This window comes from Urocampus carinirostris, chromosome 10, assembly GCF_059441175.1.
Source record: "Urocampus carinirostris isolate Australia breed hairy pipefish chromosome 10, RoL_Ucar_1.0, whole genome shotgun sequence".
NCBI lineage: Eukaryota > Metazoa > Chordata > Actinopteri > Syngnathiformes > Syngnathidae > Urocampus > Urocampus carinirostris.
In genome coordinates, this window is record NC_142358.1 from 1,294,796 (window position 1) to 1,418,084 (window position 123,289).

A 123,289-nucleotide genomic window follows, 5' to 3' on the forward strand; every position below is an offset into this window, starting at 1 on the left:
GTCCAAGGTTTTTTCCCCCTTTGTTGCACAGTTCACATGTTGAAAGAATTTTGGAAGTACAGTCCTTAAACATGCCTTATTAAAGTCCAGAGGCTACACTACCCCGCTCCACACACTGGAGGATGCAACAACAAAACGGGCGTGCAGTTTTTCATCATCCTCGACGCCAGATCTTCCTCATGTTGGGTTCCACTTACTTTGGAGAGACTGTCGTTGGGCTTCGCCCCAAAATATACGCAGAGAGGAGATATGGCAAAAAGGGAACGCTCTTTATTGCATTCGGGACACGTTCATGATTTCCCGAACTGTTCAAGAAACGTTCAACGTCCTTCTTCTCACATTGTGCTCGAAACAATTCGTGATGGCTGCCCAGTCCGGTTCACGCGCACATAGTGTTATTCGGATGCAAGCATGTACGGCCGCAAAGTGATTGTGGAGTTGGATCACAAAACCATTGGCTGCACCCCCACTGCTTCAAAGAATTATATAACAACTATAATGATACGACATAAGCATCATTCACCGCCCAGGTAAGGACATACTTGTGGCCGACACGCTATCACAAATGTCCATCGAGCACCACAACAAGAGCATCACTGAGGGCCTGGAAGCACAAGTGCACACAGTCATCAGCAGCGTCCAGGTGACTGAGCACAAATTTCAGCTGATCAAAGAGTCAACTGCCCAAGACACCCATTTGTGTGCAACATTACCAAGTCAGGTTGGCTCGACGAAAGGAAGAAGCGCCCACTCAACATTCACTCGTACTTCAGGAAAGAACTGTCCAAACAGCAAAACAAATGATGGACAAATCCAAGGTCGCAGGAAAAGATCATTACCTATGCCTGGTAGAGCACAGAAACACCTCAAGAGACAATCAGAGGTCTCCCACCCAACTCCCATTAAGCCACTGGCTTCGCTCAGTACTTCCAACGACGGAGAAGCAGCTGAGACCACGAGCAACGCCCCAAAAGATCGCCCATGAGAGGGGAGAGACGTGCCAGCGTCTGCAAGGCCACTCCCCCACTTATACATACCTATACCTACATAGATACAAATATATATATATATATATATATATATATATATATATATATATATATATATATATATATGTGCGGCACAGTTCATGTCATGGGAACCTGTCGTGGGTTCAAATCCAGCTCCAGACTTCCTGTGCGGAGTTTGTATCTTCTGCCCGTGCTTGCGTGGGTTTCCTCCGGGCACTCCGGTTTCCTCCCACGTTCAGTTTCAGGTGAATTGGCCGGTCCAAATTGTCCATAGGTGTGAGTGAGCGAATGAGTTGTCTGTCCCTGTGTGCCCTGCGATTGGCTGGCAACCAGTTCAGGGTGTGCCCTGCCCACTGCCCGGAGATGGCTGGGAAGGGCTCCAGCCCCCCCGCGACCCTAATGAGGATAAGAGGTACGGCTAATGAGATGAGATGATATATATATATATATATATATATATATATATATATATATATATATATATATATATATATATATATATATATATATATATATATATATATATATATATATATATATATCACAGCAGCCCGTGACCGGACTGAGGTTAAGCGGTGCAGATAATGGATATGTACCGTATTTTCCGCACTATAAGGCGCACATAAAATCAGATTTTTTTTAAAAAAGCTGACTATGCGCCTTATAATCCAGTGCGCCTTATATATGGATCATTATTGAATTGCAAGGTCTCGCAACTAAGAGAAGCAGCCACCGACTCAATTTTTCGCGTAGAAGAATAAGTGCGCACAACTATTATAATCCCCCGAGATATTATTATTAGTTGTGATTGCTGCAGCAAGGCACAACTATTATAATCACCCGAGATCTTTTTATTATTAGTTGTGATTGCTTCAGCAAGGCACAACTACATTGCCAAGTGCTGTAATTATTATAATCCCCCGAGATATTATTATTATTTTATCTATCTTCTTCCGTCAAAACTCCGTGGGGAACTCCTCCCAGAGCTTTTGGAGTAGCCCATCGATCCATATACCAAAAATTCCGGCCCGATCAGGACTCTTGTGCGACAAGATGGATAAGCGATACGAGTCTCCAAAAAAAGTCCCCATCCGGAATAATAGGTTTTGAGAATCTTCCATCCGGAATACATGGGCCCATACAAATCAATGGGTAGCCATGGCAACCAGGGCTTTCCTGAGGGTAGTCATGGTAATCAGGGACTGTCCAGGGTGGCTTGAGGGGGCCTGACCCACATTACCTTTAACCATGGGTAAATTGTGAATTCCAAAGAGTGGATGCTCGTGAGAGAATGCTAACAGCTATGTCCGCCGCTAGCAAGGTGTATATAGCGATGAGAGGTTGAAGCTATGCTTACTCATGCTAGCTCTAGAAACTATTGGTGACGAGTTGGGCTGGCACAGCCAGCCCAAGTATTTGCGCAAGCTAGCTGTGAACACTGTCCGCAACGGGTTAGGCTGGCACAGCCAGCTCAAGTATTAGCGCAAGCTAGCTGTAAACACTGTCGGCAATGCTTACTTCTTCATAGTAAAAAATTTTGGTAATGGCTATATTTTGACGACTTCATATTTACAAATTCTGCTAATGGCCTCATGTTAATGAGTTATACTAACAGATACATGCTATAAAGTAATGCTAACAGCTAAATGCTAACTGCTTTATGCTAAAACATTTTGGTAATGGCTATATTTTAACGAATTCATATTTACAAATTATGAAATGGACTCTTGTTGATGAGTTATGCTAACATATACATGCTAAAAAGTGATGCTAAAGGCTAAATGCTAACTTCTTCATGCTAATAAATTTTGGTAATGTGCGAATCAGGCACAACTAATATAACCCCCCTCTTTTTATTATTATTATATCTATCTTCTTCCGCCGAAATTTAACGGGTATCTTCTCCCAGAGCTTTTGGAGTAACCCAACGATTCATGTACCAAAAATTTCGGCCCAACCGGGACTCTTGTGGCTTGTCTTTTGACAGCGATACGAGTCACCGCAAGGGCCCCCGTAGACGAAAAAAAGTCCCCATCCACTCTAATGTATTTTGACAGTCTCCCATCCGAAATACATGGGCCCATTCAATACAATGGGGAGCCATGGTAAACAAGGCTTTTCCCAAGGGTAGTCATAGGAACCAGGGACTGTCCAGGGTGGCCCAACCCCACATTACTTTTAACATGGGTAAATGGTGAATTCCAAAGAGTGGATGCTAGCGATAGGATTCTAACAGCTATGTGCGCCTATATCAAAGTATTATATAAATATTAGCGCAAGCTAGCTGTAAACACTGTTGGTGATTAGTTAGGCTGGCGTAGCCAGCCCAAGTATTAGCGCAAGCCAGCTGTAAACACTGTCGGCAATGCTAACTTCTTCATAGTAAAAATTTTTGGTAATGCCTATATTTTAACGACTTCATATTTACATAGTATGCTAATGGATTCATGTTAATGGGTTATGCCAACAGTTGCATGCTAAAAAGTGATGTTAAGGGCTAAATGTTAACGTTTTCATGCTGAAAGAAAATTTCGTAATGGCTATATTTTGACGAATTCATATTTACAATTTATGCTAATGGCCTCATGTTAATGAGTTATGCTAATGGATAAATGCTAACTTCCTCATGTTAGAAAAAATTTGGTAATGGCAATATTTTAACGACTTTATATTTACAAATTATGCTAATGGATACATGTTGATGAGTTATGCTAATAGCTACGGACTTAAAAGTGATGCTAAAAGTTAAATGCTAACTGCTTCATGCTAAAAATGTTTGCTAATGGACACATGCTAACAAATCAGCAAAATGAATAGGCTCAATGGATTCCGGGTGGACGAATTCAAATCGAACGGCCCATTCTATTTGAACATGTATATTTTAAAAGTTTTTAAAGTTTAATAACAGGTTTATTACTATGTTATGACCTTGAATGCGATTTTTAGACCTCCACAAGGCATATCCTTGTTGCTAACGATTATGGGCCCATCTGAAATGAACTTGCCAGTACCGGGGGGTATGGGGGGCGGAGTCCCCCCACAGAACCAATTTAAAAATTACAAATACATCTCTCTGAGTTAAAAACTTTATGCTAACTCATAATGCTAACAACTCAACGCTACAAGTTCTCTACCAACATCTGCCAGATCAATAACAACTCTTACAATTGCTGCGGGAATTGTCTAGGTAGTTGTGATTGCTTCAGCAATGCACAACTACATTGCCAAGTGCTGTAAGCACAGGGCAATGTAGTTGTGCCCGCGAAGCCCCAAGATCTTTTTATTATTATATCTATCTTCTTCCGCCGATTTTTGACGGGCCTCTCCTCCCAGAGCTTTTGGAGTAGCCCAACGATTCATATACCAAAAATTCCGGCCCGATCAGGACTTCCCTGCGACGATACGGATACCAAAAAAGTCCTCATTCGGAATAATGGGTTATGAGAATCTTCCATCCGGAATACATGGGCCCATTCATTTCTATGGGTAGTCATGGAAACGAGGGCTTTTTCAGAGGTTAGTAGGGACTAAGCCGGGACTGTCCAGGGTGGATTGAGGGGGCCCGACCAACATTACCTTCAACCATGGGTAAAAGGTGAATTCCAAAGAGTGAATGCTAGCGAGAGGATGCTAACAGCTATGTGCGCCGGATTCCCCCCACAGAACCAAGTAAAAAAATGACAGAAACATCACTCTGGGTTAAAAAATCTTATGCTAACTCATAATGCTAACAACCGGTGTTATATATACATGACGGGACCATCTTCCAGATCAATCACAACTCTTACAATTGTCGCGGGAATTGTTTAGTTGTTATTGTTTTGCACTTGTTGTTTTTGCACATTACGAGTGTCACTATATTGCGATTGCACTGTTTAATTTACCATAACAGTATCAGACGTTTTTTTGCGTGACTAAATGGAGGGAAAGTAGAATGTTATACCTTGCTGTTGTTCAAAGCTGTTAAAGTTCTCATCTCATTAGCCGTACCGCTTATCCTCATTAGGGTCGCGGAGCCCATCCCAGCCATCGCCGGGCAGTGGGCAGGGGACACCCTGAACTGGTTGCCAGCCAATTGCAGGGCACACAGGGACAGACAACTCATTCACACCTAGGGACAATTTGGACCGGCCAATTCACCTGAAATGCATGTTTTTGGAACGTGGGAGGAAACCGGAGTGCCCGGAGGAAACCCACGCAAGCACGGGGAGAACATACAAACTCCGCACAGGAAGTCTGGAGCTGGATTTGAACCCACGACAGGTTCCCATGACATGTCAAGTCAAGTCAAGTCATTTTTATTTGTATAGCCCTTAATCACAATTAGTCTCTAAGGGCTTCACAAGTTATTACATATAAGAAGATTAGGTTACTCGTATGCTATAGAGTAGAAGTGAGTTTTAAGCCTAGATTTAAACAGTTCCACCGAGGTTGCAGATCGGATCTCAGGACAAGAACTGTGCTGCACAGGCGCTAACCACTGCGCCGCCGTGCTGCTGTTAAAGTTGTTGCACGAAAATGTTTTACCTCAGAGAAAATAATAAAACAGCTGTTTATTCATTTGGGGAGTGAATGGAGTTGTGGGAAGTTTGTTTCCCACTAATAAAGTTTGGCTGACCTATCTGACTGTTTTGTTGACATTCCCTTTAGCGCGGCACCATCTAACGGTTGCATAACGTAACTACATCCTCCACTTTAGCCAAGTCAAGTCAAGTCACATTTATTTATATAGCCTTAATCCCAAAAATGTCTCGAAGGACTGCACAGGATTACAATTACAAAATTGCACAATTACCTGATCTTACACCAGCATGCACTTATAGCTCCTTATAATGCGGAACGCCTTATGTATGGAAAAAGTTTTAAAATATATAATTCATTGAAGATGATAACACGGTTTGCCTTATAGTGCGGAAAATACGATGTGTGTGTGTGTATATATATATATATATACATATATATATATATATATATATATATATATATATATATATATATATATATATATATATATATATAGTGAAGAAAATAAGTATTTGAACACCCTGCTATTTGAAAACATGAGAAAATAAATGTTACCGTTTGGTGTAGTGGCCTTTGTTTGCTATTACAGAGGTCAAATGTTTCCTGTAGTTTTTCACCAGGTTTGCACACACTGCATGAGGGATCTTGGCCCACTCCTCCACACAGATGTTCTCTAGATCAGTCAGGTTTATGGGCTGTCGCTGAGAAATACAGAGTTTGAACTCCCTCCAAAGATTTTCTATCGGGTTCAGGTCTGGAGACTGGATGGGCCATGCTAGAACCTTGATATGCTTCTTACGGAGCCACTCCTTGGTATTCCTGGCTGTGTGCTTCAGGATGTTGTTGTGTTGGAAGACCCAGCCACGACCCACCTTCAATGCTCTGACTGAGGGAAGGAATCTCACAATACATGGCCCCAGTCATCCTCTTTGAATGCTTCATCACCCTGTCCCATGTGCATGATGGTGTTCTTCGGATTTTACTCTTCATTCTTCTCTCTCCAAACACGCTTAGTGGAATTATGATCAAAAAGTTCTATTTTAATCTCATCTGACCACAAAACTCTTCTGTACCATAAAAATGGTCATATGCAAAGTTAACACTGGCCTTGTGCTGGTTTAAGCAGGGGAACCGTTTGTGCCATGCATCTTTTCAAATAAGCCAGTTCGGTGGCCTTGGGGGTAGGGCGCCCGCCCCGAGACTGGGAGGTTGCTGGTTCAAGCTTACCTAAGACTTGGTACTCATTTCCTCCCTGCTTGGCGTTCGGCATTAGGGGTTTGAATTGAGAGGTTTGGTCACCTAATGAGGAGGCTGGGAATCCCGTCCTCTGTATCAATCTCCCGCCACCCCCCACTGGGGATATGGCTCCGGTATATATAAATATATATATATATATATATATATATATATATATATATATATATATATATATATATATATATATATATATATATATATATATATATATATATATATATATATATATATATATATATATATATATGTATATATATATATATATATGTATATATATGTATATATATATATATGTATATAACGGGTGTAATAATAACTTTTGTTTTATTGAAATTCCTGCTGAAATATATGCATAGTTTTTGGTAAGTGTCCTGCAAGGATGAGTCCAACAGTGCCACCTGTTGGTATGTGGTGGGGTTTGGTTTTGGCTTCTGACATGTGACCGGGAGGAGGGGTTTGTTGGCAGTTTTCAGAGAAAACTGTTACTGGTAAGACACATCTTTTGGTGCTCAACAAAAGAAGTTAATTTTAAACATTATAACCAGAGCTGACAAATCTCTCAACATGCACAGTAATATGACTGATTTTGTCAAGCTGTTTACATTTATTTTCGTTTTGTTTCTGATCTACTAAAATATTAATTCCCCTTGTAGAGATCAAAGAGATCAAAGCCAGCAGAAAAGCTAATGTTATGACTCATTCATTTGCAGAAACTGTAATAATAAAAACCTCATCATCCAGTCCAGCGTGAATGTGGATCTTTGGTGGGACAAGTACACTGCGGTTACATATATATATATATATATATATATATATATATATATATTCTGGGGCCAGACGCAGTTCAACCACCCCTTGATTTGGAAGATCAGGGTGCTCCCCCAAGGCTCTGAACCTAAGATTGCCCCTCGGAGTAGATGGATGCTTTAGATATATATTATTAACTTGCAGTCCCTACCAGCCCACCATTTCTTAAAACTTAAAGCTTCTTAAAACCTGAGTTGAGCAATTTGACCTAAGTGGTGTGGCCAGTCTTCATAGCTGAAGTAATTGTCCTGAAACTGTCCACAGGCTAATATTTAAGAGAATGTTATTTTTGCTGACAGCCCCCAGCAAAATAAGGAAATTCCCTTTTTGGACCAAAAACCTGCAGTTCATGTTTGCCTAAACAATTAAAGAAGATTCAAAATGTTGATTAAAAACTGTTGGTGACCTAATGAAACAAGAAATTCACAAATATATTTCTAGAAATAATTATCTATTAATCGCTCAACAGCAGGGTGGGCAACTATCTGGAGTTGCGGGCCTCATTGGGATATAACATGGCTATATAATTTTGCTTTCATTCTGAAAAGAAAGAAAATACCAATGTTGGAATAATGTACATAAGTTATTCAATTTTACTATCATTTATGTTGTTATATATACCAGATTTGTTCCCAAATCCAGAAAAGTATGGAGAAGACGATGATGACTGCAACATGAATCTCTAAGTGTAACCTTTTTGTATTATAACATGACTTTGTAACTGAAAATTTGAAAAGAAGTAGTTAACAGACGATAATGGGATGTAATAAAAATTGAAGAAACAGGAGGGAAATGTTGGAATAATGTACATAAGTTATTCAATTTTACTATCATTTATGTGTGTTATATGTTTGCTTGTAATTGTGCTTACGAAATAGGATGTTTTCACAAGCAAAAGTTTTCCACTGCACTCTAGAGAGAACCAATGGTGTGAATAAGTTACAGATTTGACCCGAAAAGCCATGGATCTTTTTTTGAGTATTGCTAAAGAGAGCTAATCAGTCACATTTCAAATGAAATGAAATGAAATGAAATGAAATGATCTGCATTTATATAGCACTTTTCAAGTCAATGACTTCCCAAAGCACTTTACAATGTGCTCCACATTTCCCAATAGCGGCCATGCAGCCATTTAAGGCGCTATCATGCTTATTGGGGGTATTAGGGGTTCAGCGTATTACCCAAGGACACTTCGACATGTAACACGGACGAGCCGGGATTCGACCTGGGATCCCTTGATCCCAAGACGAGCGCTCTACCTCCTGAGCTACTGCCGCCCATAAAACAAGTGTTTGTACAAAAACTGGTTTCAACTGGAAATTTAACCTTCAAATGCATTCTTCTGTCTAGCTTTCGAAACCACCTTGTAACTAGGCAAAGTGAGGAAACTTTAACCAAAAGCAGTTTTCCGTTTGCTTCCCTTGCAAGTAAACTATACACAATTCTCTGTGTCCTTTTTGTATACAGGTTTTTGTTACGAGTGTTGGGTTGAAACTGAGAACCACAAAAAATAATACTTCAGTAATACCATGATACGCAAATACTATAACAGTACTATTACCCTGGAAATACTACAAAAATATAACTACAGTAATATCGAAGAGATACAACACAATTAGTATCACAAAAATACTATCACAAAAAATAGTACAATATGATTTAGTGTTTAAAAATAGAGTCCTCATATATTGAATTGCTTTTAAAAAAAAAAAGAATACCACAGTAATACTATAATACAAAAATACTACTAGAGAAATATTACCCTAGGAATGGTACAAAAATACAACTGCAAATACTACAATGGTACAACTAGAGTAATATTACAAAAATACTACAGCTATACTACAAAAAAATATGTAAATGTGACAAAAACACTACAGAATTATTGTAGAAATACTACAAAATAATACCATGGAAATACACAAAAAAAAGAAAGAAAAATAAGAGAAAAAGGATATAAAAAGGAAAATGGATAACAAAATAATAAAAAAGTGAGAAAAAATAAGTAAGATACAAGGGAAGACATGAAACAAAAGAAGAACAAAGGAAAAACAGATAAAAAATGAGAAGAAAAGAAGTTTCTTTGTTCGATATTTTACAATTAATAATGTAATATTCTGTACAAAATAAATTCATAAGATTTTGAAAAATGCATTCTCCTACTAAATTATAATAATATTTATTTTCTCAATTTGCCATGAACTTTATTTTACTCATTTCAACTTTTTTATTCGAAGCAACTTTGAACTGGAATCCCTGCATAACACAAAAAGAGTCTATTAAACAAAATGACTTTCCAGTGCAACAACATATAAACCACAAAATACAAGCATAAACTATGAATCAAAATAAAAAGGTAATTGCGAAACACATCGCTTAAAAACACTGGAAACAATTAGGGTTGTAATCAAAGGCATGCACTCGATATGCCCCCCTGAGACTCATGCAGTCCAGTAATATCTTGAGTGTCTACTACAGGGGTCAGCAACCTTTTTGGTGTGCAGTGCCACTTTCACATTTCCTTGTAAATCAGTGTGCTACACCAAGATTGATGACTTGCACATTAAGTTTTTTTATATCCAACAGAGCTGTAATTTTACACCAGTCCAAAAACACAACATGGATATACAATGAAATCGAATAACTGACCAATTTATCTTCTACTATTCTTGATTATCAATAAACTAAAAAATGAATGTGAGCAACTTGTGGAAAGAACTGTAGACATCTATGACTTTGACAGCTACCATACCATTCATCAATGAAATCTTATTGCAGAAAATATCAAAACTTGAAACACGCCTGTGTACACACGTGCACAATGCGATTGCTAGCTTCAGTGGAGGTGTTTTTAGCAATGACAAAGGTTTTTAGGGTCAGTGATTGTTTGCCGTACTTGGACACAGTGCGGTTTAATTTCTCTGCCTTAAATTCATGTTCATGTTTCGTCTCGTAATAACGTTTAACAATTTATGTGCGGGTACAACGCTCTCAAGGCATAATCCACAAACATCACAGTCATTTTTTGCACGAAGCCCCAATCGTCTGTCCACGCCGGCTGAAAAGAACGAGATTTTTTTTGGAGGGGCAGTCATTATTCATTCATTTATTGCGCGCTGGTGTTTCTGTGGCTGGGTCAAAACACGGATAATTTCAACTGAAAGTGTCTACATTTCAGGTAAAAATGCGCATTTAAAAAAATAATCGCACGTCATGGTCTACGCGTTTAAACTTAATGATAATGAACCATGTCAAGTAAAAGTTGGCGCATTTATACAGAAGAAAAGATGAGACAATACACTTTATAAGGAGCGGTTGAATACCTGTTGCTAGAGTAGTGTTTTGTAACATGTAAGGCAAAAACTGTCAGATTCAGTCGTTGCCCTGGTTGTGTGGGGTGATTTGCCTAGCGGTGCAAATCTGGCCGAAACTGCCTGTGGCTGAAAATCAAATTTGTGGCTCAGTGGAATGTGACTTAAGTGAGTGGCGGGTGGCATGCTGAAAGCAACCGGCCTTTTCCAGGAGAACCAGACTTCCCTTGTACTTTCCCATCTTGTCGTTATAATGGGTTTTCTGGCCAAAATAATATATAATGTATAATGTAGTCATCCAAATGATTACTTGACTAAAAGTTAAAAAAGCACTTGTTGAGAAAGTACTTAAGTATTGAATAACTGTAGTAAAGTTCTATTAATTATTTTTAAACAACTATTCAATCATCAAAGTTCATCCGATCAACAAATGTGTAATTATAAATGAAGTGAAATTAAATGAAATGAAATGATCATGAAATGATCTGCATTTATATAGCGCTTTTCAAGTCAATGACTTCCCAAAGCGCTTTACAGTGTGCTTCACATTTCCCAATAGCGGCCGAGTTTCGTGCAGCCATGTAAGGTGCTAACCTGCATATTGGGGGTATTGGGGGTTCAGTGTCTTACCCAAGGACACTTCGACATGTAACTCGGACAAGCCAAGATTCGAACTGGGATCCCTTGATCTCAAGACGAGCGCTCTACCTCCTGAGCTACTGCCGCACCGGCAGTCAAACAGTTTGCGTTATATATATGTATATATATATATATGTATGTATATATGTATATATATATATATATATATATATGTATATATATATATATATATATATATATATATATATATATATGTATGTATATATGTATATCTATATAGGGGAGGTATGCATGGCCTATTCCAAGCATGATCAGGATACTGCAGCTGTTAGGTCATTACACTTCTGCGGTCAAAGCAATAAAATGAAAACATGTAACATCAGAGTGGCACCATGGAATATAAGGATTCTCCAAAACTCATATGGCGGCACTGTTAGACCCCCTAGGAGAACAGCTCTGGTTGCTTTTGAATTGTGTTGTTATAACGTTGACATTGCCCTACGATTGGCTGGAAACCAGTTCAGGGTGTCCCCTAAGTGAGACCAGGCTCCTGGAGGAAGGATTTCTCACGGATGACAGGATGGGCTACACATTTTTCTGCAAGGGTAACACCCCACGAGGGCATCATGTCCATGGTGTAGGACTGGCCATTAAAAGCATTCTTCTACCAAGAATCAGTGAAGCACCTGTCCAACGACTAATGACACTCCGCATCACCCTGGCAAGGAATCTTTTGCGAGACTCTTCAGTGCTTATGCACCAACCACACCATTGGATGATGAACCAAAGGATTCCCTCCTCTAGCCATTGGACAATGCTCTGTGACTGATCCCCAATAATGATAAGGTCCTCTTGCGTGGGGATTTTAATGCCATTGGGGTGGAGTGTTTTGGCAAGGCTACAAGGGCCCAAAAGGAGGGGACTGGACTGTGCACGTATGGTAATTCTTTATAAAAGGAAGGACTTCCGTTCCTCTCCGGCTGAAAAGCTAGCAAAGGTGTAACTGTCCATGAGTTCAACTGAGAACACCACAGACCAGAAGTGGAACTCATACAGCTTAGCTTCCTGTGAGGCAACACCTGAAACAGTTGGCAATAGGAGTAAGAACCACAAAGACTCATTTGATGATAATTCACACACCATCTAGGCCTTGCCAAAAGAAATGCACAGAGCACATCATTCAACCTTAAGGAACCCCACTTCCAGAAGTATCAAGCGGAAACGGTTGTAAGCTCGGCAAGAGGTACAGAGAGTGACAAGATTTATGCAGAACAAGTGGTGGTCAAAGAAGGCACAAGAAATCAAGCCCTTTGCTGATAACAACATGCATAACTTTTATAATGATGTAAAGACGGTGAATGGCCGAACAAGTCGGTGCATAACTACCCTAAAAGTGGCAGATGGCTTAACAATCCTGAGAGACCAGCCTATATGCATTCATAGATTCATAGATGCATTCATAGATCGGCTGAGCACGTCAACACCCTGCTTAACCAGAAATCTGATGTAGACATCACTACACTAGATGACCTGCCAATATTCCCCGATCCCCTGATACATAATATAGACCAGCCCGCAACCTTCTTGAAGGTCCAATCAGCTATATGCTCTCTCAAAAACAACAAGTCTCCTGGTCATGACAACATCCCTGCCGAGCTGTTGAAAGAGGGTGGCTACCTTTGTACGAGGACGCTGCACAAGTACATTACCGAGGTCTGGGCTAATAAGAATGAGAGTATCCAACAACAATGTAAAGATGCCACTATTGTCATAATTTACAAGAACAAAGGTGTCAAGGCTGTATGTGGGAACAGTACTATTGTGAATTTCCCTTAGGGGATGAATAAAGTATCTATCTATCTATCTATCTATCTATCTAGGGGTATTTCCCTTTTTGTTGTTGCCAGTAAGGTTCTGGCGAAGATGATGCTTCATAGGCTGGTTAACCACATCACGGGATCAGTACTGCCTAAAGCTCAATGCGGCTTCAGATAGAACAGAAGTGTTGTAAGCAGGAATTTCACAGCTCGTCAGGTCCAGGAAAATTGAACAACACCAGGACCTGTTCACGTGCTTCGACAATTGGTCCAAAGCCTTCGACACAGTCCAGAGGGAACTCTTATGTGAAATCCTGAGGAGACTTGAAAGCATCAGCAAGTTTGTTAACATCATAAGCCAATTCAATGACGAAATGACAGTTCGGGTGACTACTTATGTACATGAGCCAGGCAAGGGTGTGCACTGGCCCCAGTACTTTTAACAATTTCCTTCGATGAGTCACTCGGCTTCTCCACTTGGATATTGAGGACAACAGTGGTGTAGTATTAAACCTGTGTCCCGATGGTGACCACTTCAACTTAATGAGGCTCCAGACAACCAAACTGCAGTGGGAAAAGGCCATGGAGCTACAGTATGCAGATGACTGTCCAAGACCTCTATTCGGTTTTTGATTCTGCGGTGAGAGCATATACCAGGATGGGACAGACTGGAGAACATGCAAACTCCACACGGGGAGGTTGCGGTAGCTGCACTTGAACCCTGAACCTCTGCACCTTGGGGCTGCACGCTAACCACTCAGCCGCTAACCATCCAGCCGCCGTGCTGAAAAAAAACAAAAATTCATTATAAATTTGATGCCAATGTGATAAATAGATTGAGAACCCCCAAAAATTTCAAATTACATATTCACCCCAAAATTAAGGAAACAGGCTTTAAAATTATGAATACTATTTATCCATTCAAAAATGTAATAAATCACGTTTTAAAATTGAAGATAATATGTGCTCATTTCGCAACATTGATATTGAAACCGGGCAGCAAGGCAGCGCAGTGGTTAGCGCGTGTGCGGCACAGTTCTGAAGTCATGAGATCGAACCTCCCGTGTGGAGTTTGCATGCTCCCCCCGTGCTTGTGTGTCATAATAGTCTGTGTTTTGCAATAATCTGTGGTCTGTGCAGCCGTTTGAGACTCTTTGTGATTAACGGCTATACAAATAAACATGACCTGACTTGCTATGTTATGTTTTTTATTTATATTCCCCCTTTTTTTATAGTTGTCTTTTTTTCTCTTATGCTGTATTATACCCCTTTTTAAGAAATGTTGTGAATAATGCTACATATTAATTGGTAATAGGCTGTATGGGTTAAACTGTAACAATCACAACCATAGTCGAAAGAGCCAGCTGTTTCCAGTCAGCCCAGCCGAAAGGGCAGCTCCTCGAAGAACAGACGGAATTCCCATCACGACAACAAACGAATATGCTGGGAGAGCTGCTCCCTCCGTTGGGACTAACGCACACACTGTGTACTGTAGGGCGCAGAAGAGTCCAAGCTAGTGTCCACTTACATGCACAATAAGAATGAGACAGCATAAGCTTTGCCCTGACTGCCATCAGTACTACATCCACTTTTCTGTCTTGTAATAATAATAATAATAATAATAATAATAATTTCCTATGTATTGTCATTCTGTGTAACAATGTACACAGAACGAAATGTCGATACACCTGACCCGTTGTAGCGACCCGCCGCCATTTACCCATGTTAATTAGACATGAGAAGAACAAGGCGGTTTCAATATCCATCCATTATCTGCACCGCTTATCCTCAGAAGGGTCGCGGGGGTGCTGGAGCCCATCCTAACTATCTTTGGGCATTGGGCAGGGGACACCCTGAACTGGTTGCCAGCCAATCGTAGGGCACACAGGGACAGACAACTCGCTCGCTCATTCACACCTGGGGACAATTTGGACCGGCCAATTAACTTAAACCCACACAAGCACGGGGAAAGCATGCTTGTCTAAACTCTCCACGTAGTTTTCCATAGTGTTGATGGACAAAATCTGTACACAAACGAAGCTAGTTGAGTAAATAAATAGACAAACTGAGTAAATATTTGCTCCTCTCGCTATCACCGCTTGTAATCGTCAGACTTCCAAGATGGCGGAACGAAGCCGTGTTACTATTTTTAGCACAAAGCGCGGAGCCCTCTATTGACTAGGATTTCCCAATTGTTATAATTAGCTCGCTTTATTTTTTTAAAAAGCGTATTATATAGAATACGATCGCTTTTGTCGGAAGAGTGCATTGACGTTGGTAACTTTTTCATCCGCGTTAACAAACGCATTTTGTAGAATACGATCGCACTTTATTGTTTAAATAAACGCGTTATATAGACTAGGATCTCCCAATTGTTATAATTAGCTCGCTTTATTGTTTTAATAAGCGTTTTATATAGAATACGATCGCTTTTGTTGGAAGCGCAGCAGAATGCGCGTTCACGCGAGGGGGGAGGATTTTGCATAGGAGTCGGATTTGGGCACAACACCTGCCAATTCACCTGAAATGCATGTTTATGGAACATGGGAGGAAACCGGAGTGCCCGGAGGAAACCCACGCAAGCATGGAGAGAACATACAAACTCCGCACAGGAAGTCTGGAGCTGGATTTGAACCCACGACAGGTTCCCTTGAACTGTGCCGCACAAGCGCTAACCACTGCGCCGCCTTGCTGTCCTCTTGTATTAGATGAAACATATAATTTTACTCGTTCATTTTTTTCACCTTTTATCTGAATTTCTTCAGCATCTTATGTTCTCTTAAAACATGTCAACTCTCTATTGTTTTTTCATGCCAACTGTCTGTACATGCAATGTTCAATAAAAATCGTAAAAAAAACCAAACAAACAAAAGAAATTCCTAAATTATGACCCAAACAGGACCCTATAGTAAGGTGCGGTGAAGTCCCCTATAAAAAGGCTTTACCTTCCGCTCGCGTGTGCGCATGTTTAACGGAGACGGCGGTGACACCGCCACATCGGTGAATGGTGAGTTGAAAGTATTTTTTTAAAAATCCTTTCCTTTTAAAATAAACATTGCAAATGTAATCAAATCTCCTATGGAAGAGCCAAATAACATCACAGAATTGAGCATTTTTTTTGAGATTATGGACGGAATTCAAATCTCCGTTTTTTTTATTTTTTTGTAGCACTTTGTATACATGACAATTTACAAAGATGCCACTGAAAGAAACCGTTGGGCACTTTTTTACTTTTGATAATTGGTAAAGACGGAATAAACTGTGTGGTTACCTAATTATAATAACTCAACTTGATAATTGGCAATCAGCCGCTTGTCAAGCAATTAAGCGCCTGCTTTTTAATATGATGGGATCACAAGAGCCTTTTAGAAACGTTTCTGGAACGAAATAGGGGAATTATTGAATCTTCTTTGAAACAATTGAAACTTAGTGTCTCGTCTTGTTCCGTAAAAGAAAATGAGACATTTAATGCAAAATGGCAAACCGTTTGAAGTGATAAGACTTGAGAGTCTGTCTTGCATGTCCTCAGAATTTGTCACTGCGTTTCCTTATAATATAATTTGGGGACCTGAGATCACTATCAAACATGCAGTCCGCGGGCGAATCGGGCTGTGTTTAAACATATATTTATCGTACTTCTGTAATCCATCGTTTATTCAGCGTTTAGAAGTCTGTGTCTGAAATATTCTCAGTGATACTAAATACTGCTGTCTCTAATAGGGCCAGTGACATATGTCAAGGAGTTATTTTGCTGCATGAGATCTAGTGTTTAAAGAAACACTTTCCAGCGTTGATCTCCAGTTCATCCTATGTGAGTTTCTATGCATTCTACTTGTACAGTTGCAATAGTGTCTTATTTTTTTTTCTCTGAAGGAAAAATCCCAAACCTGCTGTAAAATGACACATCCAAAGATGATCCTGTGGGTAATGTTATTTTTTTTTTTCTGAGAGCATACCTCATAGGATCATTACTCCTTTTGTGCGTGTGTGTGTGCGTTCTTGAGTAAACTATCTTAATCATACTCTGGGCATTCTAGCTCATCTTTGACTTCTTGCTGATTCAAGCAGGCAAGGAAGCCAGAGGTGAAAAGTATAACCCCTAGCAAAAAGTATGGAATCGCCAGTCTTGGACAACAAGTACTCACTCAGACAGGTTTTTCTGTAGATGAAACTCTGATAAAAAGCATGAAAAAAATGTTTTTTTTTCAAGAGTGAAACTCATTGGCATTCAGAAACGCTAAAATAAATTAATTGAATGGCACCCGGGCACGCCGATTCCACCCCCAGCAGCAGAACTTGCTGGAAAACTGGGCCCGGAACAATGCCACATGGTCGACCAGTCACCCCACAGCCTAATGGCACGCCATCAGGCCCCATCTCACCCGTCCATCAACTCTTTCTTTATGTCATTTTCCCGCTTTTTGTCTTCCTCAGTATTTTTTTTTCACTCTAGCCCCCCGCCCTCCTTCTCTATTTTCTAGTCTGACCTGAGTTTTTTTTTTTAAAAAAAAGGTTTTGTACTATGTGGCCCTTGAGCTTAAATAAGTTTGACACCCCTGTATTAAGGGCTTTACGAATAAACATGACATCACTTATTATGTAAGAGGTGGTTCAGAATATATTTTCTAAAATGGCAACCCTTTTGCCTTACATTTAAACACATGAACGTGCTCTGTACTTCCTGATAATACTATTCTTTTTCCTACAGTTGGGTATCATAGCTGTGCTCCTTCATGCTGGTAAAATCATTTTGTGATGAGCAAATCATAACACTGTTAAATAAGATGCTCTGTGCTGACGTTTTTTTTTTCCTAGGAAATTGTGTGAAAGCCCACAGTGATGGTAAGCCAAATTTCTGGGTTGTCAAAATTTAAGAACTGGACTCTCATTTGACTAGTTTGTCTTGCATAGCTTTAAGAATCTTTGATCTGACGTGTGAAGGAATAAAAAATGTCTAAATGTGGTTTATACGCTACTATTTTCAGAAAGCTAATTTTACAATAGTTGTATTTCACCTGTGTTGGTCTTCTAAATTATGAACTGTAATATGTTTACATTAACTGTGCTAGATAATCAATTGGGAGTTCAACAAAAGTTGGAAAATTCTTATTACTGCAGATTGTGTAATCCTCTGATTTGCTTAGAATGCTGGACCCCGTGGTTTGACCGTGATAACCCTTCAGTTACGGGAGACCATGAAACTCTCTCCAACCTGCATAAGGAGAACCCGAGCAAGATCTGCGTGCATCCCTTGAAAATCGAGGTCAGGACTACATCTGGAGACAACATTGGATCAACAGGCGATATCATTCGTGTGTAAGTAAGCCAATGTTGTTTAATGAGCACCTTTGCCAACACACAATTTTGAAACTGAATAGTTTTTCCTTCCATTTCTCAACAGCATGCACCCGAACAAGGGATTTCTTTGTCTTAATCGTGACCAGCCGCACAATGGCCATTGTGCAGATTATAAGGTTCGCTTCTTGTGTCCCTTGGAGTTCTGTCAACCAAAAGGTGATCTTTCATTAAATGCATTACATTAGTGTCTTGGCAGCGAGTGTTTAAGTTGTATTGATCCCAGCTTATGGAAGATGATAGGATAGAACACCTATAGTGTCTTTCGCATGTCATAAGATTTAAAGCTGCCCCATATAGTGCGCTTATACACATAATTTAAAAAGCAAAAGTAGTAAAATTACCAAAATGGTAAACATGGATCTGAATTTTCACAGCACAAGATTGGAGACAATATTAAAACCCAGTAGTTTAAATGCTAAATATTTGTTCTTTACATTTCATTGGTGTTAACAGGCGGCACGGTTTCGAGGTCGTGGTTTCAAATCTAGCAACCAGCCTTCCTGTGCAGAGTTTGCATGTTCGCCCCGTGCTTGTGTGGGTTTCCACCCACATTCCAAAAGCATACATGTCAGGATTGGTTGGTCCAAATTGTCCTTAGGTGTGAATGAGTGAGTTGTCTCTGTGTGCCCTGCGACTGGCTACCAACCAGTTCAGGTGTACCCTGCCCGAGGACAGCTGGAATGGGCCTTAGTACTCCTGTGTTCCACTGAGGATAAGCAGTGCAGATATATGATGGATGATTTTTAACAGTGCAAATACAGATATGACAAAAATGTGCAGATTTGAGTCAAGTATTGTGACAGCTTTAGGGAAAAAACGTCGGAGTTGACCTGCTTGGTTGAATAGATGGAAACTGGGGTGAATAATGTCCTTTATGGTGCCTTTTTGTTCTCTTCGGACTTCTTTGTTAATGTCAGTCAAGGAGTTGCCAATGATCTTTTGTACATTATTAATCACACTCTGCAGCCTCTTCCTGTCTGCTACTGTGCAGCTTGAATGCCACATTGACACAGTGTTAGTCTCTATGGTGGTGTGGTTGAAGGTCACCAGCAGCCTTGTAGTCAGTTGTTTTCTGAACACTCAGGAAATGTAGGCACTGCTGGGCCTTAACGAAGGCTGTCGTGTGATCAAGGATGTAATGAACCAGGCATTGATGTTGGTGTCGGTGGAAAAGGGAGCACAAGTGCCTAATACATTAGTTTTTAGTGCTTACTAGTGGTGAAATGGTTATTCCATCCATTTGCTGCACCGCTTATCCTAAGGAGGGTCACGGTCATCCTGGAGCCCATCTTTGGGCAGGGGACACCCTGAACTGGTTGCCTGCCAGTCGCAGGGCACAATGCTACGGACAACACACCGGCCAATTAACCTTACATGCATGTTTTTAGAATGTGAGAGTAAACTCACACAACCATAGGAAGAACATGCAAACTCTGCATAGGAAGGCTGATTTTGAACCCATGACCTCAGAACTGTGCCGCAGACGCGCTAACCACTCAGCTACCGTGCTGCCCGAAATTTATTTTTTTTGTTTATTTTCTTCTAAGTACTTTTTATTTTATTTATTTTTTTTAAATAATGACACTGAAACAAGCGTCCTAACTGAATGTTTTGTATTCTCCATCAGACGACCATGCTATTACAAATTCGCTCAATACGTAGAGCTACTGTAATTTAAGGATCATTGATGTATGTGGCCCGTGCAGATTTTTATCCACTGGTTTGTCTTCCATAATCAACTAATAAAAGGAGCGGATTGGCTCATTGGTCATATTGTAGGGTGCTCCTTGGAACGTTGTCGTATATTGTCATGAAAAGTGCACTTTTAATTCCGTTGGTTTCTTTTAGACCAGTTGTCAAACATGCCGACCCATGGAGTCCACAGACAAGGATTTGAATCCAGCCTGTGAGAGACCTCACTGAGAAACGCGAAAGGGAAAATAAGCTACAGTTTCACTCCCAAAGCAACTAGAGCTGAATGTCTCTTTTCCTCACTCCTGCACTCATTTATCTTTTTTTATTTTTTCTGTTTTTCTCTCTCAATTATTTTTTTTTCTCTATAACTTCAGCGTCAATCTTTTCACTTTCTTTCTGGCTCCTTTCTTTTTGTGTCTTCTTTGTCTTCATTTTATGTTATATTCTTTTTGTTGTTTCTTTTCCTCTGTTCCTCATTCCATTTTTCTTTTGGTCGTCTTTCCAGCTCCCATGAGAATGTGTTTTTTTTTTTTGTTTTTTTGTTTTTCTTCCCTCCTCTTCCCCTCCCTACCCCATGTCCCCTGTTCTAGACTTTCTCTCCTATGGGACTCTGTGTTCCTTGACAACTTGATACAGGACATGTACATCTAAATACGCAAATTGTTTTTTAAGGAATTGCACATAGGAGGGCTTTAATTTTTTTTCAGTGGTTCTTCAGAGCGGTCTAAACTCTGTATTCACATCATAATTATGGTGAGTTGGACAGGAAAAGTGATTTTTTTTTTTTTTTAAAATCCTTTTATTTTTATGGGTTTACTTGCGCTCCTGTTTTACCAGCGCCATTTGAATTACCGTAATCTATATATTTTTTTAAATCAAATTGAATCAAAGGAGTTCTCAAACACACAAGGTAGCAGCCTTTTTATAATGAAATCCTTAATCTTGCCGCAGAATGCTGGACCCAATGGTTTGATCGGGATGACCCATCTGCTACTGGGGACCATGAAACTCTTTCCCGCCTGCACATTGAGAACTTGGGCAAGATTTGTGAGCGTCCCATCAAAATTGAAGTCAAAACTAAATCAGGAGCTAGTGTTGCTTCAACAAGGGATGTCATTCATGTGTAAGAAGAAACATGAATTGTTTTTTAGGCTAAAATTATCGCACCAAAGTGACTGTCTGTTTCTCTTGTTACAGATCTCATCCACAAAAAGGATTTGTTTGTCTAAATCGTGATCAGCCACACAATGGCCTTTGTGCAGATTATAAAGTTCGCTTCTTGTGTCCTTTTGAATTCTGCAAACCAAATGGTAAACATTCATTGAAGGGTTATCTATTTGTGAAAATGCCAAAAAGTGGAAATCTTAATTTCAAACATCTTATGTAAATCTTTATAACTGTTTAATGCAAAAACTGCTTTTATTGAAATGGGAATTTTACCTAATGGGAATGCTTATCACATTTTTTTTCTTTTATAAATAAACAGGGTTTCTATGGTTGCTTGAAATCCTCAAACGCTTGAATTTTAATGATGCGTTTTCAAGGTCAGGGAAATGCTTGGATTTTGGGTTGAGTGCTACAAAATACTTGAAATTGTTGCCATTGCCATGTTTCTTGGCAGTCTGACTCGTTAAACCACGCATTTAATCTTTTTTTTTTTTTAAAAATGTCTGCTCTGGTGGCTTGTCATTATTGCTGTAATTTGAAGTGTCACACCCTAGAGGATGGCTCTATTTAGAAAATAGGACTTTTGACTCCTCACTAAGGGCTTGCTCCCTCATTTCCCTGACAGCTCATCAGATTTATGTTTTAAGGTTATATTCTCAATAAGAATAAAAAATGTACCAAATTATTTAACTCATATTTTGCCGGGAATCCCTGAAAAACACATGTGATATAAATTAATATATTCAGATTTGCAAACAAAAGTGTAAAATGCAATACATTGTTGGCTTTTTATACACTTAACAGATTTAAAGTCCAATGTAAAACAATATAAAAAATTAACTCTGCGCTATAAATGATAAAATGCTAAAAAATTACTCCTGGTCTTTGCATTTCTACTTTGAACCAAGTTAGGCACAAATCTGGAAAAACAAGCAATCAATATCTAAACATGATTCCAAATGTTGAATCATCATTTTGGTTTTTTCTTTTGGTCTTCTGTATTGAACTCATTACCTAGTGCCTAATGGAGCCTTCTCTGTGTTAGTAAACAAGTGTGACTTGGTCAAGCTGCACAAGCAATGTTAAAGCAGGATTCATGTCTGTTTAAAGCAGTCCATTAACACAGATTGTTGATTATAGATAACGGCGAGATGAAAAATATTTGAAGAACTGCCTCAACTCTACCTTTTTTATTTTCAAGAATGCTGGACTGAATGGTTTGACGGGGACGACCCCTCTGGGACTGGAGACTATGAGATTCGTCCAAAACTGGAGAAGGAACACCCGACAAAAATCTGTGAGCATCCTATGAAAATTGATGTAGAAACAACATCTGGAGCCAGTGTTTGGACAACTGGGGATGTCATATATGTGTGAGTACAGCGAACTGACATCAAATGCAAACATGATTTTTGGACTAATTTTTTGCTATCCATTACAACAGAGCCGATGCAACCTTGGGGTTTATTTGTAGGATTGGTGATCAGCCACACAATGGGCGTTGTGCTGATTACAGAGTTCGCTTCTTGTGTCCCCTTCAGTTCTGCGAACAAAAAGGTAATGTTCAGGGTTCGTACAAGTGCCAGAAATCCGTGAAAATGCTTGAATTTTAACTTTTAACACGCATGCCTTTTCTGGTCGTGGTGTGCTGTCAGGCAGGTAAGCATGGAAGCTCTTGGGACAAGTGGCGCTTTGCCGCGGCCACAGTTGCTCTGCAAATGAGTTTTTCACATTAATAATAAAATTCTTTCTACCATTCACTTCGAAGTGAAGGTTTCTTCAATTTGTTTTTAGCCGTGTTTATAGAAATCTTTTGACTCGTGCAAGATGGAGGCTGCGATTGTCATGTGCACTCACCACTGCCCTGTGTTACGTCAGAGTTCTCAGATTATCAAACTCTGCTATAGTGGGACCTCGGTTATCGCAGTTAATGGGGACCAAAACCACCTGCGATAAGTGAAAATCCGCAAAGTAGTGGCGCACCCTAAAAAATAAACAATACACCCCCCCTGTATACAGTACAATACAGTACACCATACGAAATAAGGTTAGTGAGATTCTTGTTAAATTTATTGTTTGCTTAACATACCTCTTTAATATAAGTACAAGTAGCTAGGTCCCACTGTACTAGGGTTTTTTTTAATAAATTTTTGCTTTTCATTTACATCGCTGTAAATGCAATAAATTGCGAAAAAATTAAATCACATTTAAGATATTGATATTTCGTAATAATGTCGCCGCAGCACGGGGTTAGCGACCCCTGCTATAGACCATGCAATAAAAAGCGCGTAAAAATGACCCCAACCTTCCTGCTTTGATGGCGTGTCAATATGGCGTTGTGCAGTGTTACTGCTCCCTAAAGGACAACTCTATTTAAAAAAATTGTCTCTTGGCTCCTAAACAGCTTCAGATTTTTTTTTAATGATTTCAATGATAAAACATTTATGCACCAAATTAGTAATTTCATATTTTGCAGATTACTTAAAACACTTAAAATATAAATAGAAATAATATTCACATATATAACATAAATAACAATTTTAGCATTTTACACCCTAAAATGATTAATGGAACAATGCTGCTTAAAATGCAATACATATCTTCAGTGATATATTTACACTTATATTTTAAACAATTTAAACTCCTGAAAATATTTTATAAACGGAGTAAAGGAAAAGATGAACAATCTAAGATTGAATGCGCTCTGCTTTAGAGCAATCGGTATCATTAAAATGAGTAAAAATTTGCCAATTTTCTCAGCTTTTTACACATACAGTATTTCTATTTGGTTTTCCATATTGAACTCTTCATCACCCAACACCTATGGAATACATATTGAAGCTGCATGCGGATTGTTGAATCAGAATTTACGTCAGTTTATAGCAGCCCATTGACAAAGATTGAGGGAACAGCTCACTACAACGGTGTGTGCTAGCAGCAAAAAGTGGCTTTATTTTAGTCGCGCCAACAAAAACATGTTTTTGTTTGGTGGGGATTTTTTTTTAAATGATCTGACATTGGTGCTTAATCAGCCTGCTTTTCATTCTGACCATAAATGATTTACTTCCAAAGCTACAGAATGTTGGACTCCATGGTTTGACCGAGACGACCCCTCTGGTTCCGGAGACTATGAAACACTTGGCCGCCTGCACAGAACCAATCCATCACAGATTTGTGAGCATCCACTCAAAATTGAAGTCAAAACTAAATCTGGAGCAAGTGTTGCGTCAACAGGCAACGTCATATATATGTAAGTACGATATGAAAATAATGTTGACTTAAAGGTGTTCTTGTGTTCATTGCTTCACACATTCCTTCACTGTTGTTTTGCTGATGTAGCTCCCTTAGCTTGGCACACTTGCCCGGGCGACAGTCCTGCTTTTGTTTACAATCCCTACGTCGTCTCCGCCAATTGGTAAGTGGGTTGGCCACCCACGGAGATACCGGATCTCTTTGTATTTCTTGCGGGATATCAAAGATGGTATAAACAGTGCCCAAAAAGTTGAAATTTAGACCCAATTGTATAAGTTCCTCCCGACTATATGTATTATTGGCCACACATGTGTCCAGGCAAGAGAACGGTAATAAATAGAAAATTAGCTGAAGAGCTGTGAGCCGCTGCGTCAAAACCAGAGGTCTCAAACGTAGTGCCCTAGGACCTGTTCTGAACATAGTTCACCAGTGCTGGGTCATTCTGATTTTCTAGTATTATGATTATCACTTTTTAATAATTCACAGGTTAATTTAGCGAACAACATGGTAATAAGTTCTTCTCGAAATTAAAATTCCAGTTCATGGACAAAATTCGACCAGTTATTGATTGATTGATTGATTTATTTATTTTATTTTTTTAAAGCAATTAAGAGAATAGAAAATCTATTATGTATTAAACAAATGTATGTATCCACCTTCTTGTTTACATTTTGCAGGACATACAACATACTTATTTTCAATTAATGGGTTGTACAAGCAAATGTGCAAAAATGTAGTGTTTTCTTTTCCTTTTTTCAGCAACCTCTCTCGAAAAGTAGATGTAAAAGGAGGGAGAAAAAACAAGTTCAAATTGCAAGATGTCTATCCCAAATGAAGCAAATAATACAACGGAGTAAAGTTGGCCATATTTAAAAATGAACAAGCCACCTGTTCTTATTTTTTTTTTTTTAATTTTTTTTTTTTTTACTGAATAGTTGTCTGAAGTTGTATGTGGTTAAAGTCTTTAAAGTATCCTTTTGACTGATTCAAGGGGAATAATAGAAATTTGCTTTAAACCTTTGTGTTTTTACTTATCCGTTGTTTCGAATATAGTGTGGAAAGTGTCGAGGCTGTTAATGGTGAAAGACGTATAGTAAGTACGGGCATAATGTAAAAACCCAGTAGGGAGCAACTGAGAAGGCGGTGATTAATAATAAATATTGGTTCTTTACAGTGCAAATACGGATTATATGACAGACATGCAAAGTATGTAAATTCAGTTAAGTGCAGATTTGAGTTTATTGTGACAACCTAAGGGGAAAAAGATGTCTGAGTATTTGTCTGGGCTTGAATGGATGTGTAATGGCTACCAGAGGGTAGCAGGTTGAACAGATTGAAGACTGGGGTTATTAATGTCCTTTATGATGCCTTTTGCTCTGTTCAGACATCTAAAATGGTAATTGTCAGTCAGGGAAGGCAGTGTGTTGCCACTGACCTTTTGTGCAGTGTTGGTCACCCTCCGCAGCCTCTTCCTGTCTGCTACTATGCAGCTTGAGTGCATCACTGACTTGGAATTGGTCAGCCGGCTCTATGTTGGATGAGTGGCATAATGTAATTTTTATTTTTTTTTTCCAACATGCTGCATTTAATAGTACTGTTTAAATTAATGAGGTCCCTTTTCAGTCGCCTTCCCTCCTTGTAACTTAAAAATGTTACCTCGACAGGTCAAACACACGCATTGGTTTCATCTGTCGAAATCACGACCAGGCATTTAAGGAGCAGTGTGCTGATTTTCAAGTTCGTTTTCTGTGCCCAAGTCAATTTTGCAAACCAAAAGGTAATCTCTAATGACACAATTTCCTGTTTAGGCTTTTCATGTTCCCAACTTTTTATTGGTTGTGTGCTGGCTGATGCAAGGTGCAACTCTCTGCCAACAGTTATATATATATTATATATTATATATATTATATATATATATTCCAAAAGCTGGATAGAGATAGTAAATTCCAAAATCTGGATAGAGATAGGAAATTCCAAAAGCTGGAGAGAGATAGGAAATTCCAAAAGCTGGAGAGAGATAGGAAATTCCAAAAGCTGGAGAGAGATAGGAAATTCCAAAAGCTGGAGAGAGATAGGAAATTCCAAAAGCTGGAGAGAGATAGGAAATTCCAAAAGCTGGAGAGAGATAGGAAATTCCAAAAGCTGGAGAGAGAGAGATATATATATATATATATAATTGTGATGATTAAAACTGAATGTGTGTGTATATATTTGTCGCCGATTTACAATTTCAACCTTGAACACACCAAAATTTTGGGGGACCCATAGATTTTTGAGCATGCGATTCCCCGTGAGGTAAAATGAAGTGTGTGTGTATAAATGGCTAAAAAAAAATCCAGCTCAAACAAGGACCATGTGCCATGTCTTCTGTTAGCAGTAGCTGTTACTATGGCGATTTTGTCTCCGTAGTATTTCAAGATTTTTCACAACAGGAATGAATAAGCCCAGTCACTTTACATGGGAGAGTTTAGTGCATGGTGAATTTCCAGATTTTTAATGGGGTGGCTGAGGTAGGTCATTGACCCACTGAAGTGACCATGAGCATAAGGCATGCTAACATTAATTGTGAATGGGCACATTCATTTACATTTTTTCAATTCTTGTTATTACACTGTAGTTACTGGAGCTTGTGTAGATACTTATGACCTCATGCCAGAGCCCAGTCACAATTGCCGTGGGAATCGTCTAATTCCTGCTATTTTTTACTAGCATAAATCATTCAGTTCCCTGTCCTTACATTTTAAAATTATAAACTAAAATGACATTTTGTCATGATCTATTCTCATTTTAGTGTGCAAAACCCCATGGTTCGATCGGGACAACCCAGGTGGGAAAGGAGACTTTGAGATCCTTAAAGAACTCTACGTTGAAAAGCCTAATGAAATCTGCAGTGCTCCACTGGCCATCGAGGTCCAAACGGTCTTTGGAAAGACCTTATCGTCAACAGGGGATGTTATAGCTAAGTAAGTACTACATCTGATGTCATACAAATGCTGCCTGAGATTTTTTTATGAGTTGGATGGGGGCTGAAAGGCTGCACTTGTCAAAGACAACCCACAGCAAGTGGTGCCCATACAACCCTGGCAGTTGGTAACTAATATGTGCTCTATGATCAAAGACTTAGATTCTAAGGTTAGACGATCAGTAGCCTTTTAAGCAGTCGTTAGCAACTGTGGCGGCCAATGTTCCCTCTAATTTTCCACGGGTTTGAGCGTTCACACAAAGTCGGTGAGCAACGCTTGAAACAACTGTGAGCAATCATAATCCCAAGTGTGGCAACTAAATTATCAAACATGTTCAAAACTTGACATCAAGTTACATTTTGTGGAGTTTCCGGCAATGCAAAATTATTTTTCTCTTTTGAATGACTTTTGAACTATTGTACTATTGCAAATGTTGTACCCCCCATGTCATTTGTTTTTACAATTCTTTAACAAGATATCCATTTCTTTTTTTTCCCTGATATATTTTGTCGCATAATAGTAACATTTTTGGGGCTTATTTAGTCGTTTGCAAGATACAGAACTGTACCTGATCTCATTTCTTAGTGGAAGTAGAATGTTGGCAACAAGATTCACTTGATATAATTGGAAATTATTTGAATGCGACACAAACTTTTTCTTTTTCAGTGTTTTTCTACTTCTTTAAAAATTTCTTAAAAATATTGTTTATTTTCTTAGCTGTTACTTTTTTCATTTTTCTTTTTTTCTGGCTTTTTTTATTTTTACTTTTTTTTCCTCAGCTTTTCACTACTTTTTCATTTTGGTACTTTTTTCTTTTATTCACCCTCTTCCTTTGTCATTTTGTGCATAATTTTACATAATATTTGGTCATGTTGGGATTAAAGAAGCAAAAACTCCTTTTAGTGAGCCGAGCCAAAGAAGCCGGTTCTCGAAAAACTCGACTGACTTTACTCAACTTTGTTCTACTTCTAACTTGACTTCCAAATACCGCATTTAGAACACAATGTCAGTTTTACCTTCATGCACTGTAACTTTGACTTTGCTTTCAATTAGCAATTTTGTGCCCTCATTTTTGTGAGCTGGCTAGATTATTCTTCTGCGCTTAGAATGTGCGCGATTGCGCTCAGCTTAGGGGGGACATTGGTGGTGGCACTGCCCGACTCATTTGTAATTTGATAGTTCCCTGGCAGTTATGTCATGCTGCCTACGCCCAAAGTATAAGTCTCAATGACTGCTCTTGTAATATCCCACGACTACACACTTTCTTTCAAATAACTTGACCTCAATAAATGAAAATATATTTAAAATGATGTGATTTTGTTGTTTCTGCAGAATGGACACAACCACTGGGTTCATCTGTAAAAACGCTGACCAGGAGGGAAAGCGCTGCTCTGATTATAAAGTTCGATTCGTATGTCCCCCTGATTTCTGCAAGACTTAATTGAAATAAAATCAATTTTTGCAGTCACAACTCTGTTAATTGTCCAGGTAATATGAATGTTCCATGTTCAGTAGGGGGAGTGCGGTAATATAGACGCTCCCCCACTTACGAAAAAACAGTACATACGAACATTTTTTTTGGGATGTCGAAAAATATCCAGACACTGCTGTAAGTTAGATTTTGTATTTTGTGCACCTTTTTCCAAGGACAGGACATTACTGTAAGCTTCTTTCCGCCGCTACCGGTGTGTGGCGCTGTTAGAGGTATAGATGGATAGATAATCTCCCCCTAGTGGGAGGTGGCTATTGTCATTTCTGACTTTTTGGGAAATTGATTCAGAGGAGAGGATTTCCAGCCCCCCTCACTCAACCCAACTGACTTATTGGGAGTCATTAGGTGACCAACCACCCCCCCCCCCATTTACATGTGGGACATTAATGTGTGTCTGTGTTCAAATTACCACTAAACTAAATGTCAAATTTATCGTGATAAAAGCACTGGTGGGAATCAAATCAAAACCATTTCAAAGCAGTAGATGCTGTGTTGACATATTCTCTTTTGTTTCAAAATTATTTGGCATTTTTTCCTTTTAAATTATTAGGGTGGCAGTAGCTCAGGAGGTAAAGCGCTCGTCTTGGGATCAAAAAGGTCGTAGGTTCGATTGCCAGCGCCTCAGAGTTATGTCATTGTCGAGGGCAAGTCACTGAATCCCTAATGCCCCCGATGAGCAGGTAGTTGGCCTGCGTGCCTGTCTTTGGGAGGTCTTCATTCACTTGTAATTGTTTCGCATTTATACAGCACTTATTTTATTTTTTTTACGTATTTAAGTGTATACTGTTCTTCTGTTAAGGAATAGTTTAGAAAATGCGATTATTTTGAGGGATGCTTGGGTAGACCAGGGTGCAAAACTATTTGGAGTGGGGGGGTCTCATACTGTTAAAGAATTTGGCCAAAGGATCAAATCCTGGAGACTTTTTTTTTTTTTTTCCCCAAAAAAGTAAACATTGACATATTTCTAAATTAGTTAAATCAAATTAGTCTTGAAACTCTTGCAACTAAATATTATATCAGGTCCTTCGACAAATTTATATATACGGCTGCAGTTATTAATACAACTGCATTAATGTCTTTGTATATCTGCGGATTTTTGTAATGGTCAGCATTTATATAGGGCTTTTCAAGTCATTGAATGTTTCAGTATGTTTTATTGTTTAACTTTTGTAACATTTTATAAGTTCATAATTTTTTTTTTTTGAATATTTTCATGTTTTGGGGGGTAATGTTTTAGTATTTTTATTGTAGCATTTTCTGTAAAGCTGTAGTAATACTTTAGCAATAATGCAAACACACTTCTATAGTATTTTGAGAATGAAGGCAATAGAATTAGGTCCCTGTTTTTAGCAATAAATTTTAGTTTTGTAGAAATTGGTTAATACTTTGTAATTTTTCCGCCGTAGCAATTTTTTTTTGTGGTAGCTATAGGGGACAAACTTGGCACTAAACGTCAAGGATGCGGAAAGGTTGTTGAGCAGGACGGTGAAGAATAAAATGGAAAGACGGACATCTAGTGACAAAGTCACAGAACTGCATTCACATCGCTAAAATGTACGGTAAGATGTAAATGGTCTGCACTTCTATAGCGCTTTTCAACTCAATGAAGACCTCCTAAAGCGCTTTTACAATATGCTTCATACTTTTCCCTTTTCACACTAACCAATAGCAGTGACAGCCATGCAAGGCAACTACCTGCTATAAGGGGCATCAGGGGGTTTGACACTTCGACATATAATTAATGTCGGCATTGTGGACACGAGCAAGATAGAAGTTCGGATTAAGTTTGCAAGTACATTTGTCAATTGTTCTCAAGGATTTCATGTCAATTCTGTTTATAAAAGTTTTACTGTATTTTAATGATATCTTTATATTCATTTTTCTCATGTCTTTTCCCAATTTTTTTGCTTTTCAAAAATCATGGCATATGAGTTTTTTTGTGTCTTTGAATATCTGTAGTTCGTATTGTGCTTTGTAGCACTTGTTTCACTTTCCTTGATTTATATTTTTTCTGGTTTTCTATCATTAGCTTTCCTCATTTTATATTTTGTACAAAATGTTGGTCATAAAACCAAGGCAAACCCATGCACTTTGGGTTTCTGTGGTATATACTTTTTACATTACTGGTATTGTATAGTGAAAGCATGAGGTGGTATTGCACTGTCCTTTGAGTGCAATATAAAAAATGCTTACTTGAAATACTTTATTGCTTTCATGCAAAAGCACCACAAAATACAATCGGAAAATATGTAAAAACAGTCTGTACATATTAAAAGTTCATACTTGTTTGGGGTAGTACATAGCACTTTGACATGCATCAACCAGAAAAGACAGGTTATGAAAGGGTTTATTGGTCTATGTTATTCTTGACATTACTGTTGAAGTTGAAGGCCAAACACTATTCCTGGTCAACACTGAAGAAACCAAGCTTTTGTTTCTGCTAGTTTACTGTTAAAATGTCACGAGTGTTCAAAAAAAAAAAATCTGATACCTGCAAGAAAGTGAAAACATTGCACAGAAGTACTCATCCGTGTAAGAAAATAAGGTACCTTGCAAATGTAGTACAGTCACAATGGCAACATAAGTTTCACCTACGAGCATTTTTGATAAAGTGCCTCTGTTCAATCTTTTTTGCTTTCATGCAATTACCACAGGCCCATTCACTTTGATCAAGTGTCTGCTAGAATCCAGTAAAACTTAAATTTATGATCACCAACTTTTTTTTCTCACACGCACTCAAAAGAACAGCTTTCTTTTCCTCTGTCTTCTGATAAGCACAAGTATCTTTTTTGCCTCCAGGCTAAGCCCCACCCACCGGCTATGTCACAATGTTTACAAACAAATTAATATAGTGCAGTAACACAAAGAGAAAGACATCTTGAAAGTGTGGCTGTCTTTTTGGGTGGAGGGGTAAGCTGAAAACAAATGCATAGTCCAGTAAGGTCATGTAAACATCCAAGAAAATGTTCAGTAAATACAAATTTGGCACTTTTACAGTTGGGGGTAGAGGTCCTTTGTTTTCACTTAAGTCAGCCCTTTAATGCGTTCGTGGCCACATAATCCAAGGGGGGATTTAAACTACAAATTGGCAGCCATTTAAACAATCTTGTGCAAAGTATCCAGTAAAATACTAAATACCAAAACTAGGAAAGAAAAACGTGAATAAAAGATTTCAAGTGAATTTGATACACTTCCAAAATGATGCATCAGTTTTTTTTTTAATATGGCTTCCATAGCAAAAAGTTTGGAAACCACTGTAAAACATATACAATGTTAAAGTTATATTTGAATTTATAACAATTCTGTATTTTTGGTTTATAAAAATTCTCACACTAATTTTTAAACTTTTACGGAAAATATCTTGGGGAAAGACAATTCGCTCGGTCATTCTTAACTAGGGACAATTTGGACCGGCCAATTAACCTGACATGCATGTTTTTGGAATGTGGGAAGAAACCGGAGTGCCCAGAGGAAACCCACACAAGCACGGGGAGTACCTGCAAACTCCGCACAGAAAGGTTGGTTGCTGGATTTGAACCCATGACCTCAAACTGTGCCACACATGCACTAACCACTGCTCCACAGTGCTGCCCTATATATGATTACATTTCTAGTAAATTTAAAAGAATTGTATGTCAATTGGATATTTTTTTTAACAATATTTTATTTCCCTACATTTTTTCCTCAATGTTTGAAATATACTTCGATGTGAGCGGTAACAAGCAGTGTACGACATTTCAAGGTACCCATAGAAAAAAAAACACGAAGAATAAAGGTTCATGGGTGGGGGTCTTGGCCCTTATTTCTTCTGCTTCTTAAAGATCTTGAATGTATGTTTTTTCCGAGCAGCTGCAGAATCTGTGTCCTCGCCTGTAGATCCGCTATCTTCCTCTAGGGGGCTCTTTTTGGGCAAAAGTTGCGGGATGCGGGTAGCGCCCTTGCCCACCAAAGCCCCGGCCCCCCCGGTGGGGGACGGGGTATCGGGTTCTATAGAACTGAGGGATCGGGTGGACTCAGCGGGGCTGTGTGCCCCCATTGAGGTCTCGAGTAAGTGTTCACTGGCACCCCCGTTAGGAAGGCTGTGTAGTAGCGCGGAGGGCTTCATCAGGAGGCCTTTAGACATCGATAAGGACAAGGACGAGTCTGAGTCAGAGCGGTTCAGGTCCCTAGAAATCATTGAGAAAACAATCAGGGAAGTATAAAAAGTGGTAGCGCAACTTCATCGTGTCACCTTTCTGCCTCTTATGTGTGTGAGGCACAAGTGAGATACGACAAAGGGTCCATTTTAGCCACGCTATAATATTCAATCAGCCAACATTACTTGTTAGAAAGATTCAAAGCATTTATGTTCCTCATTATAATTTATTTACATTTGCTTCATAAGTAGAAGCACAACCTGGTCATGTCACCCTCTCTACCTTTTCAAATTCGAGCAAGGCATTGGAAAGATAAAATAGTCATTCAACCATGATATAATGTTGAATTAGCCAACACTTGTGGGAAAGATTTGAAGCATTTATGTTTCCCATTAAACTATATTTTTCTCTGTAAAAGTAGTAGCACAACGTGGTCATTTATTCTCTCTACCTCTTCATATTTTGAGGGAGGGACCAAACAGCTTGACGTTGCTTTTAGCCATGCTAAATATTCGATCAACTCGCACTACTCGCAATTTACTGTACGTTCATCATCAGTGTTTGACAGTCGTAGAAGTGGTAGCACAACTTGATCGTGTCAACTTTCTACCTCTTCAACACGTGTGAGGTACCAGAGACAGTCATTAGCAACTTTTAGCCGTGCTTTAACCAGTTGTCAATCCGTAGACTAGAGGCAGGATTTTATCAGGTTTTGTTATCATTAGGAACAAGTTATCATGCATCTCTAATAATTATCAATTTCTGTGATTTCTGTATTAGAGAGTTCGTACAACTTTTTCTTGGCCAATTTCAAGAAAATTTTAAGTACATTCAAAGCAATTTATCCATTTTTTTAAAAACAGTCCCATTAAAATAAACAATCTAGCTCTGCTCAAAATAAAGACCCCAATTCTAGCCCAACCTTATTTTGGAACCCTAAAATTGGTTTGAAACCTTAACTTGCAACCCAAACCCCATCTCTACATCCAACCCTCGATTTAACCCAAGTTAAAGCCTGTTTGAAATTGTAGCGCTATTTCTAAATCTACTGTGGAAGTCTTGACTCAGTTTAAAACCCTAAGATTGAGCTCAAACCCTACTTCCTAGCTCTGACCTAGTTTCAAACCATAACTCTAGCTCTATACCTTTTTTGAACCCTTCATTCAGTTTAGAACAGATTTTGTTTCAAACCGTAAGCTTAGCTCTATACCTATTCTGGAAACCTGAATTAAGTTTGGGACCCTAATATAAAGCTCAAACTCTAGTTCCTAACCCTAAATCTTCACCTAACCGTAAATGTAACCTTAGCTCTAACCTTGTTTCAAACAGTAACTTGAGCTCTAAAACCTATTCTGCAACCATAAATTCAGTTTATAACCCTAACACGGAGCTCAAACCATAGATTCTAGCCCTAACCTGGTTTCAAACCATAACCCTAGCTCTAAACCCATTTTGGAACCCTTGATTTAGTTTAGGACCCTAATATGGAACTCAAACTCTAGTTCCTAAATGTAAATCTACACCTAACTTTAGCTGTAACCCTAGTCCAAAACATTGTTTCAAATCGAAACCCTAGCTCTAAACCTAATTTGGAACACTAAAGTCAGTTGAGAACCTTAGTACGGAGCTTAAGCCCTAGTTACTAACCCTAAACCTACCCTTAACTCTAGCTGTAAACCCTGGCCCCAACCCCATTTCAGAACCCTAATTTTAATTGAATATCCTAATAAGGAGCCTAACACCCTTAGTTTCTAACCCAACTTCCAATCATTTTGGAACCATAAAATAAGTCATAAACCCTTTATTTGAAGCCTAAACCCTATCTCCTAAACCTTGGTCACCTAACCCAATTTCAAGCATTTACAAACCTAAATTTCAAGTTCTTTTCGAACCTTGAAAACACAACATCAAGATTCAAGCATTTTCAAGGATGTCAAGCACCTGCACGAACCGTTATTTGAAATTTGTTTTTGGTGGAGCCTATTGTCTATGAAGCAGTTGGAAGGAATTGTATTTCAAAATCACACCTGACATGCTTCTTGAAATGTATTCTTTGAAACAGAAATCGGTTAGTTAGGTAGTAGTCAAAGCGGGTGGGTTATCATCCAGACACGCGCATGCCTACAATACCCCAAACTGCGGCCGGAGAAGTCTAAGAAAGCCAGGTCGGGAACAGGCTCCAGCGGGTGAAAATGGTAGGGGGAGGAACGAGGAACAATGGGAGAGGAATGAGGATCACTAGACACAATGGCAGGGTGGGAGACGGTGGGGGAAAGCGGGAGAGGCGGAGACAAACTCTCCAGGTGGCTGAATGATTGGCTGCGCGCCTCCCGGAAAGAGGCGCAGGGCCGGGATGTCAGGGGTCCGGGTGGCGGGGCTAACTCCCCTTCTGAATGGAGGGCTTCTACCAACCTCTGAGAGTTCAATGCCGGGTGAGGATCCAAGTGGCGATGGCGAAGAGACATCGTGCTGGGGGCTGAGGAGACAACAAATACAAACATTTCCAGTGAAACGATGGGGAAAAGTACACTGGAGAAAAAAATGATAGAACTTATAAAAAAAATACACAATTTTAAAATAATACCATCTTCACTGTTCAACAGTTTTAACAAAATTGTGCTGCTTCTATACCATACAACAACCCTTTTTCACGAAATGGAATAGGCATTTTAACCGAAAAAATGGCATTTTGCAAAAAAATGCACAGGTCAAAATTAGAGAACACTTGGGTTCCTATCACTAAATGGTGTTAATCCAGCACATTTTGCTTATTTTCTCTATTATCTGTCAACCCCTATCTCACTGTCATTCTAACTGCCAGTTTCACTGACTGCAAGAAGGTGGGCCGTTCTAAAGTGACTGAAGGCTTCCAGCAGCAGTTTTCCAAGATAAAAACAAAAGGGATGACCCTAGCGGCCGTAGCAAACCAAGTTGATCATTCCAAATCTGTGATCTCAAAAATATTGAATTTTTAAAAAACTAAAAACTCATTTAAGTTGCCCAAGAAGGCTGGTTGTCAACGAAGACAAATGCAAGAGGACAGGTCACTGTGGAGGATGTCAATGGGAAATCGTTTCCACACCGCAGCTGGAATTGCTCGCCAGTTCAGTGCTGAACATTGTTAAGAACCTTTCTCGCCATACAGTGGCTTGTCGTTTAAGACCATTTGTACTGCAGCGACCAAACCTCTCATTAGCAAAAAAAAAAAAAAAAAAAAGAGAGCACATTGTGTGTACAGGAGAACTGGCCCAGAGTTTACTTGAGCAATGAAAGCAATTTTAATTGTTTTTGGTCTAATGGGAAGCATTATAATTGGCGACACATGGTAAAAAGTGTAACCAAAAGTGTGTAAAAAAGTCAGTTAAAGGTGGAGGAGAAAGTGTCATGGTTTGGGGCATGTATTCTGCAGCAAGATTTGGGCAGCGTGAGGGACTAGTGCTGTCCTATGGCCACAGATGTACTAAAGTAATTTTTGTTCTCTTATTATGATGTGTTCTCTAATTTTGATCAGTGCATTTTTGGCAAAATACACGTTTTATGTTGAAGCGCCTGCCTTCTTCATTATTTAAAAAAGGTGTTGTTGGTAGCATGGTATTGACACAAAAAATATATTTGAACTGCTGAGCATTGAAGATGATTATTTCAAATGTATTGATTTTTTTTTTTCATAAGATGTTCTCTAACTTTCATCTCAAGTGTGGGACGTACCCCAAACATTTTTTTCACTTGACTCTAAAGGCCATTTGCACAAAAAAGTAAAATCTGTGACATACCCTGAATATGACTACAAATAAGACAGGATTAGGCAGCCCAAAATGTTAAAAGGGCAATATTGGACCCAAAAAACATACCAAAAAAACTACAACCTAAAAACAAATTAGTCCGAAACCTCAAAAAATTAAAAGGCTTTTATAAGCCTTATAATGAATACAGCACATGGTGTATGTATTTATATTATACCAACTGTCAAAATTAAGTCGGATGCAGCACAAACTGGAGAATGATGCATCACGAAACTAAAGTGGGACTTCACGGTTCGACGTTTGCGGATTCAGAGCTTCGCGGTCTTTAATGGTTAAAAAAAAAAAAAAAAAAAATATATATATATATATTTTTTTTCTTTTTTTCAATTTTTTTTTTTGAAGGGGCGTTGCTACTTTGCTGATTTTCACTTTTTACGACCCGAGCACGGCGCGCTTCACCGCCCCCCTAACCCCACAGGTCCCCCCTACTCCTTTCCCCCGCGGCTGCCCGTCCGTCGGCCGGAGCCATCGAGGGCCGTGTAGCGCCATGTAGAGCCATCGCGGCCCGAGCGGGAGACGCCGGGCGCCGGTGTTGTGCCCAAACCCGACTGCCGTACAAAATCCTTCCCCCCTCGCGTGAACGCGCATTCTGCTGCGCTTTCGACAGGCCGGCCTCCGCGCGGAGCGCCCCACCCGCTCGGCTTGTCGCGGTGCGTGCGTGTCGCGCCCGAAAGTACCCGCGCCGCGGGTTAGGTGCTCGCTCGCGACCCTAATAAGGATAAGCGGTGCAGATAATGAGATGAGATTTATCTTTCTTTTTTTTTTCTTTTTGAAGGGGCGTCGTTACTTCGCAGATTTTCAGTTTTTGCGGGTGGTTTTGTTCCCCATTGACCGGGTCTAAAAAAAATAAGAATTAAATTAATTAATTTTTTGGAAGCTGCGCCGCTACGTCGCAGATTTTCACTTATGGCAGGTGGTTTTGGTCCCCATTAACCACGATAACCGTGGTCTTACTGTACTCTTTTTAGGATATCGCCTCAAGTTTAACTTCCAGAATTAGCTGGAACAAATAATAGATCAAATCGCTTGTTAAAAGCATTGTCAAATTATTAGATCATCGATTTGTTGTATCACGTGATTTATGAGTCGCTAAGTACGTTAAACCAATCCAAAGTGCACACATTCCTGTTGTGACTTGAGAGTTGTAAAACCACTTTGGTCCGACAGAAGGCAATAAAAAATAAATATTACATTTAAAAAAAAAAAAACTTTTTTTATTGAACGTTGCATAATTACTATCAAAATTTGCATGAAAGTTTCAACTTTGTAGTGTTTGACTGTTTAAATTAGGAAACAGTTAATCATTTTCAAGGGAACAGAAAGCGCCGAAAAAATAAAATCAAAATAAGTTAATAAATAAAAGAAAAATAATAAAATGACAGGTTTAGCTCAACATATGGGGCAGATTCTCAAGCTATATATCATCTTCATATTGGGATTTAACATAAAAAAACAAATATATTTTAAAAAATGTGAACAGTGGCTTACAATTTTTAATATATTTTTTGTGGATGAAAAAAATTGTACACATAAAACTTGTGTCATGTTCGTCCCCCTACAGAAACCAGGCTGTACTTGCCCAAGCCACACCACGTAAAATGGCGATCCTTATGACCCTAGTGGTTAAGGGAGCAACCAACCAACTCACCAACTCAAACTCAATTGAATTCATGCCCCAGCTGACATTTTAAACCCACATCTCATACAAGTCTTACATTGCAGCACAGCAGGCATGATGTCCTCATCAAGATCATCCAAATCGTCAGACACAATGAAGTGCTGTGGCGTTACCCGGCCCCCCATGAAGCTAGGGTCCAGGTTTAGGGCCGAGGCCAGCGAAGGCAGGCCCGGGTTGTTGACCACCGGGAAGCCCATCAAAAGCTCAATTTGCTGCCAGCGGTGAAGCCGTTCGCGGAGGGCGGTCGTCACCTCACCCAGCGCTTGTCTGGGGAAGAAGAATTGGCATTTTTAAAAACACAAATGAGAACATACCAGAGCAAGGATGTCAAACCTGCAGCCCTGAGGATGACAGTTTAAGGCTCTTGTCTAAATATGCAAAAGGACAATATCTTTTACCCACTAAAAACGCTGTGTTTTTGCATGTAACCAAAAACAAGTGCTAAAAGAATACATACTACGGAGACAGAAAATGACCACAGCGCACCTTTTTTACGTTTCAGAAAATGAGAAATAAGACATCAAAAACAGGGGAAAAAAATCTGAAAAGGGGGAAGATGAGAAGAAAAAAGAAAAATGAAAACATGAAAAAGAAAAAAACAAAAACAAGAGGATAAAAAGGGGAAAAAGAATATGAAAAAAAAAGAAAAAATAAAAGGAAAGAGCAAATTAAAAAAAAAATGGGGGCGGGTGGGGGATTACTCATAGCAGCAAGATGGCGGACTAACATGTCACCTTCATCTAGGTGAGCATCATATCATGTAAATGAATTAAACATTTCTTGACCTACGAGTAATTAAAAAAAAAATGCACATTTATATGACACGCCAGGGGACAGACTAGTAATAAAAAAAAGGAAGATGAAAAAGGACAAAGAGAGAGAAAAATAATAAAAAGATAGAAGGATATAGAGATGGTGAGAAAGAGAGAAACAAAGGCAGGGGAAAAAGCGAGAGAAAATAGGAGGGACTGAGAGCGAGAAACAAAAAGAGAAAAAAAAGAAAAAAAGAGGCAAGAAAAGAGAGTGAAAAAGAGGAGAGAGAAAAGAGAAATACAGAGTAAATTGAAAAAGAGAGGAGAAAAGAGAGAGGAAGTGAGCAGAGAGAGGGAAAGAGGAAGACATAAAGATTGAAAGAGGAGAAAAAGAGAAAGACAAACAAAATTTAAAAAAAGTAGAAAGGTAAAAAAGAAAAGCGAGAGAGGAGGAGAGTCAGACAGGGGTAAAGAAAGGAAGTGAGATAAATGAGACAGGGAGAAAGATAGTGAGATAAAGAAAGAGGGAACGAAAGAAACAAAGAGAGCAAAAGAGTAGTTACAGATCCTTCTGGAGTGGAACCTGGCTTTGTGACATCAAGTGGACATATTTGAAACTGTTGCTCATTTTACTTATTTGCTTCTCTCAGGGTTGTCCCCAAGCCAGATTCAATCTGTTGGTGGTCCCAATCCAGCCCGCGGGCCGCATGTTTAACGCCCATGGACTACAGTTTCTGTGTAGACCTTGCAAACGTTAAATATACAGTGTGTGAAAATTCACAGCTTAAAGTTGTTGTAGTGCTGAAGGGAGCCAAAGCATGAGCATTTGAATAACTACGGAAACCTGAAAGAAACCACTTGGCAAAGTTTTGAAGCCTACTTACAGATTTTCTTGAGTAAGCAAGGATTTTAGCCAGTGACATAAAAGCTTGTGTTGATCCCCACGGGTAACGAGAAAAAAAAAGACATCAGAGCGATTAAAAAAGCCAATAGTAGGAGTTGGTCAAAACTGGTGTAACCCAGTAACTTAAGTGGTAGAAGCTACTGAATAGGCCAGTGAAAGAGCTTCATTAACACAGAGCTGAGACTAAAAGTAGCGGCTAGTGGCAAGCTTTAGCCTACAGCAAAGTGTTTAGAATGAAGAGCTAGAAAATGTAACAGCGGAAGAAAAGTGGAGTGTTTGTTTCACAGTGCTGTTCAAAAAAGAGCAGTGCAATGTGACTAACCAGAATATATTGGAAATTAGTATATTTTCTTTTGTCACGTGCAAACAAGTTACCACTAAGTACAGTAGATTCTAGGAAAAAAAAAGACCCAGCATTCATAATAGGCATTCATGAAGGCTGTGCAATTGGGCAAATAGTTGTGTGTTAAAAAAATAGCAGTGTCTGTTGTTGACTGTACAAAACTCAAAACTAATGTGTATTTCCAAAATAGGTAGGATTTAGCAATCTTAATAATTAGTTGCATGACCAGTTTTTTACAACTGCTTCACATCTGTGTGGCATAGTCAACCAGCTTGTGGCACCTTTCAGTTGTTATTTCACTCCGTGATTGCTTAACAACAATCCACAATTAATTTACATTTCTTAGTTTTGCTTCACAAATAACATTTTTATACAGCCTTAAAAGATTTGTTTGGATTAAGATCTGGGGATTAGGCTGGCCACTCCAAAACATAAATTTTATTGGTTTGAAACCAAGACTTTGCAAGTATCTTGACATACACAAAGTGTTCCATAATACCTGGTATGATATAAATGGACCCAACACCAGCATAGGAGCATGTTTCTCCTACCCTGATTCTTGCACCACAATGCTTCACTGTTTCCAATGTGTACTGAGATTTTAATTTAGGGTTTGAGGGTCGTCTCACACACGGTCTGTGGCCCTTGGACACAATAGCGACAATTTTCCTTTTATTAGTCTATAAAATGTTCCTCCATTTTTCATTAGGCCAGTTGATGTGTGGTGTGAGAGGTGAATGCAAGAGTATGGTGAATTGTACCCTCTTCTGCACATGCCTTTTTTAAACAGAGGGAATTTGCGTGGGATTCTTGAAAATGAATTTGCTTCACCCAGACATCTTTTTACCTGTGGTGAGGGGCCCCCTTCCCCTGAGAGGTGAGAGAATTCTCCCACCGTGGTCCGCTGCGTGTCGTAAGAAGCGTCTAAAAGGGAGGGAGTGAGGGGATGAGGATCCTCTCCTCTCTATCTCTACTCCCTAAGAGACAGCAAGGCAAGGAAAGGGGAGAGGGAGACCAAAAGGTCCCGCAAACCCTAGTTATAGGGTCACTAAATATGAGAGGATGTGGAAGTAAAGCAACTGAGTGGAAGAAAGAGGAGACCGGAAGGATGATGACTAAAAGGAAGGTTGATGTGTTAGCTTTGAGTGAAATAAAGATGAAAGGAAAGGGTGAATTACAGCTTGGAGGTATGATTGGTAGAAAGTCTGGAGTTACGGGTGGACATGCTAGAGAAGGAGTGGCTGTGCTTGTGAGTGAGAAAGCAAAGGAAAAACTTGGAGTGGAAAGATGTATCTTCCAGATGGATGTGGGTGAGGTTAAAGTGGGGTGTGAAAGTATGGATGTTTATAAGTTCATGTGGACCTGGTTCAGAAAGAAGTGCTGAGGAAAGTGAGTAGTTCTGGAAGGATTTTTCTGATTGTATGGCAAGTGCGAAGGAAGGGTGGAAAGTGGTAAAACTAGGTGACCTGAATGCTAAAGTGGGTGATGGAACGGTTGAAAATGTCATTGGTATATGGAATACCAGGAAGAAATGAGAGTGGGGAGAAATTGATTGAACTGTGTGTGGAAAATGAGTTGGTGATTGCAAATACATTGTTTAAAAAGAGGGACGTAAATAAGTATACCTTTGTCAGAGTGGATGATGGTGAGATGGTGGACAGAGCACTGATGGATTATGTTGTGGTTGAAAAAGGGATGTTAAGTAGATTGCATATTTACAGAGGTGAAATGAGTGGTATGCCTGATCATTTTATGTGGAAAGAAAACTGAGAATAGATGGATCGTGGCCAGTTATAGGAAGTGTGAGGGAAGAGGTAAAAAATTCAGAGTTTAATAAGGCCTTATCTGTGTTTGTCTTGCTGTCTGTCACCCCTCTTGAGGGATATGACCTATGTTTTTTTTTATTTTTTTTTGGTTTGAACAAATTTATTGACACTAATAACAGCAAACAAACAATGTGAGGTTTGAACAACCCCTCTCGACAATCTTAACATCAATCAAGCATATTCACAATTTCGTTATGTCTGACAATATGCAGGGATCAGAATGGAGATTTTCATTTTCAGCTGAAATAGCCAGGGTCCAGGGGCCGCAGGCCCCGGCCAGGTCCAGGCGGAGCCCGGTGGGGGGCTCAGGGGCGCGAAGCCCCCCTGAAGCCAACAGCATCTATCTTATTTGCTATGTGAAAATTGCACTAGAATGAATTAAATCCAACAAAACAGAAACCATGTATTTTTTTCAGTTTTAAGATGTTTAAAACAATTGGGGGATTACAATGTTACAACCATCACCATTGTTGTTGTGTTTTGATGATGAAGATGGACCTTGTATTTAGCTACTAATCAACAATATATATGAAAATATATACATTAATAACCATTCATCATTAATTTGAAAATAGAATGCAAAAACTGAACATGCTTAAAGAAAATACATGTCATAAATTTTGTTTATCCTGTTCTAAATATTGTATTATCACAAAAGATAAAATCATTTCATATTTAAATAGATTTATAAATACCTCAGATTGGGATTTTCTGTCACACAGGGGAACCAGTGGTTGACTGCTGCTAGTATTTGAAGTGGAAGGATTTGGAATGGCCAAAAATGTTGAACCGGTGGTGTTACTGTTAGTTTCACTGCCGATTTTAAATGCGGATCAGAGTGCATAATTTGATCGCCGGCAAGCTATTTTTGCTTTGTGCTTGTTCATTTTAGCATGATCGATCAGTGCCACACAACCTTGCGTACCATAATTGATCAGATCGACACAGTATAGACACTTTGCTTTCCCTGGAACATCACACTTTGCGATGAACTGGCTCAAAGTTTCTGTAACTTCCTCGATCTTTGCGCCGATTTTAACGTTTACTGTGACAGTCTTCTCCAGCCATGACCACTTAAATTTATTCTTGATTCCTTTATCAATCTCGGAGACAAAAGCCTCGTCTTCTTTTCTTAGTATTTTCATATTTACTTTTTCAAACACTCATTTCACCGTTTGAAAAGACCGGAAGGAGCGCCATGTTTGAGAAAGCCAATGCTCTGAACAAAAGCTCCGCTGATTGGTTATCAGCGAACCTATCGACCAATGGTAGGAGTCGATCTATTTGTTAGCTAAACCACGTTGTGTGTTATAGATGTAATGCGCTGCGCTTCTTTATGCCGATTTTTCTCGCGATCTCTAACTGCTAACTTGGGGTGATGAAACAGTCACGTATCATACCTCACCCCCCCAAAATATTTTCTCATCGAATTTAGACGATTTACGGGAATGACCTTTGGGGTTCAAAAACAGCGGAAATCCGCGGAAAATTCTGATCCCTGAATATGACGTTTTAACATTTTTTTCTGACATTTTCAACATCTTTGTTCGTGTCAATAGATCTGTCCAGGCCAAAGTCCCGCGATTGTTTTTTGGTCTGAACAAATCAATTGACACCAACAGCAGCAAACAAACAATGTAAGGTTAGGTAGAGAGAGGTAGAGAGAGATAGAGATAGAGAGAGATAGAGAGGTAGATAGAAGATGTCTATCCATCTACCTAACTGTCAAAGCACTTTCAGGTAACTGCAGACCGTGCTTGAACATAACCAGTTAACATGGTTCAAACTCTTTTATCATGGCCAAATTCAAGCGCTTTTTAAGCACTTTCAAGGCCGATTTTTCAATTTTCCTCAGTACCTTCAAAGGAAGAAATACAGTGCTGATCAAAAGAGGTTTTTTTTGTTGACTTTGCTGACCAGAATAAAGTAACTATCTTGCTGCACGCACATGCTTTGTTCTATTTTGAGCTGTTCTAACTATGATCCAAGATCCTTTTGAGTCAACTGTCTGCTATAAACTGACATGAATTATGCCATTCGGCCTAGACAGTGCACACGCAGATTGTAAATAAGTGTGACATAGTGTAAGGTATATTAAATCTAGTTATTTGTAATTTTCTCTATTATCTCTATTATTCACGTCACAAATGGCTCTGATGGAATGTACTTGAGTTCATACTATTTTTATTACTTATTCTCTATTTTTCTACTCTTTTATATGATTCTGTTTAAAATATATGCACACTTTCAGTCTTTATTTTGAAGGATACAGGAAAGTCATCATGGTATGTTTTTACAGCTGCTTGACTTCTAAATAAAAACATTCAGGTCACTGGGCCACGGTGAGAGAAAGGGAGTCATTCAAGGGAGTGGGTCAGTTTTTCTCCCCGCGGTTACTGGAGGCCTCCTGTTGATATCAAACCTGCATCTTCCTTGACTCTCATATCAGCCAAAGATTAATATCCCAAATTAATCTGACACATAGCCAAACACAGAAAGGGCTCTATAGGTGCTAGGTAATAATTGAGTTCAATACGGAAGACAGCAAAGGAATAAAGTACAGTACTGTATGTTTTAAAACAATACATGAGAACAGTAGAACTTTTCTTGTGGAAAATACGATTTGGCCCCTACCTCACACAGACCCTAGCTCCAATGGTCTCCAAGTAAAGAGAGTTTGAGAACCCTGATCTAGAGGGACATGACATAATTGTTCGCCATCTTGTTAATGAGCCAAATTTGGACTTATTCTAATAATATTGAATGCTCCAAAGCAGAGTGCATTCAATTTAAGAGACTGCTGTTCTGTGATCTGTGTCTTAATTGTCCAAAATGGAATTGTAAATGGTTATTTATTTTCAGTTTACCATTTATTTAAAGCAATGTAGATTTGTTTATTTCTATAGTTGTTTTGTATTTTCAGGGATTTGCTGTTGCTGTTTGACTTTAAATCTGTTAAGTGTGTAAAAGCAAAAACTGTTTTGCGTTTTTCAAATTGTTTTATTAATTCATATTTCATGTGTTTTCAATCAATCCCAAAACATATGAAATTACTAATAACTAAATAGTTCGGTGCATGATGTTTTATTATTATTGATAATATATCATTGAAAAAAAAAATTGGAGGAGCTGTTTGGGAGTCAAAAGAGAATAGCACAGTTTTCTTGGGAGCGACCAGTACGGGGCGGTGACGCTTTACATAACAATGCCATCATGCTACCAGATGAGGCGTGTCGGTTTTATTTTCACGCACCTGTTTAAAAACATTCTTCATTTGTTGCATGGTCTAAAGCATCAGAAAATTTCAAACATTTTCCTGACCATGAAAACACAACATTAAAATCAAGTATTTTCAAGGATTTCAAGCACCTGTACAAACCCTCAAATAATAAAAATAGTGTCTTGTGGCAAGTTTTAGCCTACAGCGAAGTTTTTAATGTCATTAGCCTGAGAAGGAAATAGTGGGGGGAAAAAAAGCAACGTTGGCTTGCAAAACCCTGATGTTTGCTTGCATAAGCAGCTGTAAAAAGCAAGTGATATCAAAGCAGGAGGAGCATTGTCTGAATCAATGAACTCTGTGACGTCCGCCTGCATGAGCATCTGTGGAAGGCATATGATTTTGAAGGACAAAGCGGGAGCAGCTAACGAAAACAATAGCGTTGCATACAGGTTTCGTACACCTTTTTCATGGACACATTACAAACACTTCTGAAGGACTTTCAAAGCCAATTTTGAATTTTCCACAGGACCATTAAAATAGGAAATCCAGCACCGTTCAAAAGAACAAGGGCCTGAACCTTAATTTCATACCCCAACCTTATTTTAAAACCTTAAAATCTGTTTAAAACCCTAATTTGCCGCCCAATCGATAGATCTGCACCAAACCCCAGGTAAAACCCCAACCCTGATTCAAATTGTAACCGTAGCTCTTAACATATTTTGGAACCCTACATTCAGTTTAGAACCCTAACATGGACCTCAAACACTAGTTTCTAGCCCTTTTACGACTTACGTGTCCGCACTGTCTATGTGTTGTACTGCCTACTTGTGGGTCTCAGTGTAGCGTGTCCTAGCGTAGCTGTTTTTTATTTTATCCAAACCCTAGCTCCTTACCGGAGCCCAACACCTAACCTAAGAAACATGGCAAGAAATTCAAGCACTTTTCAAACCTTGAAAACGCAATGTTAAAATTCAAGCATTTTCAAGGATTTCAAGCACCCGTACGGTCCCTGTACATAATACACACTGGGCCTTTGAATAAGTAAATAAGGCCAGTATCAGACTTGTAAATGAAGTATATGTAGTTTGAGCTTAGTATGCTATTAGTCAGGAAAGGATTGTTACATACAGGAAACATTGAGATTTTTTCCCACCTCAAATGTAGGAAACATTATTGGCACAGTGGTTCCTAAAATATGAATTTGTACATTTCGAAAGCATGCGTGTTCTTGTATGTGCTTGTACTCCCAACTCACTTTGCTGCTAAAATTTTGTGGTCCACGTCATCCAGTGAGGAGCTGTGAGCTACGTGGAAAGTGCCGAAGAGAGTGTTCCTCTTTTTCTTGATTTTCTCTGCCTGTGGGGAAAATCAAAACCAGGGTTCATACACCTTTTTCATGGCCAAATTCAAGAACCTTTCAAGCCATATTTTCCAGTACTTTCAAAGGAAGAAAACCATTGTTGATCAGAACAACATTTTCTTTGTTGGCTTTGTTGACTAAAATAAAGTCACCATGTTGCTGCTAGCACATACTTTGTGCTCTTTTGAGCTGTTCCTATTTATGATCTCTGTTCTTTTTGTGTCAATGGGCTACTATAAACTGACATGAATTTTACCATTCTGCTTCAATGATGCAAACACAGCTTGGATAGGATACGACATACTTGTTTACAAACACGGAAAGGTCTCAAAAGGTGTTGGGTAATAATGGATTTTAATACAGAAAACAAAAAAGAAAAAGTACTGTATGTTATAAAGATTTACAAAATTTAGACTCATTTTAATGATATTGACTTTTCCGAAGCAGAGTGCGTTCAATCTGTCAATCTTAGGGACTGCTGATCTTATGTTTTATGTAATACGCATTTTAATTTACAGTTTCTCTGTGTCAAAAATGGATAAAATAGAAGAGTAAAATAGAAGAGTAAAATAGAATGTGACTGACTAAAACAAGTTATCTACACTTTTTACATCATCTCTTAATAGCAAACACACTTTTCTATTACAGAGACAGGCATGTAGGCACAAGTTAGCTGAGCTGCCGCACTAACGGTACTTTTCCAGCCTCGGTAGCACTGGCCCCATTCACTTATCCAAGGAAAGATGAGAAGGGGAGAAGAGTAGGATCAAGGGAGAGTCTTGGCTGCATCTAAGACTTCATAAAGACCCGTCGAATGAATAAAATGCTGATTCCCAAATATCTGTATCGATTACGAGCCCACCGATTATCGGTTGACATCTACCCTACATCATATAAAAGAAAGGAGGGAAAAAAAAGGAATGTGTTACCCCCTCTTTGGCCAGCAGGAGCTGTCGCTCCGCGTTCTGCTTCTTGACATTGTAGTACTGGACCTCCACCTCGTGTGTGAGCTGCAGCCACTTTTGTAGGGACTCGGGAGGGGACCAGCAGCTGCGAGACTCCAGCTCCTTCTCTGCTTTCTTCAGCGCCATTCGGACCTCAAATTCACAATTAGCTCAACTTTATATAGAGTAAAAAAAATTAAAAAAAGAAGAAATAATTAGGTTTTTAACTAATCCAGCTATAGAGAACTCCAATGATGGTATTTCAATACAATTGTGAATATTAAGGATCTAAAAACTCATAAAAAAAAAGAAAAAAGTAAAAATTTAAATAAATATTATTTAGTCCCCTATGGATTATTTTAACTCGTCTATGCCAGGTCTGAAACCAGGCGTATCTAACACAATTGACTCGGGTTTTCCAAAATACACATCTGATAATAGTTTTCCATAACGTTCCAATTCTGATGAGCTCAAAGAGACTGATTACAGTAAGACCTCGGTTATCGCGGATAATGGGGACCAAAACCACCCGCGATAGGTGAAAATCCCCGAAGTAGCGGAGCACCTTAAAAAAATAAAATAAAAATAATATATATATATATATATATATATATATATACTGGACTGTCTCAGAAAATTAGAATATTGTGATAAAGTTCTTTATTTTCTGTAATGCAATTAAAAAAACAAAAATGTCATACATTCTGAATTCATTACACATCAACTGAACTATTTCAAGCCTTTTATTATTTTAATATTGCTGAATTTGGCTTACAGCTTAAGAAAACTCAAAAATCCTATCTCAAAATATTAGAATATCATGAAAAAGTATACAAGTAGGCTATTCAACTAATCACCTGAATCATTTAATTAACTCGAAACACCTTGCGAGGGTTTCCTGAGCCTTAAAAACACTCAGCTTGGTTCAGTAAACTAAATCACAAGTATGGGGAAGACTTCTGATCTGACTGCTGTCCAGAGGACCATCATTGATACCCTCCATCAGGAGGGTAAGACAAAAAAAAGAGCAGGCTGTTCACAGAGTGCAGTTTCAAAGCATATCCACAAAAAGTCTGTTGGAAGGGAAAAATGTGGCCGGAAACGCTGCACAACCAAGAGAGATGACCGCAGCCAGTCAAGCCACTTCTGAACTCAAGACAACGGAAGAAGCATCTGACTTGGGCTATGGAGAAGAAGCACTGGACAGTTGCAGAGTGGTCCAAAGTCCTCTTTTCTGACGAAAGCAAGTTTTGCATTTGGCATCACTGTCCTTGATTGGCCTGCTAATTCCCCTGACCTGAACCCCATCGAGAATTTGTGGGGTATAGTTAAGAAGAAGATGAAAGACACCAGACCTACAAATGCAAATGAGCTGAAGGCCTCATTTGGAAGTCAAGGCGCCAGAGTCTGGGGAAAGGCTGGAGAGGAACAAAATCCAAGTTGCTTGAAATCCAGTGTGAAGTTCCCACAGTCAGCAATGGTTTGGGGAGCCATGTCAGCTGCTGGTGTTGGTCCACTGTGTTTCATCAAGTCCAGAGTAAATGCAACTGTGTACCAAGAGATTTTAGAGCACTACATGCTTCCATCTGCTGAAAAGCTCTATGGAGATGAGGATTTCATTTTCCATCATGATCTGGCACCTGCCCACAGTGCCAAAACCACCAGTAACTGGTGCACTGACCATGGCATCACTGTCCTTGATTGGCCTGCTAATTCCCCTGACCTGAACCCCATCGAGAATTTGTGGGGTATAGTTAAGAAGAAGATGAAAGACACCAGACCTACAAATGCAAATGAGCTGAAGGCCGCTATCGAAGCATCCTGGGCATCAATAACACCTCAGCAATGCCACAGGCTGATTGCCTCCATGCCACGCCGGATTGATGCAGTAATCCGAGCAAAAGGATTCCCAACCAAGTACTGAGTGCATCAATGGACATTTTCAAATGTTTGATTTAGTTTTGCTGTTATAAAATTATTTTTTTACTTGGTCTGAGGAAGTATTCTAATATTTTGTGACATGATTTTTGAGTTTTTTTCAGCTGTAAGCCAAAATCAGCAATATTCAAATAATAAAAGGCTTGAAATAGTTCAGTTGATGTGTAATGAATCCAGAATGTATGACATTTTTGTTTTTTTAATTGCATTACAGAAAATAAAGAACTTTATCACAATATTCTAATTTTCTGAGACAGTCCTGTATTTAATTTATTACACAAAAAACCCCACCATCAAGAATCAATATGAAAATTAATTGATCAACAATAATTTACCTGGGCTGCACTTACTTTGTTTTGTTGTTGTATTGTGAAGTACAACTGAAAAGAAGTGTTAAAAAGCACAAAAAAAGAATAAAAACAATGGATACTCAAAGTGACCATAACCCAGCCTTTTTTTTTTACTTAGAGGTTTTAGGGGCGGCAGTAGCTCAGGAGGTAGAGCGATCTTTTTAGGATTAAGGGATCTCAGTTCGAATCCCGCCTTGTCCGTGTTACATGCCGAAGTGTCCTTGGGTAAGACACTGAACCCCCAATACCTCCAATAAGCAGGTTAGCGCCTTACATGGCTGCAGAGATCACAACCGCTATTGGGAAATGTGAAGCACAATGTAAAGCGCTTTGGGAAGTCATTGACTTGAAAAGCGCTATATAAATGCAGATCATTTCATTTCATTTCATTTAATGCCCAGCCTTTCACAAAAAAAGAGTGAAAATGAGAAAAAGAAAAAAAGAGGATAGGGAAGAAAGAAAGAAAACAGAAAAACAAAAATAAATGAGGGAAAAAAACTTTTTGGGGTACCCTTGCCAGCAGATTGCGGACAATTAATGTTATGTCAAATAAATGTAAATTTTACCACCTAAGATTATTTCACAGCATGCATGTTCCCATCATTGTTAATGTATATTTGCTTTTCTTTAAAATCAATAAACATTTTTAAATGAATATTTTTTTTTTACCACCAGGAGTCTTTTAATAATACACACTGTCACTTTAACATCTCTCTCTCTCATATTATATATATATATATATATATATATATATATATATATATATATCAAAGCGGGGGCCTCAAATTGTCTTAATTGGCCCCTGGGCCGTGAGTTTGAGACACTTATTAGTGTTTTCGGGATAATTTATACTCTTCTTTGTTGACAAGTTGTAACATTCCTAATTCTGTTCCTACATTCGTGAGTCCCATCCGGTTCTGTTTAAGAGTACATTTGTCTCGGAAATAAAATGCAACTTATGCAGATTTCCACTGTAACGTTCCAATTCTGATGAGCTCAAAGAGACTGATTACAGTAAGACCTCGGTTATCGCGGATAATGGGGACCAAAACCACCCGCGATAGGTGAAAATCCCCGAAGTAGCGGAGCACCTTAAAAAAATAAAATAAAAATAATATATATATATATATATATATATATATATATATACTGGACTGTCTCAGAAAATTAGAATATTGTGATAAAGTTCTTTATTTTCTGTAATGCAATTAAAAAAACAAAAATGTCATACATTCTGGATTCATTACACATCAGCTGAACTATTTCAAGCCTTTTATTATTTGAATATTGCTGATTTTGGCTTACAGCTGAAAAAAACTCAAAAATCCTGTCTCAAAATATTAGAATACTTCCTCAGACCAAGTAAAAAAAATAATTTTAAAACAGCAAAACTAAATCAAACATTTGAAAATGTCCATTGATGCACTCAGTACTTGGTTGGGAATCCTTTTGCACGGATTACTGCATCAATCCGGCGTGGCATGGAGGCAATCAGCCTGTGGCATTGCTGAGGTGTTATTGATGCCCAGGATGCTTCGATAGCGGCCTTCAGCTCATTTGCATTTGTAGGTCTGGTGTCTTTCATCTTCTTCTTAACTATACCCCACAAATTCTCGATGGGGTTCAGGTCAGGGGAATTAGCAGGCCAATCAAGGACAGTGATGCCATGGTCAGTGCACCAGTTACTGGTGGTTTTGGCACTGTGGGCAGGTGCCAGATCATGCTGGAAAATGAAATACTCATCTCCATAGAGCTTTTCAGCAGATGGAAGCATGTAGTGCTCTAAAATCTCTTGGTACACAGTTGCATTTACTCTGGACTTGATGAAACACAGTGGACCAACACCAGCAGCTGACATGGCTCCCCAAACCATTGCTGACTGTGGGAAATTCACACTGGATTTCAAGCAACTTGGATTTTGCTCTTCTCCAGCCTTTCTCCAGACTCTGGCGCCTTGACTTCCAAATGAAATACAAAACTTGCTTTCGTCTGAAAAGAGGGCTTTGGACCACTCTGCAACTGTCCAGTGCTTCTTCTCCATAGCCCAAGTCAGACGCTTCTTCCGTTGTCTTGAGTTCAGAAGTGGCTTGACCATGGGAATATGGCTATTGTAGCCCATTTCCCGGACACGTCTGTGAACTGTGGCTTTTGATACCTGGACTCCAGCTTCAGCCCACTGTCTTTGAAGCTCCCTCAAATTCTGGAAGCGGCTCTTCTTCACAATTTTGTTAAGGCTGCGGTCATCTCTCTTGGTTGTGCAGCGTTTCCGGCCACATTTTTACCTTCCAACAGACTTTTTGTGGATATGCTTTGAAACTGCACTCTGTGAACAGCCTGCTCTTTGAGAAATTTCTTTTTGTGTCTTACCCTCCTGATGGAGGGTATCAATGATGGTCCTCTGGACAGCAGTCAGATCAGCAGTGATTTAGTTTACTGAACCAAGCTGAGTGTTTTTAAGGCTCAGGAAACCCTCGCAAGGTGTTTCGAGTTAATTAGATGATTCAGGTGATTAGTTGAATAGCCTACTTGTATACTTTTTCATGATATTCTAATATTTTGAGATAGGATTTTTGAGTTTTCTTAAGCTGTAAGCCAAATTCAGCAATATTAAAATAATAAAAGGCTTGAAATAGTTCAGTTGATGTGTAATGAATCCAGAATGTATGACATTTTTGTTTTTTTAATTGCATTACAGAAAATAAAGAACTTTATCACAATATTCTAATTTTCTGAGACAGTCCAGTATATATATATATATATATATATATATATATATTTATTATTATTTTTAGACACGGTTAATGGGGACCAAAACCACCTGCAATAACTGAAAATTTGCAAAGTAGCAACGCCTCTTCAAAGATAAAAAATATATATATATATTATTATTTTTGTTTTTAATTATTATTTTTTTAGACCCGTTTAATGGGGAGCAAAGCCACCCGCAAAAAGTGAAAATATGCGAAGTAGCGACGCCCCTTCAAAAAAAAAAAAATCTCATCTCATCTCCTTATCTGCACCACTCATCCTTATTATTCACGAGCGAGACCCTAACCCGCGGCGCGGGTACTTTCGGGCACGATACGCACGACACCGCGACGGCCTGTCGGAAGCGCAGCAGAATGCGCCTTCACGCGAGGGGGGGAGGGTTTTATACGGGAGTCGGATTTGGGCACAACACCGGCGTGCGGTTTTGGTGCGGCTTCCACTTCACCGCCGTAATGCATAATAGTCTTTGAGATCCCGTCAGCAAACACGAGCTTTATCCTGCGCCACGAGCACCATTCTAAGCCGGGAAGGCTCTCGACTTACTCTGGCCGTACTGAGTGTACTGATAGCCCACGGCAGCCACTGCTGGGTCCACGCGGCTTCCGCTTCACCGCCCCCTAACCCCCACAGGTACCCCCTACCCCTTTTCCCCCATGGAGGGCCGTGTAGCGCCATCGCGGCCCGAGCGGGAGACGTGACGTTGGTGACTTTTTCATCTGCGTTAACAAACGCATTTTGTATAATACGATCGCGCTTTATTGTTTAAATAAACGCGTTATATAGACTACGATCGCCCAATTATTTTAATTAGCTTGCTTTATGGTTTCAATAAGCGTATTATATAAAATACGATCGCTTTTGTCGGACGCGCAGCAGAATGTGCATTCACGCGAGGGGCGGAGGATTGTGTACGGGAAGCTCTGAATCCGCGAACGTCGAACCGCGAAGTAGCGAGGTCTCACTGCATACCAGAGATCTCCAGTGCCTAGCTAACATTGTGTTGGGGTAGAAAGAAGACACTGCCAAGTTATGCTGCAACCTCCATAGAAAATAACAACATAGACATAACAATATATTCGGGTAAAGGAGGTGGAAGGCAGAAGAAGAGGTCGACCAGGCAATCGTCGGGGTCCAAGAAGGGTGAGCAGGTCTCGGTTGGGGCCACGCCCCACTTTTCTGGTCAAAGGCTTCCAGGCGGGAGAAGAAAACCAGAGTTGTGACAGAAATGATAAGGTCTGAGCAGGAACGCCATACCATCAAAGCGGTTTCCCAGAGCAGACAGGGTATCTGGACAACATGAGAAGGGATGATGGACAGGCCTATGTCTTGGCCCGACTTGTGAAAGATCTCTCAAGCCAGGCTCAGCTTTATGATCCTGGTAACCAACAACACAATACCCAGCCCCCAAAATCTACATTTGTGGTTTGGCACGGATGAGATCTGCCCCCTCTGAAATGCCATCAACGCTAGCCTTCAGCATTTCCTTTCAGGCTGCAAGACAGCATTGTCCAAAGGCCGCTACAGAGGGTGGCATGATGCTGTCCTAAATAACCTGGCAAATATTGGAAGCTTGCAGACAGGAAGCAGTCGGCCAGCTCCTCCATCAAAACACATCGTCTGGTTTGCAAGGGCTCCTCCACTGGGAGATATCCTGGGGTTAAAAGAGCAAACATCAATGACCGGTGGTCCCTAGCTGATGACCCAGTCAGGGCCCTGCCGGGTGTTCAGGAACACTACCATTCTGTATTTGCAAATGTTTTTTAGGACAGGATCCAGTGGCTACTGTGACAGAACTGTTGGCATTCAAGGAAGACTGGATGACGGCAGGAAAGTCTGCACCCGGAGTAGAGGGCTAGTCACCCTACCCACTAGTTCTGCAAAAGACACCCAAGTGCACTACAAGGTCAAATAAAGGAAAAAAAACCCGACGGCCCTCTGAGACGCAAGGTGGAAGAAGGGCCAAAACGGACAGACCTCACGGCAACAGCTGGAATGGAATTGGACACATATTCTAGAACACTGAGGATATGCGGGTGTGAGTGGGAAAAAGTAATTTTGTTCAGGGGTCTGCGAATCCACCAAGGAAAGATGAGGTGCCCAGTAAGGAACCAGCAGAAACAGTGCACTGCATCTGCAGGTGAGACACGAAGAACAAAAAGCCAGGTCTCAAACCACGGAGCAAAAGGATCCAGCCCAGCTAAAGAAAGGTGAAAGGGGGTTAGGGCAGGTGGTGGATGGCAACCCTGTGGAGATTGGTACCGGGAACACACCTGGAACATCAACAGGCAACAACCAGCAAGCATTCAAAGCAAGAAGAAAGAACTGGTACAGAGGCAAGCGATCAAGTGGCCAAGAGCCAGTGAGTCCACAGTCTGGGAGAAGCTGGACACCTCCATAAATGTGCTTTTGGAGAATTCTCTCTGTGGCCAGGTGGAGACAAAGCTCAACACCTTAGGAGACATCCTGTACGAGGAATGCAGTAGGCGTTTTGGGGTGTTATAAGAAGCAATGAAAAGCCTCCAAGCAGAAAAGGAGGAGAGAAATAGATCAAGAAATTGGCATGGAGGCACTGCCAGCTCCGAAAGCAGTGGAGGAAGGCAAGACAGAAAAATAAACAGGGCTTGAAGTCAGTGTGGGAGGACTTGAGGGAGAGCATTTCCAACTTGAGAAGAGCAGAACTGATTCCCCAGCGCAGGAAAAGATAGGAGAACGAGAGATTAAACTTTTCAAGAACCCATTTAAGCATGTAAAACAACTGCTGGCCGAGCTTGAGGAACACATAAGGGAAAAATTCAGCGACCCAGTAAAAGCCATCCCCCTGGGATCCCCAAGGTGTGTTCCCCAGCCAGCCCCCCAGTCAGCCCCCAGTCAGCACCCAGTCAGCACCCAGTCAGCCCACCAGTCATCCCTTTCAACACTGCTCCCCCTCAGCGAGGTTGGGGAGGTGGTTCAGAAATCAAGGGCAGCCTCAGCTGCCGGCCCTAATGGCATATCATACAAGTAAAGCCCGGGGGTCCTGAAAATCCTGTAAAAAATCCTGCAAGTGGCATGGAAGAACATCATCTCTTCGGAGTGGCAGGGAGCTGTTACACAGAACAGAACACTAACACAACTGGCCAATTCAGGAGCATTGCACTTTTGAAGGTGGAAAAAAACACATTTTCCATCATGGCCAAGGAATGCGTGGCAGAAACACTACCATCTTGTATTTCCAAAAGGAAAATAAATGCTTAGAATCTTTCTAACAAGTCAATTGGTTATGGCTGAGCTCTCCAGTGACTCTTGATATTTTAAAGAGGTAGAAAGGAGACTTTACCCAACGGTACTGCTACTTCTATATAAAATGAAAACATATTCTAATGAAGAACAGAAATGCTTAGAATCTGTTGGCTGATTAACTACTATAATGTGTCGTCAAGGGAATAATTATCATGTCTTTTTTCTTATGATGCCAATAATTCTGACATTGTATTTTGCAATCATCACTTCCAGCCTGGTGTTATCGTGCATCCCTAATTCTTTGGCTTTAATTTTCACACCCATCTAAAAATTAAAATTGTGTTCTCCCACACTAAGGCAAATGTACTGTAATCCCAATTTTCCTGGGTGCAGTACTGAACGGAATACCTGCTCCAGCTCCTCTTCGGCGTACTTTTGTCGACTGAGTTCGTTTTCGGTGCCTTCGCGGAGCTCCTTGAGCCGCTGGGCTTCCTGCTTGGCCGTGCTGATCTCATCCCTCAGCTTTTGCTCCAGGTTGACTTTTTCTACCTCCACGGAGCGATGCTCCTCTTGGGCAATCTGCAGCCTGTGACCCAACCAAATTATATTATTTGCTTTGTCCTGTGGTGAAGGGCCCTCTCCCTCTAGGAGGTGTGAGAATTCTCCCACCGTGGACCGCTGCGTGTAGTAAGAGGCAACTAAAAGTGGAGGAATCAAGGGGACTGGGGATCTTCTCTATATCTCTACTCCCTTAGTGACAGCAAGGCAAAGAAGCCTAGTTATAGGGTCACTAAATGTGAGAGGATGTGGAAGTAAAGCGACTGAGAAAGAAAGAGGAGATCGGAAACATGGTGACTAAAAGGAAGGTTGTTAGCCTTGAGTAAAACAAATATAAAAGGGAAGGGTGAATTACAGCTTGGAGGTATGTATGGTAGAAAGTCTGGAGTTACGGGTGGACATGCTAGAGAAGGAGTGGCTGTGCTTCTGAATGAGGAAGCAAAGGAAAAACTGGGGGAGTGGAAAAAGATTTCTTCAAGATTTATGTTGGTGTGAATAAAGTTGGGTGTAAAAGTATGAATGTTTATAAGTGCATATGGACCTGGTTCAGAAAGTGCTGAGGAGAGAGAGGAGTTCTGGAAGGATTTGTCCGAATGTGTGGCAAATGCGAAAGAGGGGTGGAAAGTGGTAATACTAGGTGAACTGAAAGCTAAAGTGGGTGATGGAATGGTTGAAAATGTGATTGGTAGATCTGGAGTACCAGGAAGAAATCAGAGTTGGAAGAAATTCATCGAGTTATGTGTGGAAAATGAGTTGGTTATTGCAAATGCATTGTTTGAAAAGAGGGACGTGAATAAGTATACTTTTGTCAGAGTGGATGGTGAGATGGTGGACAGAGCACTGATGGATTATGTTGTGGTTGGGAAAGGGATGTTAAGTAGATTGCATATTTACAGAGGTGAAATGAGTGGTATTTCTGAACATTTTTATGTGGAAGTTAAACTGAGAATAGATGGTTCGTGGAGGGCCAGTTATAGGAAGTGTGAGGGAAGAGGTAAAAATTTCAGAGTTTAATAAGGCCTTTTCTGTTTTTTTGTGTGTTTGTCTTGCTGTCGGTCACCCCTCTCAAGGGATATGACCAGGGTAGATAGATAGTTTTGTGCTCAACTGATTTTCGTTTATGTTAGGATTTCAGGGGATCACTTGATTTTCAAAGAAAACATGTACTGTATTACATATGCATAATTAAGAAAGGAAAAACATGTACAAGTCCCACTTGAAGTAATCGTCGCATTTTGGGGGGAATTTGATCTGGATTTATTCTTCTAGGACAGGACTCAGCAGGTACAATCAAGATAGTTGGAACGTGGAGGACATGTACCTGTTGTTCATCTTTCTCAACTGATTTACAAATCCTCCTTTCCTTTTATGTGCTCGTTTTTTTATGTGGGGTTTGTGGACGCGGCTGAGGAGAATACCTGATCAACTGAGGTGTTACTGTTGCCATCTCGGCCAACAGCCTTGTCGAACAGACCACCACGCTCGAAAATCCCTTGAACCAGTGTTTTTCAACCTTTTTTGAGCCAGGGCTCGTTTACATTATAAAGATTTTGCGGGACACCACTAATACATTTTTTTATAAAATGACACTGAACAGTACGTTTAATTACAATATAATTCAAGTCAAGTCACATTTATTTATATAGCCCTTAATCACAAAAATGTCTCAAAGGACTGCACAGGATTACAATTACAGAATTGCACAATTACCTGATCTTAAACCAGCATAATTTATAATAACCCCAGTTTTTACAGCACAGACACTTGACAATGACATAATATTTGCGGAAAATGTTTCATGAATGTTTTATAAAATTTCAAATTTTAAAAAGTGACATTGGATAGTTTCTCACAGCCCACCTTACGATCTCTCACAGCCCACAGAGTGTCGCGGCACAGTGGTTGAAAATAACTGACTTGAACAAGCTGAAAGCCGACCTCTACAAGTTCAACGACAAGTTTGAGGTCTTCAATGTCAAAATGGAAACAACTGACTGATCGACCAACTAGACTGGTTTCATCGGATATAGACCAACTCTTGGCCCTTCTTGTGGAACTTAAAACACACACACAAAAAAATAAATAAAAAAAAATAAAAAAAAATTAAAAAAGGGGGGGGGAGATGTCAAGGCAAACATGTTAATCGACATATTATGTTTTTTACATGATTATGCTGTTCTACATTTTGTTGTCACTTTACATATGATTATTTCTCTTGTGTTATGTTAAAATGTGATTCATGATACTTAATATACCTTGTTATACCATTTCATTATATGACAAGAATAATGTGAAGAGTGTTTTGGTTGTCATGGGGACAGGACCAAAATACGCTCCGGCTTCTTTCTGTACAACTTTTTTCTTGCTCTGTCATTTGTTAATCAAATCTGTAAATTTTTCAAATTTATGTAACCTTGTATATGAAAAAAAGTCAATCACTCAATAAAAAATTCCAACACCAAAACTCACACAACATCTTGAAAGGCAATTTGAAATAAAAATAAAATATAGAACACAGTATACTATCAGTAATGACGTAGAATATTAATCAAATAACTCTTACCAAACTATGGATTTTGTGATTTGTAGTGAAGACCAATCAAATCTTCATCCTCAGTACTGCTAAACAACCCTCGATAGGTCCCGAGGTAGTCAATGCGCCAGCTTCAGCCTTCCGATTTTATTTTGCTATCAAGGTTGACAATATCAACACAGGCCAAGAGCCCCCTCTTGCGGTTCAGCGTGAAAATTACATCAAGTGATATACTGTGGCATTATGAAAAGATTATCGATATAATAATTTGTTAATAATTTAACATAAGTCTCACCAGAGTATAAGTCGCACCCCGGGCAAACTATGAAAAATAAAACCCTGAAACTTATAGTTCGTAAAATATGGTGTGTGGATATATATATATATATATATATATATATATATATATATATATATATACACATATATATATACAGTGGAACCTCGGTTCTCGACCACAATCCGTTCCAGAACCCTGTTCGAAAACCGATTTGGTTATCACGGAAAATCGTTTTTCCCATTAAAAGTAATGTAAAATCGTTTTAATCCGTTCCAACACCCTAAATGTTTACCATGACCGTAAACATGAGGCTGACCCAGGCTAATCGTATGTTCGCGTTAGGATAATCTTCCGTGGGAAAGATTACGCTAACATGAACGTGTAAAAATAAAAATATCAGGTCGTTCACACGTCATTTAGCACCCGGGTTTCCACAGCAAGTGGTGAGCGGTTAAAAGATAAAAGAATTATGAATAGGATTTTTTTACCTTTGTGGTGCTCAGCAGAAGCCATGCTGTATGTATAGCAAGATCGGAAACTCGCACACCTTCTTCATATTTTGCTATTATTTCTTTCTTAAGTGCAATAGTTGTACGCACTACTCTTCTTTTTTCACCCATAGCAACTTTGCTGCTTGCACCGAACTTCTTCAGAGGCATAATGAGGGGTTAAAACACCCCGTTCACCGATATTCAAAACGAAAGCAAAAAGAAGTGCGCGCTCACGTGACAACAGTTCTTCACGAGGGGTGGGGGCAAACTACACCCGTACGCCGCTCAGCATCGCGCCTAGCGTACCGGCGTTCGAACTCCGATTTTTTGAATGAAAAGCGAAGCAAGAATTTCTCGAAATTTTGGGTCGAGAACCGATTTGTTCGAACTGAGAGGCGTTCGAAAACCGAGGTTCCACTGTGTGTATATATATATATATATATATATATATATATATATATATAAAGGCCTAGTAGATTCACTTCACACAGTGCAACACTCATTGACAATATATTTACAAATAATATGGAATTTTCAAACGTCAGCGGATTACTGGTTTGTGATATTTCTGATCACCTACCAGTATTTACAGTGTATGATGAAAAGGTTACTAGACTAGAATGAACTAAGGATTATGTTTACAAACGAGTTAGAACTGAAGAGACTATTATATCACTCTATGATGACTAAGTTAAACAAAACTGGAATGCTATATATGGTACAGATGATGTGGATCGTGCGTTTGACATTTTTGGAAATATTTACCAACAAGTATAACAAAAATTGCCCAATGAGACAAACTAATATTAAGAATAAATCTGTAAACCATCCATGGATAACTATGGGTTTATATAATGCTTGTAAGAAAAAAACACCTTATATAGAAAATTTATTAAACTAAGAACTGAGGAAGACGAATCACGATATAAAACGTATAAAAACAAATTGACAGGAATATTAAGAGCAAGCAAGAAATTATACTATACCAATTTATTACATCATAACAAAAGTAATATCAAAGGTATTTGGGATATTTTAAATAATATAACAAAGGGAAAGAATGTAAGTAATGCATATCCAAACTATTTTATTGATAAGAACAGTGAAAATTATAATTTAAATCAAGTTGTGGAGAATTACAATAGTTCTTTTTTAAAAGTTGGACCAGAGCTCGATGCAAATATCACAGAGTGCAGTGGTAAACAATTTGAGTTACTGATAAAAATGAACTCCAAGACCATGTTTGGCTTTAAGCCCCTGGTAGGGTCACCCATGGCAAACAGGTCCTAGGTGAGTGGCGAGACAAAACGCAGATCAGAAGACCCCTTATGATGACACAAAACTTTGGTCCTCCATTTCCCTCGCCCGGACGCGGGTTACGGGGGCCCCCTTCTGGAGCCAGGCCTGGAGGTGGGGTCCGCTGGTGAGCGCCTGGTGGCCGGACCCTTACCCACGGGGGCACAGCCCGAAAGGACGACGTGGGACCCTCTTACCATGGGCTCACCACCTGTAGGAGGGGCTAAAGGGGTCGGGTGCGCAGAGAGCTGGGTAGCAACCAAGGGAGGGGTCCTTGGCGCGACGATCCCCGGCTACAGAAACTGGCTTATGGGACATGGAACGTTACCTCTTCCGCAGGGAAGGAGCCCGAGTTGGTGCGTGAGGTTGAGAAATTCCAACTAGATATAGTCGGACTCACCTCTACGCACGGCTTGGGCTCTGGTACCAGTCCTCTCGAGAGGGAATGGACTCTCTTCCACTCTGGAGTTGCCCGTGGTGAGAGACGCAGAGCTGGTGTGGGCATATTAATTGCTCCGAGGCTCGGCGCCTGTACGTTGGGGTTCACCCCAGTAGACGAGAGGGTAGCCTCCCTCTGCCTTCGGGTGGGGGGACGGGTCCTGACTGTTGTCTGTGCTTATGCACCAAATAGCAGTTCAGAGTACCCACCCTTCTTGGAGTCCTTAGAGGGTGTGCTTGTGAGCACGCCCCCTGGGGACTCCCTCGTACTGCTGGGAGACTTCAACGCTCACGTGGGCAATGACAGTGAGACCTGGAGGGGCGTGATTGGGAAGAACGGCCCCCCTGACCTGAACCCGAGTGGTGTTTCATTATTGGACTTCTGTGCTCGTCATGGTTTGTCCATAATAAACACAATGTTCAGACATAAGGGTGTCCATATGTGCACTTGGCAACAGGACACCCTAGGCCGTAGTTCGATAATCGACTTTGTCGTCGTTTCGTCGGACCTGCAACCTCAGTGGAAATGTTTAAATCTAAGCTTAAAACTCACTTCTACTCTATAGCATATGAATAACCTACTCTTCTCGTCGACTCCAGAGCAGGGGAATGTATAGTAATATTCTGAAAAATAGTCTGTGTTATAATCTGTGAAGCCCTTTGACACTCTTCGTGATTTAGGGCTATACAAATAAAAATGACTTGACCTGCGGCCGCATGTTCTGGACACTCGGGTGAAGAGAGGGGCGGAGCTGTCAACTGATCACCACATGGTGGTGAGTTGGCTTCGATGGTGGGGGAAGATGCCGGCCCGACCCGGCAGACCCAAGCGTGTTGTGAGGGTCTGTTGGGAACGGCTGGCAGAATCTCCTGTCAGAAGAAGTTTCAATTCACACCTCCGGCAGAACTCTACCCTGGACCAGCTCTATACACTCTGCAGGGTCTTTGAGGGGGCATGGGAGTTTGCCGGTCTACATGCGTTTTGTGGACTTGGAGAAGGCATTCAACTGTGTTCCTCAGGAGGCCCTGTGGGGGGTTCTTCAGGAGTATGGGGTACCGCACAGTCTTATCCGGGCTGTGCGGTCCCTGTATGCCCGGTGCCAGAGTCTGGTCCGCATTGCCGGCAGTAAGTCGGATTCGTTCCCGGTGAGGGTTGGGCTCCGCCAGGGCTGCCCTTTGTCACCGATTCTGTTCATAACTTTTATGGACAGAATTTCTAGGCGCAGCCTTGGTGGGGATGGAGTCCGTTTCGGGGGCCTCAGCATTGCGTCACTGCTTTTTGCAGATGACGTGGTGCTGTTGGCTTCCTCAGGCCGTGATCTTCAGCTCTTGCTGGAGCGATTCGCAGCCGAGTGTGAAGCGGCCGGGATGAGGATCAGCACCTCCAAGTCCGAGGCCATGGTTCTCAGTCGGAAAAGGGTGGTATGCTCCCTCCGGGTCAGGGAGGAGGTCTTGCCCCAAGTGGAGGAGTTCAAGTATCTTGGGGTCTTGTTCACGAGTGAGGGTAGGATGGAACGGGAGATCGACAGACGGGTCGGTGCAGCGTCTGCAGTCATTCGGACCCTGTACCGGTCCGTCGTGGTGAAGAGGGAACTCAGCCGAAAGGCAAAGCTCTCGATCTACGTTCCTACCCTCACCTATGGTCATGAACTTTGGGTCATGACCGAAAGAACTCGATCCCGGATACGAGTGGCCGAAATGAGTTTCCTCCGCAGGGTGGCTGGGTTCTCCCTTAGAGATAAGGTGAGAAGCTCAGTCATCCAGGAGGGACATGGTGTAAAGCCACTGCTCCTCCGCGTTGAGAGGAGCCAGTTGAGGTGGCTCGGGCATCTAATGAGGATGCCTCCTGGACGCCTCCCTCGGGAGGTGTTCCGGGCATGTCCCACCGGCAGGAGGCCCCGGGGGCGGCCCAGGACACGTTGGAGAGACTATGTCTCTCGGCTGGCTTGGGAACGCCTCGGGGTCCCGTCGGATGAGCTGGAGGAAGTGGCTGGGGATAGGGACGTCTGGGCTTCCCATTTAACGCTGCTGCCCCCGCGACCCAACCTTGGATAAGCGGAAGACAATGGATGGATGGATGGCTACGGAATCAGAAATCTTAGACGTGGTTAACAACTGTAAAAACAAAACATCTATGGATTGTTTTGACATTGATATGGTACTAGTTAAGCAAATTATAAATAGCATTTTGAAACCATTGACTTAAATTTGTAATCTATCATTTCTTACGGGCAAATTTTCAAATCAAATGAAAACAGCAAAAGTTATACCATTATACAAAAATGGAAACAAGCACATTTTTACAAACTATAGACCGGTATCTCTGTTTCCTCAGTTCTCTAAAATATTAGAGAGACTTTACAATTATAGACTAGAACAATTTGTAGAAATTGATTAATGAAAGTCAATCAGGTTTTAGAGCAAACAGATTAGCAACAATGGCAATTATTGATGCAGTAGAAGAAATCACCCATAGTAGAGAAAAAAGATACGCAGTCGGGGTATTTATTGACCTAAAAAAAGCATTTGATACCATTAATCATAATATACTATTAAAAAAACTGGAAAGATATGGCATCAGGGGAGTGGCTTTGCAATGGACTCAAAGTTATTTGACGGGGAGGAATCAATATGTAAAAAAGGGAGAGTTGTCATCTGAATACTTGGACATCTGTTGTGGAGTACCACAGGGTTATATCCTGGGACCAAAGTTATTTAATTTATATATTAACGATATTTTTAATGTTTAAAAACTATTGAAAATAGTAGTATTTGCAGACGACACTAACATTTTCTATTCAAATGATAACTATATTGATTTGGTAACCTGTATTAATCGTGAACTAATTAACCTAAAAGCATGGATGGATATAAATACATTATCTTTAAATTTAAATAAAACCAAAGTAATATTCTTTGGTAATCATAAGGCAAATCAAGATTTAGAAGTTAAAATGGATGGTGTTGCAATAGACATTGTATCACAAATTAAGTCTTTAGGGGTCATAGACAATAAATTAAGTTGCAAAACACACATCAGACACATACAAACTAAGGTATCTAAAAGCATTTCAATAATTAATGAAGCTAAATTTCTTTTAAATTATAATGCATTGTATTTATTATATTGTTCTCTAGTTCTGCCATATTTAACATATTGTGCAGAAGTCTGGGGCAATAATTACAAAGGTTCACTACAGCCCCTTTTTATCCTTCAAAAACGTGCAATAAGAACCATACACAGGGTAGGATATCGGGATCATAACAATATTTTATTCATGCAGTCCAAATTATTAAAATTCGATGATTTAGTAAATTTTTTCACTTCACAACTGTTAATTAAGGTCAACAAAAACATAGTGCCAAAAAACATACAAAAGTTATTCACTCGAAAAGAGGGAAATTATAACTTGAGGGGCTGTAGTAAATTCAAAATCCCAAAGGTGAGAAAAACCAGGAAAAGTATGTGTGTGTCTGTGTGTGGAGTCAAACTTTGGAATAATTTACAAGATGAGATCAAACAATGTCCAACTATCCATGTGTTCAAATTTAAATACAAAAAAACATTACTGGTGAAATACAGGGCTGAAGAAAATGGATTATGAGTGATATTGGAAATACTGCGTTTAAAACTATGGTTAACTTGTTGTTATTGTTGAAATTATTATATCAGAACTTTTATTATAAATATTATGTTTATTTTTGTTGTTGTTATTATCATTGGTGCCGCAGTGACATCAGGTAACTAGGCGCATTATGACGTTGAGGGATGGGTATTACGAAGATTAGTGTATAAAATATATGATTATTGTAATTATTATAATTATTGATATCCGACCTATGTAATAAGTATATCCATGAGATTTTGTTCTATTAGACATAAAAGGAAAGGAGGATTTGTAAAATGCATTTAATAGGGAAGATAAAGGGGTAGGGAAAATAAGCGTCTGCTTCTGACTACCCCTTTCAAACATGTTATGTGACATTTTGTTGTTGACTCATTGGTTTTGTCCTGTTTTAATTTTAATGTTCGAAATAAAAGTTTTCATTCATATATATATATATATATAATGTTGCAACCTCTTCAAAACCTTTTCTTGACCGTCTTTGCAGGCAACACTAATGACGTGGCCAATAGAGTGGACGCTTGGACTGCGCCCAGCAGAAGAAAGTTTGACAATAAAATAGGCCGAGAGTTTGTGAACAGCTGTCAGCGCGCAATTTTAGAACAGTAGAGGAGCACGACTTGTGTGTTTTTACAGAGCGACTCTACATTTAGATGCGAGCATGACTTTACAAAAGAGGTGGGCTTCATCACCAATGACTTAATTGACTCAATTTGCTCACTCATGCAAAGACCTGTTTTAGTCCGAAAGATAGACAAAACCCTTAATGTTCACAGTTAATCTGTTCCATAACCACCCAAGTCAAGTTAATCTATGTGAAGTACAAACTTTATTTAAAGTAGATCAGGGGTCTCTGACGTAGTGCCCCCAAAGGACAGTTGAGGTTCCCGTGGACCTGTTCTAAAAATAGCTCACCAGTGCTGGGTCATTGTGGTTTTTCGAGTACTGTATTTTCACGACTATAAGGCGCACCTAAAAGCCTTTATTATTATTATTTTTTTTTTCAAAAGTTGACCATGCGCCTTATAATACAGTGCGCCTTATATATGGATCAATATTAAGTCGCAAAGTCTTGCAACTAAGGCAAGCAGCCGCCGACTAGATTTTCCCCCGAAGGTAAAGTAGTCCGCGGTGTATGTTGGGATATATATATACACCAGTGTTTCATTTCCTAACCAATGTGTCAATCATCATTTGAAACAGTTACTATTGGCTAAAGTTATTCGCCTTATAATCCGGTGCGCCTTATGTATGGAATATATAGGACCAAAACTATTTTGGGGGGGTGCGCCCTATAACCCAGTGCGCCTTATAGTCGTGAAAATACGGTATATGATTTTTTTATTGGTTGACTGGGTCTATTAAACCATACATCCAATAAATTAAACATTTAATCACATAGTAACTAAAGTTTTATTTGAGAAAATAAAATAAATTCCAGTTCACGTGCTTCATTGTCAATAAAATCCATTCAAGGATTGATCATTATTTTTAAGCAATAATTAAACATAATGATGAAAATATTTTCATTTCTTAAACAAATGTATGCATTCATCCTTATATATATATATATATATATATATATATATATATATATATACATTTTAAAGGAAAATACAACAAACTCAGTTCCAAAGCGAATGAGCTGTCTGGCTAACTTTATGGCTGGCTTTTTACTCTTTTAGCTAGTTAACGGGCTCCTTTAAGTGTTTTACCAGTTTAACTTTCTAGCCAACTATCAAGCTACCTTTCTGGCTACTTAGCAGGCTATCTAGTTAGCTTTTTACCCTTTTCCTTATGAAGCTAAATTGTGGCCTCTGTTCTAACTAGATATTTAGCTTTTTTAACTTTCTATCTGGCTATTTACTCTTAGTTAGCTATCTAGTTCCTTTTAGTTTATTACCTTATTACCTTTATAGGTAAATATCAAGCTACCTTTTTAGCGAGCTATTTAGTCAAGATGCTATTTTAAAATGCATATCAAACTGGGTGGCCCTTGCATTAATTACTAAAAAAAACAGTAGCACTTAGTTTGAAAAAGGTTGGAGATGGCTGCAGTATAACAACATGTTTAGAGCATAACACGCAGTTTTCCTCACCAAGGACATATTTATGCCCTGAATAACTGTGGTACTTGTTGTACAGAGACATATAGTACACCAACTCTTAGAAAAATGTTTAAAATACAAGGTTTGTTTTTAGAGATTGTGATCAAATTTGACAAGGTACCAGGTAAGGCTTCAAGCTATTGTCTCACCGGTTATTCAGCTCAGATGCCCATGCTACACTCACCTGCAGGCATTTGATTGCAAATAAAACATTAACAAATGAGAATAAACACCTATTTTTGTGTGTGTGTGTGTGTGTGTGTGTGTTCCAACTCAGATGTTAGTAGCAAAAAAAAACAAACATCCATATTCCCCAAACGGTTTTAGGACAGCATTCAATTTACTCAAGGTACGTCTCAAATTGGGTTTTAGGCGAAATTCACAGGAACAATACGGAGATTAAATGTGCTACTTGTGCTTAGTTTATTTATTTGATTTTACACTATTATTTTTTTTATTGTTTGATTAAGTAATTTATATCAAGGAGTTTACCTTGATTATTTTGATTTATTTTAAATTAAATGTAATTTATTGTTTATTGGTTGGTTAAAAAAATCCAATAAATAAGACGTTGCTACAGTTACTCAGTACTTGAGTAGTTTTTTCACTGATTACTTTTTTACTTTTACTTAAGTAATTATTTGGATGACTACTTTTTACTTATTTTTTTTTCATATTATTCAGAAATAAGAGCACTTTTACTTGTGCAAACTTGTTTAGCAATTTTCTGAGTGGGTGTAGGGAAATACGGAGATTTTTTTCTCCGTACTCGGGGTGCGTGCAACTTTTTAAAAGCCCAAAATCTAGCACTTTTTAAGCACTTTCAAGGCCAATTTCCCAATTTCTCCAGTACCATGACCTTAAAAACACAACATCAAATTTAATTTCTCACGGATTCCAAGCACCTGTGCGAACCCTGTTATACTTTGGATTTCCCTGACATTGAAAACAACATTAAAATTGAAGCATATTCCCAGATTTCAAAGCCCCATACGATCCCTGCATAATGTTACACGTTTGACTTGTTCTTCACTGCCAGTCGTTGACCGCTATTTTTTGTTTTCCTATGACTGGACCGCTATTGAAATGTCCACCGGGCAGAATTAGCAGCAGAGACTCCACATGTTAAGCGAGCCTGCTTAACACCTAGTCTCGGAATTGCCTGGCGCTCTAAAAGGCTCCAAGGAAATCCAGTCTCATTTGTCTCTCCCGGTATCAAGTGGCCATGACCCAGGCCGGCCTTGCAGCTATGGAAAGAGAGCAGCTGGCAGAAAGGATCAAGAGGAAGAGGTTACCATACTGGAACTATGATGCCTATGCTTGAAGAACTGTTAAACACCTTTGGTTGGATCTAGGGACTAGAGTAAAAGTCAAATCACGTTCGAAATCTGTGCTTAAACCAGGCCTAAATATATATTCAAGGTTTATTGCCAACTTCAAGCGCTTTTTAAGCACTTTCAATTTTGTAATTTTCCCAGTACCTTCAATGTAAAAAAATCCAGCACCAATCAAAAAAACCCTCTTTTTTGTTAACTTACAGGAATAAAATAAAGTTGCTATCTTTTTGCTAGAACATACAGATGCTCCCCGACTTAAGCAAAACAGTAGATACGATAATTTTTTTCGGGATGTCGAAAAACATTCAGACACTGCTCTAAGTTAGATTTTGTATCGTGTGCACTCTTTTTCCGAGTCAGTACTGTAGTGCTTCTTTCCACTGCGTGGCGCTGTGAGAGGTCACCCAGCATCCACACCGAAGAAGAAATCCATTCAATATGGTTGGTGTAAAGTGGAGGAAAGAGGCGAGCAGTTTTGTTTGAAACAAAAGTGGAATAGAAAAGCTTGATACGTTTGAGAAAATGGTCAGAACGCTTTATTGCGGCCACTTTTTACCACGGAAGAGGACCTCTTGAGGCGCAAGTCCCAAAAGTAAGTAAAACCTTACTTTATTCTTCTTTATTGAGCAGCCGCTTGTCTTTGGATCAAGAGATCACAGCTTCGATTCCCGGCTCCTCCGTGTTATATGTCGAAGTTTCCTTGGGAAAGACACTGAATCCCTAATGCCCCCAATAAGCAGGTCGGCGCCTTGCATGGCTGCTATTGGTGTGTGTGAATGGGTAAGTGTGAAGCAGATTGTAAAGCGCTTTGGAAGGTCTTCATTGACTTCAAAAGCGCTATATAAATGCAGACCATTTACCATATTAAATGTTCATTTTTTTAGTACAAAAGAATACAAGTAACTTATACAAGCCTTAAACATATGTATATAAACCATAAACCTACAAAATATAGACTGAAGCAACTTAAATTCAACTTATGAATGATCATCCGGAACCTAACTCGTTCGTAGGTAGAGCGGCGTCTGTACTTTGTGCGATTATGAGATTTTCCCATCTATTATTTACGATCTCTTTGGCCTGCTATAAACTGACAGTAATTCTGCTGTTCTGCTTCAACACTGCACGCGCAGCTTCACGCTGCACACTTGCTTACAAACACAAGGGTCCGTACAACTTTTTCATTACCACATTCAAGCACTTTTCAAGTATTTTCAAAGCCAATTTCCCAAATTTTCCAGTACTATTCAAAGACGAAATCCAGCACTGATCAAAAGAACAGGAGCCCAAACCTCACTATAGCCAATTTTATTTCAGAAGCTTAAAATCGGTTTAAAACCCCAACTTGTTAGCCCAAACCCTAGCCCTACACCTAACTCTAGCCATAACCCAAGCCCTAACTCTGTTTCAAACCATAACTCTAGCTTTGAACTTATTTTTTTAACCTGAGTGTTTCCATTGTCCAGTGATTAGCACATACGCCTAACATGCAAAAGGTCCCCGATTCCAGATCGGGTGGAAACATTTGTTGGCCTGAAGAAAAATAGGCACCGCCAGGCTCTACTTGCCCAAATCACACAACAGGAAATGGTGCCCCTACGATCATGGTGGTTAGGAGAACCACATTTGGTTTAGAACCCTAATAATGGAGCTTAAACCCTAATTCTAGCCACAATTTCAAAATCATAAAAAATGTGTTTATACCCTAATAAGAAGCCTAAACCTTAGATTCTAACCTAGAAAAAAATCCTGTTTTCGAACCATTAAATAAGTTTACCTTATTTGAAGCCCGGACCCTAGCTCTTAAACCCTAGTCCAAAACCTAACCCAAGTAACAAGGGAATATTTTCAAACATTTACAAGCACTTCACCTAAAATCCATTTTTAAAACATTGAACAACCTTAAAATTCAAGTATTTTAAAGGATTTCAACCACTGATACAAACCCTGTAATTACAATAAGTTTTTATTCCCTGCTATATGACAATTTCACTTGGCGATCCCCACTTCAGATCAGTTTCAGGTCAGATCACGGGGCACAGCTGTGATAGCATTAAGGAAGAAGTGGAAATCACCCAATTAATAACTCCTTCAAAAGTTTATTTAAATCCTCAGGAACGCGAATGGATAGGACAAAAGTAGATCAGTGAAGAAGTCCTTGCTCTTGTGACTCTTCAAGTCAAGTACGTCCTGTACCTTGACGAATCATGCTAAGAGGAAGCTCGATGTTGTGATTCTTGAATGGAACAAGGAGACACCGTGCAAAGCCAGGAGCACATTGTGAACATTCCTTGTAGTATTAGCGGGCCCAAATATAGTCTCTTAAGTCAGCTATGCTAGCAGTTCAACCACAACTCATTCAAACCATTTAGACTCATTGAGATTTGACACGCACAGAATTGATAAATAACAATTCTTGGAAAAAGAGTATTATTACGGAGGTATTTTGTATCACAGATAACATTTTTAAATCTGAGCATTTTTTCTCATGATTTTCAATCCGTAAAATAAAAAATATATAATTAAAATCCGTAAAATTATGTGCAAGATTTTTTGATTTATCATATTTACATTATTTCTTGTAGGGCTGTCTTAAAAAGCTTCAGCAAACATAATAAGTTATTAAATCTACTGTGCTACCTTGTGAGTAGATAGTGACGGTATAAAAAATAAAAAATATACATTAATTTCCGGCCACTTGTTGATATGGATAAATGTTACAATTACTTGGCTGCTCACATTAAGAAAGCAAATCTATTGAAAAATGCCATGCTTTTTCTTCAATGATAAAATTTTACAATTTCCTGCAGCACACTATACAGGATTTCTCGGCACACCAGTTGATAAACACTCCAATAGTTTAATAAGAAGAACACTAACATTGACACATTCATACATACATACATACATATACACATACACATACACATATACAAATATATATAGTGCATCCGGAAAGTATTCACAGCGCTTCACTTTTTCCACATTTTGTTATGTTACAGCCTCATTCCAAATTGTATTAATTTAATCTCTTATCTCAAAATCCGACACAAAATACTCCATTATGACAATGTGAAAAACTTTTTTTTTTTTAAACTTTTTTTTAATTCATTAAAAATAAAAAACTAAGAAATCACATTTACATAAGTATTCACAGCCTTTGGCATGAAGCTCAAAATTGAGCTCAAGTGCATCTTTTTTCCACTGATCATCCTTGAGATCTTTCTACAGCTTAATTGGAGTCCACCTGCCGTAAATTCAGTTGATTGGACGAGATTTGGAAAAGCACACACCTATCTATGTAAGGTCCCACAGTTGAGTGTGCATGTCAGAGCACAAAAAACAAGCATGAAGTCAAAAGAACTGTCTGTAGACCTGCGAGACAGGATTGTCGAGAGGCACAAATCTGGGGAAGGATACAGAAACATTTCTGCTGCTTTGAAGGTCCCAATGAGCACAGTGGCCTCCATTATTCGTAAATGGAAGACATTTGGAACCACCAGGACTCTTCCTTGAGCTGGCCGGCCTTCTAAACTGAGCGATCGGGGAAGAAGGGACTTAGTCAGGGAGGTGACGAAGAACCCGATGGTCACTCTGTCAGAGCTCCAGCGTTCCTCTGTGGAGAGAGGAGAGCCTTCCAGAAGGAAAACCATCTCTGCAGCAATCCACCAATCAGGCCTGTATGGTAGAGTGGCCAGACGAAAGCCACTCCTTAGTAAAATGAACATGGAAGCCCGTCTGGAATTTGCCAAAAAGCACCTGAATGACTCTCAGACCATGAGAAACAAAATTGTCTGGTCTGATGAGACAAAGATTGAACTCTTTGGTGTGAATGCCAGGCGCCATGTTTGGAGGAAACCAGGAACCGCTCATCACCAGGCCAATACTATCCCTACAGTGAAGCATGGTGGTGGCAGCATCATGCTGTGGGGATGTTTTCCAGCAGCAGGAATTGGTAGACTAGTCAGGATAGAAGGTAAAATGAATGCAGCAATATGTAGAGATACCCTGGATGAAAACCTGCTCCAGAGCGCTCTTGACCTCAGGCTGGGGCGAAGGTTCATTTTTCAGCAGGACAACGACCCAAAGCACACAGCCAAGATCTCAAAAGATTGGCTTCAGAACCACTCCGTGAATGTCCTGGAGTGGCCCAGCCAGAGTCCAGACTTGAATCCGATTGAACATCTCTGGAGAGATCTGAAAATGGCTGTGCACAAACATCTCCCATCCAACCTGATTGAGCTTGAGACTTATTGCAAATAAGAATGGGCAAAACTGCCTAAAGATAGGTGTGCTAAACTTGTGGGATCATATTCAAAAAGACTTGAGGCTGTATTTGCTGCCAAAGGTGGATTAACAAAGTATTAAGCAAACGCTGTAAATACTCATGTAAATGTGATTTCTTAGTTGTCTAGTTTTAATAAATTCAAAAATAGTAAAAAAAAAATTTTACATTGACATAATGGAGTATTTTATGTAGAATTTTGAGATAATAATTAATACAATTTGGAATGAGGCTGTAACATAACAAAATGTGGAAAAAGTGAAGCGCTGTGAATACTTTCTGGATGCACTGTCTATATATATATATATATATATATATATATATATATATACACACACACATACATATATATACATACATATACAGGAATGTCTCAGAAAATTTGAATATTGTGATAAAGTTCTTTATTTTCTGTAATGCAATTAAAAAAACAAAAATGTCATACATTCTGGATTCATTACACATCAACTGAACTATTTCAAGCCTTTTATTATTTGAATATTGCTGATTTTGGCTTACAGCTGAAAAAAACTCAAAAATCCTATCTCAAAATATTAGAATACTTCCTCAGACCAAGTAAAAAATAATTTTATAACAGCAAAACTAAATCAAACATTTGAAAATGTCCATTGATGCAGTCAGTACTTGGTTGGGAATCCTTTTGCACGGATTACTGCATCAATTTGGCGTGGCATGGAGGCAATCAGCCTGTGGCATTGCTGAGGAGTTATTGATGCCCAGGATGCTTCAATAGCGGCCTTCAGCTCATTTGTAGGTCTGGTGTCTTTCATCTTCTTCTTAACTATACCCCACAAATTCTCGATGGGGTTCAGGTCAGCGGAATTAGCAGGCCAATCAAGGACAGTGATGCCATGGTCAGTGCACCAGTTACTGGTGGTTTTGGCACTGTGGGCAGGTGCCAGATCATGCTGGAAAATGAAATCCTCATCTCCATCGAGCTTTTCAGCAGATGGAAGCATGTAGTGCTCTAAAATCTCTTGGTACACAGTTGCATTTACTCTGGACTTGATGAAACACAGTGGACCAACACCAGCAGCTGACATGGCTCCCCAAACCATTGCTGACTGTGGGAACTTCACACTGGATTTCAAGCAACTTGGATTTTGCTCCTCTCCAGCCTTTCTCCAGACTCTGGCGCCTTGACTTCCAAATGAAATGCAAAACTTGCTTTCGTCTGAAAAGAGGACTTTGGACCACTTTGCAACTGTCCAGTGCTTCTTCTCCATAGCCCAAGACAGACGCTTCTTCCGTTGTCTTGAGTTCAGAAATGGCTTGACCATGGGAATACGGCTATTGTAGCCCATTTCCCGGACACGTCTGTGAACTGTGGCTTTTGATACCTGGACTCCAGCTTCAGCCCACTGTCTTTGAAGCTCCCCCAAAATCTGGAAGCGGCTCTTCTTCACAATTTTGTTAAGGCTGCGGTCATCTCTCTTGGTTGTGCAGCGTTTCCGGCCACATTTTTCCCTTCCAACAGACTTTTTGTGGATATGCTTTGAAACTGAACTCTAAGAACAGCCTGCTCTTTGAGAAATTTCTTTTTGTGTCTTACCCTCCTGATGGAGGGTATTAATGATGGTCCTCCGGACAGCAGTCAGATCAGCAGTCTTCCCCATACTTGTGATTTAGTTTACTGAACCAAGCTGAGTGTTTTTAAGGCTCAGGAAACCCTCGCAAGGTGTATCGAGTTAATTAGATGATTCAGGTGACTAGTTGAATAGCCTACTTGTATACTTTTTCATGATATTCTAATATTTTGAGAGAGGATTTTTGAGTTTTCTTAAGCTGTAAGCCAAATTCAGCAATATTAAAATAATAAAAGGCTTGAAATAGTTCAGTTGATGTGTAATGAATCCAGAATGTATGACATTTTTGTTTTTTTAATTGCATTACAGAAAATAAAAAACTTTATCACAATATTCTAATTTTCTGAGACAGTCCTGTACATATGCAGGCCTTTTCATCTATTTTTCCCCAAGTACCTCCAAAAGATAAAGAGAAAGTTTTGTTGTTGTTGACTTTGACGACTAAAATGAAGTCGCTGTTGCTGCTCACACAATTCTTTTGTGTTATTTTGAGATGTTCCTATCCATGATCTTTTTTGTCATGGGGCTGCTATAACTTACATTATTCTGCCTTAACAATGCATGAGAAGCCTGGCTACGTAACACTTGTTTACAAACACAGAAAGGGCTCTTTAGGTGTTTGGTACAAATTGAGCTCAATACGAAAGAAAGAAAAAAGTGCATGAAGAAAAACAGAAAAATTAGGAAAATGTGGCTCAATTTTATCATATTGATTGCTCCAAAGCACAGTGCATTTTATCTTTCATCCTACTGCTGTAAATAGTTAATGTTTTTGCATTTTATCATTTATTTATAGGACTGAATAGTTAATACTTTTAATTTTATTGTTTTGCATTTTCCGGGATTTTGTTTTGTAGTTCAATTTAAAATATGTTCAGTGTGTAAAATGCTATAATTGTTTTGTATTTTACACATTTTTTGTAGATCTTTGAGTATTTGAATCATCATTTCATATGTTTATAGGGATACACTGCAAAGTAAAATTACTAGCAAATAAAAAATTTGGTGGAAAATGTTTAAAATAACATCTGACAAGACTTCTTGGAGCCAAAAAAAGCTGGTTTCAGACTGAGCAGAGCCAAAACAGCCGGTTTTCTAAATAAAGGTATCCTCCTGGGTGCGACCAGTTAGGAGCGGTGACACGTCACGTGACAACGCCACAATGACAAGCCACCAGAGCAGGCGTGACAGCGGCATTTTCACACACTTTTTTCTTTAATCTTTCTTCATTGATTGCGGGGTTTATAGAATTAGAATGCCAAGAAACATGGCAATGGCAACACTTTAAAGCATTTTAAGCTCTTGACCCAAAAGTCAAGCATTTACAGTGAAGAAAATAAGTATTTAAACACCTTGCCATTTTTGGGATCTGGGATTTGCCACTGGGATCGTCTATAATTTTTAGTGTCCGTTTTCTAGTTCGATAGATGTACTTTGCAGGGACGGGAGGCCAGTACCTATTATTTTCTCTGCCGTCCTCACTACTGATTCCATCTTTGACAATTCTTTCTGACTGATGCTACCAAACCAAACTGTGATTGACCTAGTTAAAACGGATTCAATGATAGCACGATAAAAATTGACTGAAATGGATTGACGGACTCCGAATGATTTGAGAAGGAAGTAGAGCCTTTGTCTGGCTGACTTTAGAATATCAGTAGCATTGACAGTCCATGTGAGGTCAGCTGACAAGTAATAACCCAGAAACTTGAATGAATGGACCAGTTCCACCTCACTACCATTAATTGACAGTGGCACATGCGGGGGAGGCTTAGTACGGAAACCTATTATCATCTCCTTAGTTTTACCTACATTCAATAACAGTTTACTCTCATGACACCAGATGGAAAGTCAATCAATTTCTGCTCGGTATTCAGTTTCGTCTCCATTTGAAATAAAGCCAGTAACCGTGGTGTCGTCTGCATATTTAGCGAGTAGTGAATGGTCAGAATTGGGTTGACAATCATGTGTGAATAGGGAAAACAAAGTTGGAGACAATGGACAGGCCTGAGGCGTACCAGTGTTGAGGACAAAAGAACAGGAATCTTTCTCACCAATGCGAACGGACTGTTCTCTATTGAAAAGGAAATCTAAAATCCAATTTGATAGTGAAACGGGAAAATTGAGGTCATGAAGAAGTTTAAAATGCAGTTTAGAAGGAATGATAGTGTTGAAAGCCGAACTAAAATCTATGAATAAAACCCTAACGTATGAATTCCTATGTTCAAGGAGGAGCAGTTGGTGGGCTGGTGCAGGGACAACAGCCTGGTCCTTGTTGACAAAACTAAAGAGATCATTGTCGACTTTAGGAAAAACCAGCCCAACCATGCCCCACTTTGCATCAACAACAAGGCTGTGGAGGTTGTCAGCAGTATCAAGTTCCTAGGGGTGCACATTACAAACAAACTCACCTGGTCCGTGAACACTGCATCACTGGTTAAGAGGGCACAGCAGCGCCTGTACTTCCTGCGGAGGATGAGGAGAGCCCACCTGCCCCCACCCTCCCTCATCACATTCTACAGGGGCACCATAGAGAGTATCCTGACCAGCTGTATCTCTGTGTGGTGTGGAGGCTGCAGCGCTACCGACTGGGGTAGTGTGAGGAGGGTAACGAGGACAGCAGAGAAAATCATCGGGACTACACTTCCCTCCATTCAGGACATTGGCCAGAAGCGCTGCCTATCCCATGCTAAGAACATTACCGGGGACCCCTCTCACCCCCATCATGGACTGTTCACTCTGCTAGCCTCTGGGAAGAGGTACTGCAGTGTGCGGTGCAGGACCACCAGGCTCCGCAATAGTCTAGTCCCCCTGGCCATTAGACTGTTAAATGGTCAATCTAACATATAGTTAACTTAAATCTAAACGGCTGCTAATCTGACTTTTTGCACTACTGGCAGTTTTTTATAGCTTGCCACTCCTTGCACATTGCTCTCTGCACTATTGTAATTACAGCATTATTGTTACAGTGTTAATGTTACTGTGTACCAGACTTGTTAACCTGACTGCCCATTTTGCACATCTGGTTAGCTACTCTTCTTGCACTATCGGCACTATGGTAAAATACTATACGTAGCCAAAATACAATACAACTTTATTTATATCTGTACATTCAAGGAAACTGTGGGGGTCAGATGCATCGACATTTCGTTCTGTACACACGTGTACTAGAATGACAATAAAGTAGATCTGAATCTGAATCTGAATCTAAAGATGACTTAGAATCTCATGAATACAAATTGAAATGCCATCATCTACACTTCTATTAGCACAATACGCGAATTGGTACAGATCTAGATTTGATGGTCGAAAGGACTTCATGAATTTCAATACGATCTTCTCGAAAGTTTTCATGATCACGGACGTGAGTGCAATCGGTCTAAACATGAGACATTGTTCTTCTTCGGGACCGGTACAAGTGTAGCGCGCTTCCAACACGAGGATACAGTAGCAGAACTCAAAGACCAATTGAAAATACCAGTAAAGACAGGGGCAAGTTGAGAAGCACACTCTTTGAGAAGGCGGGGTGAGAGTTTATCAGGGCTTGGTGATTTCCTCTCTTTCAAACTCCCGAAATCACGTCTTACCTCCTCTTCACTGATAATCAAAGGATTGTCGTCCTCGGTCACCGGGGCTGGCACTGGAGTACTACTATTGTCCTTGTCAAATCGGGCATAAAAGTCATTGAGAGGATCGGGTAGAGTAGCGTCCACATTACCAATAGTCTTCTTTGGGTCCTTTGTGCTGAGTTATGAGCTTAAAGTTTGACCATAGAGCTCTGGAGTTCTGAGTGTCAAATTGTACCTCTACCCTATCGCGGAATGAACATTTGGCGGCCTAAACACTCTTTGTCAACGCTGATTTCGCTTGCCAGTAAGCGTCGGGGTCCGAGTCCTTGTGTCTATAGGCGGCATCCTTGGCAATGATCAATTTCCGGATGGACGTGTTGAACCATGGTTTTGGACTAAAGAGTCAGGATGTGATGGTTTTAGCCAAGTTTCAGAAAAACAAAGAACGTTACAATCACGGAAATCTTTCTGGATATGTATCCTCATAAACAACTCATCAGTTTTGTTATAAAGCGTCTGAACAATAGCAAGCACTATACTAGGAATGGAGTACGTCCATTTCTTCTTCTGGCTTTCACCAATAATCCACCTCTTCTTCCCCGTTAATGGGTTCGAACCAGACGACTCTCGTTCCTAATTTCAGCATTAAAATTGTCAATATCCGATAAAAGTGGGGGGTTAAAAGGTGTAATATCCACAGGGAGTAGTAACAGTAGTTCCTCTCTATAATATTGCATGATAGAGTAGGTTGTAGGGATAAAAAAAAGCGATAAAATGAAGAAAATTATGAGAGCTCGACGTCACGTCGCCTTCGTTCGGCGCCGGGACAGCGCGACGTGACGTCATCACTACGCGACACCTCTAGATTGTGTTGCCGACCCCTGTATAGATATATATATATATATATATATATATATATATAGATACTGGGGCTTAACATAAAAGTCTAAAGGAGAATGGGTTAACCAGGTGTTTTACGCCTCTTATGGTAAGAGAAAAGGAGTAGCAATTTTATTTGGAAAAGGTGTAGCATTTAAAGTTGAAAAAGAAGTGAAGGACAATCTGGGCCAATACATAATGATTATAGGGTCAATGGCTGGCATGGAAATATCTATAATGAATGTTTATGCACCAATTGAAGAAAAGGGGTCATTTTTTCATAAGGGGGAAGCTGTAATAAGGGGGAAAATAATTGAAATATCTTCTCGACTGAAACGAGCCCGATTAAGTAATCAAAAAGAATTGGAGGATAAGATTAAGGAACTGGAAGCAGAACAGAAAAGAATGGCAAATGAATCCAGATTGCAGGTATTAAAGACAACAAAAGGCAAATTAGATGAACTTTTAACAAATAAGGCAGAAGGGGCTTTGCGTTTTATGAATCAGAGTTATTATGAAATGGGCAATAGAGCAAGTCGGTTACTAGCCTTCAAACTTAGAACAGCCAAAACAGATAGAATTATTTCACGGATAAAACATCCTATTTCTAAACAATGTTTAGCAAAACCCAAAGATATTGCAGAAGCGTTTGCAGATTATTAAACAGGAAATACTGGATACAATAAAAAAAACGTAAAAATAAATAAATAACCAAGAACGGATGGATTCCCAGGGGTGTTCTACAAAAGCATTAAGGAAGAATTAACACCAGTACTACATAAAGTATTTAACAATGCGCTAACAAAAGGAGATCCCCCCAAATCGTGGTCAGAAGCCATCATAACAGTCCTGCATAAAGAAGGAAAAGATCTAATGCTGTGTGAAAGCTATAGACCAGTTCGTTTACTTTGTAACAATTTAAAAATTCTTACAAGCTTAATGGCAAAAATAATGAAGAAATTTATAGCGGATTAAAGCAGATCAAACAGGGTTTGTTCAGGGTGCAAACAATATTAGGAGAATAATAAACATAATTTCGAGCACAAAATATAAAGACTAAACCTCCAAGTTACTGAGCTTGGATGCCCAAAAAGCTTTTGATAGAGTGAAATGGAGCTTTTTACATCAAACACTTATAGCTTTTGGCTTCCCTCAAAAAAATTTAGAGTGGGTGAAAATATTCTATAAAAATCCAAAATCTAGGCTTAGAGTCAATGGTCACTGTTCAGACTTCTTTGAGCTTAAAAGAGGAGTCCGGCAAGGGGACTGTTTAAGTCCACTCTTGTTTGCAGTAAGCATAGAACCACTCGTGGAATCGATAAGACAAAATGAGCACATAAGGGGAATATTACATGAGTAGGGAGAGGACCATAAAATATCAGTGTTTGCAGACGATTTGTTGGTAATACTGAAGGAACCCTCTTTATCGATACCACCACTGCTGGAGAACCTTAAAATATATGGAGAAGTAGCTGGGTATTTAAATAATGAGAGCAAATCAGTAGCAATGATGATATCAGGAAAACGTCCAACAAAGGTTATAGATAGATTTGATTTCAAATAAAGGGTTTCAAATATTTGGGGGTGACCATTACATCACATCACACACTGCTGTTTGATGCAAATTATGGAAAGTTGATGAAATAAATAATAAAGGATTTGGAAAGATGGGAAAATTTGCCCTTAAGCTTTATCGGGAGGGTAGAAACAATAAGAATGAACTTATTACCATACATATGACTATTATTTCTGTTTCAATCTCTTCCTATGCTGATCCCGGCATCCACATTTAAAGTGTTAAATAGATTGATATCAAAATTTCTTTGGAAAAATAAGAAACCGAGAATCAAATACAAAACACTTTAAGCTTCCAAAGAAAAAGGGGGCCTGAACCTACCCAATATTAGATATTATTATTGGGCAGCTCAAATTAAAGCTCTAATTCATTGGATTACTAGAGACAAAGATACAATATGGGTGGATATGGAGCAGCGGTCTTGTCCAAATGTGCCTGTGGAATCGTTACCATTCATATCAGTAGTCATGTGGAAGAAGTTAAAACTCCAGAATGAATGAATTAAGAGAATTTTTAAAACATGGTCAACGATACAAAAAAATATATATCAAGGTCAGTTATAATAGGGCTACAAATATAACAAAAAACCCAGATTTTTGAACAACTTCAACAAAAATTTGACCCATCTAGAAATGATTTTTACAAATATTTGCAACTCAGGCATTACCTCCAGAAATGGTGAATGGGAGAAAATATGTAAGGAGCCGACTAAAGTTGAGGAATTATTGATTACATACTAAAAAGGACAATTAATAAAGGGGGGTTATCTCAAAATCTACAAATGGATCTCAGTAATGATGAGATGTTGGTTAAGGAAAAATGGGAACAAGAAGCTAATGTAGTGATAAAAGACCACGACTGGGAGAAAACTTTGAAAGAGGGACACAAAATAACCAGCAGTCCGACATGGAGGGAGTTTGAATGAAAGGTAAAAATGCGATACTGGGAACGTCGACAAAACAGTCAGATAGTACAGTCAAACTAATTACGCCCTTAACATTCCGAAAGCTTGCAAAGAAGCAAATACGTGTCTCAGACATGTACGGAAACGGTGTCTGTACGATGTCACCAATAACTCAAATGCATCGTTCCAAATATCATTCGGAAGGTTAAAGTCAAACATTTCTGAGTTTCCTTTTTATTTTTTGCTGGCAACTGTGTGGACAGCAAAGTAAGAATTTTATTGTGCAGGGAAACGGGGTTCTTTACTGTGCATATGACAGTAAAAACTTTGAATTGAATTTAGTTTAAAAATAGACTTATCACAGAAACATCAAGATCGTTCTAAAACAATATAAAGCTGCATAGCTCACCTAAGTTCTCTTGCAGCCATCACGTTCAATAATGATACATAACCATGGTCTTCTTACAATCGTGAGTGTAGTAAATCCAGGAGAGTAAAATATTTAATAATACAGTAAGTAAAAAATGTTTTCTCTATGCCGTGGTGCAACCCAACGTGTGAGTCACATGCATCTTTTTCAGCCAATTGCAGGCTTTTTTTCGCCCCTTTACCCTATGCGAGCCTGTAAATGATAAAAAGGATCCGCCCCCTTTGCCTCCGAATAACTTTAGCCAATAGTGACTGATTCAAATGATGATTGACACATGGTTAGGAAATGAAACGCCGGTATATAAATCCCAGCATACACCGCGGACTACTTCGCCTTCGGGGGAAAATTCAGCCGGCGGCTGCTTGCCTTAGTTGCAAGACTTTGCGACTTAATATTGATCCATATATAAGGCACACTGTATTTTTATGCACTAAAATTGATATTACATTTTGTCGTATTTTTGTAGTATTTCTGTAGTATTTGTCATAAACACACGATAGGGAAAAGTTTGCACCCAAAAAATATATTTTACTAGTATGCAAGTCTATTTACCACAACATACTTTATATCATATTATTTATATTGTCATTATATTTTTAACATGTTAATTGGGTGGGCCGGATAAAAAAAGCCTGCCGGGCCGTCTTTTACCCACCACTGCTCTAGACAGTCGTCTCGACCCCTCATGTTATCAAGAGACAACTGGTGAGATATTCAAGGGACACTGCATAAAAGTTTTACATGATGATTTTGTGGATCAAAGACAAGAAAAAGACTCACTTTTGTTGCAGATCATGCAAACTCTGTTCAGCCCTGTGCAGCCCCTCCAAGTCCTTCATCATCTTCTTCATGTGATCTTTGGAGTACCGGTTCTGGATGTAGGCAAACCAGCAACCTCCCATGCCGATCACAATGGACACCACCAGCATGAAGTCCTTCAGATGGTTATGCCGTTTCACTAAAAAGAGAAAGTAGTGTTTTATTTCAAAAATTTGGACTTAGCAACCATGAGAGTTTATCAAAAGCAGGGGATGTCAAACTCTTTGGCTGGGGGGCACATGCTAGACAAAAAAAACCTCACAAGTAGGTTTAAAAGAAAAAGATAGAGGGAGAAAAGAAGAGAGACAGAGACAGAGAGAGAAAGAGACAGACCGACAGAGAGAGAGACAGATGGAGAGAGAGACAGAGACACAGAGAGAGGCTAAGAAAGACAGGAAAGGGATGAAGAGTAAGGGAAAAAGAGAACAGAGATAAGAGGGAAAGGGAGATAAAAGACAAGGAGACAGATAGAAAAAAGAAATACAGAGAAAAAAAACGTGAAAAAGAAAGATCAACAGAATTAGAGAAAAGGGCCTAGAAAGAAAATAAGAGTGAGCATGAAAAGGGAGTGAAAAAGAGTAAGAAAGTGAAAAGAAAGAAAAAAGTGAGAGAGAAAAAGAAAGAAGTGGGAGAGAGTAAGGAAGAAAGTTAAAAAGAAAGTGAGTCAGAGAGAGCGAGATACATAGATAGAAAGAAGAGAACAAGAAATTAAATACATAGAGAAAGAGATAGTGAAAGGGAGAAAAAGAGAAAGCAAAAAAAAGCAAAAAAAAAAAAGCAAAAAAAAAAATAAAATTATAAAGAAAAAGAAAAATAGTTGATTGGCGAGTGGTGCCAGGCTTGGGTGACTTATTTTTCTCTTACGCTTCTCTGTGTTGTCTTGTGGGCCGGATAAAAACCCTTGGATGGCCTGATCTGGCCCCCTGTTTGTTAACTGATCTATAGCAATGTTTTTAACCACTGTGAAGCGGGAAATTATCCCACTTGTGCGTCCGTGCGGTCTAGCTCCTGGCATTCAAACAGCCCCAAGTTTCACACTGAGTGAGTATAAATATGAAAGATTACAAAAAAATTTATTCTTTGTGTTGCTTTTATTCCTATTCAAGGCGTTATGATAAAACGTCATTTTTCAATGTTAAGACAAAAGGTTTTTTTTTCCATTTTAAGCTAATGATGGTCTGCAGGATTTTTTCAGGGAAAAAAATGTGCCTTGGCTCAAAAAATGTTACCTTACCAAGTTGTCACTTTACGGTGTAGAATAAGATGTTTTTTTATCTTGTTTACGGCATTTTACCTACTGTGCCACATCAAAAACAAATTCTTCAAATTTTTAACCACAAATTACTCAGCCCCCAAGTAGACAACATCTTAAATTTAGAAATAATTTTTACAGTAAAATACAGTAGAAACCCGGGATTCCCCATCTTACGGTGTGGAATAAGGTTTTTCGGTGCCTAGTTACGGCATTTTACACACTATACCACATCAACAACAAATAAGTCAAATGTATAGCTAAAAATTAATAAGCCCCTGAGTGGAAGACATATTGGATTTAAAAACAGTTTAAATATAAATATAAAAATAATAATTAATATAAAATATAGCAGAACCCCGGAATACAGAGACGCCACCTTACTAGGTTTTCTCTTTACGATTTGGACTAAGATGTTTTTTGGTGCACTCTACCCACTATACCACAAAAAGTTTGTCAAATGTTTAGCTACCAATTGCAGAACATTGTGGATTAAAAAACTCTCTTTACAGTAAAATATAGTAGAACAGCTACCCCACCGTACCACGTTTTTACTTTACGTTGTGTAACAAGATGGGGTTTTTTTCCCGGTGCCTGGTCACGGCATTTTGAGGAAAATGTAACTGAGTAAATGTAACTCTTAGTACCAGCTTCTGAAGAAAATGTCAGAAAATAGACAAATTCCTCTTGAGCAGCTTGCAGGCACAGGCGATAAAATATTCAAACTAGCACTAATAGAATCCAAAAACGTGGGTAAGGCCCCCGCTCAGGTTGTGGCCTGATTGAGACTTCACAAGATAAATCCAGATAGAGAAAAACAAAGATGGAGAAGGAAAGAGATAAACAAAAAGAGACAGAACACAGAAGACAGTGAAAAGAGGGTGGGAAAGAGGGATAAAAAGCAAGAAAGAGATAAAAAGAGAAAACAAGGGAGACAGAATGATAGAGGAAAGAAAAGAGAAAAGGAGAACAACAGAAAGAAAGCATGATAGAGAGCTCAAGTAAGCAGGAATGGGAGAAAGGGAGAGGGAAAGAGAAAGAAAGAAAAAGTTAAATAAAGACATAGAAAAAGAAAGAAAAAAAAGAAGAAATTGGTGGTGCCAAGTGACATGATTCATTCCCCCCACTGTTTCCTTCTCTTGCCACTCGAGTCAGCTACTAGTTACTATTGTTATTGTTAGCCTCACACCTCTGCTCCTTTTTCCACAGCTAGTCATTCAAAGCAAACATCGGTGAGCCTTGTGATTCAGGCATCTTCCATGTATTTTTTCCCAATGTTTCCTTCTATTTGGCTGCAGGCTAAGCTTCTGTTGTTAGTAATTAGCTGCCGAGTGACTAAAACTTGTTTTGTCCGTCAGTGTCACTCTGTTAACACAGCTGCAAGTCAGAGTCCAGTAATTAAGGCATCTTCCACTCTTTATTTCCACCGATTCCTTCTCTAACCACTCATGTTAGCCATTCAGCTACAGTCTATAAACAGCTTGTATACAAATATATACAACATCGAAACAAGTAATTGGTGCCTTTGCGATACACCTGGCTGACTTGTGTGAACAAGCTCGACATCTGCAGTTTTGAAATCACTGATTGGCAGACACGTTTGAAATGCTTGGGAATTGCGCAACGTTGCCCGGGTAAGGCGCGCTTCATTGTGTTAGTGTCTCAAAATGCTGCCGGGACTTTACCAGAACGTTTTCAAGAGGCTGTCAGAGGCAGACCAATGGACCAATCTGCCTCATGCAGATTTGCCTTCTATGCTGCACGCACCATCCAAACATCTAAGTAGGCCAGCTAGTGCTGCTCATGAGGTTGGATTATCTAGTCTCATAAAAGCACTACGAGCCCAGCCTTGATTTTCTGACTTATCACGGAAGCATCTCGAATTTATTCGATGCAGCAGATAACATGTTAAACAGGTTCCAGGATTAAATGTTTTGGTAAAATATACCGTAAATTCCGGACTATAGAGCGCACCGGATTATAAGCCGCACCCACCACATTTTAAGAGGAAAACCGATTTTGTACTTACACAAGCCGCACCTGTATATAAGCCGCATGCGAACCCAAACCCGACTTTAAGTCCCGCGTTTGAAACTTAATGTCCTTCATTAAGGTACACAGTCCAAAAATCACAGCCGGCAAAATGAACGGAAAATGATACAGGTACTTAAGGTTTGATGCAGATCTGCAGAGTCCAGGTCCCGTTGAAAGTAATCCAAGGAAAAAAGTGTATATTTCAAAAGGTAAGGGTGGGAAAAATATATATCCACTATTGCCTGCCGCATCCACAAACAGGTCTGTCTGTTCCTCACATTTAGCCCACTTTGCGTCACCCCCCCGTTTGATCCGCCCCTCCTTTTCATTCGCCCATGCGAAACATCAGAACAAGTGTCTAAAATAAATACAAATAAATACAGTTGCAAATACATATTATACATGGGTTACACATATTTACAAAGAAAGACGGTACACCCAGAGAGTTTTCAAAGCTTTAATAATAATAATATAACTTTCATCCCAAACGGTGCCTGTTACAGAGCAGTTAATGGTAGCAACACGCTAGCAACATGCTCGCAACACAGTAAACGGGTCTGGTAAAAAAAAACAAAAAAAACAAAAAACACGTACTTGTAAAAATCACGGTAAACCGTCCTCATCGTACTCCTTAGAACTGAAGCCATCAAAGTCGTCTTCTTTAGTGTCGGAAAGAAACTTTCCGAGGGGGAATAAAATAAAAATAGCCTTACTAAGGGGTGCTCCAAACAGCACCGTGTCCAAAGATTTGAGTTGCAGTTTTTGAACGTGGCTGCGGTCCAGGAACTTGAGAATGGAGTGTGTCAAAGTGGTGTTCTTCACAGCTAGTCTAAAAGAAAACATTTACAAGACGTCGTCCCACGCTCCCTTACTCCAAAACATGCTAGCAACATGCTAGCAACACAGTAAACAGGTCTGGTAAAAAAAAAAAAAAAACATACCGTACTTGTAAAAATCACAGTAAACCGTCCGGACTGCTCAATTGGTTTTAGCTTGAAAGCTGCGTCATGTGCCTTTCTTTTTGCATTTTGCATGATGAGGGTATGTTTAGGCTAATTTAATTTATGCACACGCCAAGAAGTTCCAGTCTTCCTCGGCGCATATATTCCACCAGTCTAAATCTTACCTTTTGTACTCGAGCGCAGCTGGCGGCCGTTAGAAAAATTACATAAATTGGCCGCATCACTGAATAAGCCGCAGGGTTGAAAGTTTGGGAAAAAAGTAGCAGCTTATAGTCCGGAATCTACGGTATAAAGATGTGCGATAAGGGAAAACAAAGCTGTTAAACGTTATTGATTCCACAAATTTTGATATGGTCCTTTTTAATTATCCTATAGCACAAGAACGTATGGCTCTAGAGAAAGATATGGCTCTTTTAATGAGTACATATGGCTTGGAGATAAAACTCTGATAATGCCAATTTCATCAATGGCGTACCAATTCTGACTAGCTGAGAGTAGAGTTTGGTGCATGTCCAACCCGTACATACAACCAGTCGCCTAAGCGGTTCGGTCCAGTATATGAAAGGTGTATACTTTATATACGAAGTATATAAAGCTCAACTGCAGTTTACAGTCAAGGTGTCATATCAAAAAATCCTGTATAAAAAAGCTCATTAATCAATGTAAGTTCAGTGTTCAGATACTTCATCTTGAAAGCCCATCTAACTAAATTTAAAGATCCAGATACTCCTCTACCCAGCGCTGTTTACACGGAAGGTAAATATGTTTGTATCCTCGTTTGCAGTATTGTGACATTTTTACAATATAACTTTGCTTGCACCTTGTTATGAAACAATTATTTAGGACGAAAATGACGGTCAAAATAAGCCTCAATTAATTGTGAATAGTTAATTTTTTTCTATTATTTATTTAAAGCACTGAAGAGTTAATATTTTTAAATTATATTTTATTATTTTGCATGTTCAGGGATTTTGTGTTATTGTTTGACTTTAAATCCGTTTAGTGTGTGAAAAGCTAAAATTGTTTTGCGCTTTACTTTTTTTTGTTGATTTATGAATATTTTAGATATTTCATTAGTTTTGGTGCCAACTTTCCAGTATCATTATTAATATATCAATAAATAAATAAAAAAATCAGAGGAGCCTCTTGGGAGCCGAGCCAAACGAGCTGGTTTTCGAAACAGAGCTGTCCTCTTGAGAGCAACCAGTAAGGGGCGGTGACACGTAACATGACAATGCCAAAATGAAAAGCCACCAGAGCAGGCGTGTCTGCATCATCTTCATGCTCTAACATTTCCCTACATTTATTGTGTGGTCCATAATGCCAAGACTGCTACGAAACAGCAATAGCAACAATTTCAAGCATTTTCCTGACCTAAAAAACCTAGAAAATTCAGGCATTCAAGAATATTAGGCACCTGTTGAACCCTGGACATAATGATATACAGTGGGACCTCGCTACTTCGCGGTTCGACGTTCAGAGCTTCGCGGGCCTAAAAAATAATAGTAGTTAAAAAATAATAATAATAATAACAATAATATCAATTAAAAAATAATAATAATAATAATGAAAAATATTACATTCAAATTAGAAATTACATTATTTTACAAAATTTGAAAACAAAATATTCAATTAGAATTCGTAATTGCATAATTTTACAAAATTTTAAAACACAAAAATGCACGGATACGCTCAGCGTCACAGCCATAAACGCAAGCTCATTGGCCTGCACTCGCTAAATACTCGACTCTGCATTGGCCCATTCACTAAAGTAGGCCACGCTTATCTCGTACATATACTGTACAGCACAATTCAGTATGCTTCTCGCCATTACTGTAGCCTTTGTCTTACGGTGTTTTTTTAAGTTTTGTGAAGTCCTCGTGATGGCTCCTAAACGCTCTTTATCCCTTGGTGCAGCTTGTGAACCGAAGAAAGAGCGAAAGATGCTAACAATTACCGAAAAAGTGAGTTTATTGGACAAATTGAAAGCAGGAAATAGCTACACTTGCATAGCATGACAATATAGCCTTAACAAATCCACTGTTGGATAGATAAAGAAGAAAGAGAAGAACATCCGCAAAACTGCTGCAATATCTTTCACGATAGATGCCAAAATGGTTGTAAACACCCAGAATAAGACCATGGTGCGAATGGAAAATGCACTGGTTATTTGGATCCACGATTGTAGGGCGAAGAAAATCAACCTGGATGCAAACCTAATCCAGGGTTAAAAGAACTTATTGTAAGAGGTAAGTCAAATTTTATTTTATTGTTTGATTGTTTAACAAGAATCTATCTCTCTAACCGTATTCCATATGGAGTACTGTATTATACTGTATACAGGGGGGGTGTAATGCAAAGGTTTTTTGTTTTTTTTGGAGGGGCGTCGCTACTTCGCAGATTTTCACTTTTCGCAGGTGGTTTTTGTCCACATTAACCGCGATAACCGAGGTCCCACTGTACAGATTAGAGGGGGTATAAAATAAAAATAGGCTTACTAAGGGGTGCTCCAAACAGCACCGTGTCCAAAGATTTGAGTTGCAGTTTTTGAACGTGGCTGCGGTCCAGGATCTTGAGAATGGAGTGTGTCAAAGTTGTGTTCTTCACAGCAAGTCTAAAAGAAAACATTTACAAGTCAAAATTAACATGCAGACACCTTCTGTCAGGGATCAGAATGGAGATTTTCATTTTCAGCTGAAATAGCCGGGGTCCAGGAATAAACCAGGGCGGAGCACCCCCTCCCCCCAACGCCACCGCCTCCCCCCCAAACCTGGGTTTTAGGCAATTTACTTGTCCAAAACCATGCTTATATTTATCATTTAAGTAACATTTTTAGAAGATTAAAATAATTTGCCCACATAACTGATTTTTTTGTAAATACTGCAAGATAAGTTCAAATGCAGTTCAGTCCCTGCAGCTTGTGCGACAATGCGGCCAATTTTTCTAACGGCCGCCAGGGTGCGCCAGAGCAATAAAGGAAAGAGTGAGACAGTCGGATTTTGAATTTGTTTGCTACGCAAGAGAAAAAGTGAAAAAGTCGGAATGCCTTTGGGGTTCAAAAACAGCGGAAATCCGCGGATCCGCGGAAAATTCTGATCCCTGTTCTGTGTTGTGTTCGACGACACAGTCGAAGTTATCACCTCGATAGAAAAAAAAACAACCTCAGAATGAGTCACTTTTAGCCACATTATAATATTCAATCAACTCTGAGTTCAGATGCTTCCCGCTTTACGTACATTCGACTTACGGATTCCGGCAGATATGATCATTTTTTTCGGGATGTCAAAAAATATCCGGACATTGCTGTAAGATTTTGTATTGTGTGCGCTTTTTCCAAGCAGAGGACAGTACTGTAGTGCTTCTTTCTGCCGCATGCCTCCTCTCAACCTCTTCATAGTGTGTGCAAGGCACCAGAAAGAGACGATAATTAGCTATGTTCACCATTTTCATGGTAAATTTTAAGTACTTATTAAGGACTTTCAAAGCAGAGTTTCCAATTTCTCAAGTACCATTAAAAACACAACAAATGTGAATCATGTATTTTGCTAAACTGCAAATATAGCTGCGATTAAGAATTGAAAAATGAGTTTATAGTGTCTTGAATAAGATTTAAAAAATTTATTTCATAATCTTTCATATGTATACTTCAGGGTTGGGGAACAAGTTTGACAAAAAGAGCCCAATTTTTTAACTGACAGTCAAAGAGCCACACCAAGCACTGACCTGCCATGACAGACAGACACGCACAACCACAAACAATTAAAAAAAAATTATTTCCCATAACACAGTCCTCTCCTTACAATACAACAAGTATTGTTCTTGTGTTAATTTCAAGGAAAGTGTCCACCCTCAATTCACAAAAAAACTAAACATGAAACAAGGCAAAGAGCCACAGTATATAGAAAATATGATGAGGCAAAGAGTCGCATTCTTATTGGCCACGTGTTTGCCAACCCTGGTATACTTACTCAATGTGAAACCTTGCCTGTTGAGATGTCAGGCGCTGGACCTCAAAAAATTTCGACGATTTTTAACTGCACACCCGACAATATCTCACACACAGTGGTTGCAAAACACTGCTTTGAGTACTTTCTTAGAGTGAAATCAAGAGGACAAATCAAACTCAAATATACGTGATGCAACAAGCTTCAATAAAGTATCCTAGCATAGGCTTGTGTGCTATTCACTATTGGGCACTAGTATTATGTGTGGAACCTATAAATTATGTATTTTCATATCAAAAACACACCCAGAATCACATACACTTTCTGCAATAGTTGGTGCTCGTTTTTACAGCCATTATTGACAAAAGAATAGATTGATCAACTGATAAAGCAAAGATCTAGTCGTTCCATCATGCTGAGGTTTTTTAGATTTTTCTTTCACTCATGAAGGTTTCAGATTAGGGGATAGTGTAATGATAGTCTCTAACCAGTACAGCCTTTTGAGAATTCTTGTTATTAAGGACTATTAATTAACATGACTTGATATTTGCCTGGCTGTATATTGTTATTGTTATCGTCAACCCAAATACAGAAATTTCAAAATGTTACCTAGTGTTCTCTTTTATTGATGTTAACTATGTTTGTGTACCGTTACTCAATGCTAAATAAATTCCACCCTGGTCATCCTGTAAAGGGGATTACCACTTGAGAGGCCCTTCTCGAGGTTTATTTTTTTCCCTCACTCAGAGGTTTGGAGTTTTTCCTTGCCAGCATGTTGGTTTAAGATCAGGTGATCATGTAATCGTAATCCTGCGCAGTCCTTTGAGACATTTTTGTGATTAAGGGCTATCCAAATAAATGTGACTTGACTAGATACACATAAAAATAATTCGATTTTGGATGCGTTCTCTTTTATAAAAACAGCATGTATTTGAAAGAAAAGAATATATTTGTTTTTGTATCGGAAATAGGACTTTACCCGTTATTAATATTGATAGGAAAAGAAATACTGTTATTGACCATCCATCCCCAAGATTTCTCTCCTGACCATCAACATTAAAAATATTTAACAAATACAGGTTTTCCTTTTGTTTGCCGTGTTAACATTAGCATGACAAAGGACAAATTATCAAAAAAAAGAAAAAAGAAAGAAAAAAAACATGGTGAAGGAAATGTTCTGCTGCAAATGGACCGGAAACTATAGCCCCCTTCTCTGTAAGAGGTCTTGGGACATTTATGTCTTAAGTGGAAAATATCCAAACAAATACTTTTCTTGCAGTGTTTTGCTAAATACAGGGTATGTACACTTATTTCAAGGCCAAATTCAAGCACTTTAAGAACTTTCAAGACAAAATTGTCAATTTTTCCAGTACATGTTGCTTCAAAGGAAGAAATCAAGTGCCGATCAAAATAAGTTTTTTTTTTGTTGTTGACTTTGATGACTAAAATCAACTCACTATTTTGCTGCCCGCACATACTTGGTGCTATTTTGAGCTATGATCTACGATCTTTTAATGATACCGATTGCTTTGAAGCAAGAGTGAATTGAATCTTTTAATCTTAGAGACTGACGAACTTTTGCTTTTTGTTTTACTTATTTTAATTTATATATTTTGTATGTTTTTCAGAGGATCTGTGTCTAAATGGGTTAAAAAGAATTGTAAATAGTTATTTTTTTTGTATGTTATCATTTATTTATAGCACCAAATTGTTATTTTTGATTTTTATTTTGTTTTAAATTTTTAGGGATTTTGTGGTGTTAGACTTTAAATCTGTTCAGTGTGTAACAAGCTAAAATCGTTTTGTGTTTTAAATTTTTTTTGTAGATCCGTAAATATTTGAATTAATATTTCATGTGTTTTCAGGGATCCCCTGCATAACATTTAATTACTAATTACTAAATAAGTCTGTGCATAATGTTGTGTTATTATTAATAATATACCATTTGAAAAAAGACAATCTGAGGAGCCGTTAAGGAGCAGAAAGAGCCGGTTTTCTAAATAGAGCTGTCCTCTTGGGTGCGAACAGTAGATGGCAGTTTCAGATGACAATGCCATAATGTCATGGCACCAGAGTAGGTGCGTCGGAGTCAATTTCATGTACTTTAAAAAAAAAAATGTTGCTTCATTTATTGCATGGTCTATGGAGTCAAACTGCCGAGAAACACGGTAATGGCAACAATTTCAACCATTTTCAAGCACTTCACCCAAAATTCAAGCATTTTCCTGATCTTAGAACACAGCATTAAAATTCAAGGTTTTCAAGCAACCGTACCAACCCTGTAAATATTGAAAAGGTGTTGCTATCGGGCTCACCTTGGCATGGCACTGCCATTAAAGCTCATCTTACGGAAAGCCTCCACATATTGCGGCAGCTCCACGCAAGTGATGAGCCACTCTACCACCTCGTCCACGGTCCAGTTGTACACTTAGGAAATAAAAAGAGCATACAGCTGATTTGGTTCAGTTGTTTACAAGGAGGATCACGTCTTCAAGTCGTACCTTCAGAGCCCTTCCAAGCATTCCAAAGATCCTCCACACTGATTAACTGGTCGTCCCCATGGAAGCTGTTGTGCTTTGCCTTAGGGTCGTGGTAGTTTAGATCTTCCCTCAGGAACTGAAGGTCCAAAAAATGACAAGTATACAATTATAAATAAAAGAGTAGTGTGTACTGCGAGAAATAGACAAGTTTTATGTTTGTAGGAAAAAAAAGCATGTCTGTAATCATTTTCTTCCCCTGTAACATTTAACCAGATCAGTAGGTTGCAGTGCATTACAATTTACAACCCGCGATAAGTGAAAATCCGCGAAGTAGCGGTGCACCTTCGAGGGAAAAATAAAAAAATAAAAAATAAAAATAATAATAATTATGTTTTTTAGACCCGGTTAATGGGGAAATCTGCGAAGTAGCGACGACCCTTCCAAAAAAAAATAAAAAAAAAAATAAAAATAAAAAATAAATCTCATCTCATCATCTGCACCGCTTATCCTTATTAGGGTGACGCCGCGTACGCCGAACTCGCTCCGTGGCGCGGCCCGGGAGTGACCTCAACATAAGATCATTGAGTGAGCTTTTTGGAACCCGTTGTTGATGGTGGATTTTTTGATATGCATTTCTGTTTGCATTTTGCATGATGAGGGTATGTTTACGCTAATTTAATTTATGCACCAGCCAAGAGGTTGCAGTCTTCCTCGGCGCATATATTCCACCGGTCTAAATCTTACCTTTTGTACTCGAGCGCCGCTGGCGGCCGTTAGAGAAGAATTACATAAATTGGCCGCATCAACTGAATAAGCCGCAGGGTTGAACGTATGGGGAAAAAAGTAACGGCTTATAGTCCGGAATTTACGGTAATTATCTGTTCATTAAGCAGTTCAGTTTATTTAATAACCTCTTTTGTTTGATGCTGACGTTTAATTAGAGTGGCAAAAAATAGTTAAATAATATAAAAACCTTGTGGATGAATTATTGTTAGAATACATGGTAAAGAATATTTTGTTGCACTGGCATATAATATTTATAGTGAGCAAATTTTTTTTTGTTATTTTTCTAGAAAAGGAAGATCGAAGTATATTGAAACTTTAAACTATACTAACAGATCATCAAATTAGGTATAAAAATCTTGTGGATGATTTTGCTTATTTTATCCTTATTTATTTTTTAGAAAAAGCTTGAACAAAGTCAGATACAATATTTTACTGGCATATCATTTTTCTACTTTTGTTTTTTTAATTATTTTCTTATATTATTAGATTTATTCTATTTTTAGAAATGAGTTAGAAAGTAGTAAAACAAATCCACTGCCTGATCAATTTTAATTACTAGCACAAGATATTTTTTTAATGAGAAAAAGAGAAATACTGATTTAGTGGATGAGAGGGAAAAAGGCATACTTAAACACAATTATGCAATCATGTCGCGCATGAAAGCTGGAAGAGTGAGAATGTTCTTAAACAATTAACATCTATAAAGAACACTCATGACTGCTGGTAATGATTTGTAAATTGCGCTCTGTGCTGGTTGAAGTATCTGGCTGTTTAAACTTAGTTAGATGGGCTTTCAAGATAAAGTATCTTAACACTGAACATACATTGATTAATGAGCTTTTTCATAAAGGATTTTTTGATGTGACAAATTGACTGTAAACTGTAGTTGAGCTTTATGTACTTTATATATAAATTATATACTTTTTATATACTGGACCGAACCGCTGAGGCGACTGGTAGTATGTACGAGTTATACATGCGCCAAACTCTACTCTTAGTTAGTCAGAATTGAGACGGCATTGATGAAATTTGCATTATCAGAGTTAAATCACAGAGCGATATGTACCGTATTTTCCGCACTATAGGGCGCACCGTGTTACAGGGCGCACCCCCAAAAAATAGTTTTTGGTCCTTTATCTTCCATACATAAGGCGCACTGGATTATAAGGCGCTACAATGGGAACATCGACAAAACAGTCAGATAGTTCAGTCAAACTTATTACCCCCTTAACATTCCGAAAGCTTGCAAAGGAGCAAATACATGTCTCAGACATATACGGAAACAGTGTCTGTACGATGTCACTCAAATGCATCGTTCCAAATATTATTCGGAAGGTTAAAGTCTTGGGATTCAAGAAATGCCAACCATTCCTTAGTTTCTATTTTCTTTTTCGCTCGCAACTTTACTGTGCATATGACAATAAACACTTGGAATTGAGTTTGATTTAAAAGACCCATCACAGAAACATCGTTATCACCCTGAAACAAGATACTGGGAAAATATATAGCTAGTAGCTCACCGAAGTCGTTGCGTTCAATAATAATGTGCAACCATGGTCCTCTTATATCCGTGAGAGTAGTAAACCCAGGAGAGTAAAATATTTACAAATACAGAATAGTAAAACATGTTTTATCAATGCCGTAGACAACCAAACTTGCTATTCATATTCATCTTTTTCGGCCAATTGCAGGCTTTGTTTTGCCCCTTTAGCCTATGCGAGCCTGTAAATGATAAAAAGGATCTGCCTCCTTTACCTCCGAATAACTTTAGCCAATAGTGATCGATTCAAATGATGATTGACACATTGGCTGGGAAATGAAACGCCGACATATGTATCCCAGCGTACACCGCGGACGACTTCGCCTTCGGGGGAAAATCTAGTCGCCAGCTGCTTGCCTTAGTTGCAAGACTGCGACTTAATATTGATCCATATATATGGTGCACTGTATTATAAGGCGCATGGTCAATTTTTGAAAAAAATAAAGGCTTTTAGGTGCGCCTTATAGTGCGGAAAATACGGGACTCAAAAGAATAAAAACCAGTGTTTCCCATTAAGTTTTGTGAGACCCCGGTTAGTGGACAGTCAATGTTAGGGGGGGTTAAACTCCTTTTAGGTGGGGGGTGTTAGAAATAAATCTCACAGACTACAAGTTGAAAGAGAAAGAAAAAAAAAAAGAAAAGAAAAAAGAAAGGAGAAAGAAAGAGACAAAAAAATAGAAAGAGAAATAAGAGAAAAAGAAATAGAAAGAAAAAAAAAAGAAAGGGAAAAAAAGAAAAGAGAAAGAAAGAACAGGTACTTAATCCATTTCTAGTAATCTAGTTTCAAAACAAATTTGATGAGACATTTTTTTAAACATAAAGAAATTTGTCATCTAGATTTCTGCATATATTTTTATTCATAAATGAAAAAAAATGGTCTTCAGGAAAGCCCCCTAAATCAGTTTGTTTCCCCATATGCGGCCCCCAACTACAAATAGTTGCCCACCCATAATATAAAAATATTTTAAAACAGTCATGTTCAAAGTCCGACCCCGGAGCCAGTTAAGGCCCGTGATCAAATTTTTACTGGCCAGCGGGATCTGTCAAAAAATGAGTAATATGTGGTCCACCAGTAATGTGTGCAGTATAAAACAAATGTGTAAACAAAAAACAAATTACCAGATGAAGGGAGAAGCCCCCTGGCCACTTGCCCTTGGCTTTCTGTGAGAATTTTAACCCACCCCATTTCAGACATTGCATCAATAAATAAAAAAAGGTGAGTTGACTGTCGAAATTGGAATATGTTTCACCAAAATATGAAGCAACTGCGTCTGCCTACATTACCAAGAGACTGTGGCTGTTCTCAAAGAATATAATATCAAAAGGCGATGCCAGAAAAACCATGCTGACTACAAAAAGCTAACATGAAATAAATGCTGTGAAAAAGTGAAGCAACTGGAAGATGTTTTAATGGCACAGCAGCGGTTTTCACAAGACCCTAAGAGTAAAATAAAAATGCTACAAAGGCGAGCTATGAGGTCGCGAAATTCACGAAGGGTGAATTCATTTAAGACTGAAAGAATCCCGGGCTGAATAGTCTGCTTTCACACGTATTCAGCTTAGCAAACCTGGCCCACTTTCTGAAAATTTGGACACTACTGTTTTAAAAGGAGCAACGCTGTCCTTTGTTTAAGCGTATTAGTATGTAGTCGTCATCCTTGTGTAGTCAATATTAATATTGACAAATAAAGTGTGCAGAGTTCAAACACCCTTTTCATGGCCAAATTTAAGCTGTTTTCAAGCACTTTCAAGGCGAATTTTTCAATTCTTCCAGAAGGTTTTTTAGTTGTTGACTAAAATAAAATCCCCGTCTTGCTGTTAGCACAAACGTTGTGCTCATTTGCGCTGTTCCTATCTATGATCTTTGTGCCAATGGGCTGCTATAATCAGACATTAATTCTGCAATAAATTGTACCACTCACTGTATGAGTAGAAAGCAGAAAAATGAGCCAAATTGGAACTTTTTTTAATGAATTTTATGATATTAATTGGATAGACTCTCACTTACTCAATCTATTAATCGACGGCTGATCTTTTTTGTTTGACTTATTTTAACATATTTATTGCATGTTTTTCACAGGATACATGTCTAGATTGGTTAAAAAAATAATTGAAAAAAATAGTAGTTATTTTTTTTGCAATTTATCAGTTAATTACAGCACTGACGAGTACATTTTTATTTAATTGTTTTGAATTGTCATGGATTTTGTGGCGTTGTTCGCTGGTTTTCTAAATAGAGCTTTCTTCTTGGGAGCAACCAGTAAAGGGCAGTGATGCTTCACATGACAACGCCATCATAACAAGCTACCAAATTTTCTTCATTTATTGCATTGTCTAGAGCAGGGGTCGGTAACCTATGGCACGCGTGCCAGCAGTGGCACGCAAGAGGTTAACCAGTGGCATGATAGCACACGGGAATATAATACAAATAGTAAATTTTTTTTTTTTTTTTTTTTTTATTAATCGCATTTTCGAAATTTAGACATTTTCAGTTGCGCCCCGTGTCTACGGGAGCACGTCTCCTCCTCTGCTTTGTGTGTGAGTGCGTGTCTGCGCCGCGCCTCGCAGAGGAGGAAAGATCCGTGTTGTAACGCAGCCACAGAAACACCGGCGGGCAATGAATGAATGAATCATGACGGCTCGTCCAGCGAAGAAAATCCAGTTCTTTTCAGCCAGCGTGGACAAATGACTGGGGCTTTGTGCTGAAAAATGAACGTGCTGTTTGTGCATTATACCTCGAGAGCGTTGTACCTCGCACATCAAGCGTTGAACGTCATTACGAGACGATACATGAACATGAATTCAAGGATAAGTATGACAAGGTGGATACATTAAAACACGCTGTGTCCAGGTACGGCCAACAAATACAGACTCTGAAAACCTTTGTCACTGCTAAAATCACCACCAGTGAAGCAAGTTATCACATTGCTCACTGCATAGCAAAGCACAGAAAAACATTTTATATCTGCGACCAAATCAGCTGTTATTTCTGTTACACTTATTTTCAAGTAGCCTTTTGCCTTGCTGCCGTGATTTCAAGTTTTGATATTTTCTGCAATAAGATTTCATTGATGAATGGTATGGTAGCCTTCCATATCACTTGTTTTTGATTGTAGTTCATTGTTGATGAAGGATGGTTGATTGTGGTTAATTTTAGTGGTAAACGAAGTCATGGATGGCTACAGGACTTTTCACATGTTTCTCACATCCATTTTTTGGTTTATTGATGAACAAGAATAGTGGTAGATAAATTGGTCAGTTATACGATTTCAATGTTTATCCATGTTGTATATCCGGACTGGTGTTAGATAACAGCTCTGTTAAATATAAAAAAATTGTAGTGCGAGTCATTGATCTTTGTGTGGCACACTGAATTAAAAGAAATTTTGAAATTGGCACTCCACACCGAAAACATTTCTGAACCCTGGTCTAGAGTCAGACAGCTAAGAAACTTGACAATGGCAATATTTTCAAGCATTTTCAAGCACTTCACCCAAAATTCAAGCATTTTCATGACCATGAAAACACACAATTAAAATTTAAGCATTTGCAAAAATTGCAAAGCACCCATACCAACCCTGAATTTAACGTACCCCGTCAGTTTCCACAACGTCCACGTTGCCATTGTTGTCATCGTCCATCTGCTTGTGGATGCTGCGGATGGCCTCAAAGCTGAGGTCCTGGTTTTTGTCCCGGCAAAGCGGACCATCGATGCGGCAAAAATCTGACGGCGGGGGAAAATCCAGAGCAAATCACAACTAAAAATATGCACAATCAGATTCTCCCCATTTTTAAATGTGAAAGAAATTAAACTGGGGTATTAGGTTAATAATATACAGCGATTTTTTTTTTTCTGTCAATCTAACTCAATTGCACAGAAGGCCAAAACTCAAACTACACCCTTAGTTGCGGGCCGAGCAAGTTAAATATCTGGGGTGGCAGTAGCTCAGGAGGTAGAGCGATCGTTTTAGAATTAAGGGATCCCAGTTCGAATCCCGGCTTGTCCGTGTTACATGTCAAAGTGTCCTTGGGTAAGACATTGAACCCCCAATTACTCCCAATAAGCAGGTTAGCGCCTTACATGGCTGCACAGATCACGGCCGCTATTGGGAAATGTGAAGCACAATGTAAAAGCGCTTTGGGAAGTCATTGACTTGAAAAGCGCTATATAAATGCAGATAATTTCATTTCATCTATTAAAAACAAAAAAACGTTGTTTTTTTTAAACATAAATATAAATTTACAACAGTCAGGAATATAATTCCAGAATAAACAAACTTAAACATTAAACAAATTAAAAACATTAGTCCCCATACAAATATCCCCTGTCAAAACTACAAATTCAAAATACAAAAAAAAAAGAAATATAAATTAAATTTGTGCTTTTAACTTTGGGATTTAGCTTTTGATTTAAAAAAAAAACAAAAACATGGTGGATTAGCATATTCTTTTTTAACTCTTCAACTTTCTGTATCTTCTGCTCTGCATACAGGTTTTTCAGCTTACTCTGATGTTTTGTCTTATAGTGCCGATTTACATTAAATTCCTTGATTACACCCATATAGCTCCACAAAGAAGACAACCGGGTTTACAGGCAATGTCAGTTAAAATATTTTCAGCCTCTCCTTGGCTCCGTTTTACAAATGAACTTTTTGCTCAGCCATTTTAAGGGTTTAGCAACAGAAACATCACCCTGCTTTTCTCTGTTTAGCCTTCCTTTACATCGTGATGGATGGGAGTTTGGCACTGAGCAGTCCATCTCCACTTCCTGACTACTAAATGTACTTGTCAGTCTCGATTTTCAACAGGCCGACGTGTTGCTTGTCAGTGGATAGTATTAAAAGTGGCTGCGCTTGTGAGCCTACATCTAACTTGATTGGTGCGGGAACATTTTCGAGAAGTCTAGTGGCTGCAGCAGAAGCGCTGCATTGTGGGATCCGTAGTTTAAGCGTTATCAGCATTTCACAGAGCTGGGTCATTATAATAGATGAACAATTATTTCACAAGTTTCCGGTTTCCAACATGGCGGCGCGTGTTTACGTTGCGGCTAGTTGCTATCCGGCTATCCTACTATTTACCACTGTCCTCCTGCTTTCCTTTTTGGATACATGCCAATAAGACCGACAGCCGGGAGGAGGTCATCCGACTGGGTGGGCTTTTAAATTTCAACTTTTCGGGCACTTTCTATACCACCCATGACATCCCGAATGAGCTCCAAAGGGACTCGGGTTAACCCTGCTTTCCCGCTCCACCGAAGAAAAAGAAGACCAAGACGGCGCAAAGACAGAAAACAGAAGCGAGGATGTCGTGCAGGGAAGCATGTAAAGTTGAAGGAGCAACGACATGAAGATCTGTCTAATCCAACCGTCATTTCTTCGTCGATTCTGCGAGTCAACCGACGCCTGAAGCCCAACGCACACGTACGGCGACGATCTCCACAAAGACTACAGCAAAGTTAAATGATTCAAAGCTAAAATTTGGTCTTTTGAATGTTAGATCACTTGCTCCTAAAGCGTTACTTGTTGATAAGTTTATAATCACGAATAATCTTAACTGTTTCGGTCTCTGTGAGACTTGGTTACGCCCAGATGAGTTTTTACCACTAAATAATGCTTTGCCACCGGACTACGTTAACAGCCATGTAGCACGTTCTTTGAAAAAGGGTGGCGGTGTCACGCTCATTTCTGAAAAAACGCTGAAATTTACTCCTCATACCTCTAATAATCACAAGTCGTTCGAGGCTCTTGTTATGAGGTCCTCTCCATTGTCAATTTATGTAATAACTATCTATCGCGCACCAGGACCATAAATAACTTAGACGAATTTGCTGAACTTTTGTCTGAACTAGTAACCTATGTAGACAAATTATAATTATGGGGGACTTTAACATTCATATGAACTCCCCACTCAGTTCACACACTGTTGCGTTTCAGTCTCTAATTGATACATTGGGTTTTAATCAACTGGTTGATTTGCCAACCCATAAAGATGGGAACACGCTCGACTTGGTTCTGACTCCAGGAGTTTCAACCTCAAACATAGCGGTGTTACCGTGTACTACAGTTATCTCGGATCTTTATTTGAGGTGCTAGCTAAATTTAGTACCAAAAAAACTGAAGGATTCAATGGACGCAATATAAGCACGGGCACAATTTCTGAGCTCTCCAATATTCTTCCAGGAGCAGTTGCGTCCTTTCCTTCCTACATAGGCTCTATCGAACCACTCCTAAATGAATTCAATGCTACCATGGCTAGTGCCCTGTATTCAGTTGCGCCCATCCGGCTTAAATCACGACCTAAAAGACGCACGTCTTGGTTTAATGATGAAAATAGCGCGCTACCATGCTTGAAGTTTTCCCATCAAATCTGGTGTGATAGTTTGTTTAAGTATAAAGCAGCCCTGGCCTCTGCAAAATCAGCCTACCTTTCGAAGGTGATTGCATCACAAAAGAACAATCCCAAGGTCCTTTCGACACTGTAGCATCGCTTACAAGGCAACAGACTATCCCAGATAGCTCCACTCATTCTGCCCACGACATAATGGTCTTCTTTACTAAGAAGATCCAAAGCATACAGGAAGAAATCTCTAAAGACAGTATTGATTCAACACAAACTAAAGGACTCAAATCTATAGTTGCACGACATGGTGGCTGTCCAGGGATTTTGTCCCGTTTTAGTGAACTGTCACTCGATAATCTTAAACAGATGGTGAATACGGCCAAACCGACGACTTGCCAGTTCAACCCGCTTCCAGGTTCACTTATTAAAGGTCTCTTTGGCGTTCTTTCACCTTCAGTTCTAAATATTTTAAACATATCACTCTCCTCAGGTGTAGTTCCAGCGGCTTTTAAGTCCGCAGTCATTAAACCCACACTGAAACGAACCAACCTTGATCCAAAAAAACTTGTGTAATCATAGACCTGTGTCAAACCTACTGTTTCTTTCTAAAATACTTGAAAAAGTAGTGGCACAGCAGCTGAATGATTTCATGTCCGAGAACAATCTCTTTGAATCAATGCAATCAGGATTCAGGGCTAACCACTCTACTGAGACAGCTCTGATTAAGGTAACCAATGATCTCCTACGGGCAATGGACTCTAGCGCATCATCACTTTTGCTGCTGCTGGACCTTAGTGCTGCATTTGACACAGTGGACCATAATATCTTGCTAGAATGGTTGGAAAAATGGATTGGTCTCTCAGGAAACGTCCTCTTATGGTTCAGATCCTACCTCTCAGATATGACACACTGTGTTAAATATGGCGAATTGACATATTCAGGGATCAGAATGGAGATTTTCATTTTTAGCTGAAATAGCCAGGGTACAGTGGCCGCAGGCCCCGGCCAGGTCCAGGGCGGAGCCCGGTGGGGGCCTCAGGGGCGCGAAGCCCCCCTGAAGCCAACAGCATTTATCTTATTTGCTATGTGAAAATTGCACTAGAATGAATTAAATCCAACAAAACAGAAACCATGTATTATACATATATATATATATATATATATATATATATACAAAAGTCAATTCCATTGAAGTTGGGAAAAAGTTTAAAATGTCAGTAAAATTAGAATAGAATGACTTGCAAACCTTTTCTAACCCATATTTAAATGAATACACCACAAAGACAAGATTATCCATGTTCAAACTCATAAACTTTATTTCCATAAGCAAATAATGATAAACTTAGAATTTTATAATTGCAACAAGTGCCAAAGTAGTTGGGAAAGGGGCTTCTTCACCATTGTGTTACATCACCTTTCCTTTTAATAACACTCAATAAACGTTTAGGAAGTGAGGAGACTAGTTGTTGAATCGTTGATAGTGGAATCCTTTCCCATTCTTGCTTTATGTACAGCTTCAGCTGTTCAAAAGTCCGGGGTCTCCTTTGTCTTATTCTGCGCTTTATAATGCGCCACACATTTTCAATGGGAGACAGGTCAGGACTGCAGGCAGGCCAGTCAAGCACCCGCACCCTCTTACTACGAAGCCACGCTGTCGTGAGACGTGCAGTGTGTGGCTTGGCATTATCCTGCTGGAAGAAGCAAGGGCGCCCATGGTAAAGATTCTGTTTGGATGGCAACATACTTTGTTCCAAAACCTGAATGTACTTTTCTGCATTAATGGTGCCTTCACAGATGTGCAGGTTACCCATTCCTTGGCCACTCATGCACCCCCATACCATCACAGATGCTGGCTTTTGCACTTTGCGTGCATAACAGTCTGGGTGGTTCTGTTCTTCTTTGGACCGGAGGACACGACGTCCACAATTTCCAAACACAATTTGGAAAACTGACTCATCAGACCACAGAACACTTTTCCACTTTGTATCAGTCCATTTTAGATGGGCTCGGGCCCAGAGAACCCTGCGGCGTTTCTGGATGTTGTTGATGAATGGCTTACGCTTTGCAACATAAAGTTTTAACCCACACTTACGGATATAGCGTCGAACTGTATTGACTGACAGTGGTTTTCCAAAGTGTTCCTGAGCCCATGTGGTGATGTCCTTGACACATTGATGTCGGTTCTTAATGCAGTACCGCTTGAGGGCTCGGAGGTCACGGGCATTCAATAATGGTTTACGGCCATGCCGTTTACGCACAGTGATTTCTCCTGATTCCCTGAACCTTTTCACAATATTATGGACTGTAGATGATGATATCCCTAAATTCCTTGCAATTGTACTTTGAGGAATGTTGTTTTTAAACTGTACAACAATTTGCTCACGCAGTTGTTCACAAAGAGGTGAACCTCGCCCCATCCTTGCATGTGAATGACTTAGCTTGTTCGGGTCTCCCTTTTTTATACCCAGTAACAACTCTCACCTGTTGCTAATTCATCTGTTCACCTGCAAATAGTTGGTTGATTTCCATTCATCCACTTTCTGAGTAGTTATTGACACCTGTCCCAACTATTTTGGCACGTGTTGCTGTCATCAAATTACAGAGTTGATGATTTTCTCCCAAAACAATAAAGTTTATGAGTGAAGACAATAAATATGTTGTCTTTGCTGTGCATTCATTTAAATATGGGTTGAAAAGAATTTGCAATTTACTTGGATCAATTTTTATTTGCAATTAACACACTTTCCCAACTTCATTGGAATTGAGTTTTGTATATATACGTTAAAAAAAATATAATATATTGACATTAAAAGCATTTGTAATATTGAACATGATCATAATGATACAAAATAATTTTAATCATGTTTATAACAAATTTTCTATTTTGTTTATCCTGTTCTAAATATTGTATAAACACAAAAGATAAAATCATTTCATAAATAAATAGATTTCTAAATACCTCAGATTGGGATTTTCTGTCACACAGGGGAACCAGCGGTTGACTGCCGTTAGTATTTGAAGTGGAAGGATTTGGAATGGCCAATAATGTTGAACCGGTGGTGTTACTGTTAGTTTCACTGCCGATTTTAAATGCGGATCCGAGTGCCTAATTTGATCACCGGCAAGCTATTTTTGCTTTGTGCTTGTTCATTTTAGCATGATCGATCAGTACCACACAACCTCGCGTACCATAATTGATCAGATCGACACAGTATAGACAAAAAAAAAACATATCCTTGCGCCGATTTTAATGTTTACTGTGACAGTCTTCTCCAGCCATGACCACTTCAATGTATTCTTGATTCCTTTATCAATCTCGGAGACAAAAGCCTCGTCTTCTTTTCTTAGTATTTTCATATTTACTTTTTCAAACACTCATTTCACCGTTTAAAAAGACCAGAAGGAGCGCCATGTTTGAGAAAGCCATTGCTCTGAACAAAAGCTCCGCTGATTGGTTATCAGCGAACATATCGACCAATGGTAGGAGTCGATCTGTTTGTTAGCTAAACCACGTTGTGTGACGAAACAGTCACGTATCATACCTCAGCCCCCCAAAATATTTTCTCATCGAATTTAGACGATTTACGGAAATGACCTTTGGGGTTCAAAAACAGCGGAAATCCGCCGATCCGCGGAAAATTCTGATCCCTGCATATGAGCCCTTTAGTGTTACCTGTGGTGTTCCGCAGGGTTCAGTGCTTGGCCCCCTTCTCTTCAGCATTTATATGCTTCCACTAGGTGATATTATTTGCAAGTATAATATCAATTTCCATTGCTACGCAGATGACACTCAACTCTATCTCCGGATGGAGGAATCTGCCACATAAACTGTGGAAATTTGGAGGCCTGCATAACTGAGATAAAAGAGTGGATGTCACTCAATTTCCTGCGTCTTAACCCTGAAAAGACTGAAATGTTAGTAATTGGTTCATCTAAGTCCCGTGACTTATTCTCTAAAACCGCTGTGAACATCGACAATTGCCACATCACACAGAGCGACTCACTTAAAAATTTAGGTGTCATTTTTTACCCTGATCTGTCCTTTCAAACACATGTGAAGAAAATTACTAGAACCGCTTTCTTCCATCTCCGTAACATTGCTAAAATTCGTCCTATACTTTCTCAGTCGGATGCGGAAATCATAATTCACGCGTTTGTTACCTCCCGTCTCGATTACTGTAATGCACTACTTTCCGGTCTTCCGATGACCAGACTCAAGAGTCTTCAGCTGGTACAAAATGCTGCAGCGAGGCTTTTAACTAGGACAAAAAAGTACGATCACATCACCCCAATTTTGGCTAACCTGCATTGGCTCCCTGTTAGCCGAAGATGCGATTTTAAGGTTCTCCTATTACTATAGAAAATCATACATGGACTTTCCCCCTCATATCTCTCAGATCTGATTTCCGCCTATGTCCCGGCCCGAAGCCTTCGTTCCGAGAGCGCTGGTCTCCTGGTGATCCCAAGAGCCAAGAAGTGTTCCGCTGGTTCGAGAGCGTTCTCCATCTGGGCACCGGTGTTGTGGAATGCTCTTCCCCCTGAGATCCGATCTGCAACCTTAGTGGAAATGTTTAAATTTGAGCTTAAAACTCACTTCTACTCTATAGCATACAAATAACCTAAACTTCTATTATATAATAACTTGTGAAGCCCTTTGAGACTATTTGTGATTAAGGGCTGTACAAATAAAAATGACTTGACTTGACACAGACGGGATATGATTGTGAATGAGTGAGCGAAATGAATTGTTTTGGTTATAATTCCACTAAGCGTATTTGGAGGAAGAAGAATGGAGAGCACAAACCGAAGAATAACATCCCTACTCTAAATAAGGGGGGTGGTGGCATCATGCTTTTCTGCACATGGGACGCGACGAGAGCAGCACGGCCGCGCAGTGGTAAGCATGTGTGCAGCACAGTTTTCAGGTCTTCCTCTATGGAATTTGCCTGTTCTCCCCGTGCTTGCGGGGATTTCCTCCGGGCACTCCGGTTTCCTCCCACATTTCCAAAAACATGCAAGTTAGGTTAATTGGCCGGTTTCAATTGTCCCTAGGTGTGAATGAGCGAGTAAGTTGTCTGTCCCTGTGTGCCCTGCGACTGGCTGGCAACCAGTTCAGGGGGTCCCTGCCCACTGCCCGAAGATAGCTGGCATGTGCTCCAGCACTCCCGCAAGCCTTCTGAGGAAAGTGGTGCAGATAATGGATGGATAGATATAATTGTACACTGGGCCGTATGTGGCCCACGAGCCGTGAGTTTGACACCTATGATGTAACATTTTACAATGTATGATAATGGTTGTTTTTTTTATAAGTAGGCTTGGTCGATAAAACAATAACGATAATTATCATGATATAATTTTTGCCGCAATAGATAATAAAAAACGTTTGTTAAAAGTCAATAATTTAAACTATAATTACACCACCCAAACACTGGAGACAATAGGGGTGCTAGGGGAATGAGAACACAAGTTCTAAACCAGGGGTTGGGAACGTTTTTGACCCAAAAAGCCATTTTATTTTTGAGAAGAACGAACTACACTGAAAAATAAGCGGGGTTTTTTTTTGTTCGTTTTAGGTGTAATTATCAATTAAGTATCAATTTTCTGTTGGTTTATTTATTTATTTTTTTGTTTTACTCCATGTTTTTCCAGAAAAAAACATTCCTAACCCCTGGCGGGATGGGAGGAGGGGATTTTTTTCCTTTTTGAAGGTTTTCGCCTCTTCATAAAATTGGTAATCTGATGTCTTTTTTTAAAGATGTTTTAATTTGAAACTGCTGGTATTGATTTTATTGATATTCTTTGAAATTCACAACAGGGGGGAAATGTAAAGTAAGCTACTTTTAGTTATTGAGTATTTCTCAGACTTCTATGTTACAAATTAACTTTTTTAACCTGTTTTCTATTTTTAATACACAAGTAATTATTCACACACACACACACACACACACACACACGCACGCACGCATAATCACATTCAAAGACCAACGTTTTTCAGTCTTTTTCCATTGTATGTAATGTAATGCGCATGCGTGACTCCATTGAATGTACTGCGCATGCGTGACTTTTCAATAAATGCAGAAACTGAAAAAGAAGTTGAGGGGATTCGGTCAAGTTAGCTATCAGATCTCTCTACCTACTGCAGTAGTCTTTTCAAACGTCAATTCCTGCCTCTGCCTGAATTCTTTGGTCAGCTGTGGATTTATACATTTTTAGACTCAACAACAGTCCCAACTAAAGTCAAGGTGTTACACCAAAAGACGCCATTTTGGCTGCAAATCACTCAAGAATCATATACTGTATATGGAATCTCATTTAACAATGTTGGTTCAGAGGCAATATAATGAAAACACACAAAACAAACTTTAAACACCCAGAAACCCCAGACAAGCACATAGAGAAACTTGATTGAGTGAGCTGTAGGGGTGGACAGGAATATGCATACAATGCACATACTCACTTTTTACTGCCCCGCGCAGTCTGTGCTGTAGGTAAATGAGTCAAGTATCCTTGTTTGCAGTATTTTGGGACATTTTTGCAAAATAAATCCGCTTGCACCTTGTTTTCAAACCATTCATGAAAAAAAATAAAAGTTCAAAATAGGCCTCAACAATCTTTAGTAAATGGAGGAGGTAGACAATTTTTAAGTGGTATAAAGGTTTTTTTTTTATATAGAACGTAGGCTCTGGCATTGTCATTCCATAAATTTGATCAAATCATCTGAAAAGACATGCACTAAAAAGTTTGATTTTTTTCTGGAGAGCAGGTTTGGCGGTTTTGCTGAAATTTGTCTTAAAATATATGATGCCTCTCTCGCTCAAAGAAATGAAAATATTGAAAATTAAAATATGAAAGTTTTACTATTATGGCTGAGTCAAAAAGATCCTTGAACCCCGCTGTAGTGGAAACTGCGCCCTTGATAAAAAGGACTGATCTCACCAACAGTGTTACTTTAGAGTTGCATGTGCCTAACTCGGTTAGGGGAAAATCTGAATTTAAACAACAAAGATGAAATTTGCATTAGCAAACTTTTATCTTCTAATACACGCAGGGTTGGGTAGGGTTACTTTAACTTGATTACTTTCAATTACTTTTGGATTACTTCAATACCAAATATGCTAATAAAAGACTAAAGAAACTAAATCTGAATAAAATTACTAAATTTTGTGCAGGCTTGGGGAGTAACGCAATACATGGAACGGCAAAACGGCAAGCTGTTTGGATTTATATCCATTTTGTTTCTGTCGCATTTTATGTTAGTTTTGCCGAAGATCAAAGCCAGGAGAGAAAGCTTACCACGTGTTGTGAGTCATCATTTTATTCATATTTAGTTTCTTTTGTCTTTTATTAGCATATTTGGTATTGGAGTAATCCAAAAGTAATTGAAAGTAATCAAGTTAAAGTAACCCTACCCAACCCTGATTCACATGTAATCATGGAAAGAGCCATAAGTTCATGACGCCTGCGCTAAGGGAATAAAAAAAAAAAACATAAAAAACATTATTAAAATGAACTGAATTATAATGACTAAAATGTCCAATGTGACTATTATGAAAATCCAAAGCTATAATGAACACAATTACAAAACAGAAAAGACAGGCGATGACATAACTGCCAATTACGCTAATTTTGTCCAGGTTCCTTTTTGTGCAAAGTACAAACTGAGGAGCTCGAAAAGTCAATCTAGTAGTCAGAACTACAAGCTGAAAAGATTTAATAAAGCATTCGTATACATTTTTCGTGGCCAAATTCAAGCATTTTTCAGCACTTTCAAGGCCAATTTTTCATTTTTTTCTCATAACTTCAAAAGAAAAAAATCCAGCATCGACCTAAAAAAAACATTTTCATTTTAGTTCACTTTGATGACTAAAATAATTTTGCTATCTTGCTGCTAGCACCATTTAAAGCTATCTACAAACTTTTGTGTCAATGGGCTGCTATAAACGGACAATAATTCCGCTATTCTGCCTCAACAATGGACGCACAGTTTGGCCACGTCACACTTGTTTACAAACACAAAAAGGGCTCTATAAGTGTTGGGTAATAATTAAGTTCAATACGAAAGACAAAGTAAATGAGACAAACTTTGCCTCATTTTAAGGATATTGGTTGCTTTGAAGCAGAGTGCATTTAAGCTTTCTATTGACTGCTGCTTTTTTGCTTTTTGTCTTCCTTTTTTTAATCGATATTTTTTTATGTTTTTCAAAGGGTCTGTGTCTAAATTGGTTAAAATAGCATCCTGGCCATCCTGGAAGCGGGATTACCGTAAATTCCGGACTATAGAGCGCAGCTGATTATAAGCCGCACCCACCACATTCTAAGAAGAAAACCGATTTTGTACTTACACAAGCCGCACCTGTATATAAGCCGCATGCACCCACATTAAACATATGTAACACAAACAAAAAAATAACCCAGACCCGACTAAGTCCCGCGATTGAAACTGAATATCCTTGATTAAAGTACACAGTCCAAGAATCACAGCCGGCAAAATGAACGGAAAATGATACCGGTACTTAAGGTTTGATGCAGACCGGCAGAGTCCGGGTCCCGTTGAAAGTAATCCAAAGAAGAAAGTGCATATTTCCAAAGGTAAGGGTGGGAAAAATGTATATCCACTATTGTCTGCCGCGTCCACAAACACTCACTCACTTTACGGGCTTTTCGGAGCCCGTTGGTGACGGTGGATTTTTTTTATGCTGCCATACGCTGTCAGGATCCACTGACAGACTTGCTAAAAAGTTGCCTTTCTCGTCGTTAGTCAAGCCAAGAGTTGCGGTCTTCCTTGGCGCATATATTCCACCGGTCTAAATCTTACCTTTTGTACTCGAGCGCCGCTGGCGGGGGTTAGAAAAGTTACATAAATTGGCCGCATCACTGAATAAGCCGCAGGGTTGAAAGTTTGGGGGAAAAGTAGCGGGCTTATAGTCTGGAATTTACGGTTTACCTAGTGCGGTACCTTCTCAAGGTTTCTTAATTTTCCTATTGCTGAGGTTTTTGAGTTTCTCCTTGCCCTTATGTTGGTTTTAGATAGGGGGGTGGTGTAGTAATAGTCTGTGGTCAGTGCAACGCTTTGATACTCCTTGTGATAAGGGTGATACAAAAAACATGACTTGACTAAAATGCTTTGTATTTTTGCATTTTATCATTTATATATAAGACTGAAGAGTTCAGTTCAATGTTTCCCCCCATTCCATTATCTGCACTGCTTATTCTCAGTAGGGTGGCGGAGGCACAGGAGGCCATCCCGGTATCTTCGGGCAGTGGGCAGGAGACACCCAGAACTTTGTGTTTTACTGTTTTGCATTTTCAGGGATTTTGCGTTGTTGTTGTTCACAAGTTTTCTAAATAGAGCTGTCCTCTTGGGTGCGACTAGTAGAGGGCAGTGACGCTTCACATGACAACGCCATAATGACAAACCACCTGAGCAGGCGAGCAGTATAATTTTTACACACTTTTTTGCTTTTCATTTTTCTTCATTTATTGTGTGGTCTATAGAGTCAGACTGCTAGGAAACGTGACAATGGCAACAATTTCATGCATTTTCCAGCACCTCAACCAAAATTCAAGCATTTTCCCCCATCTAAGATTAAATAATCTGGTTAGAAAGACGGCGAGTGAAAATTGCTTTGAAACGAGTGTTTCCAAATGGAAGTTTGCATGTTGGATGTTTCCGAACGTCACAGGAACGAGAGGCGTGTGCTCGGCCTTGCAAAACAAAAAAAAAAGCAGGCCAACTGGTTTGCATCTTGTTTATCTGTTCGTTAAAGGTTTGCAAGGCAAATGATGGCGAAGCAGGCAGTTGAAGCCATTCACATGGAAACAACCTGTTGTTGTGCGTGTTGCCCTGCTAACTGTAAATATGCAAAATCAAGTGAAGGTCAAAAAGTGACTTGCGTGAGTTGGGGGCCTGGAAGCCGGAAGCCCAGCCCGTTCCCGGGCTTGTGTTTGGGGACCTTCAGCCACCCCCGTGAGCCGGTCCCCGGTGTTTGATTGCTAACCCTAACCGTAAAGAAACATTTCTAATAATGACAATAAGTTTGTAACCATGAATGCTAGAATCATAAAACTTGCTTTCCCAGGATGGAAATTTTCTGAATTTTCTAGATTTAGTGCGGGTTTGGTGAAAAAAGTTCAATTTTTTGAGTTATGCAAACTTTTAAAAAAGTGTGACTAGCAGGCATTTTTGAGTGTCTCCCCGCCTAAAAACACTCAAAAAAGCCATAGTCTAATAATGATAATAACTTAGTTGAGATTAGGGATGCATGATAACATATTTTACTGATAGCTAATAAAATTATTCTTCTAAGACCAATCATTTTTGGGGCAGGCTTTATTTACAAAAAAAAATAATTAAAAATCAAATTACAGAGACCCCTCGCCACTTCGTGCCTTTGGTTCACTCCTTCGCGGAATTGGAATTGAATAGCCTTTATTGTAATTGATATTGGCACACAGAAAGTTCCTGCAAGGGGCAGATTGTGTGTGTGTATTGGGTGTCTTAATCACCACAGAGACTCATACCAAGGACACTCAATGCTAGCACGCAGCTAGCCAGTAGCGCTCTAAATACCTTAGTCCGAAAGAGAAGCCCTCCATTTTTTCATACTTTTGTACAATGACAATAAAGCCAATCATGCAACTGAAATTATATATTGTGTGTTATTATTTGTAATTCTATAGTTGTTATTTTGTTAAAGTCGTTCACTCTCAGTCAGTAATGACGTAATTTTAACCCTTTGGTGGCATTTATGAAGGTGTGACGCTACTTTGCGGATTTTCACCTTTTGCGGATAGTTCTGGTCCCTATCAATCGCGAAAACAGAGGAATTTCTGTATTAAAAACTATGTTTCAATTAAGTTTCTCTGAGCCTAATCAAGAGGCTGTGTGTTTGTTTTTCAGTGGACATGCTAATGCTAACACTAAACCCTGCATAAATATATTGATTTGTAAATCTTTAATATTTATGCATTCTTTTGATCTGAAAAGGACACTCTGATGTTAAAAGATAAAAGTACAATAAAAGATAAAATCTCACTTCTGGAGACAGATAACAAATAACTGCTTTTAATGGGTGCTATTTTGCTCCTTTTTTGAGTACATATGGCTCAAAGATCAATAAGGATTGGTGCATTTTTTATTATATTACTTCATGGTGAGTCAATTTTCATAGCACAGAAGCTTTAGTATTTTTACTTTTTATTTTATCATTTTGCATTTTCAAGGATTTTGTGTAGATGTTCCACTTTAAATTTGTTCTGTGTAAAAACTAAAATAGTTGTATATTTTACAAACTGTGTAGTTCTGTTAATATTTTCCTTTATATTTCAGGTGTTTTACAAGGATCCCCTGCAAAACATATGAAATTACAAATAATTTGGTCTATAATGTTTTATTATTATTGATAATACATAATCAAAACAACGATCTGAGAAGCCATTTATTTTTCAACGCTTCACATGACAATGCCATAATGACTTAGAGCAGGCATGTAGGCGTCATTTTTACGCACTTTTTTTCCTTCAGTTTATCCTTATTTAGATAGATAGATACTTTACTCATACTTTATTCTTTATTGCGTGGTCTATAGACAGATTGGCTACAATGTCAAGCATTTTCAAGCACTTCACCCAAAATTCAGGTATTTTCCTGACCTTGAAAATGCAACATTAAAAATTCAAGCTTTTTCAAGGATTTCAAACACCCTGTTGACAATGATTCTCACCTGATATTCCATTTTCTTCAGCCGAGGGCGAAGCGGTTCTGTCGGTCCTGCTTCCTCCAAAAAGACACATGCAGAATATCCATAGGGCCACCACCTTGTTGAGCTTCATCTTTGCTCCGCTGCTGCAAAAACAAACAAAAGCGTCCCCACGAAAATGTCTTCACATCACAATAAACAAAAGATGAAATTAAGACGAGATGATTTTTTTCCTCTATGAAGAAAAGACAAAGTTGTCCGTCTTTCCTCGTGGGACTTAGATAAAATTACGTCGCACTCAACCTGTATTTCTTGTTCTTTGTGCACATGTTAGCACACTTCGGATTAGCAAATAGTAAAAACAGGATTCAAAATCTCACTGAGTTAAAACAAAGTGCTGTGGACTTGAAACAAAGTTGATTGGCTGGATCTGATTGTCGAGTATTTTCCATTCAAGCATTTTTTTATTTTTACTTTAGCCCTGAGGTGAGAAACCTCGGCCTGCGGGCCACTTGTGCAAAATGGTCAACATGTAATGACGAGCACTTCCAATAAATAATAGGTACCTGTTGTAAGCACTAATCTTAAAATTTAGTTTAAGGATTAGTTGTATTAATTTTAGTACTTTTGTAGTATTTCTGCAGTTGGATTTTGTACAATTCCGTTGTTTTTGTTTATCCATAGTTGATTTTTTTTCGTAGTATATCTGTAATATTTCTGTAGTATTACTGTAGCATTTAAGTCATAATATTTCTGTATCATTTTGGAATTATTTCTGTCATAACTTTTCTGCTGTAATATTCTTATATATAGTATTGTTTTACAGGTATTTTTGATGATTTTTTTAGGATTATTTCTGTAATATTTCTTTAGTAGTAATTCTGTTGTAAAATTTTTGTAGCAGTATTTATTTATCATTTCTGGAGTAGTATTATTTCGACAATATTACTGTAGTTGTATTTGTGTACCATTTTTTGTAAAAGTATTTTGTAGTATTTCCATAGTACTCTTTTTAGTATCTCTTCAGTATTTTGTAGTATTGCTATTTTATTTTTCCTTTTCAGAATACAGTAAGACCTCGGTTATCGCGGTTAATGAAAAAAAAAACTGAAAATCTGCAAAGTAGAAATGCCCCTTCAAAAAAAAAAATAAATAAAATCTCATCTCATTATCTGCACCGCTTATCCTTATTATTTGCGAGCGAGCCCCTATCCTGCGGTGCGGGTACTTTCGGGCGCGATACGCACGACACCGCGTCAAGCCGAGCGGGTCGGGCGCTCCGCGCGGAGGCCATCCCGTCGGAAGCGCAGAATCCTCCCCGGGAGTCGGATATGGGCACAACACAGGGAAACGAGAACGGGTCCGGACCAGTGTGTGAAGTGCCTCCATTTTAGAGACTTGGGTCGTCGGCCGAGGGGGATTCCCGCAAAAAGTGAAAATCTGCAAAGTAGCAACGCCCCTTCAAAAAAGATTTTTTTTTACCATTACAGACCGCGAAGCACTGAGTCCGGAAACGTCGAACCGCGAAGTAGCGAGGTCACACTGTAAAAGCAAAATAATATATTAGGTCCCTGTTCTTAAGCACTAGATTTTATATTTATGTTTGTACTAATTTTGTAGTATTTCTGCAGTAGTGTTTTTGTTGACATACAAAGGGAGAAGAATGGCACCGAACATTGTTTTATTAGAAGTATGTGTCATTATATTATGACCATTTTTATTTGGTGGGCAGGATGTGGCCCATGGGCCGTAATTTGCCCACCACTAGACCTCAAAATTTAAAAAAAATGAATAGTTGCTAATTCTGCATTGATTTTTCATCTTACTTTTGATTGGAATGCAGGGATGGGAAAACTAGGGCCCACTGGTCACATGCAGCAAGTAATTTAAAAATATGTTCCACCCCCCAAAAAATTAAAAATATAATTATATATATATATTATTATATCACACACACACACACACACACACACACACACACACACACACACACACACACACACACACACACACACACACACACACACACACACACACACACACACACACACACACACACACACACACACACACACACACACACACACACCTTTTTCCATTGTATGTAATGTAATGTGCATGCGTGACTCCATTGTATGTACTGTGCATGACTTTTCAATAAATGCAGCTACTGAAACCGGAAGTAGCTGAGAGGGATTCGGTCAAGCAAGCTATCGGATCTCTCTACCTAGTGCAGTAGCCTTTTTAAAGTTCAATTCCTGCCTTTGCCTGAATTCTTTGGTCAGCCGTGGGTTTATATCTTTATAAACTCCAAGAAAGGCGTTTGGGTCTCTTGTCATGCGATCCTCCTAAATGTAAACGCCAATTTTTGTAGTGACTATTGATTGCGCACCGTGACCATACTCATTTTTCATAGAGGAATTCTTGGAATTGTTGTCCGACCTAGTAACCTATCCAGACAAAATAATTATTGGGGGACATTAACAATCGCATAAATTCCCTACATAGTTCGCTTACTGTTGCGTTTCGGTCTCTAATTGAAACGTTTGGTTTTAATAAGTTAATTGATATGTCTACTCATAAAAATGGAAACACATTCGGCCAAAAAGACAGATGCTTTAGTTTACTGAAAAAACTTTATTACTTAAACAATACTGAAGGAAATTTGACAAAAATGGCGCGCTCCCAAGCTTGAGGCTCTCCGTCAGAACTGGTGTGACCGCTTGCTTAAGTATAAAGCAGCCTTTGTCCCTCCTAATACACCTTGTTTCTATGAGGTAATTGCTGCACAAAACCAAAAACCAAAAAACCCAAATCTTCTTTGAGACTGTAGCATTGCTAACGAGGCAACAGATTAGATGGTTCTACCCACTCAGTTCATGACTTTATGGTCTTCTTTGAGAAGAAGATTCCTTACATCCGGGAAGAAATTTGTAATAAATGTAAATACGTCACATGTTTAAGATCTGGAAATTATAGTTGCGAGGGATAGTGCCGGTCCGGTGATTTTTTTTTTCTTGTTTTAAGGATTTGTCACTTGATATTCTGGTGAGTACGGCCAAACTGACTACTTGCCTGTTCTACCCACTTCTGGGCTCGCTGATTTAGAGATCTTTTCGAGGTCCGTGGACCTTCAGTTTTAAATATTATCAACACACCACTGTCATGCATAATTTTAGATATATTTTAGAAATGGTAAAATGACCACTGAGCCCCTTAGTGTTACCTGAGGCATTCCATAGGGCTCAGTACTTGGTCCCCTACTTTTCAGTATTTATAAGCTTCCGTTAAGTGACATTATTCCCAAGTATAATATCAGTTTCCATTGCTATGCAAATGACACTCTACTGTATGTTCAAATGGAGGAATATGCCCCACTGAAATTTGGAGACCTGCCTCACTGAGATAAAAAAGATTGATGTCACTTCACTTATTGGACCTCAACTCTGAAAAGACTGAAATGTTAATCATTGTTCCATCAAAATGCCGTGGCTTTTATTCAAACACGGCCAAAGTGACTCAGTCAAAAATCGAGGTTACACATTTGACCCTAATCTGTCTTTCCAGCTACACGTTAAGAATATTACCAAAACAGCTTTTTCCATCTTTGCAACACTACTAAAATTTGCCTTATACTGTCCCAGTCTGATGCTGAGATTATAATTGATGCATTTGTTACCTTCCATCTTGATTACTATAATGTACTACTCTCCGGTCTCCCAAAGTCTCGCATCAAGAACCTGCAGCTGGTATATGATGCTGTAGTAAGACTTTAAACTAAGACAAGAAATTACAAATTACATATTTTAGTTAACCTACATTGACTCCCCGTCAGCTTAAGAAGTGATTTTGAGGTTCTGTTGGTACTGTACAAAATTATGCCCCCTTATATCGTTCAGATTTAATTTTCCCGTGTTCCTGCTCAGAGCCTTCGCTCGGAAAATGCTGGTCTGCTAGTGAGCCCATGAACCAAGAAGAGATCCGCAGGTTCGAGAGCATTCTCCATTTGGGCCCCTGGTGATGTGAAAAGCTTTATTTTCTTAGATTCGATCTGCAACTTCCGTGAAACTGTTTAAATCTAGGCTTAAAACACACTTGTCATACAGTTAAACATGACTATCGAAAAAATATTCAATGTGTGTGTAATAATGTATTTTTAACAAAAGCTAATAAATATTTGGATAGGTTTGCATCAGGCTTCTTGTTTATTATTGATCAGTGCGAATGCCTACCAGTAGGGGTTTACGATTAGCCAAAATCTAATCGACATTGAGATGTGACATAGTGCGATTGTAGAATCGCATTACACTGGATTTTTTAAACAAGCATTTTTAGACAGCAATCCTGACAATGCTTAACAGAAAAGGGTGCTATTTACTTAACATTCCAATAATCCTGTAAAATTCATGTAAAATCTCTGTCAAAGATTTACCAAAATCATATTGAATGCTGTTGTTGAACCGTTTGAAGAATCTGGACGGTTTTGTTATCTTTTGAAAGGTAACAGCCTGAAGTTTTTTGCCCAACTAAAATAATCTCTGAAAGTGTTACTAACATGAAGAATCTCAGTTGATACGTACAAAAATAGTATGCTTTTATCTTCTTGTCTAAATTGTTTTCGGCAATTACAAAGCATGAAGAATAAAGCTGGAAAACAGCTGGCACAAAAGCATGGACTCAGGTCAAAGTTGATCAAATTCTGAAATACTATCATCCCTCTAATGCAGGGATGTCAAACTCAATTGCACAAGGGGCCAAAATTCAAAACACACTTAAGGTCGCGGGCCAATCAGGATAAACATTTATTGAACACACTTAAACTAAATGTTTTTGGAACATAAATATGAATAAAAAAAGACAAGAATATTTACATTTAAACCTTAAATCACTTATACAGTATTTATTATTTTGCTGTAAATAAAAATATCTTGTTAAATTATACAACTTAGAACTTAACTTAAACAACTTAACATTAAAATAACATTCAAATACCTTTGCTCCTATGTCAATGTATATAATAAAAAAAACTTAAATATCCCAAAAGATTGTGCTCTCCTTAATATAGCTCTGTCAAAAGTAGAAATATGATAATGCTACACAAATTAATTTGTAAAAACGTCACAACATTCTGAGAACAGGGAGCCTGATGTGGACGGCGTAGGACGAGAGATGGGAGGAAGTGCTTGCACTTTTTGCATAGCTCCGCCCATCCCTCCCACTCACCCAATCAAATAACTAAGTTCTCTTCCGGTGTTTTGGCAAATTCACAATTTGTTCCGTAGATTTATCAAAAAGTATCTGAACACTGAACACATATTATATAGTGAGCTTTTATATAAAGGATTCTTTAGCGTTGTACAGCCAAAACAAGTTTTTTTGTGTGACACCTCGACTGTAAATTGTAGTGAAAATGTGCCCCAAATATTCTGAAAAGTACTATTTTGTACTTCAGCTTTGGTTTGGCTTTGCGTGTATCTGAACAGGATCAATTGCTTAAGTTTTGAACAAGATGGAGAAAATTTGCATGCAATTAAATTTGTCTCTGAGCCATAGGTACTCAGAGAGGGAGCCATAGGTTCCCGACCCCTGGTATGTAGTATAGTATACGTCATATATGAAGGAATAGGTACAGTGACTAAACCGTCAGAATATGATGTCCAGGGATGAGACGGCGTAGTTCATATTGACGGGCCATTATTAACAATTATGTAAAATGGTCTTGCGGGCCGGATAGGATTACAAGGCGGGCCGGACGTAGCCCGCGGGGCGGGAGTTTGACACAGGTGCTCTAATGCATGAGTTAAAAAACAAACCATAGGTCGTTATTCTTTCAAATCTTTAAAAAAAAAAGAAAAAAAACTTGAAATGTTGTCATAGTCCAGGTATTCCTCATAAAACATGTGCATGACATGATGCCATTAGTATTTTTTCCCACACTAATGGAAGAGTGCATTTAATGGTAGGCCATGCATCCGAGGTTTAAGTACTCGCAAAAAAACTGGCAAACAAAATGCACTTTCCTTTGAAAGTCGAAAATATTGTTCTGAAAAATCGCAATTAGGTTTTTCCACAAAATCGTGCAGCCGTAGCTACTAGTTTGATATGCATTTCTGTCATGACAACAAAATCATTTGGAACCAATACCACCATTTTTTTTTAGTTTTAAACCATATTAATACTGAAATATTTTGTTTGTTTGTTGTACATGATTCAATTGTTTGTTTGTTTGTACATGATTCAAATTGAATCGTTTCTCCGGCGCCGTCACGAATGGCAGCCACTCCAGCAGCTCCCGTGTTATTTTCGATTGTTCTGTTATTTTCGATTGTTCTCAGCTTAGGGATGCTGCTGGAAAAGTGAATTTCCCTTCGGGGATGAATAAAGTATCTATCTATCTATCTATCTATCTATCTAAATAAGGGTGTAGCTTAAAGTCAAACCCTAATGGACAATCTCCAGTCCACTTCATTATATCAAGCAATGTCTTATAGACTGGATAGAGAGCCGACAATGATTTTTTGGGATTTTTTGATTACTCCCTGTATTTTTTTCCCTATCCGCTGCCGTCCTAAAGTGAGGTTTGAAAATGTGTCCCTCAAAATTCTTGAAATGTTCTCAAATATTCCGAATTTCTGTGAAATCTCGACACCTGTTACATTTTACCGGTTCCAACATCAATGCTAATGTTCGAAGCTATATAACATGACAACAGTGTTATTGGGAAACAGAACCAACATTTTCTAGTTTTTTAACCCTTTTAATATTGAATACGAGCTCAGGTTAACGGCTCTTCTACGGTATCATAAACTGGTAACGTCTTACTAGACATGGCAGCGGGCAGCAGATCATCTATCGGGACTGTTTTTGATTACTCGCTGCATATTTTCCCGTATTCTGCCGTCCTTAAGTGGTGTTTGAAAAGTTGTTTCGCGAAATTCTTCAATTTAGTCTAAATTTTCTGTTCGTCACTCAGACTCTGTGAAAGCGCAACACCGGTTTACATTCCACGGGTGACAACGTCGACGCTATGTTCAGAGCTAGCAAACATGACAACAGAGTCATTCGGAAACAGAACCGAGTTTTTAAACCCCATTGATATTGAGTATAAGCATGTAACTTAAAGTCAAACGTTAATGGACCATTTCAGGTCCACTTCATAGCATAGGAACCGCTGCACTGTCAATATCAGAATCAAACTTACGTCTCATGAAGAAGCGGCGTTCGGATGGACTTTTATGCCGGGACTCTCATCGTTACGTTTTCCTTAAAGAGTACACGAAACGACAACCCAAACCCTTTTCGGGGTGTCGGTTCCTTTTGGGTCTCCCGCAAAAATAAGGTAGACGGACCAAACCACACAAGGGATAAGAAGTCGGTATGCCGCAGAATGAGAACACTAGCGGGCTTCTTCTACGCTTCATCGGTGGTCTTCCCATGATAGTCGGATAGCGAAGCGCGCCTTCTATAGCCGGAACATCAAAAAATACTTTTTGTCGCTCTCATGTGTACGAGCGAGGAAACTACAATACACTCCGTGTTATGAACATTTTATTTGTAAACTCAACGAGAACGAATGACAGAAAGAAAAAGAGGCGAAAACAGAAAGTTAGAGGGAGGGAAAAGAGCCAGAAAAAAATGAATAGCATACATGTTAAGTGTCAGAAATGGGAAATCTGGAGATTTTTTTTCGACGCGATTCTTCTTTTTATTATTATTATTATTTGAAAAGACAATAAAACTACTACTTTAGTAAATACTATTTTACTGTTATTTTATGTTTACATGTGATTATTAAAAGGTTTAATTATTCAAAATTTTCTTGTGTTCTTTAACATAGTCATATGTAGCACTCTTATTCGTCTGCTGTTCTCGAAGGAATGAGATCACGTGGAGTTCGAGATTATGATTGCATAGTCTCGATCAAAGCTTTTTCCGGTGCAGAACGGCGAAAAAGACGATGATAAAATAAAGACTATGGATAATTCGGCTACATTTTAATCGGCAAAACTTTGTTCACATAAAAATTTCGGCGACCAAAAATAAATAATGATTTAGAAATCGGTAGATGTTGCTCTCACATTGGTAGGCGGGAGAATCGTAGCCAAAGAGGTAGTCTCCCGACCAAATCGGTAGACTTAACAAGTGTGGAATTCATCTCATCTCATTAGCTGCACCACTTATCTTTAGGAGGGTCGCGGGGATGCTGGAGCCCATCCCAGCAATCATCGGGCAGTGGGCAGGGGACACCCTGAACTGGTTGACAGCCAATCGCAGGGCACACAGGGACAGACGACTCGCTCGCTCATTCAAACCAAGGGACAATTTGGACCGGCCAATCCACCTGAAATGCATGTCTTTGGAATGTGGGAGGAAACCCACGCAAGCACGGGGAGAACATACAAACTCTGGTAGCTGGATTTGAACCCACACTGGAGGTTCCAGTAGAACTGTGCAGCACACAAGCTAACGCCGTGCTGCCTGCAAGTGTGGAATTATTATTATATATATATATATATATATATATATATATATATATATGATACGTTTTATTGTGAGATATTGAGTTGCTCGACATGAATGAGGTTTATTATAAAAAAAGTTCAAAAATTAAGTAGCTTGGACGTTCACTGTAAAAGGAAAAAATACATCCAAATATAATCAAGTAGAATAATACATTTTCTTATTCAAATTATCAATTCATTTTCTGCATTAAATTATTGTTGGTAATATACTGATTAAAGGGATAACCACAAACGTGTCTTTTCTCATTTTCTCCTTTTATACTTTTTTTTATATACTTCTTTATACAACATAATAATTTCTAATATAATTCATCAAAGCAAGTGAGCCGTTTGAAAGCCGGCTCTCTTTAATGAGTTGAGCCGAAAAAGCCGGTTCTCTAAAAAGAGACAGACTTCCTTTCACTACAAAACTACGACATGAAATCCGAGGCGGCAGACGCATGCGCACAGTAGCATCAAACCACTCGCTTCGTTTGCAACAGAAAAAAAACGATGGAAAG

General features: G+C 39.1%; 2 protein-coding genes across 3 annotated transcripts; one reads left to right on the forward strand and one right to left on the reverse strand.

Annotated features, from left to right (window-relative positions):
* The first annotated feature begins 16,227 nt into the window (after positions 1-16,227).
* On the forward strand, positions 16,228-29,232 carry LOC148357443 (mucin-5B-like). The gene is made up of 15 exons (XM_088345314.1): positions 16,228-16,333; positions 17,047-17,137; positions 17,200-17,250; positions 18,035-18,065; positions 18,142-18,168; positions 18,471-18,642; positions 18,728-18,840; positions 21,331-21,502; positions 21,577-21,689; positions 22,748-22,919; positions 22,991-23,103; positions 24,619-24,796; positions 26,463-26,575; positions 27,590-27,761; positions 29,094-29,232. The coding sequence occupies exons 3-15, from the start codon at positions 17,224-17,226 to the stop codon at positions 29,200-29,202; spliced, it is 1,512 nt and encodes a 503-aa protein (XP_088201440.1). The 5' UTR covers positions 16,228-16,333; positions 17,047-17,137; positions 17,200-17,223; the 3' UTR covers positions 29,203-29,232.
* A 2,210-nt stretch (positions 29,233-31,442) lies between these two features.
* On the reverse strand, positions 31,443-121,695 carry stim1a (stromal interaction molecule 1a). Of its 2 annotated transcripts, none has more exons than XM_088345503.1 (13): positions 121,469-121,695; positions 114,292-114,410; positions 99,823-99,953; positions 93,925-94,039; positions 93,739-93,850; positions 89,978-90,093; positions 83,193-83,370; positions 56,904-57,081; positions 48,205-48,372; positions 47,171-47,271; positions 38,908-39,137; positions 35,802-35,865; positions 31,443-33,419 (listed from the first exon to the last, which is right to left on the reverse strand). In XM_088345503.1, the coding sequence occupies exons 2-13, from the start codon at positions 114,398-114,400 to the stop codon at positions 33,053-33,055; spliced, it is 1,869 nt and encodes a 622-aa protein (XP_088201629.1). In that variant the 5' UTR covers positions 114,401-114,410; positions 121,469-121,695; the 3' UTR covers positions 31,443-33,052. The 2 variants fall into 2 exon arrangements, with proteins under 2 accessions (XP_088201629.1, XP_088201628.1); XM_088345502.1 differs by having other exon boundaries at positions 114,292-114,413.
* Positions 121,696-123,289: the final 1,594 nt, after the last annotated feature.

Coding starts and splice junctions, on each gene's coding strand:
- LOC148357443 (XM_088345314.1), top strand. CDS start 17,224: ATGACACATCCAAAGATGATCCTGTGG. Junction 17,251..18,034: donor ATCCAAAGATGATCCTGTGG/GTAATGTTATTT, acceptor TTTTTCCTACAG/TTGGGTATCATAGCTGTGCT. Junction 26,576..27,589: donor TCAATTTTGCAAACCAAAAG/GTAATCTCTAAT, acceptor TTCTCATTTTAG/TGTGCAAAACCCCATGGTTC.
- stim1a (XM_088345503.1), bottom strand. CDS start 114,400: ATGAAGCTCAACAAGGTGGTGGCCCTATGGATATTCTGCATGTGTCTT. Junction 93,851..93,924: donor TGCTTGGAAGGGCTCTGAAG/GTACGACTTGAA, acceptor TTATTTCCTAAG/TGTACAACTGGACCGTGGAC. Junction 47,272..48,204: donor TCCTGCTGGCCAAAGAGGGG/GTAACACATTCC, acceptor TTTTCCCCACAG/GCAGAGAAAATCAAGAAAAA.